General features: G+C 40.8%; 2 protein-coding genes across 3 annotated transcripts; both read right to left on the bottom strand.

Annotated features, from left to right (window-relative positions):
• Window positions 1-1,191: 1,191 nt before the first annotated feature.
• On the bottom strand, window positions 1,192-56,932 carry rspo2 (R-spondin 2). 2 transcript variants are annotated; one of them, XM_017476937.3, is made up of 5 exons: window positions 55,585-56,927; window positions 31,558-31,743; window positions 21,619-21,762; window positions 20,042-20,230; window positions 1,192-2,494 (listed from the first exon to the last, which is right to left on the bottom strand). In XM_017476937.3, the coding sequence occupies exons 1-5, from the start codon at window positions 55,682-55,684 to the stop codon at window positions 2,376-2,378; spliced, it is 738 nt and encodes a 245-aa protein (XP_017332426.1). In that variant the 5' UTR covers window positions 55,685-56,927; the 3' UTR covers window positions 1,192-2,375. The 2 variants fall into 2 exon arrangements, with proteins under 2 accessions (XP_017332426.1, XP_053539053.1); XM_053683078.1 differs by lacking the exon at window positions 1,192-2,494 and adding an exon at window positions 5,658-5,837 and having other exon boundaries at window positions 55,585-56,932.
• Window positions 56,933-61,697: 4,765 nt separating this feature from the next.
• eif3ea (eukaryotic translation initiation factor 3, subunit E, a) lies at window positions 61,698-97,607 on the bottom strand. The gene is made up of 13 exons (XM_017476924.2): window positions 97,454-97,607; window positions 96,931-97,048; window positions 91,396-91,513; window positions 84,962-85,004; window positions 84,092-84,196; window positions 77,439-77,564; window positions 76,827-76,951; window positions 73,934-74,060; window positions 73,049-73,150; window positions 69,306-69,415; window positions 63,730-63,832; window positions 63,108-63,242; window positions 61,698-61,914 (listed from the first exon to the last, which is right to left on the bottom strand). Exons 1-13 carry the CDS (start codon window positions 97,541-97,543, stop codon window positions 61,876-61,878), a joined length of 1,341 nt encoding a protein of 446 aa, XP_017332413.1. The 5' UTR covers window positions 97,544-97,607; the 3' UTR covers window positions 61,698-61,875.
• Window positions 97,608-112,234: the final 14,627 nt, after the last annotated feature.

The following is a 112,234-nucleotide window of genomic DNA, read 5'->3' as shown; positions in this document are numbered from 1 at the left end:
GTCTGTGAGTGGCAAAAGTATGAGAACCTTTGCTTTCAGTCTCTGGTGTGACCCCCTTGTGTAGCAATAACTGTTCACAATCGTTCAAGCACCACGGTGCTGTCAGACAGACAGTAATCCAAGCTCAGGATCAAACCATGGGACGCTGGAGCTGTGACGCGGCAATGCTATCTGCTGCACCACTGAAAAACACTGTTTACTCAGTACACTGGTAAAAGTGTTTTAGGTTACATCCTTTTCTCAGAGTAATATTTAATCATATTTCATAGTCTCATTTTGTCTGTCGTAGACAAGCCAGTGGTAGCTCTGTAGCAGGATCAGTGGTTAAGATGTTGGACTACTGATCGGAAGGTTGTGAGTTCAAACCCCAGCACTATCAAACTGCCACTACTGGGCCCTTGAGCAAGGTCCTTATCCCTCAACTGCTCAGTTGTATAAAATGAGATAAATGTAAGTCGCTCTGGTTGAGGGCATCTGCCAAATGCCATAAATGTACTGATGATATACTACTGATGAAATGTCTGTGATCATCCTGTGTGGCAGCTGGGACACTGCTGCACTTAAACACCATCCTGTCACACTTTCCACCTAACAACTGCTTGCTTGAGACTACAAATTGTCTCTTCTTCTTCTCATTAGTTGATTCCCTTTAATTCTGGAAATATTTTCTGACTTGACACAAGAGGATGGAAATCTAGTGTCAAATAGCCTGTCTTTAACCAGTTGATTCATTTGCTATTGTGCATTCATAAGCTGTCTGGCACATTAGGTCTGAAGAATGTTTTCTTTTTGTGTGTAGGCAGTGATTATATAGTACACTATGCTGGCTTAATCTGCCATGACTCACGGTAAACTCCTCCAGCTGTCCGGCTGTTACACTCACATACACGTCTGTCCATTTTTCTTCAGTGATGGGAGGAAGCATAAAAGATTTGTATGCATGGTAGGAGAGGCAATTTGTTCAGGCAAATGTGACACAGAGGTCATGTGACACTCCTATATTTGATGGATGATGCACACATCAGTGTCAGAAAGACTTATGGTCTAGTATGTTCTCCACGGTCAATATGTGCTATGTCCGGTGCTGTGAAAATGGGAAATGTAAAAATGCTTACATTTGTTGTGTTATGCTATGGAACTGGCTGATACATCTTCTTAATTTAATAGAAATACAAAACAGTATCACATAGGTGGCATGAATTACATTTTTAATAGAACATCATATATACATTCCATTGCCTGTAATATTTCAGCTGCTCTATTATGGGTCAGTTTAAAGCTTAAAGCATGGAAAGTTCTTCTAAAGAACAGTTATTAGACACATCTGACAGAAACTGGTTCCACTGGTGGAGATATCTGTATTGTTATAAGTGTTCAAAGAATATTTCAGCACAGAGTAGTAACAGATACAGAGACAAAACTGTCAACAAACACAAGAAATACAAAATCAAAATCAATAAATAAATCAAATATATACCATATAAATGTAATAGCTATGTGAAGGCTATGTTTTATTTACTTTTTTTTTTTTTAATCTTAAATCTGTAGCTGGTATTATAACCTTTTACTAACACAATTAATGGTGAAGGAGTTCAATACTGAAAATACAGTAATGTTTTATTTTAATAATATCATTAGATAAACTCACCAAATATGTACACATGAGCTTGTGGCCATGCTAGGTGAACAACTAAATTTTTTTTATTATCCACAATATACAGTTAGAGCATAAAGCAGTCTGGACGTAAACATCTTGTGCCGAGAATAAAATACTTTGCAACTACACATTATACTGGATTACTCTCGAAAAATGTACAGAGCCAACCGAAAAAAGGCATTACATGGCGCACTCTGCCTCCATCAATGCGCACATCATTTTACATAAATATAGACAAGTCTTTCTTCTCAAGACATTATTCTCTCCATCCACCCTCCTTCTATCTATTCTCCTCCCGCTCTCTCTCTCTCTCGCTTGCTCGTTGCTCATCCTCCAATCTTATAGTCCATGACTCCTTCAGTCCTCATTCAGCTCTGTTTTCCTCATCTTCCAGCTCAGACTGGGTACCGACAGCTGCTGTACGGCTTGATGATGTCGAGAAGGGTCACGCATTGGGGCACCGGCACGACGGAAGCAGCAGGAGGTACAAATACACAGCGCATGTGTGAATGTGTGTGTACAGCTTAAGAGACTGTGAGGAACTGCAATTGTGTTTGTGTGTGTGTGTGTGTGTGTGTGTGTGTGTGTGTGTATGTGTGTGTGTGCTGTGTGTGTGTGTGTGTGTGTGCGTGTGTGTGTGTGTGTGTGCATGTATGAGTGTGTGTTGAGCAGCGGGTAGCAGCTTTCTGATCTTCGTTCCATGTGGAAATCTCAGTCTTTACTGGCTGGCCCTCAACGAGGCCAGGTGGTCACTGTGGTGGTTCTGAGCTCGGAAGCGCAGCCTCTGCTTGTTGGACTTCTTCTTCTGATCTTTGGGCTTGTGCTTCCCCGATCCCCCTGCAGCAAACACAGACAACAAAATACTTATTTTTCACAGCAGCGTTTGTAGCAGAACCTCAAATAAAATCAAATACTTCTATCCCCCCATCGCTGTCTCGTGTTCTCACACCAGCGTAAAAGAAGTGAAATGAGAGAAACTTCATAACCTCTAAGCTACTCTTAAACGAGACTTAATGCAGCCCAGGTGTGAGCGCACAACTGCAAAGCATGTTGGGAAAACGAGGACTACTACGCAGGGTGCTCCATTGCAAATAGTGTCGTGATACACGCGCAGTGGTGACTCAATTCAACAGCAATCGGTTCAAATGAATGTATTTTGGTGTTCGGGTGGCTGCGAGCGTTTTTGATGAAGTCAAAGTTGAGAGTTTAACAGCCAATATTTGCAGAACTAGTCAGGCTTGAGTGGAAAAATAAATGGATATTGAGCCAGCGAGCACTTTCTATAGTTCACACTCAGAGAGAGTGCAGGGAAGAATGCTGCTGAAAATGATCTCCTCTGTAGTCAAGTTTCAGTGCTCAGCTTAATATCTCTTTATTGCACTGGTTCGGGCCGTTTAGCGCAGCAAAAATGAAGCCTGAGTAATGTGTGGTGTGTTTATCTGAAATGAGACTCTCTCACCCATGGCTGGGCGCTTTGGCTCAAGCAGCTGCCCCATTGCCCTTCCCAGCACAGCACTGTAAATTCTCCGAAAATGATTTTCTTAAGTGGAAACAACCCTGAGAATAAGAGTGTGGCTGTTTTAGCTCTTTTCTGTGGCACAAAAATGGAACGGTTTCACGTAATGTTCCAAGGGCAATTTCCTGCTATTACTCCAATCACACTATTTTTGGGATTAAAATCTTCCAGTTTAGCAATTTGGCAGGATCCGAAAAAATGTTGTCTTCACGCGATCGCTTGTTATTTGTCCAGAGAGGCCTCCAAAACTTCAGCTCCCACACCATTACGTTCCCCACTTCAACTCATGCTCTTCGGGAATACATGAAGGTTTCCATGAGCCTCATTTCAAAATACAAAAGCTGCTGAGCTTGTTTCACAAATGTCCCTTTCTATTCTAGTGAGTTACAGCAAGGTTATGACTCTACACAGACACAGCATACTGTAGTAGAACATCTGGACCATAGGCTTGTTTTTTTTTTTTTTTTTTCTTTTCACTAATTGCCATTTAAAGAGGTCCTTTTCATTTGAAACAGTGTTGCTGTGCGCTTTATAAACAGACCTTTGCTGCAATCAACTCAAAAGGAATTACATTTGATGGCAATAAAAGACAGTTCTGTTTCCACTAGAACAAAACAGAACACATGTTTCTTTCCTCCTCGAATTACAGCAAGACCCTTGTTATGATTTGTCACCCTTTTCATTAAGATCTTATTATAGTCTCTTATTCTAAACTATTGTGGTGTGCTGTAATATGGCAAATATAAGTTGCACTCAGACTCACAGAGCTTGAATGTTTTCTGAAAACACTTAGGTAATACTTCATCATATTTCATAACTGGCAGCTAGAGGGCAACCCACACCACCTGAATGCTTCATCACTATTTGGCTGAAACAATGCTCAAAATGGTAAATCATATCAAGATGTCCTGAGCATTTAATGGGACTTGTTCTTCGTCTCAGCCATGCACAATAACGAATGAATAAACAGTCATTTAAGAGTTATTTTCAATTAATTTGCCAACATTTAATCTCAGGATGCCCTCCCAGGCTGGTGTAATTTTACAATCAGAACACATAAAGTGCGAAAAACAAATTGAACTGGAAAACAACGGAGCAGAAAATAGATTCTTCGAATGAGTTTTTACGTAAAATAGTGTGGTGGCGTTAAACAAAACCTCTTACTACTTTTCATTTGTACAGAGATGTTAATGCCTGCACTTATTCAAACAAACAATTCAGGGAAAACATATTCAATTTACTCATATACATTAGCTCATTACTCTCAGCTTGCTCAGTCTTCCTTTAGCCACATGGGTAATTGGTTACCATCCACTGGCTGGAGAGTGTGGGTTTGCTTTTGAACCTGTACATCTGTGTGTTAGTGTGGATGTGTGAGGGAGAGAGCGCTTTACGTCTCTCCAGACTGATTCCTTTCTGTATGACAATGTTCAAGTTAAAAGCATATTGTGCGCTGCTTGGTTTCTTTCCTCTTTATTGTATGTTCAGTCTGCAATCTACATTTACTGTATTATGTCGCTCTTGGCAGCACTCTGAAGTTTCCTTTATGCTTATTTTATTATGATGTTATTTGAAATTGTATACTGTACCTTACTCCATGTTTATTTGCCCTTTCTGTACCTTGTAGTTCTTGGCGTTGCAATCATTTTTTCCCTTTTTCATCCTACAACTGTCATGCACTAAAATAGAAAATGCTTCTAAAATAGAAGCATAATCATGTTGCAAAGTTGGCTCTTGTCACAGCTGTATGTTTTGGTTGTACTTTTTATACTTGTAATACATTTATTACATTTACATTTATTCATTTAGCAGACGCTTTTATCCAAAGCGACTTACAAATGAGAAAATACAAGCAAAGCGATATATCAAGCAGAGAACAATACAAGATCCATTAATTGAGTTCCGGAAGAAGCAAAGTGCGCAGAGTAGAGGTGTAAGTGCAATTTTATTTTTTTTTTATTATGAGTTGGTTAGGTGTTCACGGAAGAGGTGGGTCTTTAGCTGTTTTTTTGAAGATGGTGAGAGATTCTGCGGTCCGGATTGAGCTTGGAAGTTCATTCCACCACTGAGGAACAGTTAGTTTGAAGGTTCTGGAAAGGGACCTTGCGCCACGCTGAGTAGGAACTACTAAGCGTCGGTTGCTAATCGATCGCAGATTGCATGAGGGAACATAAGCATTGCGTGAGGGAACGTAAGCTTATACGTAATACACTTTGGATAAAAAAGGCTGCCATATGGAAACATGCAGAGGATTTCTGCAAGACTTCTTACTTATGACTAATATTCGTTCATCCATCCATCCATCTGTCCATCCGTCCGTCCAGCCGTCCGTCCGTCCATACATCCATCCGTCCGTCCATCCATCCAGCTGTCCATCCACCCGTCCATCTGTCCATCCATCCATCTGTCCATCCACCCGTCCATCCGTCCATCCACCCATCCATCTGTCCATCCATCCATCCGTCCATCTGTCCATCCACCCGTCCATCTGTCCATCCATCCATCCGTCCATCTGTCCATCCACCCGTCCATCTGTCCATCCACCCGTCCATCTGTCCATCCATCCATCCGTCCATCTGTCCATCCACCCATCCATCTGTCCATTCATTCATCTTTAGTAAGTACTTTATCCTGCTCAGGGTTGAAGTGGATCCAGACCCTCACCTGGTAAGGAATACACACTAGATTGGAGCCATCCCTTAATGGGGCACCATGCACACACACATTCACAGATTACCCACCAACACACATGTTTTTGGGACACGAGAGGAAATCAGAGCACCCGGAAGAAACCCAGGTGGACACAGGGAGAACATGCTAAACTCTGTACAGATTGCAACCCGAGCTCAGGATCGAAATGGAGATCCTGGAGCTGCTGTGCACCACTGTGTTGTTCCATACTATAGATAATGACAATTTCTGTCAAACTTTTGTTGAAACACAATCATGGTTGCTGTGATTTAAATTCACATGCAGTTGCATAAGAGTCCAACTCTCCTTCCTCTAACTCTGATGTTTGCACGCCAACCTCGCCATCCCTTGTGGAGAGCCATCTCTATTTCTGTTACTATTAAACTTGTTAGGTAAATTCACAGATTCTGTAGATGGTTATATTGTTTCTTGCACAAAGAGAGCAAAAGAAAGAAAAGCAAAATCAACCTGTTATGAGCGAGGCCATGACCTAATGAAAAGAGAACTATCTTTTCTGCTCCAGAGAGCTATCTGGTCTGCTGTCCAACCCAAAGTGACTTCATCTGGATGACTCAAGTAGTTCAGGAATCGAAAGGCCTAATCTTATCAGCGCAGCGTGTGGTTTAAAGCAAATCGATGGCTGACCTCAGGAAAGCATTATGCGAGAGCGGTAAATGGGCCTCTCTTTTCCTTCTGTTCAAAACCTTCTCATCTTTCAGGGGACCAACAAGTAATAACTATCTTCTCCCCTCCTGACCGTTCAAAAAAAAAAAGCGGCAAGCAATGAAGTGAGAGTGTGAGATAAAATGGAAGCATATTGAATAATGTTTAAAAGATTCAGGTGGACTCAGGTGGTTAAAGCCAGCATTTTTTGGCGGTGCATGATTTTTTCTAAACACACCAATGCAAAGACCATTATTTGTGCATGAACGAGAGGTCTACTGGCGCCAGTGAGATTTGATTCCAGGAGCAGAAATTGGATTAGCAGCCATTAAGGGCCTCCTCACACATACATTTATAATGCTGTGAAGGGGAGTGTAGTTAGAGCCAGCTCCCCACATCTCACACTATGGACTCCTCTATCTCAAAGCAAACACATAACACTCGCAAAGCACTGTGGATGTGTGCATGTGTGACTGTCAACATCAAGGAAAAAGTGCACATGCATTTCACTCTCACACACTGTGTTTCCTTATATCATATGTTCTGTTGTGTGTGAGTTTTCTCAGACACTTGACTCAAGGTCCAAATTAGAAATGCTCAGTAGAATGAGAGGTTAAAGAAAAATGAACAGAACTCTAACTGAATCGCTCAAGAGCGTCACATTTTACAAATAGCTAAGAATCCTAATCATCTGGGGGGGGGGGGGGGGGGGGGGGGTTGTTTCAGAATACTAAGTGGACTACTAAGTGGACTAAAAAGCCATGAGATCACTTTCACCTGTTAGGATGAAGAAGTTCCATTAGATCACAGCTATTCACCATTGTACCTAAGCAACATTTAGATGTTTTCAACCTAAATAGCTAAACATTTTCCTGAGTTTCCCCTGAACTCCACCAACATATCATCATGGAGTTACATCAGACTGCTATGAAGAGGTTGATTCCTGCTGTCTGGTTCACATCTGGGTCTAAATGGATGGAGCTCCAGTTCTGTGTGACTTAGAAAATGAAACATAATTAGCTGTGTGTGTGTGTGTGTTAGAAGGAATAGGAATATCTGCCAGTTTTGCAACCAAATCCATTTTCAAGAGCTCCAGAGTGTCACATTTTACATCCAAGTATTCATGTTCTTTTGTGATTCAGTGAAATTTATTTGCAACCACTGCTTCAGTTGCTTTCTTGAGCTCAAATTCGTGTATCTCTCTAGGACGACTGACTATTGGCCCGATTCTGTCAAGAGCTTGACAGCTATTTTGTCACAAATATAATATTACAAAGCTAAATCTTGCAAGATTTTCTTTCTTGCAACATCGAAGAAAAATGGTCATGCAGTACTATAAGAAAACCCTTTCTGGTCAGTCTTGTATGATTTACAGTAGCTTGTGCTAGAACAGGTTGGAGTTGCATCACATGCACATGACTACCCTAAGAGTTATCTCCACCATCTCAAGTCCATAAACCAGGTATAAGGAACATATGCAGTTTACCACAGTCTAGCATTTTTTACAATAACAAACCTCCTTCCCAGACACTTAGATTTTTTAAAAAAAATAATAATAATAAAAAAAAAACCTATTGAAAGAATGAAAGAAAACCAGGACAAAGCATGAAGATGAAGATGACTGATAACAGAGACGTGAAATGCAAAGACAGCGGATGATCTAGGAGCAGAAGTTCATCTTGCCAGCCGGCTGACAAGAGCATTTTCTGCAAAGCTTCACTTAGCTTAACACGATTACACAGGATACTACTTATCCAACTCTCTCTTTCGTCACTGTGCTCTGCTTAGTATCACATGGTCTGACTTACAACACATGTGTTTCAGATGAAAACTTGCCAACGTTGAGATTAGGTGTGTCATTATTTCCTCATTCTATAGAATGTCAGCTGTTCTGTCTGGAGATTAAGCAGCAGGTAAAAAACTATGCTCTCTGAAGATACAACCATCTGATGGGATATCAAAATAGAAAACTGGGGCAGGTTGGGAACAGAGGACACCAAAGGACCAAAAGAAGTCTGAAGAGAGAAGTGTGTACAAAGGGATGGGAATTGACAGGATAAAGCATTGGAAGAGAGCATGACTGAGATGTAATGTAATCATGACACTTGAAAGGAGTTCAACTAATTTATCAACCAAATCGCATGCATTTTTTTTAAACACAGCCTGCGCAGGATAAATATATTTAATTCCATCATGTTATGATATTTCTCTTGACTGTTTTGAAGAACTTTTTTCTTTTGTTGTTTCTGAGGTAATCATTGTTTAAGTAGTCAGTTTTCCTGTAATTTTCTAGTTTAGCTGCTTTCCTCAGGCAAGGTCACAGTGAAAACATCTCCACTGAACCTCTGTTCCATTGTAAACTTGTATCATCACCTATTTATTATATTATTTATTGTTGACCACTCCATCCCCACTGCTTAATGAACAGCCTGCAAATAGCTAAGAATCGCAATCATCTGTGTAAAAAAAAAAAAAACAACAAGAAAAAAACATGATCCTTCATTGCTTTCAGAAGTTTGTTTCAGAATACTAAGTGGACTACTTCTTACAAAAAGCCATGAGATCACTTTCACCTGTTAGGATGAAGTTAGATTAGATCACAGCTATTCACCATTGTACCTAAGCAACATTTAGATGTTTTCAACCTAAATAGCTAAACATTTTCCTGAGTTTCCCCTGAACTCCACCAACATATCATCATGGAGTTACATCAGACTGCTATGAAGAGGTTTATTCCTGCTGTCTGGTTAACATCTGGGTCTAAATGGATGGAAACCCAGTTCTGTGTGACTTAGAAAATGAAACATAATTAGCTATAGTGCTGTTTAATTACTGCGTATATGTTGTGTTGCATTTCCGATAAGACACATGTAAAGCTCTGTCTGATTTACTAAAGACGTTGACATGTTTTTAGCAAGTGTCCTCACAAAGATAGGAATATCTGCCGGTTTTAGCCTGCAGTTTTTTATTTAAAAAACTAAAAGAGCCCAAACATTACACTTACTACATCAGATAGACAAAACATTCTCTACAACCATAACATATTGTGGGCTAACTGTAAATTTAAAACCTCCTCTTCATGGTTGTCATGAAATTGTACTAAAAAAAAAAAAAAAAAAAATCACCTCTGCCAAGAAGGTGACCTTTTCACACTACCATTACACAAACCATTTGAAGGAACATTTGTTTTTTATTTTACCCCTGAAGCTGCATTGCACATGATAAAGGTGGTGGAAAGCATATACAGTATACTGTGTGTGTGTGTGTGTGTGTGTGTGTGTGTGTGTGTGTGTGTGTGTGTGTGTGTGTGTGTGTGTGTGTGTCTCAGCCAATAAGAGCACTACAGTTTTCCTCTTTCAGAGAAACTAGGCCTCCAGTTTCCCCTGAAAATATCAGTGTAACTTTCTGAGAACTGCTAAAACAGCACAGACTGTTGTTTCCATGCTCCAAAACATTTTGCTTTATAGGAATGAAGGCAACATGGGCTGAGGAATGGTTTAGAGAATGCTGAGCGTGAGAGAAGAGGATTTTTTTTTGTTTTGTTTTGTTTGGAGACTTCTGAGAGAACACACACATACAAACTGGGAAACAGTCATGACTGTATATAGTTGTACTACGAGGTATGGTATCGAATAACTGAAACTGATGTGTACTCCTGCTATTAGCTTCCATAGTTCTTTAAATGCTCTGGTTTTTATATATATATATATATATATATATATATATATATATATATATATATATATTTCTGGAGGTTGGAGAAGTTAATGGACTAGCTTGATTTGTTCTTTATATGTCAGGCCCGTCATACTTGTCATTCACGAGAGCCTAGCAGGGGGAAATCTGCCTTGTGTTTGCAGAAGGAGCAGATTTTACGTTAAAACAGAGGAAGTGGCCAGGAGGCCAAGGGGCCTCTGCTAATCACCAGGCTTACACTCTAAAGTTGAGGAGAAGGCAGCGCTACATGGGAGACACTTCAAGTTGCTGAAAACACGCCCGATCTCCTTTATATCCTTCCATTTAAAATCTCCCCGAACACCTTTCATATGTCAGCATGCTCAAAGCCATATCCTCCTGAGACAAAAACAGAGGAAATAGATTTTACACATCTGTATGAGCTGTGGTCAAAATGTGTGTCTGAGTGTTTCTGATGTTACATCCTAAGAGTCTGGAGTGAGCATTTATCCCCGAGATGAGACACACATGAATGCCGGTGGACAGCACTCATGTGGACATCTGAGTGAAGCAGACAGCTTTTATCAACTACCTGCAGAGCTACAGGAGCTCTGAAGCAACCCCCTCCATGAAAGCAAACACTTTCAAATACATATGGCAAACATTTTCCACTCTATATGCACACTTTCTCTGCTTTTGACCGCTGTGTCATTTTGGTTGGTGATTTCAAAATGGAGATTCTTGGATGTGGGAACAGAGCTACTGAAACGATGAACCAACAGAAAGATGTTAAGAAATGCAAGGCAGTTAAAGAGACTATTGCTGTTAAAGCTGCATAGGTTAAGGGAAAAACTAAGAGCGTGTCAGGGAAAAGATCCAACTGTAACCGCAGGGTAGTGCTGACTTGTTGGACATCCAGGTATTATTCCTTCTAAACACACAAGGTTGGAGGCCAGGGACTTGGAGCGAAGTTAGGAAGAAACAATACCACAAACAAATAAGCACAAAAACTTGAGAAAATGAACAGTATTTGAGTCCAGGGATTTCTTTTATTGTACAGTGTTAACCTTTTTTGGGCACTGTTTAAAAGCCTACGTAAAAAACCTACTTGACGAGTACGAGGCTTCATATCATGAGAAACTGCAACATTTGGAGTGAATCATTTGGAGGAAATTTTTCCAGATAAAGCTTTAAACCCTGGCATTTGTCTCAAGCCCATATGTTTGTAAGAGCAGTGGTGCCTCGCCTGTAATTTGGCATTCTGCTGGCGTGCACATGATTAAAGTGACACAGAGCAAACTCCAAAACTCACATCCTTACTTAACCACCCAGAAACAGGTCTTTGTTTTGACTAGGTGTCTCTTTGAGTGGTCCAGCCCTCTGGACATGAGTGGGTCAGACACCACCACTTCTCTCCACAGGCACATCATCATGTTCTGATTACAAGCTGTGATGTCTCAATGAAGATGGCAGAGAGGAGGGAGGGAACAGACAGAGGCAAGGGAAAAGACAGAGGTTTCTACAACCTGAACTGGTGCAACTGGGCTCCAGATGTGGATGGCCATGCGCTCTCTACAGAAGGCAGTCTGGGTCATGGCAATGCTCAGCTGAAACAAATTCTACATATACACACCATCATGTATACGCATCCATGTGTGTGTATGCACAAACATGCATGTTTATTGAGGACTGAGGAGGAAGTGTGTGGCTTGCCATGTGTGGTGTATAGAGATGAAAGCGTATATGGGGGCCCTATGTAAGGGGCAAAGCAGAGGATATGGCTGGCAGAAAAGCCGAAGACTACTCACTGTCTTCGCACTTCTTCTTAAACTATCACCAAATACTACTCACATGCCCGCTGAACCATCCTGGACACCATATCCTATATATAATATATTCCAAGAATGATTTCTTCCTCTCATAAACAAGAACTTCACAGGACTCCCACGGTGCCTATATTTCACTAAAAGCATTGCCAGATATGAAAAAAATCAAATCTGTCCAGCAAATGAGCCATGGTTCTCCTGGTTTGAGAGGGCCAGATGACGGAGATGTGGAGAAGGGAGCCCTCGTCCACAGGAGCCCCTGTGTTTATGGCTCATGCCTGTGGTATGAAGATGAATTCTCCATATAAAAGCCGGCAGGATAGTCGTGTGTTTCAAATATTGCTCTTTGAATACAGTTGCTGACAGAATGACAGCGGCCATATTTATTTTGGTCAGGGAGCAGGGCACTTTGTGGGGAGTTAATCAGAGGCTCCTAAATCCCCCCCATAAGGAATGTAACCATAGCAAAAAGATGGAGAGAGAGATACAGTGTACGTGTGAGAGAAAAAGACTTTCACGTAGTGTTTGTGCGAAAGAGAGAGAGTGAGAAAGCATGGTCTTACTTTGGAAGATTTTCCAGAGGCCCTCTGAAATTAGCACAGTGTGACTGAGATGTAGAAAATGGGGTGAGAATTTGTAGTCTGTTAACTCTGAGAAATAGCTGAAGATGGATGATACTTAGCGTATTAGCTGATGTGGTATAACATACTGTTATTCTGTGTAGCTATCTGTTTATTATACACATACTAATGCTATTTCTGCTTTCATATGCTCCCTTTCTAAATAGCAGTATAATATACACTAAGCTACAGTATGCTTGGACTGACTTGAGCACATGAACATAGCATTGTTTGCTCAAGATCATAGCTGAATCCAGTTTTTGGCTATCAGGGATTCTTTTCAGTCTGAACGAAAGACGATGTGGGTTTCTTGTAACCAGGAACCATGAGGACTGCCAGCGGATAAACCTTGAAAGAAAGTCCCAATTAGTGCACTGGGCTTTAACCCCAAAGATATCAGCCACAAACTCAATGCCTGCTAACTGGATTTGAGTTCTTGGATGAGAAAATGCTGACAAAAAAGTCTTTTTGATTTCTGAATTGATCTCCATCTGTCTCAGTTTCAGGAGAGTCATACTAATGAATTGAACATTATTTATAATCACTGATTAAAAAAAAAAAAAAAAAAAAAAACAGTTGGTGACCTCTGGATGACCTCACACATTCTTCAGCTTCATATTTTTATGTCGCGGATGAAAGGGAATTGTGGTGTTAATGCATGCACGGCCACACTGAGCTCGATCACACAGAGTTGGCTCTCCATCAGTGCTACAGATTGAGATAATTAAAGGAAGATTAGGCCACAGACCCGGCAGTCACAACAGGCTTGGCAATGGCTGTGAATAATCACTCTGATACAACAGCAGCAAGCTAGTGAGCGGGACTTGTCCTGGGAAAGCGACATGTCCCATGCTCCTGCTGGCCATCGGCGTCTGTTCAGAACTCAGTCTGTGATAATACCTAGACATAATTCAACATTAATCATTCCTAAGATTTAGCGCCAGGACCGAATCTCGTTGGGAGTCATCGTCGATAGAACCCTTTCTCCTACGACAAGCCCCATGCTGCTGTGAAGAACATCAAGCAGCCTGACAGCAATCAAATAAATAAGCTAAGGTAGTGGCTCTCTTGCCTTTTCCCTCAGCCTCTCTTTACTAAGTGCATCCAAGAGGTTTTGCTCAGTGATGGCAAAAGTGCAGTGCTTCCTATTTGTTTTGGATGAGTTGGCCTAGTGCACTGCTCCGCAGACAGGAATGAGTGTACGTGCCAAAAGAAGTAAATTAGCTGTCTGTGGAAGCATGCATCTGTGCTGGCTTGACGGCAGGACAGAAATGAGCATGTTTGACACAAAGATGCTCAAAAATGGATCTGGATTTTGGTTTTCCAAACCAAACATGGGCAGCAAGTCGGATGCCGAACGCATAATTGAAATGCTTGGATGAGGAGGAGGAGAATGATATCTCTCTGTCATGGTACTGAAGTTCTTCATTAACACAGAGATTCCAGGCGGGACTGTATGTACAGGAAATCAGATCTGCGCATGGTCTGTGTCATGGAAACCCCAATCCATGACAGATTAAGGGCAATTACTCCTCTCTATCGTCTATCGTTCACTGGCTCCCAGACTCACCTGGCATGAGAATCAAACTATTCCCAGCTTCAGACTTGTCCATCCATTCTTACTAACACAGACGGATGTCTATGTGTGCAAGAAAAAGCAGCAGGGTGAGCACTCTGATCCAGGTGTGGAGGCACTGGCAGATGTCCACAGAGACAAACTGTTAAGTGCAAACCAGCTGTGTATAAACCTCAGTTCACAGGCCTGGAAGTGATGAAGATATCAGATCCGGTCTGTTTTGTCTGTTGGTATGGCTCTGATCTGCACGGTTGTGATGGGCCGAGTTCGAATGTCGAATTTTTGCTGTCTATACATTGCGAAGTTAGCTTAGATTATAACTTTCAAGTCACAAAAACGGACACAACTTTAAAAGTCATCTTAACCGAGTTGCTCTTGACTTTTTAGTCTAGCAGATGGATTAGCTCGACACATCCTATAGTAGGAAAGTAAATTAGTTGAGTGCAGATGATAAGTGAAAGAATGGTGCACATTTCTCCTTTTACAGAAATGGGAAATCGATGGCATCACACCAGGTGCTTCGGCTTGAAGCTAAATCCGGGAGCCATTTGAAGTAATTGGTTAGAAGTGAGTGTCTGTCTCTTACGTCATATCATCCATCGCATGCATAGCACTCTCCAAAAGGGCTTAATAATGTGTGTTTTCATCACATTGTTTCCTGCTGTTTGAGTAGGATAAAGTTGTTTGGTTACCATCAGTGAAATTAGCCACTGAGTCCACTGGCATATGAGTGTAAAACCTTCTCTTCTCTTCTCTTTCCTGCTGTCAAAGTTGTCAAAATTGCTTTGCTACCATCAGTGAATGAGTCCACCGGCATGTTTGTGTACATCCTAAATCCCTTTAAATCCAACTTCAAGGAATTACTATGAGATTAAGCAGTAACATTGTGAGTTGTTTACACAACAGTTAATATTAGTGATATAAAAGGATCTACTGTGGAGATGATGAGGTACAACTTTTTGCTGCTTATTTTGCTGCAAGGGAAACTTCCAGGAGCCTGACAGGCCTGTGTAGAGTAAGCTGAGCTGGAGGGCTGGAAACATCAGTCACATGCTGGAGGATTACTTAAGGGTGCTGACAGGACTGTTTACAGAGATACAACCATTAAGACTTTTATTTTCTCTAGCAGCCTTTTCCCTAGCAAATCCCTTCTCTTCTCTTCTTAAATACAATCTTCTCTTCTTCTCTAGTGTATTTTCTCTGTTTGATGACGGGGGCAGAGGAAGGCACAGAATGGAGCTCAGCAGGCGTTTCATTTTCGAAAGCAGTCAAGCGCCTATTAATAAACTGTGTTTATGGGCCACGCAGTAGCCCACCCCAGGGATTCCCGCCACACACTGCCACAATAGGCTGAAGTGCCTGTAGGGGAGCGTTGGCACAGCAACCGACTCCCAAGCTCCAACTCTGAGCAGCCAAGCAACACTGAACTTCCACGCCTGGCTGCTGTGGAATCCTGTACAATAACTACACCATCATCAGAACATTTCACTAAAGCAAACAATTACAAGCATTTTCCGCATTTTCACTGGTACCCTGAGGGTAGCATAAATCCGGTTGGTCAGATCAAGTGTGAAGCCTGAATATCTGTAAAATCTGTAAATAATTTGTAGTGGAATTTAAACTGAGAACGTTGGAAAAAGGATGATGAGATAAACAATGCCAGAAATAGTGGCCCTTCATATTCTTAGGCTTTTTTTCCCTCTCCGCTGCTTTCTCCCATTCTCCGATATCCAGTATCCACTTAATCCATAACTATATAGAAGTTCTTTTCTTATGTAACCCAAGCCTGATGTATAGTGTCTGCTTTTAGGCATATTATGGTAATAGTGATATTACCCAGTGCATGTCTCCTCAGTCTCCTTCTGCTTCCTCTCTGCACCAGTGCTGTGTGGTCCACTTGGGACTGTGACATATGTTTAAACATACATGTTTATAGTCTGAGCATAATCCCATTTAGGTCCCTAAATGTAATTTGTTGTATAGGGGACTAAAGCCAATATAATAGGTAGCATTCAAGGACTTATTTACAAAGCCTTTGGAATCCAGTGTAATTTAAGAGGTCAGCTGGGAGGAATACTATCCAGTCCACTGTTTTAACAAAGGATTGAGAAATGCTCTCAAAGCCTAATTCAAGGGCTTTGGCCCTTTCCTGGTCATTTGCACAAGACATTTTACTATCTGGGCCAGACAGTCATCTGACTATCATGTCAAATTTCTACTATTGCTTGGAAATGGACTTTAATAATGAAAGCATTAGTAGAAAAGTAGCATTTAGCTGTCATCACATCCATTTACTCATACACAGTGGGATGATGTTGTTTTTTGAGGACTCAATAAGGTCCTCAGTAAGATCCAATAAGGTCAATAAGGTAATAACATACAAGATATAAAAGGAACACAATAATATGATACCCACTAACTGCAGAGAATAACAGAGCTTGGTGTGAGAAATGAAAATAATGAGCAGCCCCCAAGTTTAAAAAAAATAAAAAAAAATAATGAATACCTTCATTTGACAATTTGTACAAAAAATACCATGAAAGGAACTGTGCGTGTATCCCGCAACAAGACATCAAACACCAGCAAAGATTTACAGAAAGAATCATTTAAAAAGAAACTCCTTGACCTCCAAAGCTGATTTGAAGAAGGCGGATCACGACAGTTGGCAGTGTTGTAACACATACATCAAAAAGAATGGACAACGATTTGCCAAGCAATTTGGCAGAGTTAGAACAGAGATGTCAAGAGGAATGAGCTCTGGGTTGGTTACGGCCAGTTTAATATTACAGCTGAGAGGTAAAATGTAAATTGCAGGCATATAAGTTAAATAAGGAATAAAATATGACAGGATGTGCTGTTAAAGAAAAATAATCAATGATGTGTGATGATGCCAGCAGACCAGAACAGAGTTAATGTTCCCACCTGAAGTGGATTATCTTCCTATAACAGCATGTTGCAAAGTGTTTTATTGCTCATATACCACAGTGTTGCCAACAATTGTCATTTTTAATTTATTAATAAATAACATTTAATGTTGTGGAATTTCCACAAGTCAAGTCAGTTAGTTACACTTACATTAAAACAGTTATAAACAGCTGTTCCTTCACTAGTCTCTCTATATTTTCCTCTCTCTTGGAGTTAATAAGGCACAAAAAATATGCACCTTATCATGTTACTGAAAAACTGAAAACCACAAAGTCCCATGTCCTGAACATTCCCGTGGAAAAATAACATTACTGTTACAAAAGTGCTGACACTGGAGACTTATTCCATGAACGTTAAACAAACGTCTTCCTATATCAATAACAATACTGTAGGTATTTCTTTGTTACACAACAAAATATTTGTCATTTCTTTATAAATCGCCTTGGATTATGTGGAGTGCCTGTCATACAAGTCCCTGCAAATGAGCTGTTAATATAGAAAATAAAACCTATACAGTAGAAGGTTATATTAATATTAACCTGAAATTTGTTTATTCATTCATCTTCAGTAACCGCTTTATTCTTTTCAGGGACGCAGTGAATCTGGAGCTTATCCCGGGAACTCGTGGGCTCACCCTTAATATTTGGATTTCTTCCCTATTTACATATTCACCATTCAATCATTATGTAATTCGTGATAATCTGGAACATTTGTGAAAACATACTAAATGTCTTATAATCACGTTTCACATATTGAAGATATTGTGCTCTACACTGTAGGTAGGAATAATGAAGGTGATGAAAGGGGCATCACTGGGCAGCAGTGGTACTAACACAAGGTGTATACACACAAAAATGTGCATACGTGCTGTCTCTGACCAAAATGATTCATGGCAAACTGACAAAAGAATGATTCTTCAGTGCATTCAATGAACACTTCAACAATAGCCCCAATCACTGACCTCACTGATACTAGATCATACTAGATATGCCAATAATTATGTGTTCCAGTGCTTAATAATAATTAAGGATAATAAAGTCATTTGGGAAATGTCAGGCAGGAGGAACTAACCTTGGGCCTCAAGATGAGCCAGCATATAAGAAAGATAGTTATTCTTTCTAACACAAAGATTTTTCTATTCTTCGCTGCTACTGAAAAAGGAGACTGCAAACAGTCTATTTCAGATTTATTCATCTAATAAGCTATTTTCATGGGTGTACCCAAAGTCTAGGACCTGTGTGTGCTGAAACACACAGCAGTCTGAAGAGTGAATGAAAATCTTTAGTTCAGAGTGATTTCTTTAGCTTCCTCACTGGATGCCAAGAAACAGTTAAATAAATATTGCTATTTGAACAAATGAACCCAGTCCATGTGAACTGTGGACACTTAATTAAAACATCCATCTAAAAAAAAAATGCGAAAAACACACTCAAAGTACTGAAAATGAAAACATCTAGAGTTACACGAAGTGTCGTTTTTATGGTGAGCTTACATCGCAATCATATTTGTGTACTTAGTGTAACAAGAGCATAATTCAAGAACCACAAAGGACATACATGTAATCAGGTGAGCAGGCACTAAAAATCCAGAAGGTGGGTAGATATGAATTTTTAATATACATGCTGGCTAATAAAACTTCCCCAAGATGGCAATTATATTCATTAGCAAGTTTGGCCCATCTATGTTAAACAAAGCGCTTCATGAAAAAAATAAAATAAAATTCTATGGGTGTGTTTAGAGTGCAAATAGTTTCCTCCAGACTGGACCTCTCTATTAATAGTGAAGCTGCGTGCAGCATGTACCGCAAATAAGTCTTGAGTAGATGAGAGGAAACAGAGAGTGCCACTGCACTTGCATACACTGAGCAATTCCACTATGAAGAGAGAGGAGAAGCCAAGGGAAAATATACTGCGGCAAAACATTGCATACAGACTAAAGTGAGCATGGAAAAACAGTAATGTATCATGCATGAAAACACACCACCAGCCACTTACAATTTAAATAAAAGGATTGAGGTTAGAGAAGACAGTGTAGAGCAGAAAAAAAAGATTATAGTAAAACAGGTGAATGTGAAAATATTGCATATTTGTCTCTTCTTAGACCCTATATATATATATATATATATATATATATATATATATATATATATATATATAAATATACACACGATGGCCACTTGGCAAGTGGCTTGAAATAAAATCATCCATCCATCATCTATACCACTTATCCTTTCTTCAGGGTACCAGGGAAACCTGGAGCCTATCCCAGGAAGCATCAGGCACAAGGCGGGGTACACCCTGGACAGGGTGCCAATGTATCACAGGGCACAATCAGATACACATTCACACACTACGGACACTTTGGACATGCTAATCAACCTACCATGCATGTCTTTGGACTGGGGAGGAAACTCCCTGCAGCACGGGGAGAACATGCAAACTCTGCACACACAGGGCCACAGTGGGAATCGAACCCACAACTCTGGAAGTGTGAGGCAAATGCGCTAACCACTAAGCTAATTTGCATATTCATTCATTTGTCAATGTCATTTGCATATGTTATATGAAAAAGAAAAAACATATTTCTGAAGACACAAGATTGTGCAAATGCAACTAATTCAGGCTTTACACACTGGTGGTGAGTTGAGCAAAGCTGCTCTTTCAACATAACCAGCAGCTGTGATGTGAGCTGGAGAGCTGTATCGAGTACAGGACAGTTACTAGCATCGGGTCAAAATGCAATTTGCATTAGGCTCATTTTTTTAAAAACTCACTAAAAGGCTCTAAAAAGGTGCAAAGTCTAGCAATAAACTCACCAAGTTGGCCACAAGAGCTTTCAGGCTTTCCTTTAAAGATTTACACCAAAGGAGTGTAAATATATGCCGTATCTCACCTTTCCTGCAGTGTCGCATAGGCATTTTGCACCTCCTGGACTCAGCAATCGTCGGGCAAGGTATCGTGTCCCTTGGCGGTTTCTTCACAATATGTCTTGTGCGAGTCTCCAATCCCCACTTGAAGCCACATGTTTTGTTTCTCCTGGTGCACGTCCCCCACTCGCTCCACTGGCCCACCTCACAGCCCTCTGAAGGAAGGAAAGGATAAGGGTTTAGAAACTACTTCACGGTTAACACACAGCATTACAGCGATTCCTTATAATATGGTCGTTTTCACTCCGTTTCCATTAGAGAATGTCATCAGTCATTACTGTTTATTTTAGCACAGCATTTTTGAATTCGCAAACTGGATTGGTCAGTAGATGTTGAGTTTCTAGAACAGCATAGCTGTGACAGCAATTCAGGCTGTGATTCAAATGAGAGGTTCATATTAATGTGCTCATTCCAATACATTATGGTGTCTATAGTAACAGCTCATTCATGGGGACTTTATGGTGGACGCTCCATATAATCTAAATATAATAATAAACGGATTATGGTGACGTCTCCTGTAAGGAGACATTTATTTCATATTTATGGAAGGAGTCTCTGGTGTCGGTGTCATTAAGTTTTCCACCACAGGAGACTCTTCAGGACAGCAGATTTTGTACTTTACGGTTTCTCAATAACGTGACAAGCTGTGGGTTTTTATGGTGTGGTGAGGGGATGACTATGCAGTCCACTCCAAAAGTATTGGAACAGCAAGGCCAAATCTTTTGTTTTATACATTGAATACATTTGGGTTTGAAATAAAAAGGTGAACATGAGACGATAGAATCAGAATTTCAGCTTTCACTTCCTGATGTTCTCATCTAGATGTGTTAAACAACTTATAGCATGGCATCTTTTGCGGCAGACCAACCAATTTTTAGGTGAGCAAAAGTAATGGAACAGACAGTCTTAAAGTAAATTAAAGTAAATAACGCCTAATATTTGTTTGCATACCCCTTGCTTGCAATAACTTCATCAAAGACGGTGATCCACTGACATCACCAAACCGTTGCATTTTACTTTTGTTTGTTTTGGGGATTTCTCCCTTCAGTCTCGTCTTCAGCAGGTGAAATGCTTTGGGTTAAGGTCTGTTGATTGTCTTGGTCAGACAAACCCCAATGTCTTCAATGTATAGCGAAAAACACTGAATTGGGCTTGCTGTTTCAATACCTTCAGAGGGGACTGTATCTATATCTGACTCTATCTGTTATAGACTATATCTGTTATAACATGAGCAATAACAGGACATTGTCTCACGGGCATTCCATAACATGACATGCTACTATAAATAATTAAAAAGCATGAGGTTATAATTGTACGTGTTGACAAATCAATGTGGTATACAAAAAAAAAATACAACACACCAGGCCTTAATATGAATAATAATTATATTATATTATATAGAAAATAATCTATTTTCGGGGTAGTGAAGGTGCAAAGCATCTATTCTGTTGGTGGATTATTTGAGAATAACCGTATGACCATCAGCGTTTTATTTCTTACTCAATGCTATATCAGTGCTTTCTCTTATGTAGGCTCTCCTTACCTCCACACTCCATGCTGTCATCCAGTGGAGCAAAGCCCTCTGGACACTTCTCATAGCAGCGGGTTTTGTGCAAGTAAAAACCAGGCTTGCACTTCGTACAATGCTCTTTGCTGAAACAGGTCTCACAGTTCTCTATCCTACATCCTGGCAAGAAAGAGAGATAAAAAGGTGGTGAGCACATAAACATTATCGACGCATCTGCATCTGATCAAGGCTGAGTGAGGGACTGTAAAACGATTACGGTTAAAAAGTGGGTTTGATGTTTGCAAATGTCTCCTTGGGGCAATGATAAATTGCAGAATACTCTTTATCCCTGACAGACATGTTTGACTGTGGTCTGTGTGTGTGTGTGTGTGTGTGTGTGTGCCGAGATCATACGTCGGTCCACTACTAGAGGTCTCGAGTGATTACCTCATCATGACCCCTTTTAGCAGGGGAGGGAAGCACATCGCCAAGAGGTCCATCTTCAATAATCACTCTTTCACATGTATCTGAAGTTGTGGCTCACATGCCTTATTTGTTTACAGTCTGTTATATATCATTTATTCATAGCCAGATAGATAGGACATGATGAATGATGTTCTAACCACTAAGTTGTGAAATTCTCCATATTGTGCTTAAATCCAGCTCTGGGTTGCGTCTTTAACTTAGGAAGGGGCGGAGAGAGATATTTGTGAGCTATTGTCCAGTGCCAGAGACCAGACTGGGTGAAGAACTTCTCCTCTTACAGCCCACGCTGTCTCATCCTGTCAGCACCACACCATCAAGATTGGACTTGACAAATAATATATGATTCTCAGGTAGATTACATTAGCTTCACCAACAGGACTATGCACTAGAGGACATGATTAAAAGGAGTTCTCTAGAGTGATCTAGTTATTATGTTGTTTAGAAGCCGTGTGAGATGTCTGATTGTCTGATGGGCTTTGATTCTCAGATTTCAGCCATTTCAAGCCTTTTTCATGCCACTTGATTGGCTCTGTAGTATTGGCACTTTTTAGGCAATATTACCAATTGCAAAGCAGTGACTCACTGTTGCCTAAAGTCAAAGTCAAACTGCAGTCTTAAAATGCCAGATATAGAGTCCTTAAATGAAGTTTTATACATGTAGCAGAGCTAGTGCTTTTTATAAACTGGATGCTCCACTGATCTGGGTTCATTGTGTGGAATATTATCATAGTCTGTGAAATTAAATAGGGGTCATTTTATACTTTCTCAGTTAATAAGCAAGCTTCCTTAGGGATTTTACTCCACACCAAGGAAATCCCTACACATTTTAGTCCCAGCCCAAGCAATCTCTCTTCCAAACCAGTCTAAACAAGATATACAGGTCTGAAAAGATTCCTTTATTTTGATGCAGACCATTGGTCGCCTTTCTTGACATGACACTCACCTCAGCTACAGGCCTGTACACAACCTTCACATTCACCATTATCTAAGCATCACACACTCCAGCTGTGGAGTAACAGACCAGTAAAACATAAGCAGATTATGAGTGGGAATTTCCTGCCAGAGCAGAACAGAGCATCTTTGAGGCTTTGAGAAGTTTCTTAACAGAATACAATGGGCATTTGATGTGATACGAGGAATGATAAGACCATTCTTGAATACCTCACATAGTTTCACTATGGTGCATCAATGTAGACTGTGTAGTCAGAGTAAACAAATCTTTTCCTCATATCTGTCTCCAATATACTGTCTACACATCATCCCACCAGCAGACACCACAACAGCTCAGCCCTGTTTGATAAACATGTGCTTTAGCTGGTCAAGTTTCAATGTACTGTAGAGTTCTTGGCATGGAGGCAAAGGCCACACAGGAGGATGTGGTGTACTTTTGTTGCCAGTGTAATGAGAGCTCTGAGCAGTTCAACGTCCCTACATGTCCAACACATGACAGCAACCAACAGCTAATAAATCAGATCTATAATTGGACAACCCTCCCTGTCCATTAAACATTAGGCATGGTGAGCCTGTCATCACCTGGTCACATCTTTTACTCCACAGAAAAGGCAAAGAACAAGGGAAAAACAGGTGAAAAAAAAAAATCAGGTCTGGCATGAAGCTCAGACAGCAGCTTCCTGAGCAACCATCTGTAAACAGCAGGCCAGATTCTAAAATACTGAACATCACCGCAGAGGCCAAGAAGCAATCTCACATTTCATGAGAAGTATTTTTTTTGTATTAGACTTAACAGCTTTACTCTATTTTCCTAATACTAAAACTAAAAAGCATAAAACTACTAGAAAAAAAACCCTCAAGACTATTATTTATTTGCCATGGCACGTTTGTCATAACATTTGAGCCTCACATTAGAATACTCACCAAAATATATATTTTTTCCATTTTTGTAATACTGCTTGCCATTTGTTGAATCCAAAAATACTGAAACCCTAATACATGATTTCAGAATTATTCAGTTACTGTAACTCCCTTATCAGTAGCGTACTGACTAAAAGCGTCACTGTATACACACCTCAGTCCTCAGAGATCTCACTAATACTGAAGTAGTTTTAACCCCAATTCTGTATACATTGGCTTTCATCTCGACTCACACTGAATACATAATCCTACTCCTGCCATTAAAGGCCTTCCATAATACTTTTCAGAACTCCTCTTTCCATGTACACAGTATGCCCACTAAAATCCTTTGGCCCGGGGCAAAGATATGTCCCCTAGTTTACATTATCCACTTTGGCAAGCAGGTCATTACTCTTAGCACCTGAATTCGATCTCAATCTCTCAGGGATTGCTCTTCCATTTCCTCTTTTAAAGCCAAGCTGAAACATTTCTACTCTCTCTACACAGTATGTATAATTTGGAACTGTTCCAATTCAGTGGGATTTCTGCATGTACTATATATATATATATATATATATATATATATATATATATATATATATATATATATATATATATATATATATATATACACACACCACCCTAAGTGAGAACGTCAGAGTATCTCAAATGTGTTGAAAAAACATTCACTGGCAACACTTGCTTCTTGTTAATAGTAGCAATCACATGCAGCCTCACTGGAGAAGGGAGTGGAGACACCAGTGTATCATTCTTTGGTTGCATTAGGATTATCTGATCTGCCATATTTGTAGGATTAACTGATCTGCCACATTTAAACTCCATCACAGGTGCTACTGGGAGAGTAATGAGGAATAATGAGGTCATCTGATTTGGCATGCACATGGAAGAGTCTGATGCCACTGCTTAAAGAAATGCTTTTTCCTAATCATCTAATCTAATTAAAACAGCCCATTTCACAACTTCTACACTGTGGAGTTGCACAAACGTTTTTTATTTTTAGTGCATGACTTTGTATCCTTGGTTTTTGTATATGTTGCAATATATATAGCACTGTCAAGATTTAGAGCAAACGTTGTGAGACACATAAGTCCTGCTTATGTAGACTAGACACCCACAGGTCAGTTCTTTTTTGAAAAGTAGACAAAAGTTGAACTTGGCCTGAATCCCTGTGAAGCTTTCAGTAGATGCTTAGTGCAGCAGGGATGTCTGCCCTCAACCTTCTCTAACCACCATGCCAAGGTGGGGGAAAAAAATCCAGCCACATTTTCCATTTTTCCTTCAGCAGGCCCAGCGGAGGCAGCCTGGCTGTTCTGACCTTTTGCTGGTGAAGGCACATCACACAGACTTCTTGCTCACACCCAGCCATGTCATCTAGTAATGCTGAATGGTAAGCCAAGTCTTTTGCGGTTTTCCCCGGGGCTCTAACAGGGACAGTGCTGACGGTTGCACAGGCAGCTCTGCACATGAGAGTCATATTGGTGTTCCCACCTATCACCAAGATAGTGTGACAAACTGAACAAATTACAAACATCACAGTGTTCCTGGCCATCGCTTCTTATGAAGAAACGACTAACTTACATGTTTTTCTTCTTAAATAGAAGCAAAGGAAGCTCACATCCAGCCAGGACAGAAATGGATTAGGTACACTAGGTAGTCTCAGTGATCTGTAGATCAGCAACGTGCACAAAACCCATTTAGCATTGCTTCTGCACAGAGCTGTTGACAGATCAGGGACAGGCGCCTTTCACACTGTCTGGCCAAGGTTACATTATGCGGTCGGTGCAGGCACAGGGGCCAAATGCAACTGCAGTGAGGTCCCAAATGACGTCACTGTATATGGAACAGCCCATTCATAACCAAAGGATATAGAGCTCTGGCAGCTTTACAGCAGCATTTTGATGGGTTGTGCTGAGTCCTTAATGGTTTTTGGGTACCATTCTGGGCATTGGGCATTTTGTGTAACTTCAAACCCAGCAACACAACATTTCCAAAATTTCCTTTAAATTTACTAAGGGTTAGGACATGATGAAGGTAAGAGAAAGGACTGGTTCAAATGTCCGCATGCTCCAATGTGGAACGAATTATAAGTAGGGTGCATATATATGACATCTTAAAATGCATGAGACAAATAATAAGTAGGATAAAATGACTCCCATGTGGTATATTTACTACAAGTCAAAAGTCAACAGTTAAATGGGCATTATTTTCAAGAGGGAACAGACTTTAATGTGTACTATATTATCATATCCATACTCAAAAGGGAGTCTGTTGAGTGACTCTGGATAGTGGGATTATGTACATATACAATATTGAGTCATACAGAGAAAAGGCAAATAGTAAAAGGCTTGTTCAACAAAATTTGGTAAATTGTAAACATTTCACACTTCACAGATGGTGAAGGCATTTTAATAATAAATACGAGTATATGGAATATTTTCAGAAAAAAAAACACTATGCTTAAACTAGATACCAAACATTTCCTGTCAGATTGGTTGTTGGAAATTTAAAAAAAAAAAAAAGAAAATAAAAGAAATTTAAAACAATCTTAAATTTTTTTAAAAGTCACTATAATGGCAGAGCTGGATGAGCTGTGATATTCATCCCGTACTTCCAGGATACTGCAAGTTAAATATACAGTGCCCTCCACTAATGTTGGCACCCTTAGTAAATATGAGCAAAGAAGGCTGTGAAAAATTGTTTTTATTGTTTAACCTTTTGATATTTTGTTCAGAAAATTCACAAAAATTCATGGATATCAAACAATTACAAAAAAAAACAACAAAAAAACACAGGTTTATCCTAAAAAATATTTGTTAAATATAGATGTGCAACAATTATTGGCATCCCTATGAATTCATATGAGAAAAATATATTTGAAGTATATTCCCATTGATATTTAATTTCTTTTAGTACACCTGGGTGACTAGGAACAGGAAATTGCTCAACCATGACTTCCCGTTTCAGAGGGGTATAAATATGAGGTAACACATAGGTAAAATTCCCTTAATCATTCATAACAATGGGTAAGATCAAGGAATTTAGCTGTGATGTGCGGCAAAAGGTTGTTGAGCTTCACAAAATGGGAAGTGGCTATAAGAAAATAGCAAAAGCATTGAAAATGCTCATTTCCACCATCAGGGCAATAATTAAGAAGTTCCAGTCAACTGGAAATGTTATGAATCAACTTGGAAGAGGACGTGTGTCTATATTGTCTAGTGCACTGTGAAGAGGATGGTTCGAGTGGCCAAAAAATCTCCAAGGATCACAGCTGGAGAATTGCAGAAGCTAGTTGCGTCTTGGGGTCAGAAAGTCTCCAAAACTACAATCCGAATTCATCTACATCAGCACATCAGTTTGGAAGGGTTTCAAGAAAAAAGCCTCTACTCTCATCCAAAAACAAACCCAAGCATCTTCAGTTTGCCAGACACTACTGGAACTTCAAATGGGATCGGGTTCTATGGTCAGATGAAACCAAAATAGTGCATTTTGTCAATAAACACCAGAGGTAGTTTTGGTGCACACAGAGAGGTAGCCATATGGAGAAGTACCTCATGTCCACGGTTAAATATGGTGGTGGCTCTTTAATGTTTTGGGGCTGTTTTTCTGCCAGAAGACCTAGACATTTTGTTAGGATACATGGCATCATATCAACAGATATTAAATGAAAACCTGACTGCCTCTGCCAGAAACCTTCAAATGGGCTGTGGTTGGATCTTCTAGCAGGACTATGATCCAAAACATTCATCAAAATCAACACAAAAATGGTTTACTGAACACAAAATCAAGGTCCTGCCATGTCCATCCCAGTCACCTGACTTGAACCCCATAGAAAACTTGTGGGGTGAACTGAAGAAGAGAGTCCACCAGCGTGGACTTCGAAATTTGAAGGATCTGGAGAGAGTCTGTATGGAGAAATGGTCTCAGATCCCTTGCCACGTATTCTCCAACCTCATCGGGCATTACAGGAGAATTATCGCACACCCATATTTAACAAAGATTTATATTTTTAATAAGCCTGTGTTTTGTTTGTAATTGTTTGATATTTTTGACAGCAGAGTATTTTTGTGAATTTTTTTAACAAAAGATCAAAAAGTTAAACAATAAAGAATTTTTCATAGCCTTCTTTGCTCACATTTACAAAGGGTGCCAATATTATTGGAGGGTATTAGTATTAGTTTCCCTAAAACAATCTTCCCACTCTATTAAGGAAGCATTTCATTTCACTGAGTTTTGCAACTCACTTCTCAAACTACAGTATATTTGGGAACAGGATATTTGTATGTTCTGCTTTTTTTTTTAGCTTTCAAAGATTTAACACAAACCTTGTGAATGGTTTTATTTATCCAGAGTACCTCCACACCTAACCCGATATGTTACCAGATGGCTGCCTGTCCAAATCAGTATGTTTTTCTGCAAAACAGAAACCCTGACTCTCCTCTATGGGAATCCTCATGGACTGCAATCCAAGTTACATGCATTTCATCGCAACGCAACACTTTGTTGTTAGGCATTTGAAGCACCACTGTTTGTACTGGTTTTAATAATTCATCATTTTGGACGTTTTATGACTTGCAGTGAAAATGGAGTGTCGTAAAATCACAATGATGCTGAAAATTATTACATTATTCATTGTGCATTGCCCTCTCATGTGCCTCTGTCTTGCAGCACTACACCTATAATGAAAGATCAGTTGGACTAACCTACTGAGCTGCTAAGTGTCTTAGTGACAGCTGCTAAAGTTATTGCTGTTATCGGATTCTCCAGTAACTCCAGTTAAAATCTAATTTCCAGTATAACTGTCTCAGCTGTGAATGTGTGTGTGTGTGTGTGTGTGTGTGTGTGTGTGTATGACACTTAAAACATAGACAAAGAGTCATTTGGGAAGAAAAAGCAGAAAACGAGAGGGTGCAAGATCGATGAGAAAGAGGGATTCACTTGACATTGTTGTGGAAAAACTGACGGCACCTGCACAGTTTTGTGCTTCTGCAGAGCCGCTTTTTTCCACTTTTATCTTTTGCACTTCCTGTCCATCCAACTCTATTTTCACTCTTCCCTCTGGCCCATTTTCCCACGAGAGGAGAAAGAGGGTGGTGGTATGACCCATTTTTTCCTTTGTGGGTAAAGTGTGCACCTGTAGGTTAGGGTCAATGAGATGATGCTCACCAGAGAGCGTTTAGAGAGCGTGCAGTCTGGTAGATGTCTCAAAGCACCAACTGACCTTCTCGCCCCTGAGAAAGGCTCTCTGACAGAGTGTCAACCTGCCGCTCCATTGCCTTTGTTGTTTTTTTCCCCCCTCAAAGTCTGCAAAGCATTTTTCAAGGAGATAACATCACACGGACACACTTGAGTGTAATAACGTGCAGCTCTTTAAGTGAATTCAGAGCCGGCTTTTTCCCGTGTGCCGTTTCCCAACACGTAACTTTTTGCGCTAGTCTTAGTTAGAACATCCCATTATGCCTGACAGATAAGAACAGCTTAGCCAAAGACAAGACTGGATTATGACTGAAATTGGGATCACGGTGGGATCAAAGTAAGCTTTCTGTTGAGATCTAATAGTACGTGACTGTGAGGTTTTGTTCTGGGTGAAGATCTCCTCAAAGGGGAATGCAGATTAACTTGCCGTACATCAATCTGCTTTAAGATCAATATTCACAGATGATACAGATGGCTCAGAGGATCCAGGATTTTTACCGGTAGTTTATAACCAGAGATTTATCACAGTCCAACTTACCATCTATATTTCAGTGCTCACTAAATTTGGAGGGAAAAAAAAAATCTTGGTCTTGGGCAAGGAAGTGGCTTTTTTTTTTTTGCTGAGGTGTCTGCGGTGTGTCTACATTATTGGGCCTGGAGGTCCTGACATGGTCCTCTGAGGAGCTGTTTCAGCCACGTCTGTCAGAAGCTTGGCTCCCACAACCTACTAGGTTCGAGTTCCTTTCTGTTTTCACATGACAAACTCAGCCAACACCTCAGGCTTTTCACTAAACCTACAAAAGCCCTAGAGTTTCTCCAGCCAGATACAAATGTTAAAATAATGTTATGATGCTGGCCAGTGTTTGGGAAGGAGAGCGACATGTTTTGCTAATAGAACTTTTGCATTCTTTCAACAGATAAGCTTAAAATATTGCTATCCTCCATCACCATTGTTTTCAGATTGAATGCTTAATTCAAACAGCATGTTACTGAGGGTGTTCTCTATTTAGATTTAGGAAACAAACAAACAAAAATCTGCAATATGTTAACTAACAATATCTTAACAATATCTAACCCTTAAAAAATCTTAAGCTATGAGCATGTTCTACAAGCTTTAAGGTTTATGTACTGGCCATATGTCATTATAAAGGGTCAGGGGTCAACAATAGGTAGTATTTTATAGCATATACAATAGCATTTTGGTTCTTGTTGTATTGTAGCTCCTGAGCTGAGCTGCTCTGACAATCCCGTACAGTGGAAATATGGATAGGTAAAATATTATTATGCCTTCAACTTGCAATGACCCCACAGTGACAGGCAGCCAATCAGTTGAGAGAAAGAGTTATAATGTCTGTGTGTATATTTGACTGCTCTCTGTTTTAGCTAGATTATTATACAGCTCAGGGAGAACTAAATACACATATCATATACTAAATTACACAGATAGGACAGATTATTTAATAAAAATACACACCAGAAGCAACCAGACATAATATTTTTTGTTCTCAAAACTGTATTCTATCTAGCTAGAGTTAGTGGGCTATCTCTGTTAGACTCAAAAGGTATGCAGGGACATCTCAAATGCAAATAGTAGCACGTCGAGCAAGATTTGCTCGATCACCTGTATTTTATTCATATAATGCTTTTAAAATATCCAGAAATACTTGGGCTGTGTCCCAAACTGCATACACTACTGGTGTCACTAATATTTGGATGAATTCTTTTTGAATATGAGTTGGCTTGGCTGTGTGAAGATATACAATGCAGACAGTGATCCTCAATCAGCACTACAGGTTTGATAAATGTGATAAACAGTGGCTTAAGAGATTATTATAGTCATTTCATCAGCATGGCTTCACATATAACTCTACCACAACAGACTTGACAGGACAGCCTTTAACACAAGAGACAGGAAGTTTCAAAAGGAAGTTTGAATAAATCATATAACCACCAGACATGGATCTGTTATGAATGGTTATGGGAACATAGTGCTGTCATTCAGTTGTTTCCGTCTGTATATGTAACCAATCATATTTCACTTCCATTGATTCCACAGTGAACTTCATTGGATCCAGATGTCTTTATAGAGCACATGATGGGTCGGACGGGAGGCCAAAATCCAACCCTTTCATTTTGCAATTCTAATGCAAAGATTTACAAAGATTGTGCGTATAAAGTCATTGATATTGATAATTTCTCAAACAGCCTTTGTGAAACAAATAAAATGACACCTATTGAAGTGGAACGACTGCTTATGGAGCTTAACTACTCTAAACACATTTGGTTCCCATCCAACTTGCCTCACTCTAAAAGATCATTCCTACATCTGTCTCTATATGCATACTACAGGTGTATTTGTGTGTGGGTGGGTGTGTATGTGTCTATGCTATGCACATGCAATACTAATAGGTTAAAGGGTCTTACTTGAGCACATGTTGATCTCCGGCCCACGGGTGCCGTAGTAGCCAGAGGGGCAGACGTGGAGACACTCGCCGTACTGCCTCATCCTCTCCCTCCTCAGGAAAAGGAAGAGCTTGGGCTGGCACGTCATACACCCATTGTCCTTCGAACAAACTGAGCAGCCTTTGCAGATTGGGTAAACATAGCTAGCTGGAACACAAGACAGAACAAAAACATAGGTTTTACTGAACAGTACTGATCTGCTGCTGATCTCGACATTAACAACGCAACATCTATACACTATTTTTCTTAAGAATGACAACAAAACAGCAAAGGATACTGAATTGCTGTCATAATTGATCTGTGCACTACTGTATTTCATTTAAAAAAAAAATCTGACTGAAACAAGGCATTCATGTAAACTTTTGCTGCCCTCATCATATTTACAGTAAAAACCACTGTGAATGTGAACATTACTCTGATTTGGTTCTGAGCTTAACTTCTGAACGCAGTGTAGGGAAAGCCAAAACAGTGGTGACTACACGCCAGATTTCGAAGACAAAGGAGCCAGTAATAACTAGACTGTTCCTCCTACTGTAACTACTTAGTGTCCAGTTTACAGGAAAATGTCCTCGGGTGCACACAATAGCTGCAAACAAGAGACAGCACTATTGATTGAAGCCAAGTTTTAAATATCACGTGCAGAGATAGAGTAACAGTCCTAACTGTATGACCTACAACAATGCTGTAGAACATATCGTGCTGTGGGAGAGTGAGCAGAATGAGGTCCTGTCCTGTGCTATATGCCTAAGCAATTTTTGAGTAAATTTGTAGAAAATGTGTGCGTGGATAGTGTTAATACCCATATGATGACTGGTGGAAACCTCAGAGGTATTCAGAGAAATAGAATGTGTATTTACTAGGAAAAACCTTCTCTTCTTTTTTCAAAGCTGGTTAGTAAAATTTGCTGTCAGAATTATTCACCTGATGTTGATTTTATATATGTAAACCGATCAGCCATAACATTAAAACCACCTGCCTAATATTGTATAGGTCCCCCTTGTGCCACCAAAACAGCTCTGACCCATTGAGACCTGGACTCCACAAGACCTCTGAAGGGGTGCTGTGGTATGTGGCACCAACACGTTAGCAGCAGATCCTTTAAGTCCTGTAAGTTGTGAGGTGGGGCCTCCGTGGATCGGACTTGTTTGTCCAACACGTCCCACAGATGCTCGATCGGATTGAGATCTGGGGAATTTGGAGGCCAATTCAACACTTTGAACTCACCTTGAGCCAGGTTGCTCAAACCATTCCTGAACAAACTTTGCAGTGTGACAGAGTGCATTATCCTGCTGAAAGAGGCCACTGCCATTAGGGAATACCCTTGGCATTAAGATGTGTACTTGTTTAGGTAGGTGGTACGTGTCAAAGTAACATCCACATGAATGCCAGGACCGAAGGTTTCCCAGCAGAACGTTGCCCAGAGCATCACACTGCCTCTACCAGTTTGGCTTCTTCCCATAATGCATCCTGGTGCCAACTCTTCCCCAGTTAAGCAATGCACACGCACCCAGCTGTCCACATGATGTAAAAGAAAATCATGATTCATCAGACCAGGCCACCTTCTTACATTTCTCCATGGTCAAGTTCTGATGTTCACGTGCCTATGTAGGCGCTTTCACCGGTGAACAGGGGTCAGTATGGGCACTCCGACCGGTCTGCTACGCAGCCCCGTATGAAGCAAGCTGCAACGCACTTTTCTATCATAGCCAGCATTAACCCCTTCAGCAATTTGTGCTACAATAGCTCTTCTTTTGAATCAGACCAAAAGGGCTAGCCTTCGGTCCCCACGTGCATCAATGAGTCTGTCGCTGGTTCACCGGTTGTCCTTCCTTGGACCACTTTTGGTAGGTACTAAGCACTGCATACTAGGAACTAAGAGATGCTCTGACCCAGACATCTAGCCATCACAATTTATCAAAGTCACTGAGATCTTTACACTTGCCCATTTTTCCTGCTCCCACTGAAACGAGATAATCAAAGTTATTCACGTTGCCTGTCAGTGGTTTTAATGTTATGGCTGATCGGTGTGAATCCTTCTTTAATTTGACAATGATGAATGACAAACTTACTAAGTCATTTGGGGATTAAAAGTCGATATGACATTTATTTCAATTCAGTTCAATTTACTTATTCATAGACTCTTAATAAAGTCAATATTGATCTTAGTTAGAGTGTTTGTTCCTCCACAATGTATACAATCTGCATTCTTCTGCCATCTCCACCCCATATCTATTGCTTTGGCTTGGGAAAAAAATAGATTTATGCGAACAAAAATTCAACAGGAGGTCATGTAAAAATAATCCATACTATCAAACTATCAGCATGCCCTGCGGTTCTTTTCAGGCATGCAATGTATATACTGCACTTGATATGCAATGTAACTACTGCATCACATTCTGTCATTACACATCTTGTTAGAGTAAAACCAACATTTCAGTGTTTGCCTCCTGCAAAACTAAACCTAAATAAATTCCAGTCTGGAATTCCAGTTCTTGAATATGGCTGATACTGACATCAAAATAATTTTACAAAAGGTTATCTTCAGGTTATTTCAATGATGATAATGTCCTATACCAAATTTTTGTTTAGCTGGGTTTCATATTCCACGCTTACAATACGTGATAAGAAGGATAAATAGGTGCATTTTTATGCGACCACATTGCACATTCACAAAGACATATGGTATACAGTTTTGACGTGTTTACAGTAACCTGACATTTGTGCGCTCTCCTCCCCCACCAGCCTGCACCCTGATTACTATTGTAGCATGAAGAATTGAGGAAATTTGGACTGAAAGTATAAAAAGCAGACAGCCATTGGAGCATTCAATCAGTTAGGTAGTCAGTGGGTGGTATTGTAATCTGTTGCTTTCATTCCTCATCTTTTACCCATTTTAACTCCATCCACCCAGCAGCTCGGTCATCCATTTCAACAACACCTATTAGTAGTTAAGAAATAATTCATAGCTGTTTCAGAAACACTCACATAACGACACTTCCTTTAAATGCTTGACTGCTTTTAGCGTGACTTACCGACCTATGTGTTTGCTGGGTTTGTGCTTTGTGAGGATTTATTTTGCTTGCTGCATTGTGTAACATCCTATTTAGAATGTACAGTAGAGCCCATGCTCTCCACACACTTAGCTTTTACAAATGGAAAACTCGAAAGCAAGGGTTTCAGCTGATGGCTGAACAGATTAGCTTTCCCTACGATGAGATTTTGGAGCGAGGTCCTGCCTTTGCTCCGGTTCAAACCACAGGTATTTCAAATAGGAGGCTGAGATTCAGTGCATTTCAGACAAGGGTGTCCTCGAGGACCCAGGGCTTCCACATTTTATGGAAATCTTTTTCACCACCAATTGATTTATACCTGAGGATTTAACAACTATGGTCGGAGTCTCTTATCCCACCTAATATTTTCAACAGTTGCTCGAGGGGCTCACATTTAAGCTTTAAACCAGAAATTATAACTAGCTTCCAATATCACTTTCGAAGACATTCAGCACACGCAGTGACCTAGAGCGGAAATGGCTAAACGAGCCTGTATAGCACCTAATTCATACTGGACACTCAACCCAGATTCATGTTTAACTTGGGATAAATGGTGTAGTTTAAGTTGACTGGTTTTAGTGGCTGAAGCCTCCACTCATAAAGACATCAGCCTTCACCATTCAAACGCTATGCTGCATCCAAGATCTGAAAGCAACAATCTGTACTTTATATATAAACAGCTTCTCTGTCAATGATTTAAGTCACAGACGAATGCTAGCGATCAAAGTGCATTGGTTTCTAGAAACTCCAGGCTCTGTGTAAATTGCAGTGGATGAAGCTAATTTGGCTGTAAGGAGCTGCTATAGTAGAAAGCATGAGTGTATTTAGATTTTACATCTTTACATTTCTGAAAGTTATAGTCCAAGAATGATGGAAATCGTTTTTTTTTTTTTTTTTTTTTTAATCTCTCACACGTCCTGATTGAATGAAGTAAAGAATAAAACACAAAGGGGCATGATGTAATAGGAAAATAATCAAAACCAAGGTGCCATTTAAATGTATGAATTTTTTATATATTAAAGAAGAACTGTACATACTTTTCTATCCGTTTATAGTGATATTTAATGTTGTGGAATGCCTGCAAAACAAATTAATTCCTTTCATTACTTACATTATAACAGCTATAAACAATTGCTCCTTCATCAGCCTCCTTTTCTCTCTCTTGAAGTTAACAAGACGAAAATACATGTCATGTTACAGAGAAACCGCAAAGCCCTCCGTCATGAAGACTTTCCCGTGTCGGAAAACCTCTGACTGTTTTAAAGTACTGGCTAATTCCATAAATGCTAAATAAGCAGAATAATTCACGTCAACAACTATACACATTTTGAAAATCAGTGTATGTGAAGTCCCTGCTAAAATGTAAAAGAATGAGTGTATTAATATAAACCTGCAATTTGCCTTGCATCCATAACAAGTGCCTGCTCTTATAGAAAATGCATCTTTCTGACCAATCAGAATCAAGAACTCTTTCAAAATCCCTGCTAGAAACAATAAGCACTTCATTGAACATTGAAAAAGGCTGTGCTTTTAGAAAAGTTAAGACAAATACAGCTAACCATTTTGAATGTCACAATATTATAAAGGGAGACCAAAATGATCAAATCAGCCAAAACATCACCTCACTGCTTGTCAGCTTGGAAGGAGCCCATGACAGAAAAGACAAAGTGTCTGGACTAACTGATTAAAAGGTATATGTCTGGATATGTGTGGACAGAAAGACTGCAGATCGTTATTCTTTTGAAGATGTTATTTCATTCTTAGCCATGTTTTCATTTCTTTCCCATATTCACCCAATCTTTCTCTCTGGTTTTCAGAATTTATAACTTCTGTCACACAGGCAATACTTACTTTCCTGTCATAACTAACAATAGTGTGCCTTAACCCCGAAGCCATCACCGCACAGGAACACCAGGCTAAAACATTAATAAAGACATGCGGAGCAATGATTTCCGTCTGCCTGCTGCGACACGATGAGAAATGAAATCTAATTTGCAAGGGAGTCAAATTTCCTTCCAAATTAATTCTATATTACTGTCACTCTGCCCAGCTGCAGTGGTCATAATGTGGTTCCTTCAGGTAAGGTTTTCTCCTTCGGCCATGCAAATCGAGAGCCCATAGCACGAGGCATGACGCCATATTTGGCCTGCGCTGCACTCATTCAGCCAGAGGAGGCTGGTTTTGAACTGCGACCAAGAGCAATTAGGGCACAAATGAGAGCCAGCTGAATAGTGCTCCGTTTCAGGTACATTTAACGAATGCTCAACAACCGTGACGGCTGTACGCCCAAGAAGATCTCCTATATTATCTCTCGCGCTCTTTCTATCTCTATCAGAGACACACATACAGACATGATCCTCCAACACCATGCTACCACACACTCCACCTCTCACTGTTCAGTGTACACATCGTAGTGTACAATGAGTCATTAAAAACTTCTGCACTTTTCCTATAAACATAAAAAACACTGCAACTTTGATTGCGAGCTTTGATTGCTCACCCTAGAAAGAAAGTTACCCACATCACTAAGGGTAATTTTCTGTTCATCCAATTAGTGAGAGTTGTGAAAAAGACAGATGTGTGGCATCATTAGTGTAAGCTGCTAAAGAACAACCGAGTCCCCCACCACTACTACAACCACCTCGAGTATCCTACTTGGTCTGCAGTGTTTTACTAAGAACCTTATCTATATTAGATTCATGCAGGTTTCAAGACCTACTTTTTTAATGAATAAATTGGTCTAAGTATCAATTCCAGAAAGGTTTTTCTACCAAGGAATACAAATCACTAATAATATTTTAACTGAAGTTATCAGATGGATGTATGCATGAAGAACTAACCTACAAATGTGCACCTGTTGATAAACACACACACACACACACACACACACACACACACACACACACACACACACACACAAACAAACTGAGTAACCTTTCAATCATGCAAAGCAATATTTTCGACATAAACAGCCAGAGCTCTGGGTAAACCTCAGCCCTCAGAAGCTAAACCCAAGCCTTCTCATGAGGTCTCTGTTCTGTGGTGAAAATGAAGTTTGCCAGCAGAACCATGCACTTGCAATGTAATGTCCTTAAAGTCCTCGGGTAATGCACTCCTAAAAAGCAAGACTATTAAAACTATAGTGTACCACAGGAGAAACACACTTTAGTTTCTCTGACTTTGAGAGCTATCAAAGTTCACAGAATCCTTGCTAAGTGTCTAGAGCAAAACACAGACAGATGTATGAGGCTGCCAAAATTTCTAGCCACTTGTCCTGGAAATTGGGAGTCATGTCCTTGCAATAAAGCTTTCAGAAGGTTCACAAAGTCTACACCGGCCCACTGACGACTACCCACTGTGCCACACTGTTAAGGAAAGTACGTTGAAAACGACATTAAACCACCTACATGACTATATATATATATATATATATATATATATATATATATATATATATATATATATATATATATATACATATACATACATACATACATACATATATATAACAAAAATAGGGGGGCGGACTACTCATGTTTAAGGGGATATGGTACTTTTTGTTCCAGAAATGCATTTCTGTTTCAGTTTATCAGCAAATATGTTGGCCCTCATTTTAAAGTACTTTACAGCTGGAAATGTTCGGGATTTGGAGACTCAGGTCTTTTTTTTCCCCAAGTTTACTTTAACAGTTCGCACTGTATGCACATGTTTACAATTTAGAGCAATCTCAGCACTTATAATGCTTTAACAGCATGTGCCTGAATAAATGCTTTTCATTTTGCCATATTATTAGCTTAACTGGAGAAGTTCCTGTGCTGCAGGCTTAGCATGCATGCCAGACATTGGTTAAATTTGTAGATCGAATCTCCGTGCTTAAACGGTCGGGAGTCGGGAGCTGGCAGTAATACCGTGCAGTCTTCAGTAAGAGATAAAGTGGAGGGTCTGCCTCAAAACACTGTCCCTGGTACTTGGTCTTAATGAATTCGCATCTTTATATTATTGTATATAATCCGGTGTCACCCAGATGAGGATGGGTTCCCTTTTGAGTCTGGTTCCTCTCAAGGGTTCCTCAGGGGGTGGCTGTGGCTGTGGCTTGGGCTCAGGTGGTGGCGCGGGTTGTCGACTAATTGTATGGTTGGCGGTTCGATTCCCGGCCCACGTGACTCCACATGCCAAAGTGTCCTTTGGCAAGACACTGAACCCCAAGTTGCTCCTGATGGCAAGTTAGCACCTTGCATGGCAGCTCTGCTACTATTGGTGTGAATGGGAACCAGTTTAAAACACTTTTAAAAAAAGTGCTATATAAGTGCAGACCATTTACCGTTCTTCCTCATATCATCTAAGGGAGTTTTTCCTTGCCTCTGGCTTGCTCGTTAGGGATAAATTTATATCTGGAATTTATATATTTCTGTAAAGCTTCTTTGTGACAATGTCCACTGTTAAAAGTGCTATACAAATAAGTGCTATACAAATAAAATTGAACTGAATCTCTCATGTACAGCCACCCTTCTAGTTGCAGTAGATATGTTGAAAACTGGTCACTAGAAAACAATGAATAGTGCCAAGCAGTACAACCACAAACCAGCAGATTTTCTCAATTAGCACCTGATGTCCTGAGGCTCATTATGTTATGACCATTAACTCATCCAAAAGCAACAAAAAACACAGAAGGTCAGACCGTGCTTTCAGGTATGTACCAAAACAGCAGTGGGGCGGGCTGCCTGATCTCTGCTTATTCTCATCAGACACGCAAGACACACCAAAATGATGCACACAGGTGCTCAGACCATCCTGGAACAGCAGGCAGTGCAATCAACAATTCGTCACAAGAGCCGTTCTCTCTGGTGGAGCGTGCCCAAGCACACACTAACATGTGTTTTAGGTTTCTCTCTTTTAGTAGAAAATTCAGACTTTTCCCAACTTCTGGAATACCCCACAGAGCAGTACGATCATGTTGTCCTCACTAAATCAAAGAGCTAAAGATGAAGGCAATGATGTGAAGGGAATACGAGCATGGTAGAGAGTAACATCTTTTGCTTCTCTACATTTTAAAAGCAAATAGATTTTTTTTTAACTGTAATTTAATGTAATTTCCTACGACACATTTATTACTTCAATATTTCATTCCATAGTGGTGGGAATTGGCAAATGACCAAATCGGGAGAAAATGGAGTAAAAGGGTATGTCTCAATCAAAAATAGTCAGGGCACTACTCTTTCTCAAAAGTAGTCAGGGCACTGATCAGGGTGTCGGCTGTTTTAAGGACTGTCTCAATCGCAAAAATCCTTCCGGTGCACTGGAACGTTTGCTCCCTAAACGCCAGAGTCCGTCTACAAATGTAAGTAGCTTGTTATCGTAGATGTAGCTCTCAAATGATTACTCACGTCAGCGATTTTTCAATTCATTTGCCGTTCTATATACGGTTTGTTTGACTCTAACGACTTGTTTAATGATTGTTTTTAAAACAATCCACTAGCTAGTGCACAATCCTGCTTGAAGTACCATAGCAGAAATGCGATAATAAATTTAAAAAATGACACATGAAACTTAAATATTTGTAAGTTTTTAATTTTTGGTGCATTTTTACAACGTGATTATGTGGTCATGTCGCCACAAAACTGATTTATCGGTGCCCCAAAGTGCAGTGAGCCAGGGTCCTTACCAGTGCCCGAACTCATGTACACGATACACTGATTCACGACCCAAGGAGCTGAACGAGACGCCCACAAAATTTCCACAAAATTTCCACAAAAAAGGAGATGATCATTTACAAAGGAAACATCACTATCTTTTTACTTTATCAGAGAAAACTTTATCATCAATAATGACTATGGAAAGAAAGTTGTTAAATCGGTTATTAGTTATTACTTATTCTGAGATAAGGTTAAGATCATGCAATCTGCGATCAGTTAACGACCAACGCATTTGCAGTGTATACTCAGCGTGGCTCAAGGTCCCTTTCCAGAACCTTCACACTAACTGTTCCTCCTTCCAACCTCAATCCAGAGAGAAAATTATTTCACTATCTTCAAAAAACAGCTAAAGACCCACCTCTTCTGTGAATACTTAACTAACCCCTAAAACGCCAACAACACATTATCCTTCCAAAAAAAATTGTTAAAAATAAAATAGAATAAAATAACTTATTCTGGCTCTTACACCTCTACTCTGCGCACTTTGCTTCTCTAGAACTCAATTATAAATCTTGTATAGTAGCACTACTTGTATTGTTCTCCTCTTGATATATCACTTTGCTTGTATTTCCTCATTAATAAAAATCGCTTTGGATAAAAACATCTGCTAAAAGAATAAATGTAAATGTAAGTAACATTAAAGAAATAACTGTAGTGTTAATAATTAAATGGATTCTCGTATATTTTAAAAAGCACTTTTGATTAAATGTAAACATGAACATGCACAACAACATGGAAAGATCTGCTTTTTCTCTATTTTACGTCTACTTAAGAAGTTTTCTCGTGGTTTGTTATGGTTTCCTTTAGCATTCTCTATTCGTTTCTTTTATTCAACTAAAACATGTGGTTGATTTATACAACAATGGCAGAGATTTAAAAAAAAAAAAAAAAAAAAAGATTAAGGGGAAAAGAAATATAATGCAAAGAAAAGATCAGGGACAAATGACAGCGAAAGAGGGCAAGAGAAATAGAGGAAGAGAAGAGAGTTGGGTAAAATGGGTGGGAAGTGGAATGGATCTAATTAGCACACCTGGTGGTAATTTGTCACACATAAATCTCACACCTAATTTTCACACCTGTAGCTGGATGCACTCCCTCACATGTGCTATTCTTCAGGAATTGGCTTTGTGCTCCCTGCTCTGAGAGGTGCAGTTACCACAGCCTCAGATCAATGAAACTCCCTCCAATTTTAGCACCCAATGTCGGAAACCTCCTGTCTGCTATTTCTGCACATACCTCTGCACCCACATGATCAAATAATACTCTAACCCACACATCAACACCCAAAACCTCACACAAACAGGGATTTCTGGCCCCTGAAGGCTTTCACATACACACAGATGAAGCAGACGCATAGCTGAGGTGTAAAGATTTCAGGTTTGACCCTCGCTGAAATATCATATGACAGTTTCAAATGTGTATTCAAGGGCAGTTTACATAACACACATACAGCACAGATGATTATATATACACGTGTCACATATAATTCCACAATTGCACTATACTGATATTCATGAAAGGTCAACAGTGACTATGTTTACATGCACGTCAAATTTGGTTTAAGGTCTATATTCAGGTTGCAGCCATATTCTGAATACGTTTGTTTGCACAAAGGCAACAAAATATTCATGTATACATGGTTGTTGAGTTGCCATCCCTAAATTCCTAGCCTATTGCTGAGCATCTGTTAGCACCCACAATTCCTTGCAGATCTCTCCTTTATTTCAAATTTCCTATTACAACAGGTGTACTTATTCCACAGGTGGGACTCATCTTAATCTGAATCGGGCAATCGGATTGCGGAGTCTACGTTGCCAAATTCAGATTAATATCGGAATACTGATGTGCAGGTAAACCTTGTCAACGTTATCATTATGATTCCCATATTCAACCACAACAGATGTCAAATGAACACACTCCTTACTTGGTTTCAGCATATTTTATAGCCTACTGGCTGCTCTGGTGAAAAACAGGATTAACCAATCAGGATTACGTACTTTCCAGTTTCTGTTTGAAAGCCAGCTAGTTACACTCTAAGTATAACGATATCAAGTTAACAGCAGGATGAAATATTGGAGGATGAGAGAAAAAAGAGTAGGCAGCTTTGGCTTGTAAGGTAAGCTGTCACTTTCCCCCAGTCACTAGCATTTTCGGTAGAACTGGCAGTGGTGGTGTAGTGGTTAAAGGCTTTGGGTTACTCATCAGAAGGTCAGGAGTTCAAGCCCCAGCACTGCCAAGCTCCCACTGTTGGGCCCTTGGGCAAGGCTCTTAAATCTCAACTGCTCAGTTGTATAAAGGAGATAAATGTAAGTTGCTCTGGATAAGAGTGTCTGCCAAATGCTATAAAAATAAACTGTAATAAAGGTATTTTATTTCCTACACCTATTAACATTATTAATATACCATGATTGGGTGATGGTAGATTATGTCTTAAATAATTATATGAGAAATTCTGAATACCACCACCACCAATTCTGGTACTGTCCGCCATCCACCCAAATTGCACAAGAAAGCCACAGTTACTAATTTAATTGTACAGATCACCCAGTGATTTTAGTTAGCATATTTCCTCGTCCCCCTGAAATTCATTCCGGGCTATGCTACTGAGATGGACAGACACAAACTACACACCCATATGAATGAGCCCTTAAGCTTTTCATGTCACCTTTGCCATCATAGGGAATGCAAATACCAATACCTGGTTGTATATCATTAACTCTGTAATGAGACCCCCCTCTCCACCTCACACCATACCCTAGCTCAACCCCATGCACACAACCCAGATCAGAAAAAGGTCCACAGGGTCAAAAGTGTGGAACACCACAGGGGTGCGCACAGCGAGTCACGAACACACACTCACATATGGTCCTGGCCACTTGGAGAACACTTCAAAAGCCTGATGCCAAAGATGGGGACTCAAACATCAAATATCATCGCTAGAGATTCATGGCACCTTACTCGAGCTCCACAGCGAGCACAGAGGAACCACAGAGGTGATGACAAACAGAAGTCTTCAATTACACCTCGTGTTGTTAAGGAAACAGGATATTATCAATTTGAGATTATATCAGGCAAGCTATCTTGTGAATCTCTTCCATAACAGTAATATACAAAAGTCAAAGTCATTTGATCAAGTAAACTCAGCATGCTATAAAATAGAATAAAATAAATAATACATAAATAATAAATAATAAAATAAATCATAATAAAACACTGTAGGCTAAAATATTATAAAGAAAGTTGATACTGTCTCCAAACTCTCAGAGCTGAAACAAAGCATCTTAATTCAGCAGTGGGTCAGTGGGACTGGGAATGGGCGCAATGGGATCTGGCTTTTGTGGAAGAAGGAAAAAGTGGCACATTCTATTTTTAAACATTATCAACAAATCATTAATCCTATTCAAATGTACTGGCATTTAAATGCACAGACTTTAAATACAGACTTTAATACACGGAAAAAGACACACTATTAGAATCACATACATTTATAAATATAAAATTGGTTTCACTCTGCCCACATTTTACATTTTTTCCTACATTTTTTTGAATGTCCATGGAATCCATTTGCTGCTATTGTCAAGCAAATGTTTGATGCCGTACACAGCAGTGCTTCAACATCGCGCGTTCGCTGAGAGTGGGCTAATGGTTGAGAGGCAGGAATTTGGCCAATAGGTTCTGTAAGCTTTTTTTAATCGATCAATTGGTGTGTGAGAAGGCGGGAATTACAGAGATGGGTTAAAGCAATCCAAATAAACGCACACATGATGCAGTATTAGACCATAAGCACATCATAATGAAACTAAGGCTGAATGGAGGACGTATGGTCACCCTAACAAAAGGATTTCAGAGAACAATGTGTTCATTTCTACCAAATAAACTTTGTGCAGAATGCATTTGCACATGCATCAGGAGCTTGCTCGTGTGAGTCACGACTGCAAGAGGGAACCAGAACTATAACCAAACAGCTGTCTATATTATGTCAAAAGATTAATTTTTTTGCTTTTAAATGAATTTTTTTTTTTATCCTGATAGTATTCACATTTTTTACAAAACGTACCTGTAATCTGGTGACTTGTTTCCTGATTACGTAATGCCGTTACGTGTATTCTTTTACTCCCCGAGCCTGCTAATCGAATCACTACAGGAAGTTTACAAAACCTTGTGGATTTCCCAACTTACATCTCCACAGCACTATAAGAGATAACGCTGGTGAACACTGATAGAGTGTTTCAGAGAAAGGTTTTCAGAGAAATTCAGCAGTACAAGTTACTGCTGTCCAACAATGGTTCCAAAACTATAAGAAGACACAAAGAAAAAAAAAATCAAGCACTAACAGATGTCAGATATTTTCCTCTAAGAATGTAAGTGGTCGAGGGTAGACGTGATCCCATTCGTGAGCATCATAGTTCACTGCATTTCTGACTGCTTGCTCAAGTCTCATTGTCCTCAAACTGCATTTATCCCAGACAACCACACAGCAGTCTTGCCGAGAGCCTGAAAAAATGTGCTTGTGGAGTGGTTGCTCAAGGAAGCAAAGCTGTTATGCATAAGAATAGACAACGGCGCAAACATTGTGGCTGCTGTAAGGAGCTTAGGTTGGCTGTGGCTAAATTGCTTTGGCCATAACCTGCGTCCAGCGGTTACCAGCAGCGTTGCCAGTGAGAGTCAGCACCTAAGCCTGAGCTTCGGGTCTTTGCAAAAGCCTCGTCAGCACTTTCTCCCAAAGCTGGCTACAGAAGAGAAAGCCATACAGAGTGCAGGAGGAGATCCATATACTGAGGCACAGATTCATTCTGAATGTTTTTCTGATGTAAAGACGAGTTTAAGACAGTCTCTACCGTGTCAACAAGGGACAAGTGTGTAGGGGTGTGTGTGTGTGGGAGGTGTGTGTGTGGGGGGGTTTCCCCCATCACAAACACACCTTGTTGACATGGTCGATCCCTGAGAGATTACAGAGATAAACACTGTAGCTCTCATCCTCTTCACTCTTTCTTACCCAAACAGTATTGGATGAGTCCTGCTGCCTGCTTTCACACAGATAAACCTATTTCAGCATGAACCGCGCTCACAGGCGACGTTTGCTTGGTCTTAGTGGCTGTTATGTGTGGCCAGGCATTACCAAAGCCATCAGGGTGTAAACATGTAAACTACAAGCAACCTCTGCGTGTGCGCACCATTTCCTTGCCACCCCTGCCTGTGACAGCTGTTTACGCTAAATAAGACAGTCTGCTCCTGAGGCCTGGCTCTGCTCCAAATATAATAACACTGAGCTGAAGAAAAGTCAGCCAACATGTAATACAAGTGGATAACTGAGAGAGGAAAAAACAGGAATCTGAAAAATGTTGGTGGATATTTTTCTCCGCCCCACACGTTTACTTTACCATGCTCTTTACCGCAGACTGGTCCCTGCTGTGCAACCCAGTTACCAAGAGACAGAATGGAGAGATAAAGAGAGTGTCCAAATCCCCAAATTTATAAATGGACCACAACTAAGGCTGTCTGTGACAAACCATTTAGAAACAGAAGAATTCCCAATTCAAACTTTACTCAAATTAGGGGGAAATAAAGCAGCATATTGACAATCAAATAAAACATCCTAAATTACACAGGAGTGTTGCCGGCTCATAGCTCCAGAGTCCTTGGTTCGATCCTGAGCTTGGGTTACTTTCTGTGTGGAGTTTTTAATTCTCCTCTGGGTTCTCTGGTTTCCTCCCATGCCCAAAAACACGGCGGTGGGTGGATTGGCTATATTAAATTGCCCCTAGGTGTGCGATAGACTGGCGTCTCTTTCAGTGTGTATTCCTGCCCCTTGCCCAGTGTTGCCAGGATGTATCCAACGCAACCCTGACCGGTATAAAGAGGTTCCTGAAGATGGAAGAATGAATGAAATTACACAGGGAACGACATCAACGATATCAACCACGTCCACACCAATTCGATCCATATAACACCGGCACATCCTCCAGGGTTTCTACTCAGCCTAAGACAGCCTCATGAAACATTTTGGTGACAACTAATTGAGTGTTTTATATCCGTAGCCATAACAACGTCATAACCTGTCGCTACTGTGAGACAGTTTATTTTATTGACCAATTTAAAGCCCTGTCAAGGAAACATGGAATTCCTTTGCCTGCAGTGTGACTGGGCCTAAACAGACAAATAAACTGACAACAAGTACAGTGTTAACACTCCACTACCAATCAGAGAGTGTGTATCTCCAGTTAGTGACCCTTAAAGATCTCATCCATATGTGAGCAACATTCTTAATCTTCAGACAGTGTGTATGAGAGAGAGTACGAGAATGAATGAGAAGACAGGGAATAGAGAGAATGGAGAGACAATGAGCTCAGCACCACAACTCTCTAATGACTTCCATGCCTGGCTCTGATTGAAACCACACCAGTGCTTCTTAGTTCCACAGGCAGGGGCCAAGCCAGGCACTCTGCTATTCTTCTGCACTCCCCTTTTCTCGACTTTAGATGCATCCGTTTGGCCTAGCAGGGCTAAACAAGACCATTGCTACAAGAGATTAGGAAAGATCAAGGAGATGAGACGAGACCCCGAGTCCGTCCGCGTCCTCCGCACAACCACAACCACATGCCATGAGTTCCTCTATTTCAACTGACCAGCCCACGTCCAGCCCATAGCAAAGAAAAGGCGTGTTGAGTAAGGGTTTGATGTGGAGAGCGAGCATAATTAGAGGCCCCATAACATACAGAGGAACTGAGGAGGCCTGTCCATCTGTTGGGTAATGGAAGGCTGGGGAGAAGTGATGGAAGGATCATACTGCTCTGGTGTTGTTGAAGTGATTCGTACAGGCGTGTTTGTAAATATCAATCAGAATTGGAAACAAGTCCCACATGGCCAGGTCTCTGGCTGGTCGCTGAGGCTTGGGTTTTGGCGCAGCCTCACAGATCGATTAATCAGCGGTCACACTGCATGTGCATAATACCCACTTCTCAAAAAAAGCATGTTCATTGTAATACAAGAGGACATGGTCAAAGGGATTTGCTTCTGGTGGTCTTTATGTTTCCCTCCGCCTCCTCCGATTCTGAACAGGAAATTTACAACCCTCAATCTGCCAGTCTTGGAAGCACGGGTCAATGGATAAGAGCTTGAACAGCTCGTTATTATTCTTTCGTTGTGTCAAGAAGCTTTTTCTGCTCCTCGGTTAAGTCTAATCTCTTTCTCACAAATAACAAACTAGCTAGCTGGCTATGGTTAGATGTTCACCGAATCCTCCAGGAACATGTCACACCAGGACGCATATAATCGCCTAGTTTTGTCCCGCTCCGGAAAAGAAATGTGCAAGGCGAAAATCCGGTGTGAGCACTGCGTTAGGGTTGAGTATGACACAGCCTGCGCCAACACAGACACACTATGTAAGAGTTGTGGATTAGCCAAGAGGAGAACAAGTCAAGTTCCTCAAACTCAACAGGGGCACTTGGAAAGAGCAATTAAATCTTTGAACTGTCTCAAGCACTCAGCTGACACCCCATTAGCCAGTCATGGTTGCTGGCCTTGCAGCCCGGGTGTTAAGGAGGGTGTTGAGGATGTGGCATCTAGCTTGCGGGATGCTGGATGATCATAAAAGGTCAAGTACGGGCACGATTGAGAGGCAGAGAAGACTCGCTGATACGGAGAACTGATATATAAAAGTTATGTCAGCAGTTAAACTCACTGGCGCTCACATAACTGTCACATGGTTTTCTTTACTTCAGCATTTAGTTGAACTCCAAGGTAATAAACAAAAATGAAACACACTCTACAAATGAGGGAAAATCTAACTATTTGTCTCATGTGGCAATCCATGGCATGATGTAGCTCCCACAACTGCAAATGGCCTCATTACTTAAAGTACTAAGAAAACGCAATGAGCCTTTGGGATAGCAAAAGAAGTGCAGTGCAGTCTCATATGCCATATTGGTGAGTACTGTCTTTACCTTCCATGCCATTGTGTGACTCAAGCTGCTATTTTTAAATAAAAAAAATCCACTGCAAGGTTGTTTTATGCATGCTTTTTGGAAACAAGTCCCACATTCAGAGATTTTATTAGTCAGTAAACTAAAGGGTATTGTACCCAACTAGCCATATTACCATATTTAGTAGCTTTATAAGGAAGCATATTAAGGTATAATTGCTTTGGGAGACTAGCTATTGAGGGACTAACAAAGGTGAAAGCTAGAAAATCTCACTCGCTTATGGGACACTGGACCTTTTGTCTGCAGCTCCACAGTTTCCAATCACCATGAGGAAATATGGAGTGTATTACAAGAATTATATAATAAGTCCTTTTTATTTTAGTTCATTTCCGAAAATTAACTTTTACAGTGCGGTAAAATGTGGCCCGAAAGAAAACCATCTGTTTGGCATTTAGCATTGCCAGCACGAGGGATTCTCTAATGACAGTGATTGAGGAAGAAAGAGGGAATCTCCTTGTGTAGAGGGAACAAAACAAAATTGTGAAAAAGTAAAATTCTAATGTGGGTGCAAGGTGGCTTAGTGGTTAGCACGTTTAACTCACACCTCCACGGTTGGGGGTTCGATTCCTGCCATGGCCCAATGTGTATGGAGTTTGCATGTTCTCCCCGTGCTGTGGGGGTTTCCTCTGGGAACTCTGGCTTCCTCCCCCAGTCCAAAGACATGCATGGTAATCTGACTGTCCAACATGTGCATGTGATTGTGCCCTTTGATGGATTGGCACCCCGTCCAAGGTGTACCCCGACTTTTGCCCGATGCTCCCTGGGATAGGCTCCAGGTTCCCAGTGAAACAGTAGGATAAGCAGTATAGAAAATGGATGAATGGATGGATGCAATTCTAAACACATGAATGTTTTACCCACAAAGTGCTATGGCATGACAAATGGGTGGTGTGAAATGGTGTTGCTAAACGCACCCTTTTATTTGCATGAACTGAAAACATCTCCATTCTCCTTCTTAAATGAAGCAACAGCTCACAAAACAGACGTATGGGCTGTTGGTGGAGGAAACGCACCACCCCAAATCCAAATCAGGAGTCTATCGGTCTGGATAAATGAATTAACGCTAACTGGCGCTGTTGAGGAAAGGGCGTGTGGGTGTTTTTGTGGCAAATAAATATAAAGAGAACTCAAACCAGATTTGCCACAGAGGATCACATGGGGCTTGATGTATCTGTGTGATTGTGAGTTCATGCCAACGCCATTCCCTCTGAGAGAAACCCAGAGGGGTGCCATAGCACTGCTGCGCAGTGAGCTGCAGCACTCACTAACAGGCCAGCCGTCCCTACATGATACACGTCCACTGCCCTGACACTACGACCAAAGCCAATAACACATTGATTAAGGCTGTCAAATTATCATTAAACTAATAAACCAACTTAAACAGGAATGACAGGGCTTCATTAGTGCACAACTGCTCATGGATATTCTGCATCAGAGTGGTGCTGAAACACAATAAACTGCAGGAGCTTGATCTGAGTGAAAAACGAATCAGACCACAAACCTCCTGGTGATAGAGTAAGTGAAGACAGCAGAATCCCTCTCTTCTAAGTACTAGGGATATAGCAGTATACTCAACCTTTAAGTCATATTTAACTTGCATTTCCATCTCCAGTTAACGAATATCAGACAAAATCAGACCAAAAAAAAAAAAAAACGGGTAAACATTCCCATCAGTTCTGTGCTACCCTTGAACTTGAGGCTTAATCCCCCTCAGGTGACGGAGCTCAAATGAAGCCATCTCTAACTGATCTCCTCAAATATGCTCCCCCTCAACCTTTCACTCCGTGCGCCTCTCTCTCTTGCGGCCTTGCATGCCCCCCCTTCATCAAGGAGCACTTCTTCCTGTGTGCTGCATGAACCTACTCACATTCTCAAACCTCCACTCATTTTACATGAGCTTGGTAAAAACAATCACACCCTGTTGTAGGGGGACAATCTGAAAAGCAGTACACCTTCTACTGAACAAGCATGAGAACTGGTGTCCAAGAACCTGAGGGCCAGTGCAACAGAAAAAACAACCCTACTACTGGAAAGAGGGGCTATTGGACAGCAGGAGTCTGGGGACTCATACACATAAACTCGTTGACTCGATGAAGAACATCCATCTCCTGGATTAGGGAGGCACCACGTGAAAAGCTCTCGTTAAAAGACGTGCCATCTGCAGCTTTTTCACTTTTTCCGAATGGAGAGTGGCAAACACCGTTTTGAGAAAAAGCTCTTGGAGTGTTCTCTTTCGCTGTCAGGCACTTAATCAATGACTTACACTGCATGAACATACCAGAAGCCAACATTAACGTGTCCACCCATTGACCTGGGACCTTGTTTAAGATTTCCACAAACACAGCGCCACATTTAACAGCTCCTTTCTTTCAGGCCTTTCTGTGCATGTGAGGATTGAATCAACCGAACAAATGTAAACATAAGGAATTCTTTAACAGAATGTGTTTCCTGCTGACGCAAAAGGGAGTTATTAATTTCTCGCTTTTGTTTAAATCAGATCATTCATATGTGAGCAAAATATCAGTCAGCCTCTCAGTCAGCCTTTCAATGCCAGGCTCCGTCTGTTCTCTCTAGCACCTTCACATACTTCCATCTCAGTTCCAGCAGTCATGGATTTTGTGATGGTGTCTTGGTGTGGTACGGTTTCACTGTAGACCAGAACCAAATAAAAACATACACCATGCATGACAGAAAAACAAAAGCTGGTGGAAGTAAATGAAATCTCACCATACTGTATCTCTTGTTTGCTAAAAGAACAAGACACAATCTCTGTTACTATTTCGACAATTCTAGATGAAACACAGCTCAGGGACTATCCACCTTTTCATGGATTACAGACCACAGGATTTTCTGGTTGTGTTTTTTTGTTGTTGTTGTTATTATGGCATTTTGGCAGACACCCTTATCCAGAGTGACTTACATTTATCTCATTTATAAAACTGAGCAGTTGAGGGTTAAGGGCCTTGCCTAAGGACCCAACAGCAGTAGCTTGACAGTGCTAGGGCTTGAACTCTTGACCTTTTGATCAGTAACCCAGAGCCTTTAACCACTGGGCCACCATATGCTTCTATTAGTGCCATTATCAAGCACTTAATCAGACTTTTAATCAGAAGTAGCACTTTCTAAGCTTCACAAAGAGAGATAAAATGAGGCCAAAGTCATGGTAATGGTCTGAGACCCACAAGACACACATACACAGCAATCTGTTCTTTGACACACACACTTCCTGAGGTTGTAAGGTTCTACAGGCAATGATTAAAAATGTTTATTTATTATAAACATTTGAACATCTCCTGCTTTCAATCCATAAGAAACCAAAACCATATCAACAGATGAGAAGGTTAAAATGATGAAGCCGTCAAAACTTTTTCGCGTTAGGACTGAAAGTGAAAAACTGGTCCAACATCTCAAATCCACAACAATATGCCTACAGCGATGCTTAATGATCCCCTGCTTGTTCTCCAGAACAGGTTTAAACTCATGCAATTAAAATTTCATGAAAAAAATAATAACTTGCAGCGAAAACGACTAACTCTAACCCTACTTAACACCTGGCTCCTGTTTAGGGACACGTGAGGCTCCTCAGAACATTAATACATGTGTAATGACCAGAACATGTTTATGAACTTCAGTAAATTCTTACTGGGGTAAAACATATATATCAGCCTAGTAATATCAATACTACAGAGATTTTCTTTGTCAAAGGCATTTGGAATAAATTAATTAGCAACAAAGGAGTTAACAGCATCCCTTTTACAGATCTGCACGCCTGATTTCTCTCTTCCTCTAGGCTACGCTGGCACATAAGCCTTTTGGGGTTTTTTTATGTAGTCAGCAGGTGGCATCATTAGCCAGGGAATAAAATGAAAACTAATACCCTAGAGTCTAACAATGATATCATAGCAGCGCTTGCTCACCCCCCCCCCCCCCTCAACCCCCACCCCAACCCCCTCTGTCTGCTCTCTGTAGCATGCAGTGTAGGGGGTAAGGAGGTGTAAATTGGATGTTTCTTACTGTTGGTTTAGTTTTATTTGCACAGAATGAAAAAGATGTGTCGGGTTTGAGGCACAGGGAAAAATGGTGTGCGCTGCCGCACTACTTTTAATACTAATTCATTATGTTTGAAACATGCCAAATACTCACCAGAGCAGGGTTAATAAAAGCCAAGAATAAGAACAAAGCTAAGTGCACATCAAACACTGTAGATCCACATTGTACAGCACATGCTAATTAGGTGTATGGCTGATTCTTCAGGGAGCGTAATCGTAGCGCATGACTGGAGTCTCTGGAATGATTCAAATACCGCTGTACAACAGCAAGCCAGCGAATACTGAGTATAAAGCTGTCACAGGAACCCGCAGGGCAAGAAAAAGATTTGACTGTTTCGGAGTCTATTGAACCATGATTTCTCTCCCATGGTACTCGCAAAAAGCATGATAAACAAAACAAGGAAGCAAATTTAAAGCTTGGCTGACTGCCATGGCATTTCACGTGTCATTCCTGGCATCATGTATATCAGAATAACAGAACCTACTCCCTCTGATATGCCCCCAAATGCACTCAGATTGCATGGTTCAGGGGTCTCAGATACATATACAAGCGGCATAGCCACGTATGGATAATCCATCTCATACACACGCACACGTACACGTACACGCGCGCACACAAAATGAAAGTACACTATTATTTTCTTTGCACTGCAATCACTATTTCTCTCTTTGCCTCACATCCAAAATCCAAAAAAAAAAAACAGTTCACCTCAGCCAACTTTGATCCCATTAAGAAAATTATATCACGGAGTATCTGAGATCACACAAGTCTCATAGAAAAATAAGGGAGCAGAAGACGTGTGTGTGCCAGTACCCTGCAGTGATGGCCTGATTATTTGCAGATGGGTGCTGGGGAAGACTTGCAGCCGGAATAAAGGTCCCCCCTAGCATGCCATGCATATGATTACACCTAAGATCATGGATGTTATGACCCCCCCCCCCCCCCCCCCCCCCATATCTCCTTCCTTTTTTAGATTAGATATTTAAATGTGTTGCAACAGCACAATATGCAGCTCATTTACTTTCTCTCAAAAATAAAGTAAAATAAAATAAAATAAAAAGGTGACAGGACTTATGCAGAACTCTGTAAATCCACTCTTCCCTTAACTATAGAGGGTCATTTGGAGTATGCTGCTTATTTCTGTTTGCTGATAACGCCCGTAAACAGGCTACCTATGAACTGGCATCATAGTGAGGAAACTGAAATCACACAGCTAGTGTCCCATTTGAACTTAATCAGCTGTCAAGGCAGATATGACATTTATCAATCCGATGCTATGTTCAAACAAATACAGATCATTTGTAGGCTGATATTATTATCCATTACTTAAATGTATTCTTTTATGTTATTTCTTATCTGTTAACCAACACACTAAATAATCAGATGGATAGCTACTCATAACGGTCATTAGTTATCCTAGATTTCGATGACCTCCCCAAGTCGGGATATCACAGCTGCTGTTACCGAATATTAATAAATACGGAATATCTTACATGAAGTAAATTGACAATGTGTTATAATTGAGTTGATAAGTGTAAGGTAGTTTGTAGAGTCACATTGGGGCTTTTTTTCCCTAGATGAATCCACCAGCAGCATCTAGAGGAGATGTGGATGCAGCGCAAATTAAACTTGAGGACAAACTCTGCAATGTCCAGCCTCCCAATGGATATTTTCTATCATTTACGATTTAGAGAAATAAAGGAAGAACAAACATAGTCCTTAGACCTCAACAAGGTGTGGAATACACCTTGAAGACAGACGCTAATGTGCTTGTAGGACTTGATGATATGTGTATTTTTACTTTTTTGTTGGTGGAGGTGGTGGTCATGGAAGGGGGCAGGGTGGCGGAACAATGACTTCCGTTTCTATGAACGGTGCCCGATTCAGCGTGTCTACGGTGGTTACATCTATATCACTATGGCCCAATTCATTAGCTTTCCGAGTGCTGTAGACACAGGTATCATAAATCAACCAGGTTTTCCCTCGCATGGAGCCAAATCCCTGAGTCAGTCAAGAAGTGACTGCTAGACTCGAAACCACTGTACCAAACCACAAGTGATTACATTTTCCAACTAAATTTACATGCCCAAAATAATAATAAAAGATATATATATATATATATATATATATATATATATATATATATATATATATATATATATTTATATATATATATATATATATATATATATATATATATATATATATATATATATATATATTAAAAGTTGAATAAACACTTGAATCGATGAAACAGGTTCTACCTTCCATGTGACATCATGTATTGTATTAAAGTTATGAGTAATATGAGTATGGAAGCAGCAGTTCCTGGACACGTTGCTTAAGTGTAGTGTTAAAGCTAGATTACAGCCAGGTCATGTTGTAAAGGATTAGAAGATGTTATTTCATTTAAAAAAAAAACAAAAAAAAAACAGACAAACTGGAGAACATGTTATGTTTCACGTGACTTTACAATATAAACTTACAAACACATAGATTTACTAACACACATATCAGGACCCCACAGCATCTACCATGGCGTGTAAACCTGGTGATAAACGTGTGCGAGGCAAAGTTGCCAAGAGATCACACAGGAAACAGTATTAGTGTTCGCTCAGATTTGGGAACATATCACTAGTGTTCGTTTGTTAGCTACACGTGTGTGCACTGTCCTGGTGCGAATTGTTCTGATGTGGTTGTCTAAAACGGTAACATCAGAACCTAGTCATGTCTAAAGGATAAAGGATTAGGACGTTCTTACGCGCTTAAGAAATGAAATGATGGTGTAAAGTGGTCCTGGAATGAGATCAATCCATGCGCGGCGTTAGTTCCTGCGCGTAGCTTTACGCGCTTTTACGCGCAGGCACAAAGTCAGCAGTAGAAGCTGAATCAAACGTTAAGAAGTTGGAGCGGCATTTCAAATCAAACATGTATTTATTATTTCCCTTTCAAAAAAAAACTAAACAAAACCCAGAACTGGTTATTTGACACTAGCAACAGACTAGCTGTATAATTTTGAAGGCATAAAATAGATCCCTTTTTCCCAGTGATGCCTTGTAGTGAATCCCTGCAGTTCAGCATTACATCACAGAAGCCATATCCACCAAAAGGTTTTATTATTCTTATGATTAGTCTAAAATGAATACCCATGCGTTAATATCTGACTGGAAGTGTGTGAGGGGATGCCCCGGTGTGCCTCTCAGTCTGCGTTACCTCTTTTGTTCCTTCTCCAGCGATGCGCCTGCGTCTGACAGTAGCTGTAGTCCATGCAGTTCAACACGATCAAAGCAAAGGAGAAGAGTCGAAACTGCATCTGGGCGGCTGTGCGTTCTCTCCTCTCAGTCAGAAGTGCCAAACGTGTCTGAAGTGGGGGGGTGTTTTTCGTTTTTCCCCCTGTCTTTTCCGTCCACTGTCCTCAATGTCCGTGTTGAAGCTTTTAATATTGCCTTACAGATTGTTCCTAGAGGAGACTGGGAAGTTTAGAAGTCCATACTTCAGCGTGTCGCTCATCAGACGGGGAAGAGTTTATCATCAGCGACTAATGTCATTTTTTTTTTTTTTTTTTTTTTTTAATGAATATTAATAATAAAACGTATTTAAAAAGCGCACGCACGGGGGTTAATCATAGGCTAAGAAGAAGAACACTCCCGTACCGTATGGAAAGATGAGCTTCTAATGAGATTCTAGTGTATAAGGCAGTGCAAGACGGTGAGCGGATATAAGGACAGCCTATAGCGGAGGATGAAGAACCGTTATTCATCAACAAAACAATCATTTAGCGCACACAACGCGGATTAGAATACATCAACGGTATCTGGTGGGAGCGTGCTGGCGTAACGCAGCGCAGATCGCCATCCGACATGTTCAGCAAAACGGGTATACCTTCAGTATAAGCTAAGACACACACACACACACACGCACACACACTCTTTATCTCACACACACACTCGCGCGCGCGCGCTCTCACACGCAATATGACATAAGACTACCTGCGAAAAAGAGAGACGGAGATAAAGAAAGAAAGAAAGAAAGAAAGGGGGGAGAAAAGAGTCCGGTCCGGCTGAAGAAAAAAACAAACAAAAACAACTAATATCAAGTTCCTTCAGAAGACCAAAGTGGAGCTAGGGCACTGAGCATCCCTGTCGCCGGGAAAAAGTTTCTCACTCCAAACCCCGCCGTGGATCCGTTATTCACAGCTCATCACACACTCTGCACTCGGAAGCAGCGCGCGCACACACACGCGCCCGCGCGCGCACACACACTCTCCAGCGCTTCACGTGCTGCTCCGCGGGTTGAGAGGAGAAAAAAAAAAAGCGCCTCGGGTTTGGTCCTCCGCGAAAAAAAAAAAAAGAGAGAGAGAAAAGAAAACACAGTTATGTCGAACACCTGAAGCTAATTAGTGATGGTGAAGGCGTGTGTGAGGTCGCTGTGTGGCTTTCTCCGTCTGGTCAGCACCTACAGGCTCCGGAGCTGCGCTGATGAGGAGCTGAAGCTTAGTGGTGCTGATGCTTGGGCCGCTTTTACTATATAAGCTCAGCGCTGCTGTCACGTGGAGACTCCTAACATCTTGGTGGGGCTTTTTTGGAAGCCCCACCATCAACAAGAGGAGTGTTTTTCACTTTAAAAAAAAACACATTTCCAAGATGATGCATGCCATTAAATCCGAAGGGGCTAATAGAAATTACTTAATGAGCAAGCTCTGGGTCCTAGTGCAGATCCTATATGGGTTTGCGTGTGTGTGTGTGTGTGTGTGTGTGTGTGTGTGTGTGTGTGTGTGTGTTTTAAAGCATCTAACCTGACTCCACGTGCATGTGCTTACTCTGACTCTTTGCTTGTCCTCCACACTAAAGGCTAATGAGCTCGTTGTCTTGATGATCCTGTTTGTTGTTTGTTTGTTTTGTTTACTTTTTTATGAATGGAAAAGTTGAAATTCTTACAAGGCAGTCAATACTTTATACATCACACCTAAAGTTCATGTGTGAGAGGATACCTGACACACAGCTGTAGCTACATTTAGCTACTGTTAACCCTGGCATGATTAGCAGTATATAGGCTGTAAGTCGCACACTGGCTACAGCGTGAACATGCCTTCCTAAGAGATGTACACAGAGACTCACACGCGAGCCCCACAAGTTATTGTTTAGCTGTTCCTAGGCGTCCGATGGCATGCAAGTGTCATGTGCTTGTTATGCAGCGTTATGGATGAAGCGTGCACGCGCACAAGGTCGTGTGGAGGACATCCTCTACTGTGATGGAGATCATTTCACTTGTAAGCACCTACTGTACAAATCCCTCACGCCATCACAGTCTCTCTGCACAATTAAAAAAAGAAGAAAAAATTAAACACAAATGTTTTTACCCTGCTTGACCACTAGGTGTGGCACTTAATCTTTTATTTATTTGTCCTTTTTATGTTCCTCACTTTTGCGGATGTGTTTCTTTTCCAGTGAGACACACACACACACACACACACACACACACACACACACGATAATAGAGAAAGCCTCTGGGATGAGGTCAGACTCGCTGCTGCTCAACCGCCATTAAGTCACACTGCAATTCCCACAGACTATGGAAAAAGTTTTAGGCCGCATCCTAAGTAAGTAAGTACCTTACATAAGACATAAAAAAAAGAATGCCTTATACATCCTGATTAGTGCACTACCTGTCCAATAGGGAGCCGAAAGGGTTTCTGACGTCAGTATAACATCAGTGTAGACGTCAGATCCCAGAAATTGTGCCTTGTTCTGTTCAGTAGTACTGTAGACAACCATCAGTTGCCAAGTCTGCAAGAGAAAGTATGCACTCAGAGAGTAGCTAGAAGTGACCAGATGACGCACACAGACTAATTTGCATATTCAATGATTGCCATGATCATTTGCATACGAAGTTGTGTTAGGTATGAAAAGAACAAGCCAGTTAAGAAATGATATTTCAATACAAAATAATAGATTATCACATTTCTTATAGAAAGAAGTCATGTTTGATCAAAGAATCATGATACCACGAGTTATTTATTTATTTACAAAATACTATCATTTCCATCACCAGGATTGGGCGGGTTACTTTAAAAATGTATTCCATTACAGTTACAAATTACTTCATAGAAATGTAATCAGTAACGTAATCCCAAGTATGACAATATGAAAGTAATGTAATCAGATTTATTTTTTTGGAATACTTCAAGGTCGCATATGTAAATAAAGTCAAGAGAAAAGCAAAAACTATCTAAAATACTTTTATTTTGAGCTTGTTTTAGAGTTTAAAAACATGTTCAGGGTTTGGATTTGTTTTAATAATAATCATCATCATCCAAAAAAAAAAAAAAAAAAAAAAAAAAAAAAAAGGGATCACTGTAGCTAATGCGGGTAACATTACATCTCAAAGGCATTTCAGAGAACAGTTTGTGTTCGTTTCAGTTGTGTTTCGACTGCGAGAGAGAACCAGAACTATAATCAAGCAGCTGTCCATATTGTGTTACGTCAAAAGATTAATTTCTTTGGTTTTAAATGTAAAAGAATTCTAATCCTGATAGTATTCCCATTTTTTACAAAACGTACCTGTAATCTGATTAATTTGTTTTTTGACGTAATCGTAGCGGATTAGTTACCATTTTTTTTGTTTGCTGACTATGTAACACCGTTACATGTATTCCGTTACTCCCCAAGCCTGTCCATCACAGACAAAATGAAACCGTGATAGTGAGTGGTTGGTAAATAGACACAAAAGAAACAGTAATGCATGGAATAATTACTTTTATTAGGTGAAAATACAGCCGAGACGAGTGTTTAAAACTGAAGAAGTCTGTGGGTGGAACGACTAACAGTGATCAGTGGTTGGCTGTTGAAAAACAACAGTGATCAGGGATTGGTCACTAACTTTTGCACACACAAAAAAAATCACTATTATTTGTCTCTATAATTTCTTGATTTTAAAATAAAAGTCCTCAAAGGGATCAACCAAGTTTTCACTATAGATAACACTCAAAAGGTTTATCCTTGCATGTAAAATATCACAGTTCTCTGCTAATGAAGTTTGTTCTATGTGAATAGACTTTAAAGAAAAGTAGTTGAAGGTCCGACTCAAGAGAAACTTACACAAATTTCCTGGCTACCTCACATGCAGCTCATGTGCAAGTATCACAAACTCAAACTTCTTAAAAGAGCAAAGTACTTATTTAAAAATAAGTCGTGGCTCTGAGTTCAAAATGGCTGCCACCACTGTCACATATTTAGCATGATGCTAAATGGTGGTTTATTATTATTTAGCTACATTAGCTCCAGTGCAAAGCTAAAGCAGCTTTGGTCAGGTTACGTTTGAAGTAATTAAAAAAACAAAAAGCAAAATCAGATTTGTTTGTACAAGAAAAGGAAACATCAGGTCTGTCTAATCCAGGACTTTGAAGGTTTATGTTAAAAATTATTAAAGTGAGGCCATGGCTACTCCAGGACTAGCTAAGCTTGAACACGCTCCATACTTTTATCAGTGATTGTTTGTCTTGGGGCAATGTATGAAAACCTCTTGTATCATATTGCTTAAGGTTGAATTCTTTAAACCTTAGAAGTTTGTCATGTGATTGGAAGAATTTGGTCAGCCAAATTCTTCACAGATGTCCACAATGTACATGCTACACAGAACGATTTCCCTTCCACGATTGGTTAAAACTAAAGGTTTCGAACCTTTAACCAGCATATCCGATGTTCTTGATGTACTCCTGATTAGACTAAGAAAACAAACTGGTGTCATTTACATTGACGTGGACCTTCATGCTCGCTAATTTGATTTGGACTGTTTAGTGTGATTATTGCAATATTATAATTGAATCCTTACTTGGACAACATTGCAAAGAATTTTCTGTCCAACGGTAAGATAAGCTCTAGGTCTGGGTGCAGGGTCAGCCTCTTGTGAACCCCTGGAGTGTTTTGGGATTAAAGGCTTTGCTCAAGGGCAAGTAGGATAAACAGTAGTACAGGTATGACACTGGATACAGGCCGCCTCTGTCAGCCTTGGCCAATTCTAGGACATGAACTTACGATCCTCTGGTCATTCTTGCAGACCGTTACTCCTTGAGATCCCACATCCCTGAGATCCCTCCATCGTATTCACAAAGAACTAATGCATGGTGGTAGAGTAAATCAGTGAACTGTAAATGTCACTGTAACCTTCTAAACCACTTTCCAAAAGGAAAAAACAAAACAAAAACGTTCCTAAATTACAGAAAACTAGTCAAGGAAAAATGACCAGAACAAGCAACAGAACAGTGAGTACCTATTGCAATTACACATCGTATTTAGCCAAAAGTTCAACCTTTTCAGAGAACAACGCCAAACAGAAAGGTCACGTAGTGGTGTGGACCAAAAACTGCAGTCGACCTTTTGCCTGTTGGTTTATTTATTTATTTTGAGCAAAGTGTCAGGCTTTGTGGTGGAGCGGTTTGCTCACCACATGTCTAATGTCGGTCTGGACTTGGTACTAAAACAACATTTGATACAGCACTCTTAAGGTTCATGTGATAATTAAGGGGTGCATGGGTTTTATTTTTGCAATGTGTCATGGCACAGGACCGGCGAAAGTACCGGTAAACCAATTACTTTATCCACCTCCACCTCCTCGTTTCGTGGCTGGCCGCCTCTCGCGCACTCGCTCTTGCTCACACAGACTGTGGAAGCAAAGGTGATGTCAGCGTTTTAGCTGTCTGGCTACATGCCTGAACACTATGGCAGCTGTGAACCCCCCTTTCACTCATCCAGAAAGACAGTGCTCATAAACGTGTCAGCTGATAGAGAGGCCAAAATAGACAAAGACATGCATCGTGTCTTAGCCGCCACTGTGTGTGAGAGAGAGAGGGAGAGAAGGACAGGGCAAACAGAAAGACTGCAGCTGTTGTGATGCAGAGAGGATGAGATAAGAAGGAAAGGGAGGGGGTATAAGAGGAGGGGGCATTAAGCTGATTGTGTTGTTGGCGAACGCAGCCCGATGAGTCCTGAGCATCACTCTGTGCATACAGAAGGCATAACTGGTAATGAATTGGTATTGAGCAAGTTGACATCACCTCTGCATGCCTCCTTCCATGATGTTCCTCCAGCGGGTGAGTGGTGGCTCACTATGGTACAGGGCCGTAAAACTCAGCAGACTAAACACCCGTTCATCATTATGGCGCACGGATGTGCCGTTTCGCGAAAACGCAGCCTAGAACCGCGTCCCACTCGATGACTCAGCGTGCTCATTAAAACTTCATCTATTACACACAGAAGAGTGTGACCACTTCAGCCTCAACCACTGTTTGTAATGTCCAGAAATAAAAGGCAAGTACGGGGTGAAACGGGTTTTGTAAGAGTCATTTTTATTGAACGCCATATGTACTGATTTGGGGTTAAATAAAAGGTTGCTTCTGTGACACTGAGGTGCAACGAGAAGGAAAACAACGTGTTCGGGAGCAGGATGGGAATGCTGGAGAGTAACAGGAAGTTAATTTGGCAGCACACCGTCTGCTCACAGCACTGCTCAATAGAAGCTTGTGTCCTGAGCAGCCCAGTTTGGAGTCTGCAGGAAGAGAGAAGACAGATGCTGTGTTAATTACGAAATTCACAGAGAGGTCAAGTGGCATGTTTATAGCTGGTTGTAGAGTTTATGATTTTAGCTGACTGATCACTGAGTACAGACAGATATATGGAATGGGGGAGAGAGTAAAAAAAAATAAAAATCTCTCAAGGCGCAGGGTTGCTAAAAACAATGCTGGCAGAACAGTAATACATACCTCAACAATAACTTCATTTCTACAAATAATAATCATTTAATGAGGAAAGGTGAAAAAAAAATTCAAGGTGCAAACACAAATTTTACTGTGAGTAATAATGGAGTCAGTCAGTTTTATAAATGTACTGATATCTGATTATCTTTACAAAAAGGTCATTTTGACAATTAAAATTTTGTATATGTAGACATTTCTCCCAGCCACACAACACACGCCTCTCTCTGTTTGACGTCATAATATTAACACCATGACTTTGTTGTTCAGAGCCCTGGATGTTGTATTTGGCAGCATTTTCCCCCTGTGAAAAATGTCCTTTTGTGTTTAGAGGGGTTACTTCATACCCCTTGGCCCTCGAGACGTGTATAAATGTGTACTCGGTCCGTTTAGCGAAGATTTAAAACTATTTTTTCTTAACACAACCTTACAAATGTAGTCTGAATGCTAAAGCCTGTGAATTAGAGCCACGCAATGTAAAGGTGAATTCTTTTAGGGTCTCAGCAGGCCATTTGACATACACCACACACACACACACACACACACACTCACCCACAAAAAGATCAAACAGTGACTGCCTGGACCCCAAGCAAAACATCTGCGGTGACTCCTAAGTGCAGAGAACTTCAGCTCCGAGTTCAGAGAGCTTGGTGTGTGAGAGTATGTGTTATTTACGCTATAGAGCTGAGTCACTGGACTCGGGCCCTCTTCTTTACGGCTGCGCTGCCATCTACCTTGTTATTAGTGCTTTGAAGAAGAATGGCATGATGAAAGCACTTGCTCTGTTAAACTTGCTCTTACTGGTTTATACCGTGTAAAGATAGCTCTAGGTTGATGGCTGTTCAACATTCTTCAGGCTCTGTTCTCTGGACAAGATCATTTGCGTGTGTAAACTACAGGGCTCGAGTTAAACGGCGAGAGATGAGCCCAGATAAAAGTTGGACAGAGCGTGTGTGTGCGTGGGAGAGAAAGAGAGAGGAGCTCTGACCTCATTCCTGTTGCTGTGGCTCAGCTTCTTCTCAATGTTCATGGCCAGCATCTGGCTACGGAACGACAAGCTCTTGGTCTTCTCGATCACTTGCTGGTACGGCGACACGGCATTGTTACCCATCACCACGTGACCCTGCCAAGAGTATTACACATCTAAACAGACTCTAAGCACCAATCCCTTTATGGTTCCCACATACACACCTCCATCACTACCCACCATCTCGGCCAACACTGGGGGTTCATTCTAAGCCATACCATTTTAGAGCTGTGTGATTTAGGAGATTACAGAGGGCCCGCCCCATGGTGGGTTTGTTATGACATTCGGAAAGGCCGTAATAATATAGCTTTCAGGCTTTGGTGGAGGAGTATGTCTGAGGTGCAACCTTTCATTGAGCCACTTGGACAAAGTAATGATTGGTTGATTATGCCTAAGTAACTTTTTATATGAAAGTCAAAATGAGACATGGGAAATGTTCTGTTGGGGGGAAACATGGGAAACATGTTCTGATGTTCTCTATATCAGATTCTCTTGAGTGTTGTCTTGAGTGCACTGAGCACTCAAGACAACACTCAAGAGAATTTGATACAGAGTAAATAAATACGACCAGAGAGCCTCTTACCAGTTTGGAGTCGATTTTAGCATCCAGCCTAGCATTACGAATGAGGTTAACAATCCATCGTTCTGCCTCCTCGGGAGTCATATTCAGCTTGTCTGCCAGCATGCTGCACAGAAACAGAGGCCATTATGTGCTACATACTAACTCTATGTAACTATGTGTCTCATCCGTGTACTCAAGTACATATGTAAATGTAAATAAAAGTAATATTAAAATAATAATAATCATAATACAAGACTGATCTGATGTGCACACTGGAGAAAAAAAAAAAAAAAAAAAAAAAAAAGTCTTGTCAAAATTGCGCTTTTAGAACAGTGCTCTAAGAGTGACAAATGACTTTCATTATGTAAGCAAGGCAATAATGATGATTCACGCCAAGACTAAGAAGCCCATAAAAAGGAATACAATTACATCACTGAGAGGAGATGGAGTGAGGGCGAGGTAATGGTGACAGACAAATGAAAATGCCCTTCCAAAAGCAGAGATGAGATGAAGTGAGTCTCGAGAGTAAGTCCATTAGAGATGGGCTTATACACTGGCCCTTGAATCATCGGGCCATTTTTGAGATCCTCTATTGGCCCCTAACTCACTCCTCTGGCACGTCAGAGAAGAACTGTCCCTAAGCGAAAGAACGAAAGCCAGGGTTGAGTTCGGAGGCTTGGAGGCCAGGATGGGGCCGTTATCCAGATGAGGAGAAACTGGAGGATCCAGTGCTTTTTGCTTAAAAAAAAACAACAAACAAACAACAAAAAAACGACAAAACTTTCAATGCATCTTTCCTCACTCTGTAAGTCCATGTCCTCTATGCTATTGTTTAATGCATACATTTTCTCATCATATAATACCTGATTGAAAAAAATTGTTTACCAAAGTAGGTGTGTAATAAAAAAAAATATATATATATTTAAAAAAAAAAAAAAAAAAACACATGGTATACAAGTGAATTCAAGCCGTTTATAAACCCAAGAAACACTCATAACAGAGCAAAACCCCCCAACAAGACTGTCCCTGCTGTGCAGAAAATGATCTAGCACCTCAATATCATCGGTGGTCAGGAGGTCCTATAGTGGTCCCTTCCTAGTAATGGACAAGGTAGAGCAGAGGTAACAAACTGTATATAGCAACAGATGGACTACAGTTAGTATAGTAACTGTATACCTCCAATGCGACCTGCATGGTTGGTTTTCTAAATAAATTGGCCAATGAACATATCTACAAGGTAGATGAACCAAATAAACTAGCAACACTCTGAATTCCTAGGACTGCACGCTAAGATATCATTCCTGAAATGTCCTGGAGCCAAAGGCAAATGACACGACCAAATTGTGTTGCCATATTGACTGCATAAGGTGTCCTTGAGTCAAGTACGTAGAGGGAGAAAGAAGGGGGGGGGTCACAGTAGTACATAAAGTTTCCAAAGAAACAAGATGTTTCAGACAGCTGTGCAAGCAAAGTGCTTGTGAAGCTGCAGGAGGTGAAATCATGGATCACTACCATGGATCACTCATCCCTGCAGCCCAAACTGCAGGGGCAGATCACATCCACGTACCTTCAATAAAACACTTTTTATGCAGCCTGGGCTAAGCCTGACAGAACTGACAGCTGACATAATTTATCCCTGCTCCAACCTGCACAAAATGGCACATGACAAACTAGACTGCTCATAGAGCTCATTATTTAAGACCTAACCACCAGCAAAAGTGGCAGTTGTCGAAATCACGAGGGCCAAGGTTGTGATGGTTAACACATGTCCAAAATTAAGCCGAGACCCTATTGACATTGGAAACGGGAATAGCTGTCGAGTCCAGAGCTAAAAGCCAGGCTCTTTCACGTCTCTGAAAAGCACGGCATAGCACACTGTAGCCCGAATACCAACGGCATAACAAAAGGCGCAGGAAACCCAGACAGAACCCTTGGTCCTGAAGTTTGCAGTACTTCTGTCAAAAGGAAGCTGATCTGAACTCTGGTCCTTCTCAGATACAGAATCAAAGGATTCCTTAAAAACACCTCCAATTAATTTCAGAGATGGTTGCTTATGGCAGAAGGAAGAAAACATTTCTCCAGTCATTTGATCAGTGAAGTCAGAGACAGAGATTGGATCAAAATAAATATCGTTGCGTGTCTTCTGAAGGCAACAGACCAGACGATGCTTGCACATGCTCAGTGTGGAGATCCAGGTCAGGCCCTGCATCTAGCCACAGAGAGGAGCGGCACGCACTGATCTAATTTAAACCAGGGGGGAACGCGCCCAAAACAGCTTTATTAGACCCGATTCTGCTTACACTTATTATAAACATATTGCAATGTGAATCGCCAAAACAGATGGGATAGAAAGAGGAATGGGACTGAACACAAAACAAAAAACATACACAAACAGGAAGCAAAGTAGAAGTATGAACCTTTAATTTACCAGACATAGTTGCTAGAGCCCGACTGCCCTCTCCTGCTGTAGTCTCATTTTACGCAACCCTAACCCAGATCCTTGGGGGAAGGGGCGGCTGTAGGGATCGTTTTCATTTCGACCCCCTTCCCCACACTGGCTCCTGAGCACCGATTTATCCAATTCCAGTTGTGGGGCTGGTGGAGCTGAGGTGACCCGTCTCACTCCAGGAGCCTCACACTTAGCTGAGAGGTCAAGTATTAAGCAGAGGACAGACCTGGTCCCAGGGAGAATGATGGGCTCCATTCAAGTGCTCTCTTTAACATAGCTGAGCTTAACAAATGCATTGTTAAACACTTCCATATGAAGGCATTAATAGATTCCAGGCCATTTGGAGAGACCCCCAAGAGCATGCTGCAGAATTGATTTTTTGGACTTTTTTTTTTTAAAATAAAAACCAAAAAATGACTGTGTGGTGGTTTTAATGATTCAACTGCAATGTGGAAACATTCGCATTTTTGCATTGAAATCTTGAGCGGTCCAATTACTTGAAAGGCATGCGCTGACAAGATTATAGAGATGACGCAACAACATTCGCATCTAGTGCGCACAACTAGTCCGTTTAATGTGAAGGAGTGTTCATATTCCCCCGAGTAATACAATCTTATCACTTAATCAAGTATGACACGAGAAACAGAAAAAGAAGGGGGGGTCTAAGTTAAGTAAGTGAACTTTAACTCTGGAGATTTTACAAGTTTAGACAAAAGGATATACGACTACAATAATCATTCTTAATCATAAATCATGGCATCACACTTCCACTGGGCCCTCCTGCATAAAATTACTCCGCTATTCTTAGTTACAGTCTACTTTCAGCCAGCGCTGAGGGTGAAAACAAGCAAAATGTTTTATTATGTTCAGCAGCTATAAAAATGTCTTCATTATGATACAAGCCTCAGATTCATACGAATCCATGCTCTGGTGAAAAAGGGCTTCTGGATAATGTGCTAACGGCACACGGTCGTAAATCAGAAATAGAAAATCTCCAGTTCTCAACAAATCTCATTCGGTAGATGCTAAAACTCACCGCCATGACTTCCAAAGCCGTACTATTCTTATCCTAAAAGAACACACAGAATCGTAGCAGATCACAGTTCCACTTTCCACTTCGAATAGAGCTTTACCGTTCACCTTTGCGGTCTTTAACAAGTAAACAGATCCTCCTGGAACAAGGCTGCCAAAAAGAGCCAGGACTATGAATCAATTCCAGACTATTGACAACTCGAGGTTTGGACAGAGACTGATCGGATTCCATGCTTCAACCTTGACTACAAACCTTGTGTGACTTTACATAATTGTCAGAATGAGAAATCATGGTGTCCCAAGCAATTTGAAACAATTTCTGTGGATGTGTGAGATGATTCATGACGCGGGACGCTATGCAAATCAAACAGAGGTCTTCCTTTTTTTATGTTTATATACACACACTCTGCTTAGCCGAAGCCACTGTAAAGTGGTCAAGTGTTTTCTGTTGCAAATGCAGAAGAAGGAAGAGAAGAGAGGAAGGAAAAAGAAAAAAAAAAAAAAAAAAAAAAAAAAAAAGGCAATGCTGGACAGATGCTCACAGACTACTAGTTATGAAAAGCTCGTTAAACAATCCAGCGTGTAGTGCTGCTTCCCTGCTCTGTATTCTGTCACTGGAGCACTAATAAGAACCAGGCGGAGGGAAACCAATGACAACCGCCCAAACCTCCCTCTCATTCCAACTGCTTCTTTTCCACCAATGGAAAAACCTGGGCATCCAAAACCATTGCGTGTCTCCTCTGGAAACCTACAATGCTGTGTATATACCATAAAAAAAGAGCAATAAAGCAGAGTAAATAGAGTAAAGTGGCAATAAAACACCTGCCACACTCAACCAAATGTAGGATAGGTTTTGTGAGCTGTCTACAAAACATGACTCAGTGAGAACCATGACTAAAAGTAAGCACTATTCTAGTGCTGAGTTCCAGGCTGTAAATTTATTTAAAGAGAATTCAAACAGGATGAAAAGAGGAGGGGATGGGGGGAGAAAAGAGAAGAGAATGCAAGGAAGGACAAGAGACTAAACTACTGGTATCAGGAAAGGTCTGGGTGCAGCGCCAGGCCTCCTGAGGATAATATGTAAACCCTCTAGAACGGATTCAGAACAGATGAGAAGATGTGTCTGTGATGTCTGGTTTTGTGTGCGTGTGTGAGCCCGTGAGTGTGAGGCCTAGGCGCTGGCAGCCAGTTTCTGGTCATACTTCCTCCATGCTAATAAAAAGGCGTGTGAGTGGAGTGGGAGCTCTGAGAAGAAACAGGAAGCAATCCCACATTGTGGACACATTTGGGGACCCGCTACTTACCTTTATACTACTGTACTGAAGTAGAAGTACTTATATACACTATATGCCATTTTATTAGGAATATCTGTACACCTGCCCATTCCTGCCTTTATCCGATCAGCTCAATGTGTGTGGCAGCAGCACAATGCATAAAACTATGCGGAAAGAGGTCAAGAGTGTCAGTTAATGTTCACATCAAACACCAGAATGGTGTGATCTCGGTGACTTTGACCACGGCATGGTTGTTAGATGCCAGGCAGGCTTGTTTGAATATTTCAGGAAATACTGATCTTGGAATTTATCTCTAGAGTTTACAAAGAATGCTGCAAAAAAAATAAATCAATAAATAAAATTAAAAAATAATAAAAAGAAGAGCAGCAGTTCTGCCCATGTAAATGCCTCGATGATGAGAGAGGTCTGAGAAGACTGGTCCAATCTAGGAAGGCTATGGTAACTCAAAGAACCACTCTTTATAAGCATGGTGAGCAGAAAAGCATCTCAGAACCCTCAACACATCAAACCTTGATGCAGATGGGCTACAGAGCAGAACCCAGCCTCGGGTTTCACCTCCCATCACCCAACAGGAGTCCCAGGCTACAGTGGGCACAGAATCACTGAAACTGGACAGTTGAAGGTTGCAAAAACATTGTCTGGTATTTTCAGTGCTTCAGAGGGTGCATGAGGTTAAGCCAGTAGATATTAAAAAAAAAATAAAAAAATAAAAGGTTGATGTATCTACACACATCTTGGAATAGAACTGGTCTTAAATGTACCTTCAGGTGACCAGACATTTATTTAATAGTTGCTATTTCCATCTAGATAAAGACTCTTACCTTATGCTGATGCACTGGTGAATTCTGCAGAAGGTCTCGAAGATGAACAAGCGAGCATTTTCAATGAAGTCCTCAAGGCATGCCACCAAGAAGAAATCATTCACCAGCACCTTTGGGAGATAGAAAAATTGGATTAGGGGTACTGTTAAATGGTTATGGGAGTGAGAGGATACAGTTCAGAGAAACGCTTACAGTTAAATAAGGACAAAAAGAGCAGAGCATGGTTTATAGAAACTCGTTACAGAAATCAAAACGGCTCTTTTTGCACGTTTTGGACTCGAACACTGTAGCAACAGGTTCAAACAGTGGGAAACCAGAACTGCCAAAACGAGTAATAAATGAGAATGTGTACTAATTAAGAGGAGAGTATAATATAAAGAATGAAAATGAGTGTATCCTGATAAACTGGACCATGGGGGCGGGGGCTATTTTGAAAACACATCTATGCAGAAGTTCACTCAGAAATAGTTTACTCTGGCAGTTGTTGAAGGAAGAAAGTCCCATTTGCATGTGGGGTAAAAAAAAAAAAAAAAAAAAGAAGAAAAGAAATAAAAGAACGATTTAGGGCCATTCTCGTCATGCCAAATCAACCACAAATCTTGGAATTCCACAATCTCCACATGAAACAGAACAGGAACAAAGCCAGCCACCCAATCAGCCACAGCGGCTTTAACTTATCGCTGCACATATCGCCCAGTGCCGCAGGGTCCAGCAAACTCCATGGTGGAACCAATTTACACTGCCACTGCATTCACACAAATCTTCTACTATGTAAATCACGGTCCCTGAGAGACACACCAGCTGGGCTCTGAGCAACACACACGCCCCCTGCTTCTCTACATTAGCTTTCCTGTCCTCTTTTTTGATGGGGAGACAAGGGTGGGCAGTATGACTCAGACTTTACAATAAATTACACCAAAGACGATTTTTTTTTTGCCTGCGTTATAGGTTCCGTCAGTACTTTTATATCTTTTGTATTTGCCATGATAATGATATTTTTGCCATGTCGCCTGACAGTTTAGTGCCGCGCATCACATTCCACAGCGGTAAAGGCATGCGAGAGCTCCTGCTGTCGCGGCATGGTTCATGTACAGTCCTCGTCCTCCAGTTCTGTTTGCTTAGGCTCCGCTCTCTGCTATCTCGGCTGTTCCGACTGAAGAAGTCCCAACTACACGGCTATATCAGCCGGCGCGTGTTTTACTGTCGTCAATGCTTATCTTAACCTGAAAGAACCCCAGATGGCTTAAGTGCCATAATTACTGTCATTTGTTTTTCAGGAAAGACCTTCGAACAGATTTTGTAAAAGGCATAAAATGCCCTTTTCTTAGACGTACCCTAGAGGCAGATTTGCTTTGAAACGTACCACATACCCATAGAGCTGGGGTTCTTAACATCAGACTTGGACAGTGCAGAACAGCTTCAAGTTCTCTCCATGGCTTGCACTGCTCCAGCTCATGAGAAGCTTTATAAAGAGCTGAGGAGCTGGATCAAGTAGGTTAAGAGCAGGAAAAACTCTAAATGAAACTTAGTATGTTCATTGGACTGTCAATTGATGTAACTAGTCAACTTGGCAAACAAAAACTGTAAATCCAAGTCCTGCATGATCAGACCCAAACCGCAGTCTGTTAGCAGTAACAGTAATATAATAGGAATGTCTCGAGGCTATCTGATATAAGTCTAATTTTATCAGTTGAATCTTTTTCTATTTGGCTATTCGCTGCTTCTGTATTAATGAGCTTAAAATATAACTATTTAAATCTATCCCTACATCAAACACCTCATCAGTTAACAGTCAAGTAGGAAAAATTGCTGACTATTCGGTATTGCTATACTATTGAGCTCGAGATAAACTCTGAAAACTGCCCCAGCGTCTAACACCTCATTTGTTAAGAGTGTCGAGCAAGAAAATCTAAGGGCTTTTGCATACGTAAAAAAAAATTTAAAAAATAAGAATAGCCCAACTTAACGAAGAAATGAGACCCTCACTAAACCAGTGACATGATTTATAAACATTCACTTCTGTGAGGAAGCCCACGCAATCACGCCAGATGTTTTTCATTCCGAACGTTTATCGTCAAGAAGCAGGGATGAAAATGAGACTAAAATCACCCGCAGTCGAGCCTTTTATGTCGATGATCAAACCATTAGGGAAATGTCTATTATGCTCTGCATGCTAACAGGACAAGTCTTCTGAGAGTAGCCGTAATTAGCACACCTGCCTGATATTGGAGTGTAACAGCCCTCTGGCTAGTAGACTTCCCCGAACCAGCTTTGCTCTCTTCCCCACAGTGAAGAGTTCAGGCCGGCCGCCGTGTGAGCGTGCAAGGAGTCGTGACTCTGATTAAATTTGCCTTCGGCATTAACCAGATCATAAGATTTAAAAACTGTTGAAAAACGCTGAACCGAGTAATCGATCATGCAATGAGCAGGCAGCATAAATCAGTGTCGTGTCAGGAATTTTGAATATAAACCCGGCTCAAGCACTTGACCTTATTAACCGTTCTACTTAAGATGAATCCTCGGGACTGCGAATCTGTTGTGTTTACTTCACCCAAGAGTTTCCATGAACGTTTCATTTCTGGACTCGGTCATGGCAACGCTTTCCAAGGACATATATGAATGTGATCCTATTATTAGGATTTGGCCACAGAGTTTGAATGTAGCACATTACTAAACAAATTTAGGTTTAAAAGTCATGTTTTCCAGGGTCAGTGCAGCACCCTGAACGTGCCAGGCTGGCTCATGACCCCAAAACACTGCAGCCAAGAGCTATTACTTACAGGCTGTGTTCCATGAACACGATGATAAACCAAAATACGAGGGGAGGAAAAGAAATATAAGCAAACATCCCTGGAAAGTGTGAAGTACCATGCCATACAATGAAATCCTGTTGTGGGGCCCCCCCAACACACACTATACATTGCTATTAGGCTTTTCTAAAATTGTTCTGCTGGCACTAAAAGACACCGCTTTGACCGTAAATATAGAAGTGTATGATGCAGCAAATCAGGGGGTGAAATCTAATGCGGAGATCAGCACGCAGGCCCATTATACACCCGAGCAAAAATATAAACGTCTGAACCACAGCAGGCTCTTTTCAGCGCATGGGCCGACCTCAACACACCAAAAGTGCTTTTTGTTAACCATGCCGCTGATGGACGATTACTGGGCATCATAAAAAGTTGAGAGACAGTGAGTCAGAGGCTTTCCGACAGGCCTTCTCATTCTCCCGCTCAAGAGTGGGACACAAACACTCAGAGAGACAGAGTGAGAGAGCGAGAGAGAGAGAGAGAGAGAGAGAGAGAGAGAGAGCGAGCTCTCAGACCCCAGCTACAGAAAAGGTCATCTGTGGGCAAGTGCGGCTTATGATATAGCATCGGTAATGACTCTTGCCGCAGCTTGGGAAAGTTCATAGGACTCCACTGACCAGCCGCAGCTCCGGGCTGCGCGTGGTTTCATTACAACTCGTCATAAGGTTAAAGCCGAGGCGTCATGGAAGTAAATTGAAAAGTTGCAGGCTTTCTGTGGTCAAAAAAGGCAAGCTGCATGCATTCGACTGGTTAAAAGGGCTGCGAGACTTTTTTGGGAACAGAGTCCGTTTTAAGCACCAGTGAGGCCTGTAAAAGATCTCGCTAGGTTAGAACATCGCAGAATCACTTTGCCTTTTCCTATGAGCATGACGGCTTTGGAAAAATGACCTTGTAAACAAGCTAATAAATACGAATGGCGCATCTGGAACTTACCGACTCGCACTCTCGAAGTTTCTTCTGAGCACCGTCGAAATCAAAGTTCACATACAGGCATTCCACAAACTCTGTGATGGGGTCCTTGTAGGTGTACGACTCCTTCAAAAGACAGAGCAGGGGAAATGACATTTCTCTTTTATTCTGAATGAATATGTGCCTTAATGTATTTATTCATAAACATCAGTTCTTGGAGCGGCACGATCTAAATTCCAAACCTATAAACCCGTCCAAGATGAAAGGATCAGAGCAATGCGTTGAACAGATGAGCCTTGATGGGATATGCGATACAGGTTTTTGGATCTTTCCCTGGATATAAATACCATGAATGCTTGAGAAACCATGACAGTCAAGTGAGCAGACTGGTGAGTGTTTTGGGCCAGATGTTCAAGAGATTACACAGCTGGAGAAAGCTCATATTCAGATTTCAGTGCTACTGATCTCCAAGGAAGCTACTCCTGCTGGATGACGAGGCTAGAATCAGGCCGTCCGCCTCCATTTATCAAAACTAACCAGTTCAGGTTTACGGAAGGGACTCAGACAGAACCTCTCGGTTCATGCAGAGAGTAAAGTTCTCACAGACGCACGACGCCCACACAATATTGTGTACAAGGGAATGGTTGTTTGTGCATGAAATGAGAACCAGTGTTTTGTTGATCTGTTTACTGCATAGCCTGATTTAAATCTTTTATAATAAAAAAGCAAAAGAACACACAGATGATTACATCTATGTCAACACTGATTTCCCTGGTATGCTCAGGCCTTGTTTGGCTTTGCTAACAAATGAGCAGCTATGTGAATCAAAAGCATTGTGTTCCTATTAAAAGGTGGGAGTTTTAAGTGAGGTAATCATGAGTTAGCTCATGACAAGGCAGAGTCTACTACCTGCTGGATAACTTTGACCAGATCCTTCAAAACCTGCCTACGCTTGCGCACGTCCTTGTTAGTGATGACTGCTGTGGTCAGGTAGCGCAGAATGTGTGGGCACATGGTCTGAATGGCATTTAGATACCTGGGAAAAAAACAAAGCACACAAACGAGGTGGTCAAACACTTTTCAAGCGTCATCTGTCCTTTATGGGTATTGGAGAGGGGGGGAAAAAAGAAAAAAAAAAAAAAGAGCAAAAAACAAAAACAAAACAAAACAAAAAAAACAGCAATTGTGAAAGCATCTCTGTTCAGTGGTGGAAAGACAAGGAAAACCCCAGTCTAGCTATGGATCACTGGCCACAGGCCTGGCCAGTAGCTGAAATACTACCCACCAGGGGCTTGTTTTTCAGCTACAGGTCAACTAGCTGTAGGCTGAGTGCGAAGCAGAGCGTTGAGAAGCACTGCTATTACAATCCAATACAGTTCCTTCTACGCAGCCCTAGGACAGACCGTATCCTTCTCTCATAAGTGGGAAAAGAAAAGAAAAGGGAAAAAAAAAAAAAGTATACAAGAGATGCCTTGTCATAAGTCTGAGAGCTCCTTTTAAGGTGCACTTAACATATCGAGTCGATTCAAAGGACAATATCCGTGTCTGTAGTATCTGAACCAACATCTTTGACCTCCGGCTTCCTCCCCCACCTCCTCCTCCTCCTCCTCCTCTTCTTCTGAGGATCAAATTAAATTTCAAAGAGGAAGTCAAGTTGCTTGGTCTTGGCCAGCCCCTAAAGCTCTCATGAGTCCGAATGGAGAAACACATGTTCTAAGGAGGTGGAGGACTAGCGGATGGTTTAATTAGTCAAAGCAATTAAAGGGATGAGGGGACTGTGGCACTTCAGATGTCGGGGGTAAAAACAGCAGCGGCGTAGCCCTATCCTTCGCTTCCGCCTTTGTAGTGGTGCGAGTCCGTAGCAAACCGCAACACTTTGTACTGTGTTTGTGATTAACTTACACCTACTCCCTCTCCAGAGGGGGTGCTGATCGCCAGTCTGCTCGCATGAGTCAGGATGCTATTTCTGGCATTCACATTCCGTAATGCACCTTAATAGGCCAATAAATCATTAAAAAAAACACAACAACAACAACACAATAAGATTTAGGGTGCGAGTTTTTATCAACTCTGTCACTCTGTCAGAGTCTACGAAAGCAAGACTTTTCTCAAAACTGCTCTGAGATGTAAATAAGGAAGCACAGGCAAGCAAATGGCTGCGTGGGCTGGGATTAGCGGTAAATCAAGAGAAACACTGAATCTACTCAGCAAGGGTCAGTGTAGCATAACTTATGTATCCTCTTTCTTATTTGCACCTACATCATTGGTCATCTTTTGAGAATATTCTCACTCTAACAGCCCCATGATGAAACAAAACATTTGATATCTTCAGTTTTGTTTCCGTCTCTACAGCTTTCAACGCCACCATTAGTTTAAGCCGAGCTCTTCTGAACATCTGCCAGTTAAAACAATCCAGAGCACTGATCACGATAAACGTAACTATAAATTAACGATATTAACCAAACAACTCTAAAAATATCTTATTTGATGTCAGTGCAAGATTTCATCATGCATAATGTTGCTCTACTCCAAATTAAACCACCAATCAATATGAGCACAACTCCACTGCTATAACTGATAACTCAATGTATCCAAACACAATAAACTGCCCATTGAGATCATGTTGTTGGACAAAGGTTTATCTTACTTATTTATTTTTAAACGCACGGAGCTGGAGATCAGTGTATAGCACGAAAGGCGAGATAACTTTTTACTGCTATAAAGAATCTGGCCAGGACGGAGAGACGCATGACTTGAAGAGTCTAACCACAAATTAGAAGTACCTATTTGAAGGAGTTTACTGTAGTATAATGAGTCCACTGGTATAATGAGCATCTAAGTCCAAAGTGCTGTTGTACAGCCAGCTGTCTTGGAATGGAGCTGCAGTAAGTGGATAAGGTCTGATGGAGCATGTCGCTGTGGGCTCAGCCAGCGGGTCAAACAACCACAGGTCACTGGCCCACTGGATCCGGCCCAAAGGAAGCGAGCGGTCACCATTGGGAGAAAAAGGCCAAGCCTCACCAAGGTTTTCCAGCCTACAACAGCATAACAAGTGACCTCAAGCGATCCTTACTACGGCCACTATGGTGAAGCACTTATTACTAATTACTGGTCTGGCCTTCCAGTCATCTGTGCTGAAAAAAGTTGCTGAAAGGCAGATAACACCATGCTTTAGATTGAAAAATATACACATGGAAAGATTCTCTCAATATAAGTGGCGTGTACATTTAACGCAGTCGGATAAGTTTTCCTATCTGTAATAGAAATGGTCTAAATTCAGAGATGTTGGGTGCAATAACAGTAGATATGCAGAAAAAAAAAATAAGAGAGAAGCCTTAAAGCTCTTTTATTCACAAGGACTTGATTTCGTTTGCATAATGAACCCTGCTGTAAAAACTATTGATTTTTCATATGCGGCCCCTCAGCTGAGTCAGAGCTCCTATTCTCAGTCCGTCTGCTAAGACATCTATTATTTTCAGGGCTCATCGGAGAAACTCGATCGCTTGTTTTCACTTTGGCCCCTGGGGTCGTGCATGTTTGTTTGAGTGTGTGTGTGTGTGTGTGTGTGTGTGTGTGTGTGTGTGCGTGCGTGTGTTTCTGTGCCTGGAGCAGCGGTCTGAGGTACTGGACTGGTCGGCACAACATCAGCAGTTTCATTTGCGGATTGTGGTGGGCTTTCCAACCTGGACCCACACACACACACACGCACTCACTCACACTCATCCCACCTCATCCGGTTTTATTAGAACCAACGCCAAATAAAATCTCCAGACGGCAATGTGCAGCTGCTGAAGGTGCTTACTGTGGCTGGTACAGGAAAAGCTCAATAATGTTGTCTCGGCCTTTGGGGTGGTTGAAGAAGACAAAGAGAGACCAGTGGATCAGCCATGTTCTCTGCTGAAGAGACTGGAGAGGAGAGCTCACCGTCTGATATATATGTGAGAGAGAGAGAGAGAAAGAGAGGATTATTCTATGTGAAGTTACTTGGGTTGTTCAATTCACATGCTGAACTACCGACTTCCTTTAAATCAATGGCGCAACTTCAGTTGGCCTTATGCTTTCAGTCCAAGTTAAAAACAGACGTTTAAGAGGTCAGAGAAAAAGGGTTTTCTACAAGCCAAACCCCCGTACAACGTCTCCTTGTCTACTGTTCCAGGTAAAAATCAAACTCGGTTAACACAACTGTGCTACTGTGGTTCTGCTTGAGGTGTAAGCAGAGTAGGGGGCAAACAAGTGAAATAAACCAGAAGAAACTCATAAGAATGTGGCAGAAAGAGAGCGCATGTGGGGGAGACAGAAAAAGCGCAGCAATAGTAGTGGTGATAGTGTTTTGCTGAAATGTGAGGCAGTCAATATCATGGCCTATGTAACGGAATCTGAGTGCAGTATTGAATTCTGAGTGGTGGGGCATTACGTTGTTATCGATAGTCTCTCTCAGGCGGGTAAGGTCCTCCATAGCGGCCTCCCAGTTCTGCATCAGGATCTCAGAGGCCAGCTTTCCCCACAGGGAGTTCAACGCGTTTCTATCAGTTGCAGGAACCTGCACAAACAACACAATACACACTTAATTACAAGAAACAAGGCAGCTTAATAGGGAAAAAAAAAAAAAAAAAAAAAAACACACAGACTTTATCTAGTTAAGGTGGGCACTCATTGCTCTTCAAGGCCACCCCACAGTGGATGGGGCTAATGCTATAAACCTCTGGAGCAAAGTGGGGTTAAGTCCCCTGCTCAAGGGCAGAAAAATAAGAGCTTGCAGCCGTACCTAGGATTTGATGCTGAAATCGTGCATCAGATACAACTTAGTTTTCACAAAACAGTTTGTTCATAAATTCTTAGAGGCCACATAGTTGGAATGCAGGCAAACTTCAAAAGCATGCCTTCCTGCCGTACGCTGCCATAGCATGAAAACAAAAACCCTGATACTTGGCTGAAGTGAAACCACTTCTGGATATAATAACATTTATTCATTTGCAGTGGACAAACAGATTCAATTAAGTCATCTTCAGGGAACGAAGCCTGACAGGGAGAGAAATGGATCATGAAAGGCCGTTTAGCCTTTTATGAAGCCTCATTTGCTGCACTTTGTGATAAAGCAACCGCCGTGTCACGGACAACAGTTCCACCATCCGTCCAGATTACTGGAGTAACTCAAAGCACATTGGATCTGTACGTGCTTTTTCCTTGTTTACTTCTTGTTTTAACTCGCAAACAAGACACGGAGAACACAAAAGGTTTCTAAATGTGGAACGCTTCGGCTTTGATTTATCGTGATTCGCGTCGCTTAGACAAGACGAAAATCCAATTGGCCTCACGGTGGGTTGATTTCATTCCAAACAAGTCTCTCTTGCACGAGGTTAAGTTGAAAAGGTCCCTCGAGGTGAAAGGTGAAGGACCGGCTCGTATGTAGCGTAACGACACGCATTAAACAAGTGAGCACTGACTAAGCTCAGGGTCAAATGCTAGTTGTGTCAGGGGAAATGTTCAGTTAGACAGATCAAATGATCGGAAAAAAAGGTTCACAGGGTCACCAAAAGGGTAAGGAACACTAAACAAACCCTCAAAATAAATAAATAAAATAAAATAAAATAAAATAAACCCGTCACAGAAACCTGCAACTATAACGGTGAACCATTAAAAGTTCAATTTGGAATCCAGTACTTGATCCGTTTCCACGGTCCATGTTTAAAACACCAGGGAAGCCCATAAACCTACATCAAAACAATATCAGTCACAATATGTATGATGGCCTAGTGACGCATCACTCATTCGGTTATCCAGAGTGCGAGTTTTGAGCTTTAGTGAAGCTAAAATTCTCTGAAGTGCTGAGGTCAGTGCAAGGCTACAGAGCAGTCCCTTCACTCAGTCTCCTTAATGAAGTGTGCTGCTACTGCTGGCCTAAAGACATGTGCAAAAGCTTTGATCAGCTCTCGAACAAGGACGAGGCTGGAGCGAGCGGTAGGACACTAATCAACGTCTCTGCTCCAGGAACAGTGCAGGAAGAACTAACTCCAGACGTTAAGTTGGGGGAGCTGCTGCCTGGCCAGGACCATTTACATTCAATGAGCTACTTAAACCCACTGTGTAGATGCGTACTATAGCAATTCCACTCTCCTAGCAAGTCTGCTATTTAAAAATAAATAAATAAATAAATAAATAAATAAATAAATAAATAAATAAATTTTTAAAAAAAAGAAGAAATAAATTAAAATTAATTTTAAAAAAATAAAAAATAAAAAAAATAAAATAAAATAAAATAAAAAAAGGAAGAAGTGTTACTCTGCTCACTGCCCACATCATATCCCATATATTCACTAGTCTATTCTCGCACCAATACCAAGATTCCCTGCAACACTTCACTTCTAGCTTCTGTTTAGCTCCAATCGAAAAATTTACACTTCAAAAAGATCGGATCCAGACAACAGGGGTGACCGATAGCTGTGCTAATCTGTTATCCATTTAACACAAAGAGAAAGCTTCCTGTTAAATCACAATTTCAGAGCCATTCATAACCAATTCCCTACACTACTGAAATGTAAACTCTGGTTAACTAGGCTCATCTCTGTAGAGACAATCAGCTTCAAAGACATGTAAACTTCTGTTCTTAATTATGACCGAAAAAGAAAAAATAAACAAAAAACGGCAGCAGATAATCAACTGCAGGCACTTCGCAGTGCCAAGAGACTGAGTGCTGGACTTCGGGACACAGGAAGCCGTGATAACGCCATACTGCTGGGAGATGGTGACTCAGGCAGGAAATCAGGGCAGGTGTCTGGGCAGATCCACATCAATATAAACTCAGTGCAGATATTAAAAGTAAATAAATAAAAAAAAATTAACAAAAAAAAAATAATAAAATCACCCCCAACCTCAACATACACTCACACTGATGAGGCACCGCTCTCATGCAGACTCCATTTTGTGAGAAAAATCGTGTGTCTCTGATGAGAGAGAGTGCGTTTCCCTCTTTGGGGCTTACTGGCAGGCTGATAACCCACTTCTAACAGAGCCAAGAGTGCAGTCGGGTCCAAGTATTCTCAACAGGAGCTGGTACTGTACACCACTGCATTCAATTGGCAAGGATGTTAATGTCTCCCTGTTCGAGGACAAGACTGATGACACCGAGTCAATCAAGCTTCTTGCCTTGAAAGACAAACCTCAAAAACAGCATCTGCGCTCTGTTGTGATGGGGACAGGGACACATGTATCGTGCAGATCCACGGACATGAACCAGTCCTGTGGTTGCACGACATGAATAACATCCGTCAGGCTTGACATGTGAAAGGGGAAGAATCAGTTCATCCTTTTCAGCTTCAGAATTAAACAGAAACCACCTTCCTTCTTCTGAAGTGTGTCCCTTTGAACCGTAGGGTCTAAGAGCGAAGAAAAATGACATTCGCCACAGCCGAACCGATTATATGAGATTACAAGCTGTTGTACTTTGTTTTACTAATTTCTAAATACTACTCAAATCACCTTGGTGAGTAAGGCGCTCACACGCATACTCACACCAGGGTGAGTTCTCTTCAGGTGTGTACTCGTGCGAGATGCGCTGCAGGTTCATTCCGGTTTACATAGGCTACACCGTACAGTCCGGTGTCACCATTTTTTCCATGCGGTGTCTTGATTTTTGTTTGACTGTGGCTACTTATCTATCGTGAAATACAAAAACTTTGCTGGAAGATGTCACAGACACCACTTTGGGAGAAAAAAAAAAAGCTTTCTTAGTAAAAGTCTCATTAATACAAACGACTGATTTTGAATTGGTGTATGCGTCACGTGCCAAATCAGAAATTTGTTGCGTCCCTTCGTAACGTTTATAAAAGGCTCAATGTACTGAAATCGAACAGCAAAAAAACACTGGTGCTATTCATTCAATTTTGGGTAAAGTGATACAGCACAGCAAGGTCACTAGGGAAGAGAAGGAATGAATACGTGGAACCAAAAAACATGGATGTTTTCCAGTCGGAGGTAAAAAAAAAAAAAAAAAAAAAATTATTTTATTGTATAATAACAACAATAATAATCATGCCGCAGTGTCTCAGTGCAATTGGTAGTCGCCAAATCCCTTCTCACTTATAGCTAAAAAATTCCCTCAACTTTAACGGACACATAGCACACTGTTCCCGAAAATCGCATGGTGGCGAACGTCTTTCCATCTAGAAAACTGTGAGAGATTGAAGAATACAGCTGTGTTTCCAATATAAAGGTCAACGCTTGGTTCTAAAAGTGTTTGTTTTCTTTTCCCTTTTTTTGGAAGGCAATGCCTGCTACATCTGGCGAGGCTCCATGTCATTATGGCAGCTTTCTGTACACTGCCTGGCTTTCAGGGCCTGCCATGAGAGAATAGTTTCAATACCTGGGTTTTTCCAGCAGTTACCTTAAGTTTCCACTGCTTCCCCAAATGGGCGCATTTTCACTCGCTGGCCAGCAACAATAAATTGACTGTGCTGCCGATCCGACGGGACACTCAATCTTTATTCTCAACATTCAATCCCGGCATTAGGAGATGATATGAATAAGTTGCTCTTTTCGCGCTGGGCCGACACTGTAACAGGACCTCGGCTCTGGATTTTGCAAGCCTGGCTTCCTTCGTTAAATGACTGCGTTTCCCACGTTAAAGGAGTTCTCAGAACCTAACCTCTCCTATAGTAGCACCCACCTGAGGACATGGGAGGCCCAGCACAAATGAGGAGAAAGGGAGTGAGCAGGGAAAAAGCTGAGGCAGGTACTCGGGCGAGAAAGGGTCGGCGCGATTAAATCCGGGTTTTTACGTGCCGTTTCCATGGGTGTTCCACGCTCTTTGTTCTACAATTGTAAACGAGGGTCAACGAGGGCTCGAAAATCATGCTGTCGAAGGAAGTATGCTTTAGAGCAATTTGGGTCTATTTACACTGAGCTGCAATGCCATAAACAAGTCAGGCTGGTCTTTACTGGGGTCTCATCTACTCCACGCGTTTGATGTGTGTAAAATGGAAATCGATGCCATTTTTCAAGTTCTCTTTAAAACGGGGGTTCGGTCTCATTAGGTCCGCAGTTTCTCCCCTGCACATGGAGTAAATGAAAATGCCTTTCACTGTAGCGTTCCCGAAATCAATCGAGGGTAAAATATACCATGTTTACGGAAGATGTCTGCACTTGTGCATCATGTCGATCCACTCGGGGCACAACACGAACGTGCTTTCAAGTTATATAGAGTGCGAGTGTCAAATTTCCAAATGCACTTAAGTGGTAGGTACCTTTGAAAATCTAATGTAATCTTTGCTTATTAGAATGCACAATTGGATAACTAGATATGAGAGTAAACCTGGCAGTTTTGTGCACTTATCTTGCCTCAAGAAGGCAGACTGAGCCAGATTGTAACGACAAGCCTAGATCACTTTCCCCCAATTGGATCACAAAGCAACTCTTTCAATGTTGTAGGCAAACTGTAAAGCTCTGTGTTGTTGTCAAAGGCTTGCCTCGACACTACTCTAGTGTCGTGTTGTCCCCCCCGCCCCACAGGCTACACACGTATCCAAACAATTCATTCAAACATCTATTAGAAGTCAAATAAATACAGACATGCAGTTAGGTCATATTTTTAACAATTGTTATATTTATTACTCGAGATTGCTCATGATGTAAGGACAATTTTCTAGGGTCTAGAACTAATGAATCATTCCTGAATGTGGGCCTGTATGACAGACAGTTTGTATAATGAAGGCATTACATGTGAGAAGTTGAGTGAAATGGCACTGGGAGAAACACACTGCACCAGGGGAGTGTGATAACTCAGTGAGGCATGGAGGGTCTCACACACTCCCAAGCTCAGAGCACCACTGACAATGGGCATCTCTCTTCAACCAAGCCCCTACGTCCTCATAGTGTGGCCTTGAGAAGGGAGAGGGAGGGAGGAAAAGCACTAGCAGGTCAGAGTCTGACTATTCCCAGGCTTTCTCTCAGCCTTCCTCCACCACACACACACACACACACACACACACACCAGACAGAATCGCATGCATCCATACGTTTCGGCCACTCTCGTGCGCGAGTTCATCTTTCACTCGTTTCTCCGAGCGGTGGGAGAGAAGCCACAAATGCCAGAGCCCGAGCAATGAGCCCTTTGTTTATAGAGGAAATAAGAAGTACGCGTGTGTAACGCGGATACTGCCAGTACTCTCGGTGAACTGCAATTATCTTCCCCCGCAAACCTACTTTGGTATTATCTGATTTCCAAAGTATTCTGCTGGTGAAAATTATTTAATCCAAAGTCCTCAACGCACCTCTGTCTCAATCTTACACCAGACGACACACACACACAAAAAAAGGATACAGTCCAGGTTTAGCTGGGGGATTTTTAACTCTGACAAAATAACAAGGCCAAAGGCACGCGTCTCTGTGTGTGTTCCACCGGTGTTTTTTTTTTTTTTTTGCATGAAAAGCTAAGATTAAAAAAAAGTGTGTAAGTTAATAATCCATAAAAACAGTTGGACAACTTCAGGCTTGTAATAAATCGGAATCTAGTGGAACGCCACACAACATTAAAAGAGCTGCAAGGTTAGGGAAACCTGATGAAGTGTGATCTGGCCTCAAACATCAATGGAAAACCCAGTGAGAGCGAGTCTCTCAGTAAAAAGACTGCGTGATGAAGGCTGCCACTGAGCTTCGGGCCAAGTTGGGCAACAGGTTCTTCTAGCACGGAGAACACACAGTAATGTTAACATAACCTTTTACCATAACACCCACAACAGTGATGGGAGAAAGCCAGCCAAACTATCAATGAATGATTTAATTACTATCGAGCATAATAATTTTAAAAAAGTACAGCATTGGTATATTCAATACATCAACGTGTGAAAGAAATGACACCATTCATCATTGACTTCATTCATAAAAACACACCTCTAGGTCCATGAATAATAGTTATAACTAAGGCCACCTGGCACTGTCCAGTGCTGAAACGACACAACGTAAAGAAAACTTTATTTCCACGAGACATGGAACGTGCTTCCTCCTTAACAAGCACCCACAAAGCAATTAGTCATCAAACCCAAACTATTCAGTTGAATGTAGTGAAAGACCTACCAGGACCCTGAAGAAGTAGAGATACTCCGCAGCACCCGAGTAATTCCCACACTCGTACTGGAACTTGGCATATCTATAAAGAGTGTCCAAATACTCCTGGCGGAACTGCAAAGAGAAAGGAAAAGAAAAAAGAAAAAAAAAAAGAGAGAAAGAGAGAGAAAGAGAGAGCGAGGTTAAAAAGACCGACAACCATGTAAAATTTCAACTACTGCAGTTGATGACGTCACTGAATCGGAATATATTCTAAAGCACTTCCCTGAAGTTTAGAAAACGGCAAAGACACTACTGAACTCTCGAACCTTCTGAACAGCATGTTTGGGAGAAGCCCAAAATCAGAATATCTGACAATGGAGACCACATACACGCCACTCCATTTCCCAACACAGGAAGTCAGACCGAACTGAAGGCCAGTGTGAAGGCTGGAAGAGCTGCAGGGCGTGTGGGTAGTGCACGTTAGGGGTGCTGTTTAAGGGCTGTTAAATTGAATGACCCCTGCGTTAGCGCACTAAAAAGGCACCGGGGCCTGTGAACTGAGGTGCACTGAGGACAGGCCGCGGGTCAGTGGGATGCCGGGGTGGGAGGGGAATGCCGTCACGTCAAATATAGAAGCCCCAAGCATTTTTGCGGCCAGCCCCACAGGTCTCGGAGCTGTTCGGCTTATTCTTAACAATCCGCCACAGAATGGAAATGTCCGCAGAAAATTTCTGCAAGCCATAAAAAGCCCTGAAAATGAGTTAAGGTTTTGGGAAGTCATTTAACGTCTCCGCGCTCCGCGCCGCCCCTCCCACCGGCCCCCTGAAACAAGGCCGAGTTCATGCAGGAGTCATGAGAACTGCTCGGAGCAGCAGAGGAGACGCTGGAGTTACTTACAGCATGCTTCTCGGCCAGATAGTCAAACAGCATACGCCCGTCCCTGGAAGAAGAAGAAAAAAAAAAACATGCTGTGGTGAGTGGAGTTGTTTAAAGGTTCGTAGATGTTCTTGCAGTTGTAATCGGTTTATGAAGAATGCTTTCTGTTAAGGGTATTACACAGGAAAGAGAAAGACAGGAGATAAAAGTGGATCAAACCTGCATCAGAACCATAAAGGAAAGCCAAAGACTTCACGCTCAAAGTCACCATCATAGAAAAAAAGCAGAAAACGAGACAAATCGATGCCACAAAATGGCCGTATCACTATCCGACCACATGCACTCGGTCACGTGACTCGGTGCAGATGAATAGGTAGAGGGGACTGGAAACCAGGTTTTCCGCACCACCACCCCCGCCACCAAATGTGGCTAGCCTCTGCAGAACCAGCACACGAAACCGTGCGTCTCGGAACGTGCCAGACAGAAAGAGGAGGTCGCCGGTTTATTTTATTTGAGGGGAGCTTCAAAGGCTGTTTATAAAGGCGTTCTCCTGTCGCACCGCTTCTGTGCCATTATACTGTCATCCAGCACATGCTGCAGCGCCGGGTGGAGAACAAGCTCCCATAATGATTGTTTAAAAAAAAAAAAAAAAAAAAAAAGAACCTCAAATCTGGGAGCACCTTTGCTTTCAACTGCCCTCTACATTCCACTCAGTCTCATGACCATCATCCCTTACTGGGTGCTCGTGGTTACTACTTCACACTTCTGCGTACGTTTGTGTGACAGCAGCTCCTCCCTGGGCAGCCGTCCTGAGCAGACCGCAGCAGCCTCCCTGTGGAGGTGGAGCCGCTGCCGCTGTGTTCTGTGGGTACGAATACTCAGAGTGCAGCGGTTTAACGCTCATCCGCAATCATACCCTACACCCACGTCATCCGTTCATCTCTGCACCATTCACCATCCCGACCGGGGAAATCGGTCACCTGCTAACCAGCACCGGTCCCGAATGACAGCCTCTAGCAGACAGCCAGAAACAGCTATTCGGCACAGGAACAAATAAATACAAGTTCCAGGCCACATTTCCTGGTTGCGTTTTCGACTCGTGAAACACCAGACACCAAATAATGTCCTTTGAAACCTAAATATTCGGATCGAATAAGTAAACTTCAAAGCCGCTCGTTAATGAGGAGCAGACGAGCAACTGGGTAGCTTAATTAAAACTGCCACAGCTTAATCCTCAACTGCGATAAACGTGTTTCGGTGTGAGAAACGAAAAAGCAAACCAACGCGTCTACCACCTACCGAGGGCTCCCACACGAGGCTGAGAGGCCGCAAACTTCCCTCCTGTACGATTTCCTGAGAAAACACCAGTCTGTGGAAACAAAGTGTCTCATTGATACGGAGAAAAGCAGTGCCGAACACTGACCGCATCGTGTTACAGATGGGCACCGACAAAACTGAGTTTTTTCCCCCCTCCTACTAGCACAACAGCTAGCGCTTTCCAACCTCACGCATGCAGACAAAGACCTTGAGCAGCCTTGAGAAAGCTTCGAGCTCATTACTTCCGAGAGCTACACAGCGTAACAAGGGCTTGACGTGTGCATCAAAATATCAGTTTAATATCTGTACGACACTGTCGATTTATAAACAATACAATAAATCATTCGATGGCATTCAATAAAAATGGATACAACCTGCCAAAGAACTAAGCAAAGTCCCAACAATCAGTATGTTTACATGGACTGCAATAATTCAATTTTAATCGGATTAAGACGATACTCTGATTAAGAAACTCGCATGTAAACAGCGATTATTGATGACCTTAATCCAGCTAAAGTCATACTCGAAGTAAACACAAATGGAATTAAGACATATATAAGTGTTTATGCATTATTTTTTATGGATGCACAAACAGCACAGAATTAAACTACAGTCCTAAATGAATAATATTTGTTCTGGTGTGTCTCTGTGTGTATTGGGTTCTTTTCATGTCTTATGTAATTGGACAAAAAGGTGCGGAAATTTTAGTCTGAAGTTTATATTTGTAACACTCAGTTTGTGGATTTTATTTTAAATAAACAAAAAAAAAAAGGGCACTGAAAACTTGCCCCACCCCCATCCGATTAATCGGGGGTTGTAAAAATAATCGGCCAACTAATCGAGTATGAAAATAATCGTTACTTGCAACCCCAAACACATCATGCCTTGGGAAATACACGCGTCATGTACACGTTACCCATTACCGCCGGACTTGAAATGAACCCAACAAGTTTTTGCTGTAACTAAGCTCTTTATAATACTGAAGTCAATTATAACACCTACGCAGACATGTGCTGTGCTGAACAGGGGTGGAGATACTTATATAACATTGTAGCCCTGATAAACAACTGGTTTCATTTCCTTAACTTAAACCCCTGTTCATGCTTTGCGAGTGAAGAGAAGGGAAACAACAATGCATCAGCTGAAGAGGTTATGTAGACCTGCTCTGAAGCGGGTCTACTGCCATGCTCTACACCAGTGGTCACCAACCCTGTTCCTTGAGATCTACCTTCCTGCAGGTTTCATCTCCAACCAAACCAAATCAAACACACCTGTTTTAGCTGAGGCAGTGACTAAGATCAAGTGGGAATGGATATGATCTGAAGTTAAAGTCTTCAGGAAGGTAGATCTCCATGATCGTGTGCATGCACAACGACCATTCAGGCAGCCTTTCCTCGCAGGCTAAAGAAATCTGCACGGTGACTGGGACGCTCACGTTCGATAACGGAGAACGCACATCTAGAGCTACGAAGAGCTAACATCGGAATAAGAAAAGCCCTGTGCTTCAGACACGCCCCCTCGAGTCACATCGGAGAAAGCTTAATTCACATTTAACTTTGTTATATTCTAACGTACGGCTTTTGTTTCATTACACGCTATTAAGAGGCCGTATGGATCACGCGAACCGTCACTATTAAGTTTCAGTTATTGTACTTATAACATTTCTCGTATTGAAAATGTATCATCAAGTTGAGACGCCTCCAGATCAAGTTGCAGGCGAATTTGAATTTTGGGTATCATTACACTCCTAATATAAACCTACTGCTTTTCCTTCACAGCTCTGACAAACATTATGAAAAATAAATAAAACTTGAACTACAAACTAAAGGCTCAAAGACCCTTACATGCTCAAAAACACGAGACGTCAAAAATACTGAGATATCTGAATTAATAGTCATGATATTTTGTGTTAACCTGTTATACTAAGAAATTAAAAAGAAAAAAGGAAGAAGAAGAAAAAAAAAGAGCTTTGCATAATAATAATAATAATAATAATAATAATAATAATAGCACAAAATTAGTCACTTGGGCTTCTCAGGCTACATAGACAGCAGACCCGAACAAATGTGTAGACTTAATCCTAGGAGAAATGCACGGGGAAGACGAGCAGCCTGAAACCGATTATGTTCAATTATGAAGGTATAAACATAGTTATATTGGCATATTGCACGTCAATCACAATAATCATGTTGACTCAAACGTCTACTACGTGATGTAAATTGTACTAAACCACAGTCTGCATTTTTCTGTGTTGCTGGAGAAACGGATGAAACAGATTGCTGTTCTTCAACGTCGCAGCTCAGAAAAGCTCAGGTATAATCCGTTCGCCTAAAATAAACTTCCTCTCAATTTCATAGCACCATTACAGATGTTTACTTGAGACCCGTATCCCTTTAACTGCGCAGCAGATGCCTGTGAAAGAACAAGCGCTGCATTAGAGATGTAACGGTATGAACATTTCATATCACGATTATCGTGACCAAAACGATCACGGTTATCAGTATTATCACGGTATTGTTAAAATGTGCTGACAATGTACAAAAAGTACAGGTACACACACTGAAATCATTTAAACAGGTTTTAGATTTGACTATAAAGTGACGGATGGTTGTCACTAGGCTTGCTGCGATAGTTATATGGTGTTCAGCCACACAACAACTACATCACTTATCCACCGTGGCACCGCCCCCACTGTTTAGTTCGTTTAGTTCAGCTAAAGAACATGACAGAAGGCAGTGACAGCGCTCGGGAGATTTTACAACCTTCCAAGAGGTTTTGTGACTGCAAGTCATTCTCTTCAAATGCTATCGAGCTTTAAAGTATGGTATATTTTCTGTAGGAACCCATTCGGTATTGAAATACATGCCAAATTTTACATGATTTAATAGTTTATTTGAATAAATATCAAAAATCTAAAAAGGTGTGCATTATAGCTGACAATTACATGAACACTGTACAGTTGGTTTTATGACCAAGTCATTCTCTTCAAATGCTACTGAAGTTAGAAACGTGTATACCGATGTCGTATGTAACTTTAGAGACAGTTTCTAAATTTGCGAATCTCGATCGTCAAGCCAACTTCATGCCAGTCTTTCCCCCCTCGCTTTTAAATCGTTTATGAATGCCCGTGCAGCCCTGCGCATTTCACTTTCGGATTAGTGGCAATACGGGGCGGCGACTGCTTTAATGGTGGGTTCATTATTTTTCTTAATGAAAAACATAACAAAAAAGTACAACAACAATGTTCACCTCACTCTTCATCCCGTCAGTCAGGTGACTCGCCTCACTCTTCCCCCCCCCCCCACTTTCATCAGGAGATAAAAGAAATCTGACTCCTACTGATCTGCGCTGCAACTCTGACTCTTGAGCAGACGTGTTCAGTTTTTAATTGTAGCGTCTGTTTTCCCGCTCAAAGAACAATGTTGCACGCTGCACCCGTGTCAGACTCGTGCTGGGTGTGTGTGGACAGCATTTACCACGAGTTTTACAAATCACAATAATCGCACACAGTTTTAAAGATAATTAAACGTGACACGGTAATACTAACCATCTGGGAATTTTATAATGAAACCGGTAACCGTTTTTTCCCTACACTGCATTATTAAAAAAAAAGTTACACAGCACAAATTTACTGATGAACTTTATACTTTGGATCATTGTCTTGCTGCGTAATCCAGTTGCACTTGAGTTTCAACTTACGGACTGAAGACCGGACATTCTCCTTCATGATTTTCTGGTAGAGAGCAGAATTACTGCAAGTTGCCCAGGCCCTGAAGCAGCAAAGCATCCCCACACCATCACACTGCCACCACCATGCTTGACCGTAGGTAGGATGTTCTTTTTGTGGAATTCTGTATTTAGTTTATGCCAAATGTATCGGGACCCCTGTCTTCCAAACAGTTCCACTTTCAACTCATCAGTCCACAGAACATTCTCCCAAAAGGGTTGAGGATCATCAAGCTGTGTTTTAAGCATTTTGGATATAAACATAAGTCTGTGCTCATGCATCACTGTCGTGCTTCCGTGCTACACAAGCTCCGCTGTTTAATGTTTGCAGAGTACATTCTTCTTCGCAGCATTTAATATAAAATTCTCCCACACCTTAGAGGACTTGGGTCGCACACTTTTTTCATTGTTGACCCGGTAAAGGTAACATCGATAAACAGTAAACTGAAGAAATTCATTTTTGTTGACTCTGCATATCGTGTGTTTGACATCATGTGCCATCGACCAGGAAGCAGCTTATACTTCCTGAATTAAAAAAACCCGCCAGTGTTCCATTTGGGACGATATTACTTTTCTAAAATTCATACACTAGACTGTAGAGTACATAGTGTAAGCATATAGTACATCATTTGAGACACAACTTTGGTCTGTACTCTTTGATGCCTGTTTTCGGAACAGAAGTAACAATGAGTAAATGTATCCTGTGCTGTGCGCAGACCAACTAATCAATAATGAGATTCATTGACAACGATCGATGGTGGATTTTTCGTGATTCTACATTAATGGCAAGTAAACACTAACAGAAGAAAAACCCAGTAAAAGTACATTTTCAAAATATACTGTTTTTTCTATCAAATCCATTTCGAAAAGTTATTGTTATTTTTCCTGTTAATGTTTACTTTCCATTACTGCAGAATCACCGAAAAATCCACCATCCATGGAGTTTTCATACCAAACACAATTTCCTACTTTCCATAAACCTAAAATGGTGGTAATGTGTATTTTCCTGTACATTTTATTTTGGGTCTAATCTCATGTCCTCACTAAATAAAAACCAAACCAACACAAACCTGCACATGTATGACATTTGTTTGATTTCATTTCTTTATTAGAACTTCACCCAGGTGATCTAATCCACCCAGCGGAGAACCTGATTACTGGGAAAAAGTCTAGACAAATGTATTAAAACCCCACTGGCAAGCTGATCTGGTAGAAAAGCAAGCGAATGGAACAGGGGATGATGGTGGAAAAATTTGCCACGACGTCGTTTCCACTATTCTGTCGACCGCTAGTGTTTATAGCACTTCTGAGTACCAGTACTTACTCCAGCTCTCAGTTGTGGCTGTCTCTGTCTCTTTACAAGTGGGAGCGAGTTTGTTTGCAGAGCTGCGCGAGTACTAGCACTAACTCACCTTGTCGACTGCATTTGTCTGGTGGTCTCCGGATCCTCAAACATTTTAACAATCGGCTCCGTCTCAGACTGCAGCTGCTTCAGCTGGGCCACAACCGCAGTCCTCTTCTCTCTCAGCGCTAAAGCAAAGGAAACAAAAGTTCAGCCAAATCCATACAGGCTCAACTAACACGGCATTTAGTACAATAGACATCAATGTGGCATAGGCACCCTTAAAACAGGGTCACACTTAGAGCTGGGAAATATGGCAGTACGACTACAGTGGGGCCTGACGCTAGTGAAAACGCTTTACAGATTGTCCCAAATATCTCTATACATAGGAGAAAAGAACACTTCTTAGCTAAAGGTCTTCCAAAATTTTCCATACTTAATTTATATTATATATATTTGTTCTCAGATAGCCTTTAAGAATGACAAAGGAAGAACGTATTGAAATCATTCTCATGGCTGGATCGGGAAGCAGTCGCAAGGCTGCGATGGGCTTTAACAGGAACAAAGGCTTTGGGAAAGGCTATAAGGTGTGATTACATTGATCTAAGATTATTACCAGTCACCCTGTGAGGAGGAGATGAATTCTAGAGTAGGCTGTGCAATAATGTGTCGTTCATGTCAGATTATATACTGAACATTCTATAATGCATGTTCTGCTTAGATCATCGGTAAGCCTGAGCTGGGTTCGGGCACCACATGGGCAGAAGCAAGTCCTCGATATCGTAGTAGAAATGTTACGCCTAGAGAAAACCTTTTAAAAGGAGAAGAAGTGGAGAAGAGGAGCCGTACGTGGCTCGTTATGTGAGGACAACATGGAATGTCCATTCAACAACGTGAGCTTGACTTGGAAGCTTTGAAACTCACCATAACTGGAGCCAGGCATGTAGGCTGCTAATATTATATTAATTACCATCACGTCACATTATACGTTCTTATGCCCTGTTTACACTAGTGCGTTGACGTTTTAAAATGAAAACGATCCTCGTACACACGGACGTTTCTGCTGTGTTTCAGAAACGATCTCCGTCCACACGACACGACCGAAAACGCACGTCAAGTGACCATTCACGCACGCTGGGCATGCGCATACAAGTGTAAACAGGAAGTTGGTTGCTAGTCCAAACCGGCGTTCCATGAAGGGCTTACGCCGCTTGAAATGAGATTTGTTGCCGATTGGTCTAATAACAGCTTGCCTCTTGCGCATGTACACAGCTGCAGTATTATAAAATACAGAATTTAACTGCGCAATAGCTGATAAGAATGACTACACAGCCAGCAAAGCTTGCAGTTCAGTCTCCGTGTTGTTGTGTATACGATCAAGGTAGCGTAATGGTCATGTGGTAGGTGCTTGACGAATCAGGGAAGGATATGCAATGATTCTGAAAACCCAATCAGGGGGAGAATGTGGGCGAAGTCACGCCTTCGTTTTGGTCTGTTTACACTGAAATGCGAGCCCGGAGTTTTCAAACTAAAACGGGGTCTTCGGCAGTCTCTGAAAATGCCGGAGTAGTGCAGACGACAGGCATAACTGTAGCAAAAGTTCTGCGTTTTAAAACGAAAATGCTCTAGTGTAAACAGGGCCTAAGACAGCAGATCTCAATTCATGAGCAACAAATTTATTTACAAGCTGCAATTTTTGAATGCAGCATCCAAATCATGTCAAAAATCATAGGGTGGAAATGCAGCTTTAAGGGCTATACGGTTTGTCCATATGGTAGAATTCTCAGTGAAGTGCCTTAAAACGCTCAGCATTATTCTATGACTTAATGTAATTTCCACTGAAACAGGAAATCAGGGCGGGGCACTGAGTTACTCCTCCCCTTTTAAATAGCCAAAAGCATTTCACTTACCTTACAGCCCGGGCGGGCTAAGCCATACTTGACAGTTATGGTGTGTCCAGGTCCTCCTGGGAAGTTCGTATTTACGAGTTGGGAAGTCGTAACTACGACGTCAGGTACGTTTAAGTCACTTTGGTCGGAGCAAGATGGTGGTGTACCTTCTCTTAATTAATTACAAAAAAAATACAGCAAGTTTTTAACTCTACTTCTAGAAAATTAAAGAATGCGCTTCAGGAGGGTGTTTTTTTATGTTTTGAATCAATTTATGAAGCCACTGTAACATTACATATTGTATACATATTTTATTGTAAATTTTAAAAAGCCTAACAGACATGTTAAGCAATTTGCTGTATTTTCAATAACTATTGCGTATACCAAACACATAAATGAAATCAACTTCAGGGGTGAATAAACGTTCAATTTCAACAAATTTACCATCAACTACAGACGTCGCATGCATCGACTCCAGCGTGTTTTCTTACTGACGCGACCTCAACTCGGAAACTCAGGGCTTAAAGAACATCCAGAGTTTCCCCACTCGTAAGTACAAACTTTCCGACATGACTTGAACGCACCATTAGTATGGACGCGAGCCTGAGCAATAACGATGCGTTGGGTTCACGTGTGGAGGATTTCCTTCTTAGCTAACTCTCAGTTGGAATTCTGAGCCAAACGACCCGTGCCTGCTGATAGGATTTCTCTCGCTCAACGATGACAACTTATGCAAGTTTTTTTTGTAATGTCGGGGGCAGAAAATCTGACGAGAAGCTGAAGTGCAGAATGATGTCATCAAAACCGCTGAACTGTATTGGTGGTCGAGCGAGACTGTATACATCTTCTAAATGTGAATGCCGTCATTGTTTTGGAGCACACTAGCTTATAGATGGGTAGAGGTTTTATTTTTTTGGCCAAGCTGATCGTTTTAATAACTTGACTAAACATGTGGGGCATTTTGCCTCTGATCTTCATCTGGAGACACAGAACTTTAGAGTTATCTTTGATTCTTACTTAAAATTTGACAAACAAAGTCTGTGGTTAAAGGAAGCTTTTTCCAACCCAATTAAAACCTTTAAGGATTTAGAGATTGTAATTCTTGCCTTTATTTCCTCTGAACTTGACTACTGTAATGCACTGCATTTAGGTGTTCCTCAAGCATCACCGTCTTGTCTTCATACATTGCAAAATGCAGCTGCGAGGCTCGTATGGGGATCTAATGCCACCTTTCCACTGCCCGGTATGGCTCGACTCGGCTCACTTTACTTTTCCCAGCTTGCTTTTCTACTGTGGTTTAGTGCCGCCTCAGCGTGGGTGCCATCTTCCACTCGCCTTCACGCAGGAATAATGTTGTATTATCGAAGCCTGTACAAATACACGGTCAGGCCGTATTCCAAATGCCTTTCCTTTTCACTGAACACGGACCCTATTAAGGATGTAAAATAATGGCATTCTAGATCCTACGTAGTGCTCAATATGACTAAGATAGATTCAGCCGTGTCAGGAGCGACTTAAATAAACGCCTGGTTTCTGAGAGACAGAAACCTTTGCTGTATTTTTATCTATAATGAGAGAAATGATACATTACAGAAATATTACCTTATTCAAAGTATGTATTAAATGACACATTTATACAAGCACAATATAGAACCACTTGTTAAAGAGAACCCATATGATACTGTACACCAGAAGGAAGATAATGCCTACTCCCTCAGCACATGGCTCGGCTCGCTCAGAACCTCGACCGAGGTGGTACTTAAAAAAAGTACCATGTACCAGGTACTATTCACAGTGGAAACCCCCCAAAAAGCGAGCAGAGTCGAGTCGAGCTGTACCATGCAGGGGAGTGGAAAAGTGCCACCGGTCCTAGCATCATTGCAGTGGTTACCTGTTTTTTATAGGATTCAATGTAAGGCCCTACTGTTTGTATATAAGGGTCTCCACGTGCTTGTACCACTTTATATCTCCGACTTTCTCCACCAGTATCAGACTCAAAAGTCATTAAGATTATCACAAATGCCACTTTTCCACCACATGAACTTTCCCCAGGAACTAGAGACTTTCAGAGGTACTCTGTGTGTTTCCACAGCAGGGACCAGGGTCTAAATTAAGCTCCAGGTAAAATAGTTAGCCCTCGCAAAGTCCCTAATCGGGAGGTGGTACTTTGGCGGGTGGGACTTGGGTGCTGAACATGCTGAAGCATTTTTTTAAGTCATTTGCGGTGCGTACAGTAACAGTTGTTCATTGCGATTCTAATCAAAACAACAGAGTTTCTTAAAAAATACGACCGATGCACCTCGTTGTCAGTCCAGTCTTTTTAAGTATTTATGCCGAGGACGAAATACAGCGGGAAATGGAACCGGCGACCCGCCATGAAAAAGTGTACTTAAAAATATCAAGTGGGTTAAGCGAGCTGGCGTTTCACACAGGAAAACTGTAGCGCTCGTGCATGCGAGTGTCTCATTCATCTCAGCAACGGCTGATCAAATCCGTTTGCAGACTTTAAAGCTAGCGTCATGAGCATTCTGGATTCGCTTTACTAGCACCGCTCATCTCTCTTACACTGTCTTCTCAATTACCTCTTTAGCAAAGCAGTACATCACAATCAACAGCAGCACAGCTTGACTCTCCTCAATCGATGGTTTTGCTGCAGTGTCGTTGGCAGATTTCAGAAGATAGACCGTCCTTTTTTAAAATACGAACCTTTATCCAAAGATTTTTTAAAAAAAATAAAAAATGTAATTCATTCCATGACCGGGAATCGAGCCCGCACCACATCCTAACCACTACACCACCAGTACAGTTGCAGCAAACTCTTTTGGTCCTGTCCCAACGGTTTGTGTTCCAATCAGCACCTGCTACGCCTATTTATGCTACGCTTTTTATGAGCAGAGTAAACATTTTACATGATTACATCATTAAAACCAGCCCACTGTGTGTCAATCAATTTCATTGTAGCGTACTTCGAGGCTTCATATCCTCGCCAAGGGCTTGTCACATTCAGCCGTACATCACCAGACTAATTTGCCTAATCTTCATGGTAATTTTGACCGCGATGGAAACGCAGACAACGAAGGTCTGGAGGAAGCAAATAGTCCCTTGAAAAAAGTTCCCAGGATTAATCGTTCCAGGTAATTTCTGTGGAAAAGCGGCTAAAGTCTACTGTTGAGTGTTCCAAGGACTCGTCTTAAAAATATGGGTGACTGCTCTTTTTCTGTTACGGGCCCTCGCTTTAGGAATGCTTCACCTTTATCGATTAGGTCTTGTCCGACCACGGATCTTTTTTTAATTCTCAACTAAAGACACACCTGTTTTTTACCCTTGCTTAATCAGCAGTTCTAATTTATTGTGCAGTGCCATTTTTTGGTGTTATTTTTATTAATCATAACTTACTCTTTATTATATGTTGCTTCCTTTTGTACAGCACTTTGGTCAACTTTTCTCGTTTTTACATGTGCAATATAAATACATTTTGATCGATAGGTAACCTTGAGGCTGACATATTCATACTAGTGGCCACTAAACTTCCATTTGGATTTCATGGGGACTTTAAAGCTCCTGTATGGAGTCCTGCAGAACAGGGGTTCACTTTCCAAACAACAACAGCAGCAGCAGGCTGCAAATAGTGTTGTTCAGCTTTAGGAAATCAGAAGTTAGCTGAAGCGGCAATAAGGCGTGAGTGTGTTTGTGTGTCACTGTGGGAAGGTACTCACAGTTTGGGATGTCTTTATCCAGATATAAACTTTTATACACGTCCATGGCGAAGTCCACCATGTTGGTGTCGCTGAGAAGATCAAGCTTCCCGTGAAGAAGCTCGGTCTCATTGTAGATCTGTTGTGACAACCGCGTAAACAACACATTTGAAAAGAGAGTTGCAGTACAATCCGTTTCTAAACTGAAGTTTTAAAGACACATGTCTTTCATGACACAGATGCTAATACGTGACTAGTTTACTGGTCAGTTCTTTTCACGCTTCTGACACTATATAAGCAATAAAGAGCGCGTATTATTATCATTATTATTTTACTCCGTAAGATAAACGTCAGTATGCATAGTTAGCATAAAGAATGTGATCTCTGAGGTTAGTTATATCGTGCTAGCTAGTCACTAGTTAGCTAATGCTATCGGCTCGGCTACTCCAAAAGTCACGCACACGTGCTTAAAACACCGGTTGTGTGTGTATATAAACACTCCCGTACAACACCTTTCACTGAAAAACACAAACTTTATACCTACTTCTTTAACAGACAAGAATTCCAACAAAGGAAACACGAGATGTCGGTCCAAAAAGTGGGCAATTTTTGTAGTCAGGTCGTACTCCGCCATGTTGGCCGCGGAAAAGGATCCGGTTCAAAACAGTAGAACTTTATTAGTTCAAGCTGCGAACAAAAATGACAGTGCGCGCGGGTAACGTGTGGGCGACGAAGAGAAACAAACAGAATAGTATGAACATGAATAATTACATATTATGTGTCTTTCATGTGGCATTTGGTTGTCATTTCAATAGATTTATAATGTATTCATGTTTGTAGGTTGTTTTGTTATTGCTTTCTGAATTTTATTATTATTATTATTATTATTATTATTACTATTATTATTATTATTATTATTTGGGGCGCACAATGGCGGTTCGATTCCCACCGTGGCCCTGTGTGTGTGCATGTTCTCCCCGTGCTGCGGGGGTTTCCTCTGAGTACTCCCCCAGTCCAAAGACATGCATGGTAGGCTGATTGGCATGTCCAAAGTGTCCGTAGTGTATCAATGGGTGTGTGAGTGTCTCCTGCAATGGATTGGCACCCTGTCCAGGGTGTACCCCCACTTGTGCCCGATGATCCCTTGGATAGGCTTCAGGCGTCAGGCTTCCCCGTGACCCTGAAAAGGAGTAAGCGGTATAGAAGATGGATGGATGGATGGATGGATTATTATTGTTAGCTCTGTGGCATGGAGAGTTTGCTCCACGTACTCTAGTTTCCTCCCATCTTCAAAAACAGAGGGAGAGAGAGATGGGGGGGGGGGGGGAAGAGACACCTGTGCTGAGTGTCCTGTGACCCTGATCAAGATAAAGCATTTACTGAAGATAAATGAATAAATAAATGACTACATTTGTCCAGTTGTGATATATAAGGAATATGCACATTTAAAATGTAATCAGGTTGTTTTACTGCTCTAAAGCTTCCTTCTGAACGTGTTTTAGTCTGTGGCTCATCTTTAGTCTCATCTGCTGAACGTCTCTGATGCTAGTCCCATTCTCAGAGTAAGATAGGTCACTGATTTGTGTAAGAGCTGCTTGGACATTAGGTGTACTGTTATGCTTCAGAATTGGATTCTTTGCATTTTTATATTTTTAAGGAGTCAATATATATCTTGAGCTTTATAATTGAAAGGGTATGCAACCGTTATTCTTTGCTTTCAGAACAACTGTTGTGCAATAAGGATCGGGATTATTACACACGGTACAATTAATACAAATTATATACAGTATCAGTGAAATATCCCACTAAATCATGTAGAGCAAGACAGAAGATTTTAAAAAGCAAATAAAATGCACAGCGTTTTATTCCTTGTTTGTGCAGCTGTCTCATAAAGATGCCCATGTGCTGGCCATACTGTGCAGTGAAGAGCCAATATCAGCTCCTAAATGGTCCATCTCTAATAGGTTCCACCAGTGCCATGTTTTCCTGAGAGCCACATGCTTCCCAATCCCACAACAAAATCCCTCTTGTTACACTGAACTGGCTTTCTAAAACCTGACCTCAGGTAGGAATGAGTCATAAACACACAGTAGTCACTATGGCTAAGTTTATTTTACTGTGCCTCTGATACAGACACTACTGGGGGGGGGGTAACATACGAATCCGGGAAATCTAGTTTGTTGTGTAAAAAGTTTTGTTTGGTTGTTTTTGTATGTGTTGTATGAGTGGTTTCCTCTATAGGATATTGCTAGTTGGCCATTTTCTAAAATAAACGTATTTAATGTTGTCATTTCTTCTTGCAGCATTTCATGTTTATTTTATAATGCCGTGACTTTATAATGTGCATGAACATAGAAACATTCTAGATCAAAACATACGTGGCTTTGGTATGTTTGAAATTTTATTTATTTTGAATAATTGTTGTTTTTCTTTTGTCATCCAAAAGTATTATTGTAATACACTCCTGACATGGGGGAAAATAACAAAAAGGGTGTTTTAGTAATGTATTTTTGCTTTATGTTTCATATGCATATATAAGAAACGGAATTAATGGTTTATATTTATTCAATAATTCATTTAAAAAATATATTTTTACTTTGTACTTTGTAGGATGATTTGAATGTTTGCATGTGTTGCATGCTGTTTTTATTTCCATTTACTTATATTTTACACAGTGTCCCAACTTTTTTGGAATTGGAGTTGTATTAATGAATGACATATCATGCTTTTTGACCATAGCTACATTGGTAAGTAACACTACAATAATCATGCACGTTTACCTTAATTAATAATTACTTAAATATGAACTAACGATGAGTTAAGGCATGTACTAATCAGGAACTAATGAACCTTAACTACGCTATGAGTCTTCTGATGCAGAAAAGCAGTCAGAATAAACACAGCAGCATCTAAGACTAAAACACAGGAAAATACTCTTCTAGAACATATAAGATTAAATAAATGTTACTGTATTAAGGATCAATGCCCCTGGCCCTGGCCACCCAGAGCACATATGACATACTACACATACAGTGGGATTTGAAGAGAAATGGATGGAGAATGACGCAAAATGTGTTGAGATGAAATTATTGGTGTATATTACTAGTGCATCTTTCTTCGTTCGATAAGGAAGATGAAAGTGAAAGTAATCCAGCACCATCCAGTGATGTTTGTATATACAACTGCATATCATAAATTATATAAATTACTTGAAATGATGTACATTTCATTTATATTTATATAGAGCAGGTTCGATTTAGTTTACCCCTACGTGTTAATTACTACATTAACTAACAAACATGTACTGACATGTACTTAAGGTGGTCTTTATTCACGCTTGAATTCACAAGACTCATGTTGTACTTAAGGTTAGCTCTTCATTAGTTTGTGATTAATACATGCCTTAACTCATCAATAGTTCATATTTAAGTAAGTATTAATTCAGGTATTAGTGCATGATTATTCATGTACAGTTATTGTAAAATGTTACCGTTCCATTAAATGTTATGGTAGGTCCACGAACTATAAACTATCATTCCATCACCAGCCTCTCTTTTTTTGCTTCTCTCTTAAAGTTAATAAGACAAAACAAACACACCTTGTCATGTTACTGAAAAACAGCGAAGCGTAAAAGTCATCCGTCCCAAACAATTTCCCATGGCAGAAAACTTACTGACGCTGGTTAAAAAACACTGCCGGTGGAGACTCCTTCCATGAATACTGAAAAATAATCATCTCCTTACAGAAAACTTTTTTTTTTAAAATTATAATCAGATTTAAATTATATAAAATGTCTGCCATAAAGGTCCCTGTAAATGAGCAGCTACTGTAGAAATGATTAAATATACTGTAAACCTTGTCCCAGCCATGCTACACCTTCTGACCAATCCCGTTAGATTACTTCAACTCTTATATAGTGTTGTGCTACAAAACTAATTTTTTCATCTCACCGGCCTCAATGTTTTGCCAGAATTGACCATTTTGGTTTTCGTATTATCAGATTTATGTCTGTTGATGTCTGTGCATAATAATCCCTAGCACACGTTCCACAAACATGCCAATTACAATTATTGTGAATCCTCAGCGCATGCAACGTGGTATAGTGCACGTAGGCATTTGAATAATATCCAATCAGAGTTCAGGAGGCACCATTTGGTGGAATACTGTTCAGGAGAAAGGATGCTACAGACATGGCTTCAAAATTGACTTCCAGTGCCAGGAGGGATTTTCCCAAAATTCAAACCAGCAATTCTTGCCTTAGAGAAGACAGCGATGCTATTGTGTAGTGTTTGTACCACTACTAGAAGCATGCACTCCAACCCTCATGTTAAGTGCCTCTCTTTGTTCTTCCTGCACTTGTTTCTCGTTAATTATTGGAACCTTATTTCTTTTTCCCAATTGACTTTGCAGCACGTTTATCACTGTCAGCTCCTTTAACAGCAAGATGCCTGAATTGTATTCAGGCCTCACATTTAAGTCATTGTGAATAAAAGCATCCGCCATTAAATCGAAATGTAAAACACATTTTTGTAGTAGCCTTGTAATTTTGTAGTAATGTGTAAAAGAACTGCTTAAATATACTTTGTGATACTTTTAAGCTGCCTTGTCAGATTTTCCTTAAAAAACTTGCTCCGCATAAGACTGACACGTTACCTAATGATTAATAACACATAAATCAGGGCATATTACAGTTTGTGGTTACAGACGCTGACACAACCTGCACATGAAATCCAATAATTATTACAGGTCACTGCAAACATATTTAAAGATGGAGTCATGGAACCCAAGAAAAGACGGAATTGGCGAACGCTGAGGTCCAGTAAAATACTGGCATACAAAAACACTATTCGTTAGGTTTCAATAATTCTTCATAGCAGCTCATTTCTCCTCTAACTGTGCCATTTAAAAGAAGGAAGCTTTTTTTTTTTTTTTTTTTGAATAGTGAATCATACCTAATTTTGGTTTGGTTTGGTTAGGTTTGCTCCAGAGGGAAACTGTGAATGCTAAGGTGATTAACATGTTGACATGCTCTTGAGGAAAACACTTACACTGCCACAGTGAATAGGAAACCTGTCTGTGTCTGTGCTTTAAAGACGGTAATGAACCCGGGTCCCTTTAGACCTCTATAACTCAAATTCTTGAAAGAAGAACTAATTCTTACTTTAATTTTTATAAGCTCATTTGAGTAAGGAAGTGTTGAATGAGCTCATGGATCAGGGTGTAAGGTTCTCAGTTGGCACAAGTGAAATGAATTTAAAAAACAGGCACAATATTTAATAAAAAAAAATAAGAAAAAAAGGCTTCTTGAAGTTTTTGGAAATGTTTTCTTTTGCATATGGAAATGGATGCTTTAAATGGTTGTGGGAGACAGTAAAACATTTGCCAGAGTAGTTCTGATTACCCCAGATGTTGTTGCTGGTTTTTTTTTTTTTTTTTTTTTACTACTGTTCTGTCTGGAAATTGAACTGTGCGGATTCTCCAAAAAAGACTGCGCGAACACACATACACACACACACACACACACACACACACACACACACACACACACACACAAAGGGAAAATGAAAAGTGGAATAACTGTTAAATTAATCTCTAATGTGTACAACAGAGAATACTTTTAGTGCCTTTTATACAATTAATCCTTAAAATGTTTAGTTGAAGCTGTTTGGTTGACATTGTACTTGTGAGTTCATTCAGCATTAAAGACTAATTCTTCTAACACAACTCACTATCTATCCATCCATCCATCCATTTTCTGTACTGCTTATCCTACACAGGGTTACAGAGGAGCCTGGAGCCTATCCCAAGGGACTCAGGGCACAAGCCGGCGGAACCCTGAACAGGGTGCCAACCCACGATCGCACACACACACACACACTAACACACTACAGACAATTTAGAGATGCCAATCAATCTACAACACGTCTTTGAGCTGAGGGGAGGAAACCAGAGTACCCAGCGTAAACCCCGGAAGTGCACGGGGAGAACATGCAAACTGGGTGGAGGCAGGAATCGACCCTCCAACCCTGGAGATGCGAGGCAAACATTCTAACCTTTTTCCTAGGTACGAGAATACCAGATACGGGAGCTGAACGTTGACTTGAAATAAAAAGTTTCTCAGGTTAACAGGAAGCACACTGTTACATGAATACACAGTTATACAGTGAATGAGTATATATGCATAGTTGCATAGTGTAAGGAAATGCATGGCATCATGTCCTCTCCATGATTGTTATAGAGGTCTGTAGGTGCCTCCTCCACTGTAGGAAGTTATTGTTAAATGGTACGTAGTAGAGAACTCCCTGCGGCTTCTTATCCGAGCGTGTTCCACAGAGGGTGCGAGGGTGGTCCACAGAGCACTCACGTCTGGCCAATGTCTCTGCACCTTTGTGTGGCCTGGTGCTTCCAGGCGTTCCTCAGTCTCTCCGACCTGGGAAAGACGAAAAACAGCCTTAATGAGGAGCCCCAACCCAGACTATGAATAAGAGGAAAAAAATGCCCAAGACATGGCACAGTAACGCTAGAAGGACTAGTGCAGAGTAAAACACTGTAAACATGGCGTTTCAGTTTCGTTATGGTCTGATAACAAGAAGTCTACATTATGCTCTTTATGTAAAAGTCATCAAATGTTCTGGCAAGAAAAAATATCTGACAGAGTGATTTTTCACTTTAAGCTGGTGCTACAGGAGCAGATCATTGTTGTAGTTACAGACAAATTTCCTCACCATAATGACACACCAGTGATTGTGAGGCATTGATTATGTACTGTATAGAATACAGTGTGTCCCAACAGTCTCCATACATAAGGGATTATGTTTACCAGCACCACATCGATTGTGCCTTCGTCAGTGGATGTTCATGGACGTTCACTTCTCGGCTGGTCTGCAACACCTCCAGTCTTCATTAATTAATTAATTTAAATTGGGCAGCAGTGTCGTGTGTGATGTGCTCGCCATGTTTCCTGTTAAAGTCCATCGCAACCTTACGACAGTTTCCCGATCCAGCCATGAGAATAACTCAAAAAATTTGAAGAAACTAATTACCTCAAAATTTTTAAATAGATAAATCAATTTCTTTAAGCCGAATACATATTTAAGTGTATTCCGCTTAGAGAAATTGATTTATCAACATAAAAATTTTGAGGTAATTAGTTTCCTAAAAATTTTTGAGTTAAATGAACTTATCCGGTTTTGCAGTGTATATCTGTATATCATATAGTTCCACAATGTCACATGGGAACTATATGTTAATTTGAAACCCATTACTCAGACTTATATTTAAAATGAATATTTAATTAATTTAATGAAATATTGAATAAAATGTATATATAAGGCAGTGGTAGCTCAGTGGGTAAGATGTTTTGGAAGGTCATGAGTTCAAGCCCCAGCTTGCACTGCCAAGCTGCCACTGTTGGGCCCATGAGCAAGGCCCTTAACCCTCAGCTGCTCAGATGTATAGATGAGATAAATGTAAGTCGCTCTGGATAAGGGTGTCGGCCAAATGTCATAAATGTAAACATAATATTAAAAAAAAAAAATACTCCTTGCTGAGCTTGTTGGTGCTCACTTATTTACTATATAATCATTCAGAGTATATTCTCATTTTAGGCACTAAAAAAGACTAACTAACTAATAAAGGACTTAAAATATATAGCATATTAGAGGTGTAACATTATCTGTATCTGTTTTGTGTTCCAAGTATCTTTATCTGTATTCATATTTAGAGAGTGGCCTAACTGGAAAGTTTTGTTTTTTAAATTAAATATGAACTCTACCACTGTGTCTCTTCAACCACTGGGAAACACTTGGGGGGAAAACCCAGATGTGCAAATGTCGGCATCATCATCATGGCCTGTGAATTCTGGCTTTCAACCTCAGCTACATCACTCAAGTTCATAATTGTTCTCAAATACAGATGTGTGTGGTACTGCATTTTTAGGACTCGAGCACAGTTTTTCAGTTTTTGCTGCACAGGGTGGGCGTGGCGGTCTGACAAATTTCGATGTTTCGCTATGAAACAGGAAGATGTTATAACTCATACATACAATGTTCAATCTGCTCCAAACTTCACATGTTTGATAAAAGTCCCAGCCTGAATACATTTACATGTCAATATTCAGTTATAGTCATAGCGCCACCTACTGTCAATAGGAAATTACAAGTTTTACATCGTGATACACTCCTAACAGCAAAAAACGGAATGGTGTTCCCCTGGCAAAGCAGCCCCAATGTGTACCAGGGTGCGAGGGCCTGTTCACTGCTGCTTACAGCTTTAATTTAAATCTTGGGGGGTTTTTTAAATCCTGTTTTTTTTAATCCTCCACGATATTTTCCTAACAAATTTACTTGGTTCTATTTCTCAAAATATAAAGAAACTAGTATTGACTAAAATGGTGCCAATAATTGTTGCACACCTATATTTAACAAAGATATTTTTGAATAAACCTGTGTTGTGTTTGCAATTGTTTGATATCCTTGAGAGCAGAGTCCATCCATCCATCCATCTTCTATACTGCTTATCCTTTTCAGGATCACGGGGAACCTGGAGCCTATCCCAGGAAGCATCTCTTATTCCAACACAAAATGAGAGAAATAATTCACATCAGTAGTCTCAGGACACATGCCTCTTTGCTTGATACTTCAAGTGTTATGTTACTCAAACATTTGTTTTTAGTGCATAAGATATGCATCATCTCACTTGGCCGTGTCAGGTTATAAATCCCAAAACTGCTGATTCTGTGTGCAATGCTAACTCTAGCCGCATCGTATTCAGTGTCGTTTGTCCTGGGTTATCACTTCAGCCAAGTGGCCCAGCAAACATTGCAAACTCAGACAGGGCCTCTCACTGCAGCAAACACTGAAAGACATCTGCACGGCACATGGAGCAAGGCACATAGAGAAAGTACACACCTCATCCCGAGAAGCTGAAACTGCATTTCCAACCATTTAATGATTTAAAACTTTAATTCGACATTTCTCTGGCTGTGTAGAAAACTATTTGGGCAAGTCCACCTAAACTTGTCTAAAATACACCACAAGCAACATAGTTCAAATAAGCATAATTTGAAGTTTTCATTAAACATACAGCCAAACAGTAAAAACTGTAAATAACTAAGCAGACTTTAAGAGACACGAAGAATGATAGTTTTGGCACTTTGTAGTAATGAACACACTAACATTGTTTTTGTTTACTAGATCAGGCGAAGACTAAATTCTGTTTTTATTGAATGTGTAAAAAGAAGCATAGTTTACATAGTACAATAGCAAAATATTTAACTGAGAGTGGTATAGATATCAGCTGTTTTTTTGTGATGGAATCTGAGCATACAGCAGACCCCTTAAATACATAATATCCTCCCATGTTTTTGGTTACAATAATAGCTGTGAGTTGTGGGCCAGACCACCAAGACATAGGGGATTTTCTGGATAGAAATTTCATGATTGCTATATTCCTCTTGTTTGGAGTGCAGCGTTATAGAAACCACAACTGCACAAATGATTGTTTGTTTGTTTTATTTTCATTCAGTTGTCTGATAATCATGCTCCCTACTTATGACACATAGTGCACACTTCACTGCTACATCTTTTCACCAGTGTAGTAAGTAACGCATTCGATTCTGACGCTTATCAAGCCATGAATGCTGGAAAACGTTGCCAAAGATGTGACCAAACCGAGTCCAGAAAGCGATTTCAATGCCACGGATGAGTTGTAGGCCATGCTTTATTGCTCCGACATATTGACGGGAACTAAGGCATGTCCCATTCGGTCTCAGAATGTTTCACAAAACAAAACGTGTTCCAAGCGAAGACAAGAAATAATGTGGAGTATCCTGAGACGAAAAAGTGTTTCACAACAGGAAAAAGGTCTTCAGGCTGTCAGCATAAACGAGCTGTTTTTTCGGTTGCGGTCTTACATCTTTCGAGCACATGGCAGAGTTTATAGAGACAATGTTATAGCTCAGCTTCATTCATTCGTAATAAGCCCAAAAGCACTTTATTATTATTATTTTTTTTTTTTTACCTGTAATATAAACCTGCTAATTTGTTTATTATTAACTTACAAAGTTATTTAGTGTTGGCCAAATTTCAGCTCCCTACCAAGTAAAGGTGGAGCACAATGTTCATGTTTAATAAAATCACTGAAATAGACTTCATAATTTTAAAGTATATTGAGAAAAACCTCATGAAATGTAGTCGACTTTAGAATCCTCTTGCTAGTGATGCATCTGATGATTAGTGAAAGCTAAACACCCTCCATATAGTATATAGTGTAATGTTCTCTGTTAATGCTTAGGTAACTTCATTTCAGGAGATTACTTGCAAGTGTGAACACATCTGCAGACATGTAGATGTCTCGAGCATGGTGCTGTTAAAGCTCCTGTTTAAACGGAATTTAATGAGAAGGAACGGCTGCCATTAAACCTAATCCAGCAGCATGTAATGTAGTGCACGTGGCGGTACCCTACACTACCCTGAGCTATTACGCTATTACACCAGGTCAGAGCAACTGCTCATCTATGGTTCTGAGCAAGTGCAGATCAACAGAGAATTGAATATTGTGCTTGGAACATAAGATATGTGTGGGTAGGGGATGGGATAATTAATTAAGCTGTAGCAGAATTCCCTGAACTTGAGCGCTTACGTCTGGTGCGGATGGTGTCAAAGACGCTCCGTGAGAAGTTTCCTGCTTACAGGCCCAGAGCACAGCAGAAATGAGATGCTGAGAACGATTTATCTGAGAGCAAAAGTGGTCCTGCGAGACAGAGGTTGAAATCAAGCCTCAAAACAAAACATGTCAGCCATCATTTTTAGTAATTAAGATACTAGTATATAGACCTTAAAACCACAAGGAATCTAGCAGTGACTTACACATTTCTATTCCATGGTTGCACACCATGTCTGATTGCTTTGGCCAGAAATTTTATTTTATTATTTTTTTAAATTGGCCAAAACTCAAAAACATTTTATAGCCACAAACTTTGAGCAGTACATGAACGGCCAACATCTGAAATCTGGAGGCCCAAAAATGCATATATGCATTTCAAATGGATGCTGAGCTCTCCACAACATGTCGATAATACTAACTACTGGCTAAAATGAATTACAATAGTATTTTGATTTCTCAGTGCATACAGACACATCTCCAGCTCAAGTCCCTGAAGTTAAAGGTGGACATCTTTCATCCTGACCTCACCTATTCTCAGGTAAGTTCCAGTCCAGTGAAGATTGCCTTTACCCCAATGCCCTTTCATCCCAAGAGAAGCCTTTCACATCCAAAGAGCAGCATTTGCTTGTTTTAATGTGGTCACAGCACTGTTTGCGTTTCCAGCAAAAGCCTGACCACATATCAACTCACTGCCATCTGCAGTCTGGGAAATTACATGTCCATGAATCGCTACAGCTTCATGTAAGATAAACCACACATTGTGTATTTTTTGTATCGCTGTAGAGATGATGATATTTTATGGTACTCTTACGCTTTAACACTAATGCTGCCCTTTTAGGAAAGACCAGACTTGTGAAATCCACAGGCAGTCCAGTTAGTTCCATAAGTGGTATGACATCAGGTTTGGGCCAGTTTGTGCTGAGTTCACTTCAGTGATTGTGGTCGATACAGTGCCAGATCCACAGCCCCTGTGAGACAAGATAAACCCACAGAGAAGAAAAATAGACCCAACACACGAAACCACAGTAAATGTTCCTATGATTCTCTATGGTCATGGTGGACCAGAGTGGTCAAGGAATTCATTAAGTAATTGGACAAGTAAGCAAACGTTACCTGGTCTGGAATATAGACCTGGGAAATGGTGTGTAGGTTAAAGTGTGTTATACATGATACGAGACACACCTGAAATTTAGAACTATAATAATCAAATGCACCACATATAGACAGTCACGCTCAGAAAATTGGTCCACTCTGATCATGACCTCTATTTAAAAAATATATCTCTGTTTATAAATTGTTCTACACCAGATATCATAATTTAGAAATACTCTATAATGAAAATTACACAAAAGCTAAAATAAAATATCATGTACAGTGTATTATACACAGAATGGCATATAGTTTGGAAACTGGAGGGTCATTCCAACTCAAGTGGTGCAATACAGGTTAATTGGCCATTTTTAATTTTCTTTGTTTCAAGTGATTATCTCTATGTATCGGCATTACAAAACCACCAGTTTTTTTTCTTACTTGATTTAACTACGACGACCATCTCTGTTTCATGGCACACAACAAATTTTGGTTATACAACTGTTTACATGAACCTCAATATCTTGGCTCGGGATGGTCCTAGCTCCTTGGAACAAAAACTGTTCTCTACAGCACATCACAAGGTACATCCATATATATATATATATATATATATATATATATATATATATATACGCACACACACACACACACACACACACACACATACACACACATACATGTACCTTGTGATGTGCTGTAGAGATCAGTTTTTGTTCCAAGGAGCTAGGACCATCCCGAGCCAAGATATTGAGGGTCATGCAAACAGTTGTATACCCAAAATGTATTATTTTGGTTATAACATATATATATATATATATGTGTGTGTGTGTGTGTGTGTGTGTGTGTGTGTGTGTGTACACCTGTTCTTGTTCCTTAGACTTAGAACCAAAGAGTCCTAATGTAATGCTCAAGATTGCTTACAGTTCCACATTTAGGGTCAATTTATAATGGGAAGGATTTGAATCAATATTTTTAGGAGGTACCTAGGTAAGCATAGTGTGCAAGCAGAACATTTCAGGTTTGAAACTTCAATTTTTTTTATGGGGGTGAGAATGTGCAATTTCTCCTCAGTTTCGGGTTGAATATCTCTGGTGGGGGAACAGATACAAACCTGAAATGTTCACAGAAATAAGTCCTGTATAGTAGTATTCTGGTGTAAAAATTTTGAGTGCGATTCCACTGGTTACAGAGCTAGGGCAAGTAGAAATCTGGGGAAAAGCCTACTTTATTCATACATTTTGAGAAATGATCAGATGTAATATAAGCATAACAGATAATAAAAATTAACCGTATTTTACAATAATTATGTGTATAATTGACATATAGTAGCTTGTGCTTGTCAGTGAGGTCTAAAATGTAACATTTGATACTGGCAACAGTGAAGCATGATCTATCACAATGTTCTTCAAATCTGCAGAGTTTACCTCAAAACTCCAAACTCACCTGCCTGTAATTTTCTAGTAATCCTTGGTTAGCTTGTTCAGGTGTGTTTGGTTAGGGTTGAAGCTAAACTTTGCAGGACTTGGACCTTGAGTGTCTTCTGAGCTGTAGTCACTTACAGGTGATCTCAAAAAATGTGAATATCATGGAAAAATTCATTTTTTCCCATAATTTAATTAAAAAGTGGAACTTTCATATATTCTAGATTCTCATAAAGTGAAATATTTCAAGCCTTTTTTTGTTTTAATCTTGATGATTACAGTCTTACAGCTCATGGAAATCAAAAATCCAGCATCTCAAAATATTACAATAAATAATTTATAATACAGAAATGTTGACCTGAGAAGAGCTCTAATCAGCGAATTAACTCAAAACACCTGCAAAGGTTTCCTGAGCCTTTAATCTTACAGTCGTGTTCAGTACATCAACCACAATCATGGGGAAGATGAAAGTAAACTTTGCATTTCATTTGGAAATCAAGGTCCAAGAGTCTGGAGGAAGAGTGGAGAGGAACAGAATCCAAGTTGTTGAAGTCCAGTGTGAAGTTTCCACAGTCAGTGATGATTTGGGGTGCCAGGTCATCTGCTGGTGTTGGTCCACTGTGTTTTCTCAAGTCGAGAGTCAATGCAGCGTCTACCAGGAGATTTTACAGCACTTCATGCTTCCATCTGCTGACAAGCTTTATGGAGATGCTGATTTCCTTATCCAGCAGGAGTTGGCACCTGTCCACAGTGCCAAAACTACTAGAGTAACTGGTTTGCTGACCATGGTATTACTGTGCTTGATTGGCCAGCCAACTCACGGACCTGAACTCCATAGAGAATCTACGAGAGACACCAGACCCAACAATACAGACGAGCTGAAGACTGCTATCAAAGCAACCTGGGCTTCCAGAACACCTCAGCAGTGCCACAGGCTGATTGCCTCCATGCCACGCCGTATTGATGCAGTAATTCATACAAAAGGAGCCCTGACCATGTATTGAGTGCATAAATTAACATACTTTTAAGAAGGTCTACATTTCTTTAATATAACTTCTCTATTCTGATATTTTGAGATACTGGATTTTTGATTTCTGTGAGCTGTAAGCCATAAAAATCAAGATTAAAACAAAAAAAGGCTTGAAATATTTCACTTTATATGTAATGAATCTAGAATATATGAAAGTTCTACTTTTTGAACTTTTCCACAATATTCTAATTTTTTGAAATGCACCTGTACTGCTTTTATCACAGGAGAAACAACACCACAGCGCTGTTTATGACACTGTTCATTTGTCATACACTGAACTGAACACTGTAATTCCATATATGGATTATATAGGTGCATGTCACGGATATACAAATAGTGACTGTAGCTCATCTGTTGCTATTCACACTTTGTCAGCTCCCCTGTCCTAACGTCAGTGTATTGCTGGTACTGAAATGCGTGCGCACCACTGTCCACTTATTTACCAGGCAATGACTGAGAAAAAGAAGAAAAATGTGTCTACCTTTTCCTATTCACAAATATTTTGTGCTAGTGTCAAGTATTTTTGTATGTTTTGTGAGTTGTAGTTGGGGTTGAAATTTTTCATGAGCTGTTCTTTCAGCATATTCAAGACACCCGGCACTTTTATTATTTTATTTTTAATATAATGTAAGACAATAACTACGTTTACATGGACATCAGTAATCTAATTATTGACCATATTCTGAATAAGACAAATTTGTGATTAAGGTGTTTACATGAGTCGCTTTTAGAATACTCCTTTCATGTTCCCGTTATACATGTTATAGAACATAGATCAGTTAACAGCACACGTCATTACGTCACCGCGCCATGCCGTCTGAGGTTCCTTCCAGAATTTCACGTATCAACATACAGTTCTCCTTCATTATGGTACCATATACAGTTTTGGCTGTTTTTATTTAAAATTTCGCTTCAAGTGCGGTTAATTATTTGTCATCCTATACGTGCAAATAGACTACCGCTTGAAGCCGTGGGCTGCGTCCGACATCTCATACTTACCTACTATATAGTAGCCGAGTAGCTAAGTACGTAGTTTTGGACGCAGCCGTGCTCTCGTTTGCCGTAAAACGGTGGAGCACTGCCGTGTGTGATCGTGTCCTGTCGCAAAATGTGGTGA

This window comes from Ictalurus punctatus, chromosome 1 (assembly GCF_001660625.3).
Source record: "Ictalurus punctatus breed USDA103 chromosome 1, Coco_2.0, whole genome shotgun sequence".
Taxonomy (NCBI): domain Eukaryota; kingdom Metazoa; phylum Chordata; class Actinopteri; order Siluriformes; family Ictaluridae; genus Ictalurus; species Ictalurus punctatus.
This window is presented reverse-complemented; position numbering and strand designations above follow the sequence as displayed.

Bases quoted from the DNA above. Each gene is read 5' to 3' on its own strand.
- rspo2 (XM_017476937.3), bottom strand. From the start codon at position 55,684: ATGCAGTTTCGACTCTTCTCCTTTGCTTTGATCGTGTTGAACTGCATG. The intron at 21,763-31,557 runs GTAAGACCCTTT...CTTTCTTGCCAG, and splicing joins GGAGATCAACATGTGCTCAA to GATGTAGGATAGAGAACTGT. The intron at 20,231-21,618 runs GTAAGGAGAGCC...TCCTTCCTTCAG, and splicing joins TGACAGCATGGAGTGTGGAG to AGGGCTGTGAGGTGGGCCAG.
- eif3ea (XM_017476924.2), bottom strand. From the start codon at position 97,543: ATGGCGGAGTACGACCTGACTACAAAAATTGCCCACTTTTTGGACCGA. The intron at 85,005-91,395 runs GTGAGTTAGTGC...TTCTTCTTCCAG, and splicing joins AGACAAATGCAGTCGACAAG to GGACGGGCGTATGCTGTTTG. The intron at 74,061-76,826 runs GTAAGCACCTTC...TTTTTTTCCCAG, and splicing joins CTTTTCCTGTACCAGCCACA to GTATCTAAATGCCATTCAGA.